The sequence below is a fragment of the Gorilla gorilla genome, chromosome 19 (assembly GCF_029281585.2).
Source record: "Gorilla gorilla gorilla isolate KB3781 chromosome 19, NHGRI_mGorGor1-v2.1_pri, whole genome shotgun sequence".
Lineage (NCBI taxonomy): Eukaryota > Metazoa > Chordata > Mammalia > Primates > Hominidae > Gorilla > Gorilla gorilla.
In genome coordinates this window covers 81239546-81383724 of record NC_073243.2, presented here as the reverse complement: position 1 = coordinate 81383724, position 144179 = coordinate 81239546, and the positions used below count along the sequence as shown (strand labels likewise).

The following is a 144179-nucleotide window of genomic DNA, read 5'->3' as shown; positions in this document are numbered from 1 at the left end:
TTCTGATTCTTTCTTATTTGGGTAAACTATGTCAGAGGGAAGATCTAGGACTCAAGGGCTGCTGTTCAGATTCTTTTGTCCCACAGGGTGCTCCCTTGATATGGTACTCTCCCCTTCCCCCTAGGGATGGGGCTTCCTGAGAGCCAAACTGCAGTGATTGTTATTTCTCTTCTGGATCTAGCCACTGAACAAAGCTACCAGCCTCCAGACTGGTACTGGGGAGTGTCTTCAGAGTCTTGTGATATGATCTGTCTTCAGGTGTCTCAGACATGGATACCAGCACCTGCTCCAGTGGAGACAGCAGGGGAGTGAAGTGGACTCTGTGAGGGTCCTTGGCTGTATTTTTATTAAATGCACTGGTTTTGTGTTGGTTGGCCTCCAGCCAGGAGGTGGCACTTTCAAGAGCACATCAGCTGTGGTAAAATAGGAGGGATCGGGTGGTGAGCGAAGCCATAGAAGTCTCAAGAGATCATGTCCTTTGTATTCTAAAAGAAGCTCTAAATCTTGAAACAAATCCTTGAAATACACCAAAGTAGAATCTCCTTAAACAACACAATGAAGAAAAAAGAAGCCAAGGTATACAGGCAACAAATAATGTGATGAATAGAATAGTATCTCACATCTCAATACTAATGTTGAATGTAAATGGCCTAAACGCTTCACTCAAAAGATACAGAATGGCAGAATGGATAAGAATTCACCAACCAAGTGTCTGCTGGATTCAAAAAACTCACCTGACACATAAGGACCCACAGAAACTTAAGGTAAAGGAGTAGAAAAAGATATTCTATGCATATGGACACCAAAAGTGAGCAGGAGTAGCTATACTTATATAAGACAAAACAGACTTTAAAGCAACAGCAGTTAAAAAAAGACAAATAGGCACATTATATAATCATAAAAGGACTAGTCCAACAGGAAAATATCACAATCCTAAATATATATGCACCTAACACCAGAGCTCCCAAATTTATAAAACAATTACTATTAGATCTAAGAAATAAGATATAGGGCAACATAATAATAGTGGGGGACTTCAATACTCCACTGACAGCACTAGACAGGTCATCAAGACAGAAAGTCAACAAAGAAACAATGGACTTAAAGTATACCCTAGAACAAATAAACTTAACAGATATTTACAGAACATTCTACCCAACAACTGCAGAATATACATTCTATTCATCAGCACATGGAATATTCTCCGAGATAGGCCATATGAAAGGCCACAAAACAAGTCTCAACAAATTAAAAAAAATTGAAATTATAGCATGTACTCTCTCAGACCACAGTGAAGTAAATTGGAAGTCCATTCCAAAAGGAACCCTCAAAACCATGCAAAAACATGGAAATTAAATAACCTGCTTCTGAATGATCATTGGGTCAACAATGAAATAAAGATGTAAGTTAAAAAAATTATTTGAACTGAATGATAATAGTGACACAACCTATCAAAATCTCTGGGATACAGCAAAGGCAGTGCTAAGAGGAAAGTTCATAGCATTAAATGCCTACATCAAAAAGTCTGAAAGAGCACACATAGACAATCTGAGGTCACACCTCATGGAGCTAGAGAAACAAAAACAAACCAAACCCAAACCCAGCAGAAGAAAAATAACAAGATCAGAGCAGAACTAAATGAAATTGAAACAAAAAAAATACAAAAGATAAATAAAGCAAAAATCTGGTTCTTTGAAAAGATAAATAAAATTGATAGACCATTAGCAAGATTAACCAAGAAAAGAAGAGAGAAGAACAAAATAAGTTCAATTAGAAACAAAACTGTTGGGAAAAAGCTGAGTGTTGGGGAGAAAACTGAGGCAGGGCATGCATGTCTGACATAATGTCCTCTGGAATGTGTCTAGACTTGCTGACTCCTTGCTTCTAGCCCTCCTAGGCTCCTAGATCGATTGTATTCCCATTATCTCAAGTAGCAAAACATGTTCCTTATAAATGCTAAACCGTCACAGCTGTAGATCATGCTCCTGCCCTTTTCACCCCCACATTCTCACCACCTGTTTCTTTGTTGGATTACCAATAAATAGCGTGGGCTCCCAGAACTCGGGGCCTTCGCAACCTTCACAATTGTGATGGCCCCCTGGTGCCCACATTTCTCTCTCTAACTGTCTTTTCTGAATCCTTTGACTCCACCAGACTTTGTCACCCCCAGGACCTTATGTTGGATCTGATCACTCCAACACAAAACAGCAGATATCACAATGGATACCACAGAAATACAAAAGATCATTCAAGGCTACTATGAACACCTTTACACACATAAAATACAAACCTAGAGGAGATGGATAAGTTCCTAAAAATATACAACCCTCCTAGATTGAACCAGAAAAATATAGCAATTCTGAACATACCAATAACAAGCAGTAAAATTGAAATGGTGATTAAGAAATTACAAAAAAAAAAAAAAAAAAAAAGGCCAGGACCAGACAGATTCACAGCTGACTTTTATCAGGCATTCGAAGGGTTGGTACCAATCTTACTGACACTATTCCAAAGACAGAGAAAGAGGGAATCCTTCCTAAATAATTCTGTGAGGCTGTTATTACCCTAATACCAAAACCAGGACAGGACATAGCAAAGAAAAGAAAACTACAGACCAGTATCTCTGATGAACATAGAGATGCAAAAATCCTTAACAAAACACTAGCTAACTGAATACAACAGCATATCAAAAAGATGATCCACCATCATCAAGTGGGATTCACACCAGGGATGCAGAGATGGTTTAACATCTGCAAGTCAATAAATATGATACATCACATGAACAGTACAAAAATCACATGATCATCTCCATAGATGCAGAAAAAGCATTTGACAAAATCCAGCCTTCTTTTGATTAAACCCTCAGCAAAATCGGCATAGAAGGGACATACTTTAAGCTGATAAAAACCATCTATGACAAACCCATATTCAACATTATAATAAACAGGGAAAAATTGAAAGCATTCCCCCTGAGAACTGGAATAAGACAAGGATGCCCACTTTCACCACTTCTATGCAACATATTACTGGAAGTCCTAGCCAGAGCAATAGGACAAGAGAAAGAAATAAAGGGCATCCAAATCAGTAAAAAAGAAGTCAAATTGTCCGTGTTTACTGACGACATAATCGTATACCTAGAAAACCCTAAAGACTCATCCAAAAAGCTCCTAGAACTGGTAAATGAATTCAGCAAAGTTTCAGGATACAAAATTAAAGTACACAAATCAGTAGCCCTGCTATACATCAATAGCAAACAAGCCGAGAATAAAATCAGTAACTCAATGCATTTTATAACAGCTGCAAAAAAAGGTACTTAGGAATATACTCAACCAAGTACGTGAAAGACCTCTACAACGAAAACCAGACAACACTGCTGAAAGAAATCATAGATGACACAAACAAATGGAAACACATTTCATGCTCATGGATGAGTAGAATCAATATTGTGAAAATGACCATTCTGCCAAAAACAATCTGCAAATTCAATGCAATTTCCATCAAAATACCACCAGCATTTTTCACAGACTAGAAAAAATATCCTAAAATGTATATGGAATCAAAAAAGAGCCCACACAGCCAAACCAGGACTAAGCAAAAAGAAGAAATCTGAAGACATTACATTACCTGACTTCAAACTATACTATAAGGCCATAGTCACCAAAACAACATGACACTGGTGTAAAAATAGACATATAGACCAATGGAACACAATAGAGAACTCAGAAATGAATCCAAATACTTACAGTCAACAGGTAGTCAACAAAACAATCAAAAACAAAATGTAGGGAAAGGACACCCTGTTCAACAACTGGTGCTGGGATAACTGGCAAGTCACATGAAGAAGAATGAAACTGGATCCTCATCTCTCACCTTATATAAAAATCAACTAAAGATGGATCAAGGACTTAAATCAAGACATGAAATCATAAAAATTCTAGAAGATAATGTTGGAAAAACCCTTCTGGACATTGGCTTAGGCAAAGACTTCATGACCAAGAACCCAAAAGCAAATCCAACAAAAACAAAGATTAATAGATGGGACCTAATTAAACCAAAAAAGCTTTTGCACAGCAAAAGAAACAATCAGCAGATTAAACAGACAACCCACAAAGTGGGAGAAAATCTTTGCAATCTATACATCTCACAAAGGGCTAATATCCAGAATCTACAAGGAACTCAAATGAATTAACAAGAAATAAGCCAAACAATCCCACCAAAAAGTGGGCTAAGGACACAAATAGAAAATTCTCAAAAGAAGATATACAAATGGCCAGCAAGCATATGGAAAAATGCTCAATATCAATAATGATCAGGGAAATGTAAATGAAAATCACAATGTGATACCACCTCACTTCTGCAAGGATGGCCATCATCAAAAAATAAAAAAAAAATAGGCCGGGCATGGTGGCTCACTCCTGTAACCCCAGCACTTTGGAGGCAAAGGCAGGCAGATTGCCTGAGGTCAGGAGTTCGAGACCAGCCTGGCCAACATTGCAAAACCCCGCCTCTACTAAAAATACAAAAATTAGCTGGGTATGGTACTACGTGCCTGTAATCCCAGCTCTTTGGGAGGCTGAGGCAGGAGAATCGCTTGAACCTGGGAGGCAGAGGTTGCAGTGAGCTGAGATTGCACCACTGCACTCCAGCCTGGGAGGCAGAACAAGACACCATCTCAAAGTAAATAAATAAATAAATAAATAAATAAATAAATAAATAAATAATAGATGTTGGCATGGATGTGATAGATGTGGTGAAAAGGAACACTTTTTTTTTTTTTGAGATGGAGTCTCACTGTGCCACCAGGCTGGAGTGCAGTGGTGCGATCTCAGCTCACTGCCACCTCCACCTCCCGGGTTCAAGTGATTCTCTTGTCTCAGCCTCGCGAGTAGCTGGGACTACAGGCACATGCCCAGCTAATTTTTGTATTTTTAGTAGAGACAAGGTTTCACCATGTTGGCCAGGATGGTCTCGATCTCTTGACCTTGTGATCCGCCCTCCTCAACCTCCCAAAGTGCTGGGATTACAGGTGTGAGCCACCACCCCCAGTCAAAAAGGGAACACTTTTACACTGTTGGTGGGAATATAAACTAGTACAACCAATATGGAAAACAGTGTGGAGATTCCTTAAAGAACTAGCAGTAGATCTAACATTTGATCCAGCAGTCAATCCCTCTCCTGGGTATGTATCCTGAGGAAAAAAAGTCATTATACAAAAAGGATACTTGCACATGCATGTTTATAGCAGCAAAATTCACAATTGCAAGAATATGGAACCAGCCAAAATGTCCATCAATTGACAAGTGTATAAAGAAAATGTGATATATATATATACATACCATGGAATACTACTCAGCCATAACAAGGAACAAAATAATGACATTTGCAGCAACCTGGATGGAATTGGAGACCATTATTCTAAGTGAAGTAACTCAGGGATGGAAAACCAAATATTGTACGTTCTCACTCATAAGTGGGAGCTCAGTTATAAAGACACAAAGGCATAAGAATGATACAATGAAATTTGGGGACTCAAGGGAATGGTTGGGAAGAGTGTGAGGAATAAAAGCTCACACATTGGGTACAGTGTACATCGCTAGGGTGATGGGTGCACCAAAATCTCAGAAATCACCACTAAAGAATCTATTGATGTAACCAAACAACACCTGTTCCTCCATAAACCTATTGAAAGAAAAAAAAGATAGTAATATATTATACCTCATTCAGTGAATTTAATATCCATGGTTTGCTACTGATATGAAATAGATAGGTAAATAGATGAATTGACAGACAGATAGACGAGGGATAAGGGAAGCTCTTCCTTACAGCTGAATGCTAATCTAATAAATATTGAAGGAATAATGGGTTTAGAAAAATCACCATTTTGCAACCATCATCCTAATAGCTAACTTTGCAAGAATCATTCATGGATGCTAAATGTAGTGGATACAAATTTGATGATATTTCATAATTTCAAAATATCTCTTCACTCAGTAATTGTAAGAGGGAAAATAATAACTACCAATAAATGGACTTAATGAATGTAAACCAGTTCAACAGTATCATCAACATCAGAACAGACAGACATCACGTGATTGGGCTCTTGAGTGAGGTCTCTTCACTGTGGCTCATTGGAACTTCCCTGTTTTTTAGCACTGAGATTCATAGAATTTCAAATCTTCCAGGGCTGTTATTGTAGAAATACTCATACACAAAAGTTTCAGATTATTTGCTATAGAGCTTATAGATATAGACAGATATCTCTATTTTATAGATATAGACAGATATCTATATCTGTCTACTACTTGATAGCTGTATTATTCACTATGACAGGGAACATGAATGAAATTGTGACTCTTTTCCCACAATTTGAAAACTTCAATTAGTAATAAATGTACAGACTCATATGTCTCCTAAGCTTCATAACTGTCAAAAATTAGCAACTATAGAATATTTTGACTATGCTTATAATTTGTTTTTGATAAAAATCCCACCCTGCACTTCTGCAATCTATGATTTGGTTTAAGCTTTAAGGAGACCTGAATACATGTTTATGCATGCATGGCAGTTTTCTCACTGGTACTTCTGCCCAGCAGTCCTGGACTTTGATATCTGATTTCCCAGTTCTGCAAGTTCACTGTACTCTGCCTGGGTTCCTCCTCTCTGCACAGCAGTCTGAAAAGAGCCTCTGGGAAGAAAATGAGAGCCATTGCGAGGCTCTCCTCGAGTATTTCCCTCTTTTCAGGCATCATAGTTCTGCACCACTTGCTGTCCAACATTTGAAAACAATCGTCTGCTAGGTACTTGACTAGTTTTGTAGGCAGTGATGGTAGGAAGGACAATCTGCTTATAATAAGTACTCTGTTGTGAATGAAAGGAGAAATCTACTTGTTTGAGTTTTAACTAAAACTTAATACTTTCATAAGGTTCTAAGTGAGGCTTCATAGGTAAAACAAAAGAAGACTGTACTGGTTTTCTCCTGCTGTGTGATAAATTATCACTAACTTAGGAACTTAAAGCAATGCAAATTTATTATCTCATGTTTATAAACTCAGATTTCAGTTTGCGTGGGTCTAGAGTCTGGAAATGGTTCAGTTAGGTCATCTGTTCAGGGTCTCACCAGGTGAAATCAAGATTTTGGTCAGCTCTATCCTTATTTAAAGGTTTAATTAGGGAAATGTTCAGTTCCAAGCTCCCTTAGGTTGTTGGCAGAACTTAGTTATTTGCTGTTGTAGGACCAAGGCCTTCAGCTGTCTAGAGGATGATAGGTCTTCCTGGCCACATGCCCACTCTACAACATGATAGGGTGCTGCCTCAATGCCAGCAGGAGAGTGTCTGCTGCTGCTTTCGATCTATATTAAGGACTCACTTGATTATTTCAGGTACACCCAAGATAATCTCCCTTGTTATTAACTGAAACTCAACTGATTAATTTCATATGAAAAATTCTTTTGACATATAAAGTGACATAATAACAGGAGTAATCTCCTGTTATATTCACAGATTCTACTTACATTTAATTGAAGGCTTTATAAGTCCACTCCTACATTGCTACACAGAAGTATATGAGACTATATAATTTATAAAGAAAAGAGGTTCAATTGATACCAGTTCACAGTTCCTCAGGACATACAGGAACCAAGATTCTGCCATCTGCCTAAATTCTGGGGAGGCCTGAGGAAACTTACAATAATGGCAGAAGCCAAGGGGGAAGCAAGACATCTTCATATAGTGGAAGCAGGAGCAGGAGAGAGACTGGGGAGGTGTTACACACTTTTTAACAACCAGATCTCATAAGAACTCATTGTCACAATGATAGCACCATGGTGTTAAACCGTGAGAAACCACCCCCATGATCCAATAATCTTCCACTAGGCCTCCAACATTAGAAATTACAATTCGATATGAGATTTAAGAGAGAACACAGATCCAAACCATATCATTCCATCCCTGGCCCCTTCAAATCTCATGTCCTTCTCACATTGCAAAATACAATCCTGAGGTGTTACACACTGCATATTTTCCAAACTTTTATAGTCTGTTACCTCTTGAATGCATTGCTACTTAGAATTTCCTCCACCAGATATGCTAAATTATCTCTTTCAAGTTGAAATTTCCACAGTTTCCTAGAGAAGGGGATCAATGCCTCCAAGTTCTTTGCTAAAGCATAGCAAGAGTGACTTTTGTTCCAGTTCCCAATAAGTTTTTCATCTCTGTCTGAGGCCACCTCAGTCTGGACTTCAATGTCCACATCACTATCAGCATTTTGGGCAAAATTATCAACAAGTCTCTAGGAAGTTCCAAACTTTCCCATATCTTTCTGTATTCTTTTGAGCCCTCCAAACTCTTCCAACCTCTGCCTGATACCCAGTTGCAAAGTTGCTTCCACATTTTCAAGTATCTTTATGGCAGTGTCCCACTCCCGATACCAGTTTATTGTATTAGTCCATTCACACTGTTATAAAGAAATACCCAAGACTGGGTAATGCATAGAGGAAAAAGGTTTAATTGACTCAGAGTTCTGCGTGGCTGGGAAGATCTCAGGAAACTTCAAATCATGGCAGAAGGTGAAGGAGAAACAAGAACTTTCTTCACATGGTGGCAGGAGGGAGAAGTGGAAGCAAAGGAAATCCCATATGCTTATAAAATTATCAGATCTCATGAGACCTCACTCACTATCATGAAAACAGCATGGGGGAAACAACCCCCATGATCCTATCACCTCCCTCCCTTGACACATGGGGATTACAGGTCCTCTCTTGAAATGTGGGGATTACAAATCAAAATGAGATTTAAGTGGGGACACAGAGCCAAACCATATCAAATCCCAAATGTTCCCCCATCTTCCTATTTCTGAGCCCTCCACACTTTTTCAACCTCTGACTGTTACCCAGGCTCAAAGTTGCTTCCACATTTCAGTTGTAATGCCCTATTCCTTGGTACCAATTTTCTGTATTAGTCTGTTTTTGCATTGCTATAAAGAAATACCTGAGACTGGGTAATTTATAAAGAAAAGAGGTTTAATTTGCTCATGGTTCTGCAGGCTGTACAGAAAGCATGATTCTGGCATCTTCTTAGCTTCTGGGGATGCCTCAGGAAACTTACAGTCACTTTGCAGAAGGCAAGGGGGAGCAAGGCATTTCACATGGTGAGAGCAGGAGCAAGAGAGAGAGTGGGGGGAAGCTACACACTTTTGAATAACAGATCTCATGAGAACTCACTATCACTATACAGCACCAAGGGGGAATGTGTTAAACCATGAGAAACTGCCCCCATGACCCAGTCACCTCCCACCAGGCCCCACATCCTTGGGAATTATCATTTGAATGAGATTTGTGCAGGGACACAGATTCAAACCATATCAGAGGGCATAATACAGGATGTGGGCACCAGGGAATGGTAATCTCCAGAGCCATTTTTATACTTCTTCCTACTAGAAATATGAAAAAAAATCACAACTATAAAAGCTGTTGCTGTAAAAACACACACACAAGTTTCAGATTATTTGCTATAGAATTCTGTATATCATTACATATCTATATCTGCCTGTCACTTATTTTGTTCTCATACTGCTAAGAAGAAATACCTGAGAATAGGTAATTTATAAATGAAAGAGTTTTCATTTATTTCTGGGGAGGCTGCGGAGGCCTCAGGAAACTTACAATCATGGCAGAAGGCAGCTCTTCACAGGGCGTCAGTGAGAGAATGAGTGCCAACAGGGAAAATGCCAGATGCTTATAAAACCATCAGATCTCATGAGAATTCACTCACTGTCATGAGAACAGCATGGGAGAAATTGCCCACATGATTCAATTACCTCCCTCCAGGTGTGGATTATGGGGATTACAATTGAAGACAAGATTTAGGTGTGGACACAGCCAAACCTTATCATACATTATTCACTGTTATGGCAGGGAACATGAATGAAACAGTGACTCATTTTCCACAATTAAAAAAATGCAGTCAACCATGTATGTAGTCTCATGTCTCCTATTCTTCACATCTATCAAAAATTTACAAATTTAGGATATACTGCTTATGCTGATAATTTGTTTTTCATCAAATGTATAATGGAATATTAAGCTTGTGGGAAATGATTCCATTAACAGATCCCAGGATGTACTGGAATTATGAAAACTAAGAAATTAAAAAATTATGAAAATTAGTTCTTTAAGAAAGGAATTGACCAAATATCTTTTTTCCTCACAATTACCTTATTCAATATTTTCAAAAGTTTAAAACTGTAAGTAAAATTTTATCTTGTTCAAATGCAAATACAGTCATAAAACTACATATTCTATATACTTCAATGGCAATTATGGAGAATTATCATATAATACAACTAATTTGGTTTGGATCTGTGTCCCTGCCCAAATCTCATGTCAAATTGTAATTCGCAATGTTGGAGGTGGGGCCTAGTGGGAGATGATTGGATAATGGGGACAGATTTTCCCTTGGATAGATACTGTTTCACAATAGTGAGGAAGTTTTCATGAGATCTGGTTGTTTAAAAGTGTGTGGTACCTTCCTCACCCTTTCTCCTACTCTGACCATGTAAGACTTACCTATTTCCCCTTCAACTTCTACCATAATCGTAAGTTTCCTGTGGCCTCTCCAGAAGCAGAGGTCATCTAGTCATCACGTACAGCCTGCAGAAGCATGAATCAATTGGATATCTTTTTTCTTTATAAATTACCCAGCCTCAGGTATTTCTTTTGTTTCTTTTTTTCTTTTCTCTCTCTCTTTTTTTTTTTAGACGGAGTCTCTCTCTGTCTCCCAGGCTGGAGTGCAGTGGTGTGATCTCAGCTTACTGCAACCTCTGCCTCCCAGATTCAAGCAATTCTCCTGCCTCAGCCTCCCCAGTAGCTGGGATTACAGGCATGCACCACCACGCCTGGGTAATTTTTGTATTTTTAGTAGAGATGGGGTTTCAACATGTTGGCCAGGCTGGTTACAAACTCCTGACCTCAAGTGATCCACCTGCCTTGGCCTCTCAATGTGCTGGGATTACAGACATGAGCCACCACTCCTGGCCTCAGGTATTTCTTTATAGCATTGCAAGTATGAACTAATATAGAAAATTGGTACTGAGAAGTGGGGCATTGCTATAAAAGTACCTGAAAAGGTAAAGGTGACTTTGGAACTGGGTAATGGGCAGTGATTGGAAGAGTGTGGAACTTCCTAGAGACTTGTTAAATGGTTGTGACCAAGATGCTAATAGTGATAGGGACAATGAAGGCCTGGCTGAGGAGGTCTCAAATAGAAATGAGTAACTTATTGGGAACTGGACCAAAGGTAACTTTTGTTATGTATTAGCAAACAACTTGGAGTTCCTTTGTCTAGGAAACTGTGAAACTTTGAACTTGAGAGTGATGATTTGAGGTATGTGGTGGAAGAAATCTAAGCAGCAAAGTGTTCCAGAGACAACCTGGCCTCTTATAACAACCTATGCTCACGTGTGAGCAAAGAAGTTACCTCATAAGGTAATTTAATATATAAACCTTATATAAGGAACTTATGTTTAGAAGGGAAACTGTGGGAAAATTTGGAAAATTTGCAGCTTAGCTATGTTGTAGAGAAGAAAAGATTTTCAGGGAAGGAATTCAAGGAGGCTGCTGAAATATGCATAATTAAAAGGATGGAAAATGCCCGTAGTCAAAACAATGGGGAAAAGGACTTGAAGATGTTTCTTAGACCTTCATGGAAGCCCCTCCCATCACAGGCAGGGAGGCATAGAAGGGAAGAATGGTTTCATAGGCCAGGTCCAGGGCCTTACCATCATGTGCAGCATCAAACACTGCTTCCTGTGTCCCAGCTGCTCCAGCTTCAGCCATGGCTAAAAGGTGTCCAGGTACAGCTCAAACCACTGCTTCTGAGAGTGCAAGTAAGTCTTGGCAGCTTCCACAAAATGTTATGACTGGGTGCACAGAGTGCAAGAGTTGAGGTTTGGGAGCCTCTGCCTAAATTTCAGAGGATGTATGGAAAAGCCTGGATATCCAGGCAGAAGCTTGTTGTAAAGGTGAAGCCCTCACAAGGAACCTCTACTAAGGCAGTGCTGAGGGGAATTGTAAAATTGAAGCACTGTCTAGTGGAGCTGTGGGAGGAAGGCCACCATCCTCCAGATCCTAGAATGGTAGATCCACTGGCAGCTTGCACTCTGCCCCAGGAAAAGCTGTAGGGACTCAATGACAGCCCAGGAAAGCAGTCTTGGAGAATGAACCCCACAAAACCATGGGGCTGGAGCTGTTCAAGGCATTGGGAGCCCACCCCTTGCAAAAGTATGACATGGATGTGTGATATAAAGTGAAAGGAGATTATTTTGGAGCTTTAAGGTTTAACTACTGCACTGTTGGGTTTCAGACTTGCTTGGAACAATTAATGTTTTTGTTTTGGCTGATTTCTCCATTTTGGAAGATGAGTATTTACCCAATCCTTGTAATCTCATTCTGTCTTGAAAGTAACAAACTTGATTTTGATTTTACTGGCTTATAGGTGAAAGAGACTGCGTTGTTTCAAATGAGACTTTGGACATTGAACTTTGGTGTTAATGCTGAAATGAGTTATGACTTTGGAGGACTGTTGGGAAGACATGATTGTATTTTGCCATGTCAGAAGGACATGAGATTTAGAGGAGTCAAGGGGTGGAATGATATAATTTGGGCCTTGTCCCCACACAAATCTCATGTCAAATTGTAAATCCCATGTTGGAGGTGGGGCCTGGTGTGAGGTGACTGAATCATGAGAGGAGATTTTCACCTGGGTACTGTGTTGCAATAGTCAGTGACTTCTCAATACATTTGGTAGTTTAAAAGTGTGTGGCACCTCCCCCTGCCTTCCTTTTTCTCTGCCCATGTAATTATTGGCAGATTCCTCTTCACCTTCCATTGTGATTGTAAGTTTCCTAAGGCTTCCTCAGAAGCAGAAACAACTATGCTTCCTGTACAGCCTGCAGAACTGTGAGCCAGTTAAACCTCTTTAAAAAATTACCCAGTCTCAGATATTTCTTAATAGCAATACGAGAATTTTCTAACATAAAAAATTTTGATGGGGCTTGGTGGCCCATGCCTGTAATCCTAGCACTTTAGGAGGCCTAGGCAGGTGTATCACTTGAGGTCAAAAGTTCAAGACCAGCCTGGCCAACATAGTGAAACCTTGTCTCTACTAAAAATATGAAAATTAGCTGTGCATAGTAGTGTACACCTGCAATCCCAGATACTCAGATGGCTGAGGCATGAGAATCTCTTGAGCCTGTGAGGTGGAGGTTGCAGTGAGTCAAGATCATGCCACTGCGCTCCAGCCTGGGTGACAAAGCGTGACTCTGTGTTAAAAAAATAATTGATACTGAGGAGTGGGGCATTGCTCTAAAGATATCTAAAACTGTGGAAGCGATTTTGGAGCTGGATAATAGGCAGAGGTTGGGAAGATTGTGGAGGACTCAGAAGAATATAGGAAGACAAGGGAAAGTTTGGAACTTCCTAGAGACTTGTTGAATGGTTGTGACCAAGTGCTAATTGTGATATAAACAGTGAAGGCCAGGCTGAGGAGGTCTCAATAGAAATGAGAAACTTATTGGGAACTGGACAAAGGTAACTTTTATTATGCATTAGCAAAGAACTTGGAGGCATTGAGCCCCTTTCCTAGAAAACTGTGGAACCTTGAACTTGACTATAACGATTTAAGGTATCTGGTGAAAAAAGTTTCTAAGCAGTAAAGTATTCCAGAGGTAGCCTGATGGCTTGTAACATCCTATGCTCATGTGTGTGAGCAAATAAATTACCTGAAATTGGAAATTATATTTAAAAGGGAAACAGAGCATACAAGTTTGGAAAATTCTCAGACTGGTCATGTTGTAGAGATGAAAAGCCCATTTTCAGGGGAGAAATTCAAGCAGGCTGCACAAATTTGCATAAGTAAAAAAGTAAATGCTCACAGCCAAAACAATGAGAAAAAGGCTTTGAAGTCATGTCAGAGACCTTTGTGGCAGTGCCTCCTATCAGGCAATGAAGGCCTAGGAGGGAGGAATGGTTCATGGACCAGGTCCAGGTCCTCACCACCCTGTGCAACCTTGGGACACTGCTTCCCTCATTCCAGCTGCTCCAACTCCAGTTGTGGCTAAAATGTGCCCAGGTACAGCTCAACCCATTGCTTCAGAGGGTGCAAGTCATAAGCTTTGGCAGCTTCCACCTGATGTTAAGCCTGTGGGTGTGCATAGTGCAAGAGCTGAGAATTAGGAGCCTCTGTATAAATTTCAGAGAATGTATAGAAAAACCCAGATGGTCAGGCAGAAGCTGCTGGAGGGATGGAACCCTCACTGAGAACCACTATTAGGGTAGTGTAGAGGAGAAATGTGCAATTGGAGCCTCCACACAGAGTCCCCACTGGGGTACTGCCTAGTGGAGCTGTGAGAAGAGGGCCACCATCTTCCAGATTCCAGAATGGTAGATCCATTGGCAACTTGCACCCTTCCTTGGAAAAGCTGTAGGCACTCAATGCCAGCCCATGAGAGCAGCCTTTGGTGTTGAATCCTATAAAGTCACAGGGGTGGATCTGCCCAAGACTTTAGGAGCCCACCCCCTTGCCCCAGTTTGCCCTGGATATGTGATGTGAAGTCAAAGAAGATTATTTTGGGACTTTGAGATGTAGTGACTGCTCTGCTGGGTTTTGGACTTGTATGGGGCTAGCAACCTTCAGTTTTGGCTGATCTTTCTTTTGGGATGTGAGTATTTAGCCACTGCCTGCCTGTACTCCCATTGTATCTTGGAAGTAACTACTTGCTTTTGATTTTACAGGGTTATGGGTGGAAGGATTTCCCTTTTCTCAGATGAGTCTTTGGACTTTGAACATCGATGTTAACTTTGGCATAAGTTACTGTGGCAGGCCAGGCCTCACTAACAACTGTTTCAGTACTGACTAAGTGGTTAAGTTAAATATTAAAAGCCAGTGCCCTTATACAAAGGCTGGGATGTAATGAAAGCCCATCAGGAGTTTTACCTAGGCCTTTTCTGGGCCTTAAAGCATGACAAAATAATGATGGAATTCTTAACAGGACCCATTTAGGATTAAACAAGTTTTACTGTGGGTCTGAAAAACCCCCCAGGCCTCCACAGTCAAGTTTATTGGGGATCTGAAGGAACTCCTCAAATCTCTGTGATTTAGCAGGAGACAAGATAAGGATAATCACCCCAGCACTGGGACCCATTTAGATTAAGTATTTACTGAGGCTCCAGAGGAAGATCTTCAGGACTCTGAGCTTAGTTATAGATTAAAAGAAGTTAATCACTTATGTCTTTAGATGAATGCACAGTTACATGTAGACATATAGCTTAGAATGTATATAAGCTCTGGAAAACTTTGAATTTTGAGTTGGTCTGGTGATAATTTCCAGGACTTCTCTCTGTAACCAGTTACAGAAATAAAAACTCTCTTCCTCCCCAGTTCATCTCCATCTCATTATTGGGTCACAAGAAATAGCAGCCTGACCCTCAGTTTGGTCCAGGAACATTACGACTTTGGAGGACTGTTGGGAAGGCATGACTGTATTTTGCAATGTGTGAAGGACATGAGATTTTCAGGGGCCAGGGGTGGAATAATATTGTTTGGATTTGTATCCTTGCCCAAAACTCACTTTCAATTGTAATTCCCAGTTTTTGAGGTGGAGCACGGTGGTAGGTGATTGAATCATTAGGGTGGATTTTCTGCTGGGTACTGTGTCACAATAGTGAGTAAATTCTAATGAAATATGATAGTTTAAAAGTGTGTGGTACCTCCCCTGCCCTTTCTTCTGTCTGTTCTGGCCATGTAAGATGTGGCTGCTTCCCCTTTACCTTCCACAATGATTGTAAGTTTCCTGAGGCCTCCTAAGAAGTGTAAGCTGCTATGCTTCTTGTATAGCCTGCAGAACCATGAGCCAATTAAGTCTCTTTTTTTTTTAAATAAATTACCCAGTTTCAGGTAATTCTTTATAGCAGTGCGAGAGTGGACTAATACAACTATATTGCCCAAAGTGACTTAGCTGGGTTTCTGTCTCCAGAAACATCAGGCCAGTTACGTCAGTAATTGAGCTGTTGTCTCTCAGCTTTGATCCCACCTTTCCATGTCCTACTCTACATCTTCAGCCCATGGAGGGAAGACTCTGAAGATTGCATCCCAGCTCACTCCCTTTTGGGCTCTGCTAATAGTGGACATACAGGGATACTGGAAGGCTTCAGCGGCAAAAAAGGACTTGTTCCTTCTTGCTTGCTCCCTGTTCTTCTTGTAAACACAACAGCTATGTTTTTTTTTTTTTTTTTTTTTTTTTTAATTGTAGCAGTGATGGTTTTAAGACCAGGAATTGTTTTCTGTTTGCAGCTTTTCTAAATAACTGGAGCTAGCCTCACTGGGCCCCTTCACAGATATTAGGACTGGCAGGCTGGTGATCTCTCCTCAGAGGTCTAATTTCAGCTCTGTGGATTCCCTCTCTGAGTTCCTATGACATTAATACCAGCTAAGCAGGATTCTTCTTCTCCTTCCCCACAAGCCTTGCACAACTCCCACCTGCAATGCTCTAACTTTTATCAATTCTTTCTTCTTCCTTTTGTTTCCTTAGCCTAGGAGTGGTAGTTGCTTTCCTTAGCTACTAACTCTAATATCTCAGTGTCTCTCATTTGCCTTCTCAGTTCTCCAGTATCTGGTTAACAAGTCTTTATTTTCAATTTCCTTGGTTAGAATAATTGAATAGTTAAATAACTGAATGTGACTTCTGTCAATGAAATAAGTCAAACTCTGTAAAATATTTAAAGAGATTCATTCTGAGTCAAATATGAGTGACCGTGGCCCATGACAGCCCTCAGGAGGTCCTGAGAACATGTGCCCAAGGTGATTGGGGTGCAGGTTGGTTTTATACATTTTAGGAAAGCATCAGACATGAGACATCATTAAGAAATACACTGGTTTGGTCCAGAAAGGCAGGACAACTTGAGGCGGGGGTGGGGGATGGGGAGGCGCAGGGATAGTGCTTCCAGGATGTAGATACATGTAAACGTTTTCCGGTTTACAAATGGTTGAGTTTGTTTAAAGACCTGGGATCAAAGAAAGGAATGTCCGGGTTGAGATTGTGGAGACCAAAGTTTTATCATGCCTCCAGGTAGCAGGCTTCAGAGAGAACGGGTTTTAATGTGTTTCTTCTCAGACTTAAAGTCAAAGTTTTGTCAAGCCTCCAGGTAGCAGGCTTCAGAGAGAACAGGTTTTAACGTGTTTCTTCTCAGACTTAAAGTCGGTGTTGATATTAATGCTGGAGAGGTATAATGAAGCATGTTGGACCCCCACTTCCTGTCATAGCCTGAACCAGTTTTTGAGGTTAAGTTTTAAAAGAACCCTGGCTGAGGAAGAAGTCGATTTAGATGGTTGGGAGGGCCTTATAATTTTATTTTTGGTTTATACTTCTCTTTCCATACTGAAGTTCAACTGATATATCAAGTTATTCAGACCATTTTTCCATAGGAAATAAATTTTAAAAGCTGGATTAAAAAAGATAAAAAATCTTAAAAGCATCAAAGAGCTAACAGCATAATAAGAAATTACCAAGCCAAATTCAAAAGAAAAGCTGGAACACTTGGAGGCAAAAGGAGGAAAGAACCTTTTGCTCCAAGGGTTTGTTGATCCCTGGTAGACTTGGACTTAGGTTTTGGTTGTGAAAGGGGTAAATGTCAAACCCAGAGATGAAAAGGCTGCATATTCAAATTACTGGTGAACTAGAGACAATTCTATCCTTCCTCCCCTACCCCCATGGATCTGCACGGCATGCTGCCTTGGTGCTGAGCACAGTAGGAGTTTTAAAAAAAAGATAAATAGATAAATACATAAAAAGAAAAGAGAAGAAAAAAACAAAAGGAATCTTATCCCTGAGAAGCTGTCATTATGGGTGTGGAAGGAAAGATAAAATGGGACAGAGAAATATGTAGAGAAATAATGAAAATGTTTGGATAATTTTCTAGAATTGATAAAATGATACCAATGCATAGATTCAAGAGTTTAAAGTAAGAGATACATTATACAGAAATTTTAGAATCCCAATGACAAGAGAAACATCCTTAAAGCTGCCATGGGTGGGGACTGAGGGAGATAGCTTAAATTCATGGAGCCCCAGTTAGACTCCCAGCAATTTTTTATGATACACAAAAATGGAAACAAAAAAGATGGTGGAAAGATATCTTCAATGTGCTAAAAAGAAGTAGTAAATTTATCTTTTAATTATGAGGATGAAAAAAGTCACTATCAGGGAAAAGAAAAGGAGAAAATTCTCACTGTCTGATTCTCAATAGAGGAAATGCTATAGGATGTACTTTAAGGAAGCGGTGATTCCAGGAAGAAGATCAGGGTGGAAAGAAAATACAAAGAACAACAGGAATGGGCTGGGCATGGTGGTTCACATCTGTAATCCCAGCACTTTGGGAGGCCGAGGTGGGTGGATCACTTGAGCTCAGGCGTTCAAGACCAGTCTGGCTAATATGGTGAAACACCATCTCTACTGAACATACAAAAAAAAATAAGCTGGTTATGGTGGCGGGCACCTGATATTCCAGGTACTTGGGAGGCTGAGACAGGAGAATCTCTTGAACCTAGGAGGCAGAGGTTGCGGTGAGCCACTGCACTCCAGCCCGGGCAACAGAGGGAGACCCTATCTTAAAAAAAAGTAAAGGGAATGGAAAATACATGGATATATCTAAGCAAGCATTGGGAATATAAAATTTAAATAATAATATATGATAAATAAAATTATCGTTATATATAATTTGATTGGGTGCAGTAGCTCATGCCTGTAATCCCAGCACTTTGGGAGGCTGAGGCAGGTGGATTGCATAGGCTCAGGAGTTTGAGACCAGCCTGGGAAACATGGTGAAACCCCGTCTCTACAAAAAATACAAATATTAGCCAGGCATGGTGGCATGCACCTGTAGTACTAGCTACTTGGGAGGCTGAGGTGGGAGGATGGCTTGTGCCTGGGAGAGGGACGTTGCAGTGACATGAGATCATGCCATTGCACTCCAGTCTAGGTGACAAAGCCAGATCCTGTCTCAAAATACACACACACACACACACACACACACACACACACATACACATACACACACACGTGCACACACACACACCCCTTTCACAATATAGTTCATAATAAAGTTTACACATTATATATTCCCATGGTATGATCACTTAGCTTCAATCTTTGTACTACAGATAAGTATTGAAGATGTTAAATGGCATATAGAGGCATTAATAAATTACACCCAAAAAGCCCTAAATGATAGCTGCATGAGTATCTCTTTGCTAAATAATGAAGTCATGTTTATGAGGAAAGCTGTGCTGCCAAACCTTGTGGCTTTAAATATACTCAAGACAACCCAAGGGGGAACCCGCACTATCATAAAAACTGAATGTTGTGTTTATATTCCAGATGAATCTAAGAACATAACCTAACTTATGACTAATATGAAAACCCAGATAACCAACCTGTCAGATCCAAAACCCTCACTAATCAATTGGTTAAATGGTTGGTTTGAATCTTTGGGAACTTGGTGGCAGAAGCTAAGTGATCATATCATCGGAATACTGAATGTGTCCAACAAGATTTAAATAAAAAAGGCTTGCTGATTTTGGCAGGGTTTGAATTACTTGTCCTTGTACCCAAGCATAACCTAAAAAACATTGTTCTAACCACCCTGGAGGTAACCACAGCCATAAATTAGTGCCACACAGCCAATATGTCCCATCTGGAGCTACTCAATAAATACCTAGTCCATGCACCCAATCAGTGGCATGCCAGTCAGTGTCTCGTAATATGATAATGTGGTCACAGCATTCTCCAGCTATCCACCCCATATCTCCTGTACTTTTCGGCCATAGGTTCTTCTTGTGGTTTCTTTGCTCCCAGTACAAAGAAGCATTTTGGCTGAGTTGGCCAAATGAAGGGGTGAGACAGATAAATCCATCCCAAATTTGCATTATCCCATTTTGAAAATGGGCTGTTGTTTGGGGTGTGGTTACCACTTCCTGTTTTTGTTGAGAGGATGCTAAAGTGAGAGCTAATGAGCTGATCCTTTCCATTGAAATACTTTTCCTATGTCCCTTGTTCTTAAACATGTTTTTAATGGGCCAATTCTATATATTGTCTTTTGTTATGCCATTACTAAGGATACCAGACCATTTCTGTGATGTAATAAATTTTTGGTATTCTATCCAGTCCTGACCTTGGAAGGGGGATACCCACCATGGCAGACCAGAGCCACTGGAAAGAGGCATGAGTCCACATATCCAGTAGGTGTCCTTTTATAATCTGTCTGCATAATCCTGAGCCCATTGTAGAAACAGGTTCATTTCATTGGCATCTGTGATTGGCAGTGGCAAGAAGATGTAGGGACATAGGATCAATGATAGCAAGGTTGTGAAATTCACTTCAGTTACTAAAGGATATTAAATCAGATAGTTTAAGTGCCTGTTCTTTCTAAGACAGGAGTTGCTGTTATATCCTATATATAATTGTAATGGACAATAATTATAATGGTTATTGTACAATAAACACAGGCATTCCTTTGTATACATGCCTGGTCCTGTGTCTTGGGGTTAAACAGTCCACAACAGCTGTCATCTGCTTTTAATCCTGGGTTGAAGGTTGATGTTTAGGAAACTGGAGGTAAAGGTCTTTGTTGGGAGTTGCAGTCCACTCAGGAGGTTGTGCCTTTCTAAGATGAGAGATGTGAATCCATGAGTCTAAACCCTCTAATTTTGTGGCACATGGATTTGTCAATGGTACCTGGTATGGGACCTTCCATTGTGGTTGAAGGGAATCCTTTATTAGATGTCTTTTCCAATAGACAAAATCTCTGGGTTGCAGATCATGATGAGGCATCTCATCTTCTGGGAGCACACTGTAAAAGGAATTCTTTACTAAATCTTGGCTTTTTGAAGAGATGATAAATGAGTCCCTCACAATATTGCAATATATCTCCCTTGAGAAAAGTTGGATTGGTTATCTTCATTTCCATACACATGGCCTTCCTGTTCTAATTTCATAAGGGGACAGTTAATGTTTACCGAAAGTGGTGGATTGGGGTGTAAGCAGCACTAGGGGGAGTGCTTTGGGCCAGGGGAGGTGAAATGCCTTCGTGAACTTGGATATGTTTTAATTATTCCATTGGGCCTCTCCACCAGGCCTGAGGACCAGGGATGGTAGACACAATGGAAATGTTAACATATGGGCTGAATTTTACAAATATTTTGAATAACCTGGCCAGCAAAATGAGTTCCTCTGTCAGTGTGAAGTTCACAGGGGACTCCCGACAATGGCATAATTTTTTTCTAGCAGATTTTTTCCAGCTGCCATAGCTGTTACTTGCCTGCAGGGAAAAGCAACCCAATGGAAAAACATGCAGACCATTACTAAAACATACTTGTAATTTTGAGATAATGGCAGCTGGATAAAATCAATCAATACCTTAAAAGGTCCAGCTGGAAAAGGAAAATGACCCTTGGCCCCATGGAGGGAATTTCCTGGGTTATATTTGGGACAAATGTCACATCAAGAGTAAACTATTTGCCACCATGAATGACGGTTTCCAGTAATATTTTTTTACACCAGGGTTTCATTTTATCTGGATTCCAATGGGTTTGATTATGAATATATTCCATAAGGGCACCTGATATGCCATTGGAATAATGGATTTATTATTAGGTCCACACCATATTTTAGTTTCGGGAGTCAAGTATTCCCCTGCTTGTTTCCAAGTGGATTTCTCCTTTGATGGAGCTGTGCTCTTGGTTTCTTTCAACATGTTTTTAAGTGTTTCAGGTTTTACGGGCATTTCCTGTATTGGTGCTGGTGGCTTGAATGCTGCTCTTTCAGCTGTGGCATCAGCCAATAGGTTACCCTGATTCTGTGGAGTCTAGTTTTGAGTGACCTGGGATTTTTATAATTGCCAAACGTTTTGGTTTTAGAATAACTCCTAACAGCTCTGATACTTATTGTACATGTTTTTTTTTTTTTTTTTTTTTGAGATGGAGTCTCTCTCTGTGGCCCAGGCTGGAGTGCAGTGGTGTGATCTCGGCTCACTGCAAGCTCCGCCTCCTGGATTCATGCCATTCTCCTGCCTCAGCCTCCCGAGTAGCTGGGAATACAGGCGCCCGCCACCATGCCCGGCTAACTTTTTTGTATTTTTAGTAGAGACGGGGTTTCTCCATGTTAGCCGGGGTGGTCTCAATCTCCTGACCTCCTGATCTGCCTACCTTGGCCTCCGAAAGTGCAGGGATTACAGGCGTGAGCCACCGCGCTCGGCCTATTGTACATTTTTTATGGATTGCTTTGAGGAGGTTAAATATTCTCTCTCTTTCCATAGCATCCCAAAGTCATGAGCAACCTCAAAAGCTGTCAATGTAAATGTTTGAAGCCTTCTCTTTTGCCAGTTGACAAGCTCAAGTCAGTTAGGGCAATCAATTTGGCAACTCCACTTGAGCTGATCTGGCTTAGGGAAGAGGACCGGCTTCAATTACCTCCGTAAGGAAACCACAGCATATCCTGCTCTAAAATTTCCATCCTCTCCTCTTAAATAAGATCCACCTGTATACCATTCTATTTTGGCTTTATCCAGTGGCATCTATTGTGGGTCTGCCCTGGGGGTAACAAGTCAGTCGATCATTACAACATAGTCATGAGGGATTTTGTCGAAAAGGCCCAGCAAGAGAGTGGCTGGATTAAGATCACTGTAGTGGGAAATAGTTATATTGGAAGATAATAAAAGCCAAAATTTATAAGAGGCTAACCAGCTGACAGACAGATCTTGAGTATGATGACAGTTTAGAAGGGTCTCCAGAGAATGCAGCACAAAAATGGTAAGGGGGTAACCCATAATAATTTCTTCAACAGACTTGTACAGAAGGGCCATAGCTGTGATTGCTGTCATACAAGGAGGCAGCCCTTGAGCCACAGGGTCCAGCTGTTGGCTACAATTGCCAATAGGTCTCTGATGATCACCATGTTTCTGGGTCAGTACTCCAAATGCAGTACCCACAATTTCGTGTGCTAAAAGGGAGAAAGGAAATTTGTAGTTTGGGTTTTCTAAGGCTGAGGCATCAGTTAGAATTTCCTTTATTTGTTGTACAGCTGATTGTCCCTCTGGAGTCCACATGATGGGATCAGGTCGTTCATTTTTTTAGGTATGCATACAGAGGTTGAGCCATAAGGGAGAAAGTTGGTATCTAGTTTCTATAATAGCCTGCCAGGCCCCAAAATCCTCTAAGTTGTTTCTTAGTGACAGGCATGGGGAAAGCTGAAATTCCTCTCACACTGGCAGGGTGATGGCTAACTGTTTGAGTAAATATAGACTATCTTCTTGAGAGGAAGAGAATGTGTCTGAACAAAGGAGAAGATCATGCACATACTGGATGAGTGTTGAGCCCTGGGTGAAAATTAAATCCTCTGGCTGGGTGCTGCTGCTCATGCCTGTAATCCCAGCACTTTGGGAGGCCGAGGTGGGTGGATCATGGGGTCAGGAGTTTGAGACCTGCCTGGCCAACATGGTGAAACCTTGCCTCTACTAAAAATACAAAAGTTAACCAGGCATAATGGCAGGCGCCTGTAATCCCAGCTACTCCGGAGGCTGAAGCAGGAGAATCGCTTGAACCTGGGAGGCGGAGGTTGCAGTGAGCCGAGATCTACCATTGCACTCCAGCTTGGGTGACAGAGTGAGATTCCATCTCAAAAAAAAAAAAAAAAAAAATTAAATCCTCTAAATCAGCTTTTAATACTTGGGAAAAGTAAGTGAGACTTTCTGTATACTCTTGCGGCATTACTGTCCATGTGTATTGTTGTTCTTTCCAAGTAAAGGCAAATATCCAAATATTGGCTGTCTGGACCTACAGGAATACTAAAGAAGGCACTGCAGAGACCCACAACTGAGAAATATTGGCTGTGTGAGTACAGTTGATAGAAGGGTGTGTGGGTTGGGGACTGCTGGGTGTCTGGGTATTATGACATTGTTTATTGCCCTAGCGTCCTGCACAAGACTCCATCTTCTTCTGCTTGGTTTCTTGACAGGGAATATAGGGCTATTGCAGAGGCTTGAGCAGGAAATAATGAGCCCCTTTTTCAGATAATCTTGTGTGGTAGGGACAGTTTCATCTATGGCTCCCTGTCATAGAGGATATTAAGATTGAGTAGGGGTTTCTTTGGGTTTTTCTCTACCTTTATTGGAATGGCTGAGAATATATTCCCTATATCTGTATTTGACTGAGACCATAAGTGGGATGGGACATCCTTTAGCAAGTGCTCTGCTTCTGTTGTTAACAGGAAGATTGGGGAAGCTAAAAGGAGTTTTACTGCTTTCTGCTCTTTATTCCAATGTTCTTTCTTCTCCCCTAATATTTCCTTCTCTGCTCCACTTCACTTTCCTTGTCACAAGATGATGTTTTAACATTATTGGTGCTAAATTGTGGTACCTTATTGGGACATTTTTTAATTTGGTATTTTTGGTCCCCTGACTCCAATTCTTAAAAAAGTTCACCTTTTGATGAAAAAGAGATATGGGCATTATGGATGTTGAGGAGATCACAGACCAAAAGATTGACAGGGGCCCCAGGGCATATTAGAAACATATGGGACCTACTTAACGTGTCAAACTTAGAGCCTGGGTCAAGGGGGTGATTCCACTGAAATGATAAGGTACAAGTTTTGACTTAAAACATGAGATTGTTTTATTAGACACACCCAACATGTTAATTATTTTATTACTCTGAAGAATGAGGTTTCTAAATAAGGTGGGGTTTATCAGAGATATAGTCATGCCTGTGTCAATTAAGGCAGTTGTAAGCTCATGGTTTATTATTATATTAATCTCTCCCAATTTGTTTGTCAGGGTAGAATATTTGGAGAAGCGAAACCCCTGCACTTTCTCGGAGCATCCCTAGTCTTCCTGAGTTGCATTCTCCTGCCTTTTCTTTTGTTTCAGCCTAAGGCAGCCTCGCTTAAGGTATCCTGGTCTTTTACAGTAGTAACAGACTGGGAGGCAAGAGTCTTCAGATGGAGAGAGCTTAAAATCTTTCTGGGGCTGAGAGGTTTGAGAAGTTAATTGCTTTAGCTGTAAATGCATAACCTGGGCAATCTTCTGTTTCTCCTTTTTTTTTTTTTTTTTTTGTCACAGCGCAGGATATTTGATCAGCTAAGTTAACTAGTTCATTAGTCTAGTCATGGCCCAATTTGTCATGTGCCATTTTACAAGGGTGGCTAAATCATCATCTAGTCTGTTTAAGAAATTTGCATTTTATAATGTATCTTTTTTATTGTTTTCAAAGCAATCAGCTGACATCCTGCAAATACTTAAAGTTTTGTCAAAATATGTTAAATAATTTAAAACTGATTCATTTGGGTTCTGGCAGCATTGTTGGATTTTATTCCAATTCACAACCCCTTGGAACACTGAAGGAATAATATTTAACAGAGCAGTCACTCATTCCCGTGCCTCTTTATGCCTGTCTTCTGGATTTCGGGGGGCTGGTTGTTGGCTCTATTGGGCCTTCAGGGGTTAAATCTGCTATAGGGTCTGACCACTGTGCTTTTTCCAGCCATTCCTTAGCTTTAGCTTCTGAGACCAACATGTAGACTAGCTGATAAAGGTCTGAATGACCTGGGTGATAGGTTCTGATAATGAGCTCATATTTTGGGCAAAACCAACTGGATCTTTATGGAGGTCAGGAAATTCTTTAACTATGCCTCGTAATTCAGCCTTTGACCAGGGTTGGTAGACAATTGGCAGGGATCCGCTACCTGTTACCGGTTGTTCCTGAAATGGGGTGATCATGAGAGATGTCCCTGTAGGGTCCCTCATTTTCACATCTTCCAGATGAGATGCTGCCATTGGGGCTGTCAGGGAATCATCAGGGAGTGGAGTCTTTGAAGTCAGACTACTGTTGAGTGGTAGACATGGAGGAGAAGGGGGGAACAGATCTGACCTGGGAAGTTCAGAGAGGTCAGGGTAGAGTGAGGGTGGAGGTGGAGGTAGGGGAGGTGCCAATAGCTCTTTAAGAGAGATAAAAGATTACAGAGTTCTTGATGAGCATTTCTAAGTTGTTCGTTGGCCTCCTGTAGGGAGACGAGGCAGTCTTCCTCCCTTTTGCTACTCTCCAGATACCATTGAAAGTAGCTCCCCCATTCTGGCTGTTTAGTTTTTGTGCCTGCGTTTTCCATCCTGGTTCACAGTTACACTAATTTGGGCACATCAAAAGATCCCCATTTAGGCCACTGTAACTTAGAATCTGCTTTAGTTATAGTGGTCCACATGGTTAAATATTTGCATGACTATTTGCCACAATACCCATCCGGAGTTTCTGAAGGGGGAACTTTATGTTCCTCCGGGGACTTAGAGACCTTATTCCCCATAATTTAGAGTTCCTTTTTGGATTTCACCAAGTTGGGATGTGTGTTGGACCCCAATTGTGCTGCTTGCAGACCTAGCTTTTCAGGGCCATCACAACCTAAACTGGTTCAGTCCACCCATGTTGCGGCTACCTGGCATATGTGTCAGGGGCTAAAGGTGTGGGAGGGGTCAGCTCCTTATATGCACCTGTCAGCTGAGATTAGACCTTAAGTATGTTCTCCTGAGGGGGAAACCTATTCAGAGGCACTGAACATCTTAGGGAGTGTTTCTCTCCATCACCCTCACGTGATTCTCAGTCACCTGAGAATGCCACAAAAGGCTGAGAGGAGCAAGGTGCTCCTATTTGTTTTTCAGAGTAGAAAATTCCACCCTCATGAGCTAGAGGGTTTGGAGTTGGTCAAACCTGATAGGGGAAAGACCGACACACACACACACACACACACACACACACACACACACACACACACACAAAACAAACAAAACTAGAAACAAACAAAACCGTTAAGCAAAACTAACAATAATGACACAAATTATATGATTTCTGAGTGCTCTAAGTGTAAGTGGGAAATTAACACCAGCTAGTTGTTGATGATAATTTTAGCCATTTAAAAGAATTTGCAAGACAGAATCCCAAACCTGTTCTTTACCTAGTGATGGAGGTCCGAGCTGAAGTCTGCTTTCTGCTGATACAAAAGCAGACAGGCTCACCTTCCTTGATGGAAATGAGTGGAAACTCCCACAAAAAAGGAGTTTTTTTTTTTTTTTATACTTTAAGTTTTAAGGTACATGTGCACATTGTGCAGGTTAGTTACATATGTATACATGTGACATGCTGGTGCGCTGCACCCACTAACTCGTCATCTAGCATTAGGTATATCTCCCAATGCTATCCCTCCCCCGCTCCCCCTACCCCACCACAGTCCCCAGAGTGTGATATTCCCCTTCCTGTGTCCATGTGATCTCATTGTTCAATTCCCACCTATGAGTGAGAATATGCGGTGTTTGGTTTTTTGTTCTTGCAATAGTTTACTGAGAATGATGATTTCCAATTTCATCCATGTCCCTACAAAGGACATGAACTCATCATTTTTTATGGCTGCATAGTATTCCATGGTGTATATGTGTCACATTTTCTTAATCCAGTCTATCATTGTTGGACATTTGGGTTGGTTCCAAGTCTTTGCTATTGTGAATAATGCCGCAATAAACATACGTGTGCATGTGTCTTTATAGCAGCATGATTTATAGTGAGTTTTTTTAAACAGCAAATAAACCTCAGACTGCAAGATCCCTGATACAGAAGCAGATAGGCTTACCCTCCTTGAAGGAAACAAGTGGAAACTCCCATAAAAAAGGAGCTTTTTGTTTGTTTGTTTGTTTGTTTAATAACAGCATATAAACCTCAGACTCCTAGATCCCTGAAAAACTTTGGAAGATCAGGGATCCCTGGAGGAAAGAGATCCTGGACTTCAGAAAATTGTCCTATTGGTTTGGGCTATGAGGTGCCCAAGCCAGAACCAAACACGAGAGATGAGAGGCTGCAGGCTGGGTCACTTTCACTCAGGATCCCTCCATGGTTACTAGATGTCAATAGAGAAAAATGATGAGACAAGCCTCAATCATTTTAGGAGATTTATTTGCCAAAGTTAAGGACGCGCACCAGGAGATAGGTCTATGCCTTTCTCCAAAGATGATTTTGAGGGTTCTAAATTTAAAGGGGAGAGGGTGGGATATTGAGAAGTACACAATTTTCATGTAAAGGGTGGGTAGGGAAAAATAGTCATTCATGCCTTTGTCTGGCTCAGTGAATCTGCATTTTGTTTTTTTTTTTTTGAGACGGAGTCTTGCTCTGTCACCAGGCTTGAGTGCAGTGGCGCGATCTTGGCTCACTGCAACCTCCGCCTCCTGGGTTCCAGCGATTCTCCTGCCTCAGCCTCTCTAGTAGCTGGGATTACAGGCACGCGCCACCACGCCCAGCTATTTTTTGTATTTTTAGGAGAGACGGGATTTCACCATGTTGGCCAGGATGGTCTTAATCTCCTGACCTTGTGAGCCACCCACCTTGGCCTCCAAAAGTGCTGGGATTACAGGTGTGAGCCACCGCGCCTGGCCAACTTGCATTTTTTATATAAGATGATATAAAACAAATGGAGCAGAGAAAAAATGCAGGGAATCTGCATTTTTTACATAAGATAACATAGACAAAATTGGGCAGATATGCATTTATGTCTGGTGGGCTGGGGGTGACTGCATCTGTAAAAATAAGCTATTAGTTTGCATTGCCATGGTGAAATTTTAAGAGCTCACTAGGAATTTCCTTGTGGGCAACATATGGGGGAGGTGTGTAGCTTTCCATCTTGCAGCCATCTTATTTAGGAACCAAAAGGGAGACGCAGGTTTGTGTGACCCAGTTCCAAGCTTGACTTTTCCCTTTGGTCAAATGAGTTTTGTGTCCCCAAATTTAATTTCCTTTCATAATAACATAAAATTCTCCAAAGCAACAGTAACTACTTAATATCATCATGTTTTGTGCTCATTTTTCTCTCATACTCCTATAATTTTTTAGAATTGGTTTAAATCATATTATTTAATATGTTAACGCTTCTAATACCTGACCTTTCATATCTCTTTCCTTGTTTGTTTTCTCTTGGCAGCATTTCCCATGAATATATTATGTATTTCATTTCTTATTGTGTTTAGCCTCTGTCTGTCCAGCAAACATATCTGGTGTAATAATTAGCTGTCAGAATAATTGTTGAATAAATGAAGAGCTTGGAGCTTGATAGCAAGTCCTTTATTTTGCTAATGCATTATAAAAGGTATAAGAATAGATGGACTGGAGTCTTGTGAAGGCTGGTAAACCTTCCCCCCTCCACACTTCTCTTTCCCCTTCTCCCTTTCGCTCCCCCAACCCAGTGTGTGTGTGTGAGTGTATGTGTGTGTATGTTTGTGCATCTGTCTGTCTGGCTCTCTCTCTTTCTCATTTCCTCCCTCTCCACAATGGACATGTCTAGGTGAAGGATGCACAAATGCAATGCTTTAAATAAAATGTAATGCTTTAAATAAAATGTAATGCTTTAAATTCAGATTAAAAATGTAATACCTGTAGACTGAAGGCAAGAATAGTACAAGCAGAATTCAAGGGCCTATTACAGCCGGTAGATATAATCCATTGAAGGATTGAAGGATTGAATTGAAGGATTTCTCTGTCTGTCTAGAATTGCACTGAAAGCCTTTCCTAAAGTCTTGGTTTGAGGATAGAGAGTACAAAGGTGACCATATCTGGTGTAGTGATCCCTGTCTTTCCCAGGGTTGACCCGTCAAGGGGGCAGAATTACAAGCTATTCTCAGTTTGTGCTTTGGGGAGATTATCAAAATATCCCTAGTTCTATTTTATGATACACATTCAGAATCATAGTCTCTGTGTTTGAATTTCAGTCTCGAGGTACAGACCCGGAGTGACTTCCAGAATTAGAACACTACTAGCTTCTCTTCATGAATGTTATCTTCTAAAGAGGCCCTCAGAGAGGGTAGATCAGTTTCCCTTAGGGATTCCCTCTCAGGGACATCTTGAGCTTGGGACACCAGCTAGAGATTTTCAGCAGGTTTCTGGGGAAAATGGGCGCATGGAGATGGCACTATGAGGTAATAGAGGCAGCTGGAAGGGAAGCAGAGCAACATAAGTTCAGACAGCTCCACGAAAGACAGGTGGTTTCCTTGGGGATGGAGCCTTCATTAACGTGATTTACTGAGGCCCCTGTCATTCCCGGCTCTTAGTAAGTATTTTCCAGATAGGACAGCTGTGATGACTCAGGCAGAGAAAGGTTACAGATCAGGTTACCAACCCCCTCCTACTGACTTCAGGTGGTTTGATAGGGTGAGGGCAGATTATCCCATGGAGCATGCACCCAGGGAGGAGGGGCAGCGGGAAAGAGAACGAACAGAAGGGCAAGAGAATTGGCAGGATCCGTCTCCTACCTCTTCCTAGGCCCACAGCCAGTGCCTTTGGAGTACTGAGGCGCACAGAGTCTCTTAGCCCGGCGCAGGGCGCGCAGCCCATGCTGAGATCCGCCGCTTCTGTGGAAGTGAGCATGGCTGGGCAGCGGGTGCTGCTTCTAGTGGCCTTCCTTCTTTCTGGGGTCCTGCTCTCAGAGGCTGCCAAAATCCTGACAATATCTACACTGGGTGAGTGCTTGGCCGGAGAATTCCCAGACAGGCGCGTCCCGGATCCCTGCACTGCCAGGGCTCCAGCGAACGGCGATTGATCAGAGTTATCCAGGCGATTTTCCAGGCTGGGCTTGCGGACCTGGCTGGAGGAGGGAGAAGCCCATCTAGCCGTGGGGCAGAGAGGGGCCTCTATTGCTGAGGTGAGGAAGATAGTTTTTGAGAAAAGAGACTCTCCTTTCCTCTCTCTTCTTGTTCAGGACGCGCTCCCCATCCCGCAGGGCTGGGGCCAGAAATTTGAGACCAGGACCAGAGCTTGAGTTCCTGGGCTGCCTTCTCCAGAGCGCAGTGGGACTTTCAGAGGCTCACCCTAAGCTCCATGGGGCCGGGAGGTGCACAGTAGCTTCCAGTAGAAACGGTGGTGACCGTTTCCAGCCTCTTGGAGACCAGAGAAAGGCACTCCTGAGGGCAGCACTGCGAATGTTGTGAAGCTGCATCTGGAGCCAGGGTGGCGCAGGCAGGTATTTCATGGCTGCAATGCCAGCGGAGTGTTTTTCTCCAGGGGAAACCTGGAGAACTGCCCAGGGCTGAGGAGAGAACCCAGGTCATTCGGATCTTTTGGAGCCTCCTTCCTTTTACCTGTGCCGCTGACCGTTTTTGAGGGATTCATGGGACTGTTAATTCTGCATTTTGGGCCTCAGTTTTATTTTATTTTTATTTCAAAGGAAGTAGAAGATGAAAGAGAATTATATATGAGCTCGATCCCAGGATCGATCTTCCCCAAGACTTTATTTTAATCCGTAGTGGGCGCTAATGGATTCCTTTTAGATCACGGAGAATCAGGGCTCGTAGAGCTGGAAGGAACCACGGATCATCTAATTTAGTGCCCATTTTGATTTTCTGAGAGGGCAACTGAGGGACAGGGAAGTGAGATGCCTTTCTTAAGAGCACATGTGGCCTCCTTAATGTCCCATGAAGAATTGTTTAGGGTTTCTTACCCCAAGACCACGCTCACCACAACTTCCGCTCTGAAGCCGGTTTCACTAAGGATTTTCTTTCTTTCTTTCTTTCTTTTTTTTTTTTTTTTTGAGACGGAGTCTTGCTCTGTCGCCCAGGCTGAAGTGCAGTGGCGCCATCTCAACTCACTGCAAGCTCCGCCTCCCGGGTTCACGCCATTCTCCTGCCTCAGCCTCCCGAGTAGCTGGGCTGGGACTACAGGCGCCCGCCACCACGCCCAGCTAATTCTTTTGTATTCTTTTAGTAGAGACGGGGTTTAACAGTGTTAGCCAGGATGGTCTCGATCTCCTGACCTCGTGATCCGCTCGCCTCAAATCACTAAGAAACTGTGTTAGTTCATTTGAAGCCTTTTCCCCGCTTTCTGAGTGTTAGTAGCAGTGAAGCAACAGAGCTTCTTAACTTCTTGAAAGTACACAGCCCTCCTTCCTCAGACTTCAAGAGGGAGCTGGTGTCGTTTCTGAATCCAGATGCTGGAATCCTGGTCTTTGCCCCAGAAAGCCATTTGACTCCTTAAGACCCACTATGAACGGCTGTTTCTGTGAGGACCCCTTCTTCCTGAGTCCCTGTTCTTACATGGATTAAAATGTGAGCAAGACCGTTGCAGATTTGTACTTTATACATCCCTTGTTGCTTTAGACTATTCAAGTCTGGGTATAAGTAGACTGAGTTATTCAGAGAGCTGCGCACTATTTCTCTACTCCCCTTCCACCTCCATCCTCAAACTCTCGGCATTTTTCCATTAATTTCTCTTCTGATCTTTCTTTTTCTGCTGCTGAGAACCTTAGCTTCCAGTGAAGGGTCTGTGTTGGAACATGCACTAAGAGAAGATATTAACGTGATAAAACTTTTACCTCTTTTGAGAACCAAGCTTCTCTTTCCTTAGCATGGTAGGATTTTCCTAGAATCAGTGATTCTTTAGTTTCTGGTGCAACCAGGATGTATAGGCCCACCCCAAGGGCTCCACAGTTGTCCTCAAATATCTTAATTATAAGTTGTACATTGGCCCAAATTGAGTAATTTCCTGCCAAATACATTTTAATCACAAACATTTGGGCTCTAAGTAGTAGCTTCTGTCCAATGGCAGTTTCTTAGACTCACCTTGTAACTTCTATATTTCTGTCTCCTACAGTAGCATACTTTTCCAGAATAGGATGAAAGATAGCTCTGACTGATTGCCCATTAGGAACCCTTCATACTAATGTACACACTACTGCGCTGTGTTTTCTATCATTGCAGTTATATTTTGGAGACAGTGTCTCTCTAAGGCCCCAAGTAACATGCAGCACGTACCTTAAGATGAGCAACTTTTACAGGCGTAATCACAGAGAAGCTCATTACACTGACATGGAGTCTTTGAGCCACAAGCGGAAATCTTTGATGGAGGATTGCCACAGGTCCCGAACATAGGACAGGAAGGCTTTGGGTGCATGTACCGGGCATTACCCAAAGTGAGATTGAGGAACAGGAAGCGCTTATCTCCATCTGCTCACTGTTCACCTTTCCTCTTCCCTATACTTTTTCTGCTGAATTTCCATTCCCTCCTGCCTACTCCCATATTGTCATCAGAAACTATTTTCATCTTTACAAAAAGACATTGTGCATTGTTTCTAGGTGGAAGCCATTACCTACTGTTGGACCGGGTGTCTCAGATTCTTCAAGAGCATGGTCATAATGTGACTATGCTTCATCAGAGTGGAAAGTTTTTAATCCCAGGTATCTTTTTTAAAAACTAATTTTTATATTCTTTTACTCTAAGCAAAAAGTGATAATACATTTTTTATACAGCTTCATAGTAAAAACTTCTTTGAATCTAGTCTTATTTCGGGATGAATAAATGTGTGTGTGGGTGTGTGTTCATGTTAAGTATTGGAATTCTTATTGGGTCTGTAGACTAAGACTTCACATAACATACTTCTGTATTTTACCACTTACCTGGGTGTCATTCTATTCTAGACAACTCTCCACACATTATTATTAATTATTTTGAGGAATACTACACAATAGTATGGCTTAAAGTTTTTTTGAACTGAAATGTTTAGCCATATTTCAGGCTTTTATTATGTAAGTGTAGAAGTTCTTCCTATCCCACAGGTTACTTTCTATTCTTGAGAGACTTGAAATTTATGAAAGATTTCCCAGGGAGCCTCTTAATTATTAACTGAGATGAGAATATATGATTAACATGACCTCATATGCTTGAAAAATTTGTAGCTATGCATAAGTTGTACATAATGATGTCAGAAGTTTTTAATTGATTCATTTCCTCCAAAGAATTGTAACTAAAATGAAACTCATAAATTCCTGTTGACAGACAAGGAGACGGAGGTCCAGGGAACTGAAATAATTTGTTTAATGTCAAATGAAAAATTAATAACAGAGTTGGGCGAATCTGGGTCTTCAGGCTCTGGGTTTCTCAGTCTGAGGGTTTCTGAAGCTTTGAACAACATCAAAAATTAACCATCTTGGGAGAAAAAGTCTGAGTCATTATAAAATTCTGAAGGTAAACTTCAGGCCTTGTTAATGTTTAGATAGTTTTAATGCACTTTTGATCACCTTCTAGATTGAGTTTTGGAATGTTCACTGAATATCCTTTTTATACATTTCCCTTTGTATCTGCCTTATAGTGTCTGATTTCTCAGCAGTAATATATGGTCATCTTATTTTGGTGGTTCCAATAGCTTTTGACAAACTGCTGAAATCTATAGACCCACTACTTTAACAGAACATGCACACCAAAATTTGTGCATGAATCTGTGGATTCATGAATCTGTTCAGTTTTATCTTTGGGTTCAAGTGTTGGGGTTCAAGTGTTCTAGAGTTTCTTTCAGTATTCCTCAATCTTTGGACATTTCTGAGGTTGAGATGAAATATTCTTCCTTCTATTTTGCAGTAGTATTTGGGTAGAGCTCTGAAAGTAGGAAAAGCACTTGATTGGGTTGTTTTTGATAGTCTGATAGCCAAATCAGTGTATTGAAATACTTGCACATTTGTTAACTACATGTTTCCATCACTTCCTTATTTAAAACTTAAATAAATAAATGACTTCAGGGATACTGAAGAAGTGTAGGTTTCTTGTGCTCACGTGTAGTATTTTTCCAACTCATAACTGAAATCTCAAGTATAGGATAGCAGCCTAAAGGAGAACATAATTATTTGAGGTTCTGACTATTTTTCCTTTTAAAAAAATTTATACATTTTTATTGCTGCATAATAGATGTACATATTTTCAGGGTACATGTGATAATACATTTATATAATTTGTAAGGATCAAATCAGTGTAATTGGGATATGCATGACCTTAAATATTTGTTTTTTCTTTATTCTAGAAACATTCAAACTATTCTCTTCTAGCTACTTTGAAACATACAGTAGATTATTGTAAACTATAGTCACCCTACTGATCTATCAAACACTAGATCTTATTTCTTCTGTAAAGCTATAGATGTGTACACATTAATCAACCTCTATCCATCTCCCCTGTCCACTACCATTTCCGGTCTCTAGTAATCACCAATCTATTCTCTACTTTCATAAGATCCACTTTTGTAAGCTGCTACATGTGGGTGAGAACATTGGATATTTTTCTTTCTATGCTTGGCTTATTTCACTTAATATAATGGCCTCTAATTCAATCCATGTTGCTGTAAATGACACAATTTCATTATTTTCTGTAGCTGAATAATATTTCATTGTGGATTTAAATCACATTTTCTTTATCCATTGTCCACTGATGTGCACTTAGGTTGATTGCCTTATTTTGGTTATTGTAAACAGTGCTGCAATAAACATGGGAATGCAGCTATCTCTTCGATATATTGACTTTTTTTCTTTTGGATTATATATCTAGTAGTGGAATTGCTGCATCATATGGTAGTTCTGTCTTTAGTTTTTTGAGGAATCTTGATAGAGTTTTCCATAGCAGCTGTACTAATTTACAGTGTATGAGGGTTCCCCTTTCTTGACTTTCTTGTCAGCATTCATTATTCCCTGTCTTTCAGATAAAAGCCATTTTAACTGTGATGAGATGATATCATGTTGTGATTTTGATTTGCATTTTTCTGAGGATAAATAATGCTGAACATTTTCTTATGCATCTGTTGGTTATTTTGAGAAATGTCTATTCAGATCTTTTTCCCATTTTTAACTATTTATTTGCTATTAAGTTGTTTGAGCTGTTTATATATTCTGGTTATTAATCCATTGTGAAAAGAATAGTTTGCAATTATTTTCTCCATTCTTTGGGTTGTCTTTTCATTTTGTTGACTGTTTCCTTTGCTGTGCAGAAGCTTTTTGGCTTGATGTAATCCCATTTGTCTATTTTTGCTTTGGTTGCCTGTACTTTTGATGTCTAACTAAAAAAGTCTTTGCTGAGACCAATGTCTTGGAATAGTTCCTCAATGTCTTCTTCTAGTAGTTTTATAGTTTTAAGTCTTAGAATTAAGTTTTAAATCCACTCTGACCTTATTTTTTTGTATGGTGAGAGACAGTGGCTTGGTTTTGTTCTTTGCATATACCCAGTTTTACAGATTCTCCAGCACCATTTATTGTAAAGACTGTCCTTTCCTCATTGTATGTTCTTGGTATCTTTGTTGAAGATAAGGTTGCTATACATGTGTAGGTTTTTATCTGGGCTCTTCTGTTCCTTTGGTCTATGTGTCTGTTTTCATGCCAGTACCGTGCTGGTTTGGTTACTATAGGTTTGCAGTATATTTTGAAGTCATGTAGTTTGATGCCTCTGGCTTTCATCTTTTTGCTCAGGATTGCTTTGGTTACTCAGGATCTTTTATGGTTCCATATACATTTTATAAATTTTTTCTATTTCTGTGAATAATGTCATTGATATTTTGATAATAATTGCATTGAATTTGTAAGTTTGCTTTGGGTAGTATTGGCATTTTAACAATATTTATTCTTACAGTCCATGAACAAGGAATAGCTTTCTATTTATTGTGTCCTCTTCAGTTTCTTTCAGTGGAGTTTTATAGTTTTCCATATATATCTTTTACATCTTTTGTTAAATTGATTTCTAGGTATTTTATATTTTTTGTAGCTATTATAAATGGAATTTCTTTATTGCTTTCTTTTTCAGGTTGTTCGCTCTTGGCATATGGAAATGCTACTGGTTTTTGTACTTTGATTTTTTATCATGCAACTTTACTGAATTTGCTTATGAATTCTAATAGTTTTTTGCTAGGGTCTCTAGGTTTTTTAAGTATAAAATCATGTCTTCTGTGAACAAGGCTAATTTGACTACCTCCTTTCCAATTTGGATGTCTTTATTTATTTCTCTTGCCTAACTTCTCTGTCCAGAACTTCCACTATGATGTTGAATAAAAGTAGTGAAAGTGGGCATCCTTGTCTTACTTCAGATCTTAGAGGAAAGGCTTTCAGTTTTTTGCTATTCGATATGATGTTAGTTGTGGTGTGTCATATATAGCCTTCATGATTTTGAGGTATGTTGCTTCTATACCTAGTTTGTTGAGGGTTTTTTTTTAAATCATAAAAAGGTGTTGAATTTTACTGAATGCTTTTATGCATCTATTGAAATTATCATATGGTTTTTGTTCTTGGTTCTGTTTATGTGATGTATCATGTTTGTTGATTTGCATATGTTGAACCACTCTTGCATCCCTGGGATGAATCCCACTTGATCATGGTGAATGATCTTTTTAATGTGTTGTTGACTTTGTTTTGCTAGTATTTTGTTGTGGATTTTTGCATCTATCTTCATCAGTTATATTGGCCTATAGTGTTTTTTTTCTTATTATGCCCTTGTCTGATTTTGGTATCAGAGTATGGCTGGCCCTATAGAATGAGTTTGAAAACAGCCCCTGATCTTTAATTGTTTTGAAGTCTTTGAGTCAAATTGGTTTCGTTATTTGGATGTTTGATAGAATTCATCAGTGAATTCATCAGGTTTTGGGCTTTTCTTTAATGAGAGACTCTATTATGGCTTTGATCTCATTCCTCATCATAAGTTTGTTGAGGTTTTCTATTTCTTGATTGCTCAGTCATGGTAGGTTTTACGTGCCTTGGAATTTATACTTTTCTTCTAGTTTTTCCAATTTGTTGGCATATTGTTGTTTGTAATAATATAGAGACTTTTAATGATTCTTTGTATTTCTGTGGTCTCTGTTGTTATATCTTTTTTTCTGTTTCTGATTTTTTTTTTGGATCTTCTCTTTTTATTTTTTAGTCTGGTGTATTAATCTGTTTTCACATTACTATAAAGAACTGCCTGAGACTGGGTAATTTATGAAGAAAAGAGGTGTAATTGACTCACAGTTCCACATGATGTATAGGAAGCATGGCTGGGAGGCCTCAGGAAACTTACAATTGTGGCAGAAGGTGAAGGGAAAGCAAGCGCATCTTACCATGGTGGAGCAGGAGAGAGAGAAGGCAAGGGAGGAGGTGCTACACATTTTCAAACATCCAGATCTCATGAGAACTCAATCACTGTCAGAAGAACAGCAAGGGGAAATCTGCACACATCATCCAATCACCTCCCACCAGGCCTCTCCTCCTTCACTAAGGATCACAACTTGAGATGAGGTTGGGTGGGGACACAAAGCCAAGCCATGTCATTCCGCCCCTGGCCCCTTCCAAATCTCATGTCCTTCTTACAACTCAAAACAAAACCATGCCATTTCAACAGTCCTCAAAATCTTAACTCATTCCAGCCTTAATCCAAAAGTCCAAGTCCAAAGTCTCATCTGAAGCAAGATGAGTACCTTCTGCCTACGAGCCTTTTAAATCTAAAACAATTCAGTTACTTCCAAGATACCATGAGAGGATAGGCATTAAGTAAATATTCCCATTCCAAATGGGAGGAATTGTCCTAAACAAAGGGGCTATAGGCCCCATGCAAGTCTGAAACCCAGCAGGGAAGCCATTAAATCTTAAAGCGCCAAAATAATTTCCTTTGATTCCATGTCTCACATCCAGGGCATGCTGATGCAAGAGGTGGGCTTGCAAGGCCTTGGGTAGCTCTGCCCCTGTGGCTCTGCAAGGTATAGCCCCTATGGCTGCTTTAATGATCTGTTGTTGAGTGCCTGCAGCTTTTCCAGGAGGATGGTTCTACAATTCTGGTTTCTGGAGGACAGGTCCACTAAGCAATGCCCCAATGGGGACTTTGTGTGAGGGCTTCAGCCCCACATTTCTCCTCTGCACTGCCCTAGTAGAGGTTCTCCATGAGGGCTCCACTCCTGCAGCAGACTTCTACCTGGACATGAAGGCATTTTCATATATCCTCTGAAAACTAGGTGGAGGCTTCCAAATCTCAACTCTTGCCTTCTGCACATGTGCAGGCCTAACTCCGCATGGAAACCACCAAGTCTTGGGGCTTGTACCCTCTGAAGCAATGACTTAGCTGGGCCTCTTTTAGCCACGGCTGGAGCTGGAACAGCTAGGTGTGCCATGCCCCAAGGCTGAACAGAGCAGTGGGGTCCTGGGCCTAGTCCACAAAACCATTTTCCCCTCCTAGGCCTCTGGGCCTGTGATTGTAGGGGCTGCCATGAACTCTCTGACATGCCCTAGAGATATTTTCCCCATTGTCTTTGTTACTAACATTTGGCTCCTCTTTACTTATGCAAACTTCTGCAGGTAGCTGCTTGAATTTCTCCCCAGAAAATGGGTTTTTCTTTTCTACCACATGGTCAGGTGGCAAATTTTTCAAATGTTTATGCTATGTTTCCCAGTGAAATATAAGTTCTCTTTTCTTATGCAAATGAACGTGGGCTTTTAGAAGCAGCCAGACCATGTCTTGAATGCTTTGCTGCTTAGAAATTTCTTCAGCCAGATATCCTAATCATCTCTCTCAAGTTCAAAGTTTCACAGATCTCTAGAGCAAGGTCACAGTGCCACCAGTTTCTCTGCTAAAGCATAGAAAGAGTGACCTTTCTTCAGTTCCCAATAAGTTCCTCATTTCCATCTGAGACCACCTCAGCCTGGACTTCATTGTCCATATCACTATCAGCATTTTGGTCAAAATCATTCAACAAGTCTCCAGAAAGTTCCAAACTTTTCCACATCTTCCTGTCTCCTTCTGAATCCTCCAAACTGTTCCAACCTCTGCCTATTACCCAGTCGCAAAGTCATTTCCACATTTTCAGGTATCTTTATAGCAATGCCTCACTTCTGTGGTACTAACTATCTGTATTAGTCTATTTCTACTCTGCTATAAAGAACTACCTGAGACTGGGTAATTTATGAAGAAAAGAGGTATAATTGACTCACAATTCCACAGGCTGTACAGGAAGCTGGCTGGGAGGCCTCAGGGAACTTACTATTACAGCAGAAGGCAAAGGGAAAGCAAGAATGTCTTACCATGGTGGAGAAGGAGAGGAAAATGAGCAAAGGAGGAAGTGCTGTACACACTTTCAAAAAACAAGATATTGTGAGAACTCCTTCACTATCATGAGAACAACCAGGGGGAAATCTACCCCCATGATCCAATCATCTCTCACCAGCTCCATCTTCCAATACTAAGGATTGCAATTTGAGATAAGATTTGGATGGGAACACAGCCACACCATATCATCTGGCTAAAGATTTATTGATTTTGTTTATCCTTTTAAAAAATCAACTTTTTGTTTAATTGATCTTTGTTTTAGTCTCAATTTCATTTTTCTGCTCTGATGTTTTTACTTTTTCTTTCTTCTGATTTTGGGTGCTTTTTTGTTCTTGTTTTTAGAGTTCCTTGAAGTGTATCATTAGATTGTTTATATGAAGCCTTCCAAACTTTTTAGTATAGACATTTATTGCTATCAACTTAACTCCAGTGTTTCTTTGTTGATTTTATGTCTAGATAATCTGTCCATTACTGAGAGTGGGAAGTTGAAGTCCCCTACTATTATATATTGCAGTCTATCTCTCTCTTTATATCTATTAATGTTTGCTTTGTATACTTGGGAGCTCTGGTGTGAGGTGCACAGATACTTAAAATTGTTATATCTTTTTGCTGAACTGACCCTTTATTCATTCTATAGAGACCTTCTTTGTCTCTTTTTACCATCTTTTATTGGTATTCTTTTTTTTTTTTTGACAGAGTCTTGCTCTGTCAGCCAGGCTGGAGTGCAATGGCACAATCTTAGCTCACTGCAACCTCTGTCTCCTGGCCTCAAGCGATTCTTCTGCCTCAGCCTCCCAAGTAGCTGGGATTACAGGTGTGTGCCACCACACCCAGCTAATTTTTGTATTTTTAGTAGAGGCGGGGTTTCACCATGTTGGCCAGGCTGGTCTCGAACTCCTGACCTCAGGTAATCCACCCGCTTCTGCCTCCCAAAGTGTTGGGATTACCAGCATGAGCCACCGCGCCCGACCATATTCTATTTAATCTGATATGTAAGTATAGAATTCCTGCTCTTTTTTGGTTTCCAGTTGCATGACATATCTTTTCCCATCCCTTCACTTTTACTCTACTGTGTCTTTATGGGTGCAGTGTGTTTTTTTTTATGTAGCATATAGTTGAGTCTTGTTTCTTTCTCCATCCAGCTATATGCCTTTTAATTGGAGAATTGAATATATTTACATTCAGTGTTTTTTTTTGATATGTAATTACTTACTATTGCCATTTTGTTGCTTGTTTTCTGGTTGTTTTGTAACTCTCTTTCTTTCTTTCTTTCTTTCTTTCTTTCTTTCTTTCTTTCTTTCTTTCTTTCTTTCTTTCTTTCTTCCTTTCTATTGTCTTCATTTGTCGATAAGTTGTTTCCCCTGGCAGCATGTTTAATTCATTGTGTTTTATTTTTAATGAATCCTATTATAAATTTTTGCATTGTGGTTGCTGTGAGGCTTCTAAAAATCTTATAGACATAACAAATTATTTTAAATAAATGACAACTTAGGTCACAAAGAACAGAATACAAACAACAACCAAAAAGAGAAAGAAGACCTCTGCACTTTAACTTCATCTCTCCCTCATTTTGACTTTATGCTAGCTCAATGTGTATACTTTATATTGTCTATCTATTAATAGGTTGCTGTGGCTATTATTTTGTTTTCAATAGATTTGCCTTTTGGGCTTCATACTAGAGTAATGAGTGGGTTTCACACCACAATTACCATATAGAGTATTCTGGGTGTGTCCATGCACTTAATCTTACCAGTGGATTTTATACCTTCAAGTATTTTATTTTTGCATGTTAGCGTTGTTTTTTTTTTTTTTCCAGATTGGAGAGCTCTCTTTAGCCTCTCTTATAAGACAGATCCGGTAATCTAGTAGTGGTGAATTCTGGCAGCTTTTATCTGGGAGATACTCTGTCTCTCTTTCGTATTGGAAGGATGGCTTTACTGGATACAATATTCTTGGGAAACAGGTGTTTTTCTTTCAGCACTTTGGAAATGTCATTTTACTCTCCCTGGCATGTATGGTTTCCATTGTGAAGTCTATTTTCAGATGAATTAGACCTCTTTTGTATGTTACTTGGTACTTTTCTCTTGGTGCTTTTAGGATCCGCTCTTTGTCCTTGATCTTTGAGAGTTTATTATATACCTTGGGGTAGTTTTATTTGGGTCTGTTTTGTGTTCTCTGACCTTCCCTTTCCTGGATATTTATCACCTTTTCAAGTTTTGGAAACTGTTGTGTTATTATTTATTTGAAGAAGATTTCTATCCCTTGCTCTTGCCCAACTCCCTCTTGAACACCAAGACTTTTTAGATTTGGTCTTTTGAGGTAATTTTATATACCTTGTAAGTAATCTTTGTTCCATTTCATTCTTTTTTTTCTCTTTTTAATCCTCTGACTTTATATTTTCAAATAGCCTGTTTTTGAGCTTACTGATTCTTTCCTCTACTTGATCCATCTTGCTGTTGAATATCGCTAATGAATTATTCAGTTCAGCAAATGGGTTTCTCAGTTCCAACGTTTGTTTCATTTTTTCCTATTATTTCATTTAAAACATTTTTTAGAGATAGGTCTTGTTCTGTCACCCAGGCTGGAGTACAGTGGTGGTGCAATCATAGCTCATTGCAGCCCTAAACTTCTGAATTCAAGAGATCCTTTGCCTCAGCCTCCTGAGTAGCTGGGACTATAGGCCTGTGCCAACACATCCAGCTAATTTATTTTTTGATTTCTTTTTTTTTTTTTTGAGATGGAGTCTTGCTCTGCTGCCCAGGCTAGGGTGCAGTGGTGCAATCTCGGCTCACTGCAACCTCCACCTCTCAGGTTCAAGCAATTCCCCTGCCTCAGCCTCCCGAGTAGCTGGGACTACAGTCGCACACCACCATGTCCACCTAATTTTTTTTTTTTTTGTATTTTTAGTAGAGATGGGGTTTCACCATGTTGGCCAGACAGGTCTCGAACTCCTGACCTCAGGAGATCCACCCACCTTGGCCTCCCAAAGTGCTGGGATTACAGGTGTGAGTCACCATGCCCAGCTGATTTCTTTTTTTAAAAGATGGGGTCTCTCTATGTTGCCCAGGCTGGCCTTGAACTCCTGGCCTCAAGCAATCCTCCTGCCTCAGCTTCTGAGTAGCTGGCATTATAAGCATGAGCCACTGTGACTGGCCTAATTCAGTATTTTAAGTTAAATTTCTCTGACAAATTTCTGAATTACTTTTCTGTGTTATCTTGGAGATTGATGAATTTCTTTAAAGCTACTCTTTTGAATTCTTGGTCAGAGAGTTTACATATTGCCATCTTATTAGGGTCAGTCACTGATTTATTGCTGTGTCTGTCTGGGGAGGTCATGGTTCTCTATTTCATGTTGTCTCTTGTGGATATAGGTCTACGTCTTTGCACTGAAGGATTAGTTATTTTTTCCAGTTTTCTTTGTCTGTCTTGTCTTGGTTTCAGTTGGATATGTTTGGTTAGAGATTCTTTGCACTTTACCTGTTGATTTCTTTTTCCTGCTTTTTTCTTCTCCCACTAGGTTGCTGCCTCCTTTTCAGCTCTAGATGGCACCTTAATCCCAGGTTTGCCTTGGTTCTGGCACAGTCAGAGTGCCACTCGTGCTGAATGGAGAAAGTCCCAAAAGGGATATCTTGGTAGTGTAGGAAGGCTGGTTAGGGATTTGTGTCCAGAAGACCTGTGGAATGGACCTTCTGCAGCATGGTATTGCTGAACATCCACTCTGATTTGGCATCTCCTTTGACTGAGTTACAGAGCAGAGTATCCAGAGTTGGGAATGGCAGTCCTGCCTCCTCCCTTTGTCTCTGGGCTCCCTTTGTCTCTGGGCTCCCTTTGTCTCTGTCCTCAAGACTATTTCTCCTTTCAGACACTCTCAGTGCTTCTTGTGTGTTGAGGCAGGGACAGGTCTTCTGTCAGAGGACCCAAGATGGTGGGGAAGTTGGTTGTCCACCTCGACTTCACTTTTTTCAGTGTAAAACTGAGAGACAGGAAAATTTTCGGCATGCTTGGTGCTGGGCAGATATGGGGGACAGGCATCATATATATGGAATTTCACTTATCTTAATGTCCATTTGGAGTTTTTTCACTCTTCTGTGGCCCTTGGAACAGTCTCATTCTCATATTTGAGTTCTGGGATATTGCTGGTGATAATCTCAGCATTGTATATTTATTTTTGGTTTTCTGTAATTGGGGAGTGAAGCTAGCTTGATTCTATGATGCCATTTTGGAACCAAAAGGCCTCTTTTTCTTTCTTTCTTTAAGACAGTTTTCTGTACCTCACCATCTACCTGGTATACTTTTCTCCAAGCGACAGGTCCACATTGTTTTTGGGTGACTGCCCAAGTTACATCAGTGATCTTCATGGGCTGACTCCAAACACTCAGGCCAGTGATTTTCTTCTCCTGACCAGAAAATTCTCATCCTGACCAGCAGGTCAGTTTTGACTTTTTTTAGTAACTAGGTAGGAGAGCAGATCAATAGCTAATATAAGGAAATCCCTGATTTCAATTCAGATTTCTAATTTGGCCACTGGGCTTTTCTCTTTCTCTATAAGTGGTGTTCACCATAGCCCTGAGGAGTGAAATGTACAACATCTTTATCTGTCATAAAAGGTAAAGTAAATTTCATATTGTTAAGATTTCTGGAACTTAATAAAGTAAAATTGTCTTTCTTCTGAATATCAGAACCCATGGATAGATAATGACAGGAGTTAGACAGATAATGATCAAAATGGCATACTTTTTCCAGCTGCTTGGAAAGCTTATCTTTAGATCTTTACTAAATATCAAGAGTTGAATCAAAGATGAGTAGGGATTTGGAGAGAGGCCTTGTATGATGTCTGGGTATTATTCTACTTGATTATTTCTGGTAGTCATTCCTGGCCATGGTAGTGTTCTGACATATATGTACTGAGCTGTTCTCTGAAAGATCCCAACTTGACTTTTCTCTCTGCAGCTGTCTCCCCTCTGGTATTGTTTTGTGAATTCTGTCTGCCTTGTTTTCTCTGAAATCTGAATCCATTCTCCTCCATTCAGGGAGAAGGCCTGGCCAGATGTGGCTACCTTCTCCATGAGCTCTATTATGAAAATGTTATCCAGTCAGTAATAAATGTTCTGCACTGACTGGTGTCCAGTATTTAGAAACAATTTTTTTTCATAGATTCTGTCGTCCTTATTTTTAGTTGTTTAAAGTAGGAAGGTAAATCTGCTCTATTACTTCCTCATGGCCACAGACTGAACTTCCTTTTCTTCATTTTTAAAACATTTTACAGAAGTAATATTGACTTATGAATAATAAACTGCATATATGTAAAGTATACAATTTGAAGCTGGGCACAGTGTAATATGTTTTGACTGTGTCCCCACCAGAATCTCATCTTGAATTCCCACATGTTGTGGAAGGAACCTGGTGGGAAGTAATTAAATCATGAGGACAGGTCTTTCCTGTGCTATTCTTGAGATAGTGAATAAGTCACATGAGACCTGATGGTCTTAAGAAAGGGGAGTTTCCCTGCACAAGCTCTCTCTCTCTTGCCTGCTGCGATGTAAGACATGCCTTCTGCCTTCTGCCATGATTGTGGGGCCTCCCCAGCTATGTGGAACTGTGAGTCCATTAAATATCTTTTTCTTTGTAAATTACCCAGTCTCAGGTATGTCTTTATCAGCAGCATGAAAGCAGACTAATACAGTAAATTGGTATTGGTAGAGTGGGGTGCTGCTGTAAAGATACCCAAAAATGTGGAAGTGACTTTGGAATTGGGTAACAGGCAGAGGTTGGAACAGTTTGGAGGGCTCAGAAGGAGACAGGAAGATGTGGGAAAGTTTGGAACTTCCTAGAGACTTGTTGAATTTTTTTAACAAAAACAATGATAGTGATATGGACAATGAAGTCCAGGCTGAGGTGATTTCAGATAGAGATGAGGAACTTATGAGGAACTGAAGCAAAGGTCACTCTTTGCTCCTGCCCTAGAGATTTGTGGAACTTTGAACTTGAGGGAGATGATTTAGGGCATCTGGTGGAAGAAATTTCTAAGCAGCAAAGCATTCAAGATGTGACTTGGGTGATTTTAAAAGCATTCAGTTTTATAAGTTTATAAGGGAAGCAGAGTATAAAAGTTCAAAAAATTTGTGGACTGACAATGTGATAGAAAAGAAAATCTCATTTTCTGAGGAGAAATTTAAGCTGCTGCAGAAATTGCATAAGTAAGGAGAAGCTGAGTGTTAATCCCCAAGACAGTGGGGAAAATGTCTCCAGGGCATGTCTGTGGAAAAACCACAGACACTCAACCGCTGCCCATGAAACCAACTGGGGTGGAGTCTATACCTTGCAAAGACACAGGGGTAGAGCTGCCCAAGACCATGAGAACCTACCTCTTGCATCAGTGTGACCCAGATGTGAGGCATGGATTCAAAGGAGATCATTTTGGAGCTTTTAGATTTGACCGCCCTGTTGGATTTTTGATCTGCATGAGACCTGTAGCCCCTTTGTTTTGGCGAATTTCTTCCATTTGGAATGGCCCTATTTACCCATTGCCTCTACCCCCATTGTATCTAGGAAGTAACTAACTTGCCTTTGATTTTACAGGCTCATAGGCAGAAGGGACTTGCCTTGTCTCAGATGAGACATTGGACTGTGGACTTTTGAGTTAATGCTGAAATGAGTTAAGACTTTGGGGGACTATTGGGAAGGCATGATTGTTTTGAAATGTGAGGACATGAGATTTGGGAGTGGCCAGTGGCAGAATGATGTGGGTTGGCTGTGTCCCCACCCAAATCTCATCTTGCACTTTCACATGTTATGGGAGGGACCTGGTGGGAGGTGATTGAATCATGGCGCAGTTCTTTCCCATGCTGTTCTTGTGATAGTGAATAAGTCTTATGAGATCTGATGGTTTTGTAAAAACTTGTGTGTTTCCCTACACAAGCTCTATATCTCTTGCCTGTTGTGATATAAGATGTGCCTTTCGCCTTCTGCCATGATTGTGAGGTCTCTCCAGCCATGTGGAACTGTGAGTCTATTAGATCTATTTTTCTTTTCTTTTGGCAAATTACCCAGTCTTGGGTATGTCTTTATCAGCACCATGAAAATGGACTAATACAGAGTGGTTCATGCTTGTAATCCCCACACTTTGAGAGGCCAAGATGGGTGGATCACTTGAGGTCAGGAGTTCAAGTCCAGCCTGGCCAACATGGTGAAACCCCGTCTGTACTAAAAATACAAAAATTAGCCAGGCCTGGAGGTGTGCACCTGTAATCCCAGCTACTCAAGAGGCAGAGGCAGGAGAACTTCTTGAATCCCAGGAGGTGGAGGTTGCTGTGAGCCAAATCACACCACTGCACTCCAGCCTGGGTGACAAAGTGAGACTCTGTCTCAAATAGAAAAAAAGTAAAAATTGAAACATATGTACAATTTGATGTTTGAACATATGTATATACTTGTGAATCCATCAACATAATTAGGATATGAATATTTCCATCATTCCAAGAAAATTTCTTTTGTCCCTTTGCAATCCCCACTATGGGTCATCCCACCTTCCAGCTCCCATTGCTAGTTAGTCACTAATATATCACTATGTGTTAGTTTGTATCTTTTAAATTTTATGTAAATGGGATTATAAGGTATGTATTCTTTTATTTTGCCTTGTTTTAATTAACATTATTGTATTAGTTCGTTTCATATTGCTATAACATAATGTCTATTGCCTGAGGCAGCATAATTTATAAAGAAAAGAGGTTTATTTGACTCACAGTTCTGCAGGCTGTACAAGCATGGCACCAGCATCTGCTCAGCTTCTGGTGAGGCCTCAGGAAGTTTACTGTCATAGCAGAAGACAAAGGGGGAGCTGGCTAGTCACATGATGAGGGAGGGAGCTAGAAAGAGTGGGTGGAGGTGCTAAGCTCTTTTAAATAACCAGCTGTTGTGTGAATTCACTACCATGGTGACAGCACCAAGACGTCCATGAGGTATCTGATCCCAAGACTCAAACACCTCTCACTAGGCCCACCTCCAACTTTGGAGGTCACATTTCAATGAGATTTGGAGGGGGCAAACATCCAAAGAATATCAATTATTATTTAAAGATTCATTCATATTGTGTTTATGAATTATTTATTCATTTTTATTGCTTACTAGTATTCTATTGTATTCATTACTAAAATGTGTTTATTTAGTTTTCTGTTGATAGACATTTGTGTTATTTTCAGTTTGGGACTATTACAAATAAACCTGCTATGACCGTTTTGTGTACAAGTCTGTTATAACTTACTTTCTCTTCCTTCCTTCCTTCCTTCTTTTATTTCTTTTCTTTCTTTCTTTCTTTCTCTTTCTTTCTTTCTTTCTTTCTTTCTTTCTTTCTCTTTCTCTTCTCTTTCTCCCTTTCTCTCTTTCTTTCTTTCTCTCTCTTTTTCTCTCTTTCTTTCTTCTTTCTTTTTCTTTCTCTCTCTCCTTCCTTCCTTCCTTCCCTTCCTCCCTCCCTCCATCCCTTCCTTCCTTCTTTTTTCTTTCATATTTTTTTTTTTTTTGAGGCAAGCTCTTGTTCTGTCGCCCAGGCTAGAGTGCACTGGCACAATCATGGCTCACTGCAGCCTCAAACTTGGGCTAAAGCAATCCTCTTACCTCAGCCTCTTGAGTAGCTGGAACTACAGATTTGCACCACCAATCCCAGCTAATTTATTTTTTGTAGAGTCGGTATCTCACTATGTTGCCCAGGCTGACCTCACACTTCTGGCCTCAGGTGATCCTCCCACCTTGGCCTTTCAAAGTGCTGGAATTACAGACATGAGCTACTACGCCTGTCCTACATTCTGTTCTCTGGGTTAGCAACTAGAAGTGCAGTGGCTGAATCATATTGTTTAACTTTTTAAAAAATTGACATACTTTTCCTAAAGTGGCTGTACCATTTTAAATTCTTACCAGAAGAGAAAGTAGGGAATGAACCATTAGTTATCCTTCTTAAATTGGGTTGTTGCAGTTTTTCATTCATTTTAATCACAGGGCATATTAATACTTAGAGATGCCCTAAGAGGTCTTCTATAATGCAAACTAACTCTTTTTCTACCTCCAATGTGTAGGAGCAACACAATTTCAACTTGATAATCAGGATCACCAATTTCAATCAGTACAGTAACTTTCTTTGCCATTCGATTCAGAGGCATGGGGAACCAAAAGTGGCTGGATTGCATTCTTACTTTTCTGTTTAATAGAATTATTTTTGTGTCTCTTGGTGGAAACATTCCTTCCTTTGGAACTAAAATCCTAGTCTGAAAGAGCATAAGGCTGCAGGAACAGGAAGCAAAAATATTGATAGTGGATCACTAGGGGAAATAGTGAGTGGTGATGCTGCCATTTCTACCCCTTGATACCTGAACCCATGAATCCTGGCTATGGGAGAAGAAACATCATATATTAGATGTGATTAAGCACATATATAGTCTCCTGGAGAACATTGCCCCAGGCTTGCAATGTATTTCCACCACCTGTAGCTGTAACTGTGTCTTTTAAAAATTCTTCAGGGAGGGATAGCATTAGGAGATATACCTAATGTAAATGACGAGTTAATGGGTGCAGCACACCAACATGGCAGATGTATACATATGTAACAAACCTGCATGTTGTGCACATGTACCCTAAAACTTAAAGTATAATAAAAAAAATAAATAAGTAAATAAAATGAAAAAAAAAGTAAAAAAAAAATCCTTCACTGTTTCATTAAGTCAGCCACTTTAGGATGGTGGGGAACATGGTAAGACAACAAATTCCATAATTATGCACTCATGCTGCAGTTTATTTGCAGTTAAGTGAGTTTCTTTGTCAGAGTCAATGCTGTGTAGAATTCCACATCAGTAGATAAGGCATTTTGTAAGTGCATGGATGGTAGCTTTGGTGGAAGCATTGCATGAAGGGAAAGCAAGTCAAATCCAGAGTAAGTGGCTTTTTGAGTAAGAATAAAGCTCTATCTCTTTCATAATGGAATTGGTCCAATGTAATCAATCTGCTACCTGGATAGCTGACTAGGTTACCCTGAGGAATGATGCTAATCAGGCAATCAATGTTGTTCTCTGTCACTGGCTGACTGAGTACTCTGCAGTGGCAGTATCCAGGTCAACTTGGTGAGTGGAAGTCCAGTTTGATATGCCCATACATAAACTCCATCCCTGCTACCATGGCCACTGTGTTTATGAAACCATTAGGCAAATGACAGGGTTGGCTGAGGAAGGAATCTGGCTGTTATCCACAGAACAGGCCAACTTCTCCACTTGATTATTAAAGTTCTTGTCTGCTGAGGTCACCCTTAAGTGAGCATTTACATAGGACACAAATATATTTATGTTTTGCCCATTCAGATAGGTTTTATAACATACCTCTTCCCCAGAACTTCTTGCCACCAATTTTTAAATTATGTTCCTTGCAAGTCCATGATGATCTAGCCAAACCATTGGCCATAGGCAACGCAATGGACAAGTGTGGTTTGTTGTGGAAGAGAAATGTGAATAAGTTTCATGCAGACTAAATGGTGTCACAGGGATGGAGCATTGATGTATCCTTGAGGTTAGAGAGTGAAGGTGTATTGCTGACCTTGTTAGATAAAAGCAAACTGTCTTTGATGGACTTGACTAACGGGTGTCAAGAAAAATTTGCCAGATCAATAGTTGCATATCAGGTATCAGGGATTGTGCTAATTTGCTCAAGCAATGAAACTATTATCTGGAAGAGCAGCTGCAATTACAGTTTCCTATGTGGTTGTGTTTGTGACATCTATTATTCTCCAAGATCCACGTGTTTTCTGCACAGGTCAAAAATGCAAGTTGAATAGGGATGTGATGGGAATCACGACCCTTGCAATCTTTAAGTCCATAATTGTGGCATTAGTCTTTGAAATCTCTGTAGAGTGCAATATTGCTTTGGTTTTCTGTTTTGCCAGATACAGGTCATTTTAGTGACTTCCACCTGGACTTTCCAACCATGACAGCTTACACTCCACACTTCAGAGAAGCAGCATGATTATTCTGCCAATACCGAGTATATCTATTCCAATTATGCATTTCGAATCTGGGGAAATAATCACAATCAGTTTGGGGAATTACACCCTTGGAATTAGGGTCTAATTTCAAGGTCCAATGTTCAGTAGTCTCTGAAAAATATAATTATTTTTATTTCCCCAATGCATAGCCACACTAGTAAAAAGCTGTAGGTTCCTTTGGAGAAAGCTGGAGAAAGATTAACAGTATATATTTCTGGTAGTGTAGTGGGGTCTTTTCCCAAGGTACTTTGCCTCCTCTTCTTTCCAGGGCTTCTGTGTCCATAAATTGTCTGAGGTCTGTGTTTTTGTAATTGAAGTTATACTTTTGTTTAATCTATTTAGGACTCCTTTGCTTGTACTGATCAAGTAACAATTTTGTAAACTGCTCATCTTCTTTTTTTTTAGGGATGCCATGATTAATAAGCTAATGCTCTAGGTCTCCATGAATCAGATTATTCTAATTATTGCTTTGACTCTACTATTCCTCATGGTAACCATGCCTACCTTGATTTTGGTGCTTAAGTGCTACCACTTGACCCCAGCCACCCCAAGATGCAATTAACTCCATTATATTTAGGGAATCCCACTTCAAGGGCATCATAATTTCTGACCCATGAAGGAGAACAAACACAGAGCCTCTGGTGGTGCTGGGAAGCCCCTTGCAAATTTGTTTCTCACAGTCATGGTGAAAAAAATGTGTCCTCTTGTTCTGTTTCCTTCCTGCACTGGGTTAGCAGTCCTTACATCTTCATTTCCCTAAGCTGTTTGATACTTTTCAGGGTACCAAGACAGATCTGGTATTATATTTTTATTTAGTGTAGTCCACCCTTTCATCCATGTTTAATTCAATTAACCAAACAGAGCCCCTTTAACCTATAGGGCTACAACGATGAATCAAGAATGTCTGTCTAGTGGCCTCATATCAATAAATTCAATCTAATCAAACTTTACATACCTTTCACCATTACCTCACATACTCTCCTACACATGTACCCCAGATTTTTTGTCATACATATTGTTCTTTTGGTGTATGGTGAAACTTCTTATGGGTAACCTTTGACACTTTCTGGAGCTCGAGTCTATTTTTGAATCTAAAAATAAAGAGGGATGCTAAAACAGTATCTTTCAGCAAAATAACTCAGAAAGAGACTGTACAGTTTCTCATGCAAATGAGATTAACTTCTCCAGATGGGTGTAGAAAAGTTGCTTCTACTGATAAAGAAGATTCAACAGAAGTTAGGGGTTCAATAGCCCCAGATTCATAGGATCTGCCCATATGTCCCTATCTCAGTTTTTAGGATCTCCTTTCCTGATCATTGCCTTGACTTTAGCAGAAAATACCTTGCAAGGTGGAGAATTAAATTGCACTGTAATTCAGTCTCAGGAGGAGACTGGGTTTGATTTTCACAAACATTCAACCCAGTAGCTATAGGAGATTTTTTTTTTTTTCAGGGCAGACAAAGAAGCTTTCAGGTCATTAATGTGGAGACAGAGCTTGGAATTTAAAGCCTTGATCTCATTCTTTTCTTTCCATGCTTTCTCTATCAAATTAGAAGAAACCAGCTATCTTCATTATACTCATCAGTTTGATATAAATATCCCAGAACATTGCCTTTTAGAAGCACTTGCTTAGGAGTATCCAATGATTGCCACCTAATGCCACAGGATGAGTGCCCTCTTTACCACTGAAAAGAGTTATTGGCTTCAAATATAATCAATATTTGAATCACTTTGTTCTCATAGTAGAGAACCAATCCTAGGAAACCAGAATCCTAGGAAATCAGAAAAACAGTACCAATTGGACACACACACACACACACACACAAACACACACACATGCGCGCACACACACACACACACACACACACACGTATTTCAAGGACTTGGTTTACATAATTTGAGATGTTAGCAAGTCCAAAATCTATAGGTCAGGTAGGCAGGCTGGAAAGTCTCAAGCAAGATCTGATATTGCAGTCTTGAAGCAGAATTTTTTTTTTCCTCTGGGAAACCTCAGAGTTTTTTGTTTGTTTGTTTTTAAAACCTCTCAACTGATTGGTTAAGACCCAGCTACATTATTGAGGGTAATCTATCTTACTTAAAGTCAACTGATTGCAGATAATAAGCATACTATAAAATATTTTCATATCAACACCTAGATTAGTGTTTGATTAATTAACCATGTACTCTCTCCTAGCCGAGCTTACAAATAAAACTAACTATCCTAGAAGCAAATTTGGAGTCCTCTGTTTTATGGCTTCCTTCTCTGCCTGGGAAAAAAAATCTTTGAACAACAGCTCTGGACTTGAGGGTGGTGCACTTCTCTCTGAGTCACATCACTACTTTGGGATCTGAGTGCTATGTGGAGCGGTGGGCAGTAGGCATAGGTCTCCTTGCTTTCCTCCCCCAGCAGGAAACCTCACACTTACAAGGTGGGTCATGGTTAAGCAGCACCCCACTATTTGCAACAGTGCTGTGCCCAAGGTCGAGCTCATGCTTCACAAGTGGGGTGGTTGGTAGAAGGGAGCCCCCACCTCTTGGACACATTTGGCCAGAACTTAGCTACAGCAACAGGCAGAAAAGGGCAGGATGAGAAATGTTTACAGTTTGCCCCTCCCAGAAAAATACCTCTCTGGCTGAGAGCTGGGGTTGGAGCAAGAGGGACGGAGCCTGCATTCTTGGCTGCAGTTTGGGAGTTGGTGGGAGCAGTCAGAGGACATTAGCCTCTCAGGGTTGGTTGAGTAAAGGGAGAGAGTGGGTCTTCATTCAAATACCACAAACCCTAGGCTCAGTTTTCAGTGAATTTTGGTAGATTTTCTTGAATAAATATTTCTTCTTTTTCTGTATGCCCTAGAACCATTTCCAGCATTTGTGTGTGTGTGTGTGTGTGTGTGTGTGTGTGTGTGTATGCGTGTGTGTGTGATTTTCACCAGTTTTGGTATGAACAGTGTCTGGAGAGTTACTCATGCTATTATGCTGGGAATGGAATGTTGGTAATGATGGAGCATTGTTAAACTTACCAAGCAATTCTTCTCAGGAATGTAACTGAAGCACCATGCCTTCTACTTTGTGTGTGGCAATGGCACATCCCTTTTTGTGAGTTCCTTTGTATATATAATATGTCTTGAGTAAGCACACCCTGTGTATGTCTTGAATGATTGTGCTTGATGAGTCTCCTCCAAGGAGGACATCCTCATTGTAATGTCATAACTGCTCCTAGGGAAAGTTGGATATGATGATGGTCTTGCTGGCAGTGATTGTGGGCCAGGATATTGAGGTTCCCCACAGTTATCCAGTTACAGGTGATTTATGGCCTTTTAAAGATAAAGATAAAGGGAAACGGACTGAGATCCTATTGAAATAGGCCTTGAATGGAACATATTTGTCAAATCTATGATTGCAAAGTATTTGTTAGTATTCAAATGTAGTAAGCAATTTTTAATAACCATGGGTATGAGGTTCTAAATGTGATGGATCCTGGCATTAAGGCTGTAGTAAAATGTTGTGAGGCATCATTAATTCTTGCTAGGTTTAAAAATAGTCCAAATTGGGATTTTAAAGGGAGAAAGAATGGAGACAATTAACCCTTTTCTAAATAGGTCTTTCATAATGGAATTTAATCCGTAAAGGCCCTGTTTTAATCTATTTTGGGCAGTGTTAATAATTTTAATATATTGAAGCAGATCCAGAGCATCCCTTTTTGTTAAGCCAATTCTAAGTGCCAAAGAAACAATTTTATGTTAGTTTTTTAATCGTTAGTTAAGAGTAGCCATGCCCAGAATGGAATGGAATATTTTAGGAAATGAGTCTTAAGACTATGGAGTATTGATATGGTTTGGCTGTGTCCCCGCCCAAATCTTATCCGAATTCCCACGTGTTGTGGGATGGACCTGGTGGGAGGTAATTGAATCATGGGGACAGGTCTTTCCCGTGCTGTTCTTGTGATAGGGAATAAGTCTTACGAGATCTGATGGCTTTTTTTTTTTTTGAGATGGAGTCTCACTCTGTCACTAGGCAGGAGTGCAGTGGGGCTATCTCAGCTCACTGCAACCTCTGCCTCCCAGATTCAAGTGATTCTCCTGCCTCAGCCTCCTGAGTAGCTGGGACTACAGGTGTGTGCCACCATGCCTGGCTAATTTTTTTTGTATTTTTAGTAGAGATGGGGTTTCACCGTATTAGCCAGGATAGTCTCGATCTCCTGACCTCATGATCTGCCTGCCTCAGCCTCCCAAAGTTCTGGGATTACAGGAGTGAGCCACAGTGCCTGGCCGAAAAATAATGGTTTTATAAGGGAGAGTTTCCCTGCACAAGCTCTCTCTCTCTTTGCCTGCTGCCACCTATGTAAGACATGACCTGCTCCTCCTTGCCTTCTGCCATGATTGTGAGGTCTCCTCAGCCATGTGGAACTGTAAGTCTATTAAATCCTTTTTCCTGTATAAATTATCCAGTCTCAAGTAGGTCTTTATCAGCAGCATGAAAACAGACTAATACAGGTATTTAGTACCAATGCTTAAGATGGGGCATATATATTTGCCATCTATATTATATTGGATAACTCCTTAAGAGTACAGAGGTATTATTACTTAAATTTAGTGAAATATTCTGATATACCTGTAACTTTTGCCCAATTGTTGATTAAGGTTATTACGGTTCGCAGGGGTGTATTTGATCTGATGTTAATCTAGAACTTACAACGTAGAGAGAAAATAGCCAATCAGTGTCCTTTTAATTTTTCTGTTAAAAAATAAATGTTAAATTTCCAAAGGGTTAAGTTGTAGACCTTTGTTTTAGTTTTTGTTCTTGCATCCCACCTGTCCCCCTCCCCACCCCTTTTGGCTAACCTAATTCTCTCTTTCTCTTTTTGGTTGTTATCAGGTGTACTTTGGTGGTGGTGGGTGGGTGGGTGTCCTTTCTAACATGCTCATCTTTGTAAGTTTCTTTCTGAGAGAGTTCCAATGAGTATCAGCAAGGTTAGAGACCTTCTTTCTGGTAATTTTGAGAGACCCAAGGCTTAAATTGGGTTTGAAGGATCTCTTTGGCTGTATAGTGTTGTCGTGGGTACTTTTCCTAATAATTCTGTTCATCTGGAGCATTTTTAGCTACAGAGATACAATCAGCAATAGTAGCAAAGGCATTTTCTGAGGTCCCAGTGGACCATCTATTTTTAGGATTGTGGATGTGAGCATGCCACACAATGACTACCACTCTTCACACCATTAGGTGGGATCATATATTGCACTGATGTCAGTCTTAACCCTCAGTGCTCTTTACAATGCTGTGTGTGTGGGAGGTAGTATATTGGGACACACAACCAGTGCTCATAGGGTAAGAGTTATTCCACTGAGTTACTGTCAACCACAGCTCATGCTGTAGTTGAGAAACACAATTCCATCTGAGACATACAGATAGCTTTGGTCTGAGACACATGATCCAGGGCTACTGGAAAGAGGATCCCTGTTTGTCATTCCTGTCTCACAATGCAAATTATTGAAACTTCTGATTGAAACTTGAATTGAGGTGAGGATTCTCCCACTTTGGCCTGGCTTGCTTGGTTTGGAGTTCTCATTAGTAACAAGGGAGAATGAGTTGAAGTTTTCTTCTCAGTTTGCCCAGATAAGGCACAGAAAGTGAAGTAGGAGCTGGGGCTGGAAAGGAGTCAGCGGTCAAACTCCAAGAATGGAGTCAGACTTCTTATTACACATGGGTGATGGGGGAGGGGTGGGGCTGGTAAGTAGAATGAAGGGGACTACCATTTTTTAATTTTGCTTTTTAGAACTTTTTGACTGAATAAAAACCTATTTGTAGGTATTATTTTAAGTCTTGAAAATGATTTTTTCTAAAAGAGAAAAGAGCATGGGCTCTGAAATCAATCTGGCCTACATTTAAACACAAGCCCTACAGCTCATTATGTGTGCAAAGGAGACAAATTACTTCACACTGCATTAGTTTCTGTTGTTTCATCTATAAAATAAGTGTAATAGCTGTTCCTTTAAACGAAAGCTTTAAGTGGAAACTTTTATAACTTTAAATTGAATAAAAGAGCCTGGATAATGATAAAGTCTCAATATTATCAGGTTGTGCAATTGAGTGAATGAAAAAGAAAAACAAAACCAAATCAACATAAAACTTTAAACATTTCCATAAATGTAAAATTAATAGAATAAAACTTTAATATCATCATGCTAATGTTAATCCATGTTGTATGATATATTTACCTTTTTAACCAATTGCTGTTTTCTTAGATATTAAAGAGGAGGAAAAATCATACCAAGTTATCAGGTGGTTTTCACCTGAAGATTATCAAAAAAGAATTAAGAAGCATTTTGATAGCTACATAGAAACAGCATTGGATGGCAGGTAACTTCTTTTCATTCTATGAAGCAAAGAGTCACTATTTTAGTGATACAAATGAATAGAGAGATGCATGATATTTGGAGTGAGTTTTAGAGAAATAGATGGGTGGGTGATGGATAGATGGAGAAATAGATGATGTGTGAGTGGATGAATGGATAGATGGATGGACGGTTGGATAAATTGAGGGGATGGAGAAATAGAGGACAGGTGGGTGGTTGAGTGGATAGAGTAGACAAGGTTTGCATTCCCAACAATTGAGTCTATAGTGTCCTTCTTCTACCGTAAGGGTTCTATAGAAAGCAGGGGATTGCTCCTCTGAGCCTTGCTTGCAACACTTCACCTACAATCTTTGTATGGATTCTCCCCAACAAAGAAGCTAGGATCTTCAACTCTTTTGTTTGTCAAGAAAAAAGAAACACCTATTCTCACTTATTTTCCCTCCTTGTCCTCTCATAAATTCACTAATGGAGAAAACTCTTATGAACATTGATTGTTCACACCTTGAACCTTCACCTTTTAAACTCCTTAAAAACAATCAAATACCCTGATGGTATACAATGAGAGATGAGCCTGAGACTTCTTGCCCTCACCTGGAATACAAAGAATCTCCTTCATCTGCCACATAAAAGAGGAGAAACACAAATCCATGCCATTCTTAGTTAATTATAGTGGCTTCATCCTCTTTGCTTTCCTTGAAAATTCTACTCAGTAGTCAAGGTGGTGCTCAAATCTAATTATTCCATAAAGCTTGCTTCCTCACTCAAGCTGGAAGACCACTTTCTCTCCTCCATAGGTCTGGCATATAGCACTCATTTGATACTTAGTCTATGGCATCTTGTGTTGTTACATATTTTTAAAGTATATGTGTTGTCTCTTCTCTTCCACCTTGATTTCTTTGAAGACAGGTTCCAGATACATGTTAAATATTGTCTAAGTTACTGGGATCAGTGCCTTCCTGTGATTTTTTCAATTTATTTACTTGAAATATGATTAATGTTATACTTTTGGGAAGTTTATACTGTATATATTGAATTTATCCACAATATTTAAAAATCATTCTTTATGTAAAATTTTTTTAAAAAATGAAATAGTGGATAATTTCAGAGAATCACCATTGTTGTAATTTAAAGTTGATTCTTAAGAACAGGCAGAGATCTGCATATCACTCATGAGTTCTAAACCTGTAGGCCTTCTTTATGTGAAGTGACATGATATGATGGTGTATGGGTTACAGGCTTGCTGGGCTATTGCTTCTTCCATTCTTCATGTGATTAGGAGGTCTGTGGTCTCCAGAGCACCTGTACCTATTACCGTTGCTCAGGAACTATTTCATCTCTTCTTCTGTATTCTATACAAACAGGATCATTTTCCATGCAAGCAATTATGGGAAGACATTGAAGGGCAGTAGCTTCTGGAATAGTGCCATAGGCAAGAGTCTTAACTAGGTGTCAGTAAAACTTTAGCATTATTTTATATGAATGTTCCAGCCAGCATGAAGTGAAAAGACTGATAATAAATTTCAAACCAGGCTTTTATTTTTATTTTATTTTTTACTGCTTAACTCCTAGGCTAGGAAGAAGAATCTCGTTTCAGCTGAGATTTTGGATTCTAATATTGTCATCAAAAAGTTCATTGCATGAGACAATCTGTCAAATGCAAGATACACAGTATTTTTAAAAAGACTACATCATCAATATTTAAGGAGCCTGTCAAATTACTTACATAGATTTCTGGAGAAAAGATAGTCACTCATGAAAAGTCAGTATATAAATGAAGGTTAACAGAGCATCACAGGATTTATAAAGGAGACATATAACTCTGAGATCTGCTATAGTCAGAGATGGCTCCCAGAGTAGAAGGACATTGAATTGGCATTGATGGTGGTGGGAATTGGATCAGGGGAAGAAATAGGATGGAAGCAAGTGGGGACATTTTAGAGAGCAGAAATATCTGGACCAGAGTGACCAGAGCTGAGAGTATTTGTTGAAACATTGTAGAATGGGTTGATGGATACTGGTTATATTCTTAACATACCTGAAATTTTTTTTGAGTCTAACATTCTCCCAAATACTGTAAAATTACACTTTCCCAAATATTTATTATTTATTTTCTTTATTACAGAAAAGAATTTGAAGCCCTTGTAAAGCTAATGGAAATATTTGGGACTCAATGTAGTTATTTGCTAAGCAGAAAGGATATAATGGATTCCTTAAAGAATGAGAACTATGATCTGGTATTTGTTGAAGCATTTGATTTCTGTTCTTTCCTGATTGCTGAGAAGCTTGTGAAACCATTTGTGGCCATTCTTCCCACCACATTCGGCTCTTTGGATTTTGGGCTACCAAGCCCCTTGTCTTATGTTCCAGTATTCCATTCCTTGCTGACTGATCACATGGACTTCTGGGGCCGAGTGAAGAATTTTCTGATGTTCTTTAGTTTCTCCAGGATCCAATGGGACATGCAGTCTACATTTGACAACACCATCAAGGAGCATTTCCCAGAAGGCTCTAGGCCGGTTTTGTCTCATCTTCTACTGAAAGCAGAGTTGTGGTTTGTTAACTCTGATTTTGCCTTTGATTTTGCCCGGCCCCTGCTTCCCAACACTGTTTATATTGGAGGCTTGATGGAAAAACCTATTAAACCAGTACCACAAGTAAGTGAACCCTCAGCATTCAGTCTGGGATTCACATAGAATCCTTGGGTGCATAGTTGGTGGCTGCCACCTGCCAGTGGGATCCTGAGGTTGAAGTAGGGATAGGCAAAGGAGGCACCTAGGGCACGTTCTTAAAGGAAGTGCTGACTTTCAGGGTTTGGCAAGTACAGTGTCAGGCCTTGCAGGATCCTGAGATAGAAGATCTCCTTAAATTGGCTCCTCTCTTGCCATGCCCTGGTCTTAGAATCAGTGGGATGAGCCCTTTAATTAAAGTTGCTATTTTCATTTTAATTTTTATGTTGTGTGATTATGTGTAAAATAAATACGTAGTTAGTGCCCATTACATGCAATAATTGTTAAGGAGATGAGCTACTCACAGTGAAACAGACAACACTGTGGATTCGGGGTAAGCAGGGTGGGACTGCGTGGGACTGACAGCAAGAACTGACAGTGTTATCTCCAGTGTTCCCTGCCTGTAGAGCCCTGGCTCCTGGTTCCACCTAGACTTTCTGACTTGATTTGTCTGGGGTGGGCCCCTGCCAATGTAATTTGTAAATGCTGCCTGGGTGATTCAAACAGCACAGACTCAGAACCACTGCTATAGAAGGTTTTCAAAGGGAGGAGAGCTGAAATGAGTTGGCAGCCTGTTGCCTCTGAGCACTGGGTTCCCATTTTACAGAAGTTATTATATTTAGTATCTTGCCATCTATAGGGAGGTGTGTTCATCTCCATTTTTATTAATGGAGGAGGACAGAAGCACAGGTGATGTAGGTAACCTTCCCACCACTGTGTAGTGCAGAGGCCACGAGACCCTGGATTTGGCCTGGACTTTCCAGGTATGAAAGTGACTATTCTTCCTTCCCTGATCTTATATTGAGTAAGCAGGAAGAGTTGGGGAATGATCTATGGATGAGATGGGCTTTGCATTGGTGGTAAGTGTATTTAGGAATGGAGCTGGGAGGGAAAGCACCCCAGGTCAGGGAGCGGGGGACCTAACATGTGGAGGTGCAAGTGAGATGGCCATAGCACTGGGTTCTCTGGGTGACGCTGGCTAGATTAGTGTAGTAGAAGATTCAATTGCATGAATAAAACCATGGGGATTTAGTTGAGGTCTTAGCTACCAGGAGGGTGGGTCAGGTCTTCGCATTGGGGCAGTTGTGGAAATTGTTAAGAAGAGAATAATGGGAGTTGAGATTATGAGATAACAGATGCTTGTTTTCAAATATTTTTTCTCTTTTTGATTATTTTAATTGTGGACAAATATTTATAATGTGAAATATACCACTTTAACCATTTTTAAGGGTATGCTTCAGTGGCATTGAGTACACTTATATTGTTGTGCAACTAACTATCGTTACCATCTGTCTCCAAAACATTTTTTTATCTTCCCAAATGGAAACTTCCTATGCATTAAACAATATGTTAAATAGAATGAGCATTTGGCTCAGCCACCAAAGGTGCGATTCAGAACAAAGTGGTTTCCGTTTTTTGTTAGAGGTGCCATCCCCACCCCCCATTCCGACAACTACAGGCATGAGCAGTGCACAGCACCTCTCCTTAACCCCTTCCTTCCCAGCTCGGTACCTGGCTGTGTCCACAGCATGTACAAGCCATGCCCAACAGCCACAAGGGGTGGGAAAAAACTGGGCCTGTCATTGTGGCCCCATGAACCAACTGGCCAGCGCCTCCCAGTGGAACTTTTTCTCCCCTGGCCAAGGAGTTCAGCCTGGCCTGAACCGGGGGAAGGCTGTAATGATTAAAGGAACCTATTTGCACAGAGCAAGAGGTTCTTTCCCCAGGACCTCCCCTTTTTGCCCCTTAAGCTGTGTTGTTCTTTCTTTCTTTTTTTTTTTCCTTTTCTAATCGAGAGGGTTCCTTTTCCCAGCACGCTGCTTCTGATAGAGAAAATAATGGAGGAGCGACCCCTGCTGGCTGATAACTGCAAATTCGGCAGGGCCCATTTGAGACAATCTAAACAGACACATGCAGCCCCTGAAATCCGTTTTTGTCCCAAACTCAATTCCAGGTTTCAGGCTGAGGACCTAGAAAGGAAAACCCGATCTGCCCGATCTGAGGGATCAAAAGTCAGGCAACAGGCACAATGTAAATGGGCAGGACAAATTCCTGCTGACTAAACCCCCACTTCATGGAGGGAGGCCATGCTCCAGGCATAAATGAGGCCCAGGGAACTCAAAGGTTTTCAACAGCAGGGGAAATAGAGGCATAGGTGAGGGGAGATAATTCCTATTCTCTAGCCCCACCCTGCTTCACGGGTGCAGACCACAGTGGCACCTGTGGGTGGCATCCATAAAGTTGCCAGGACTCAGGGACAACAGATGGAAGAGAAAGTCCCTTGCTTTCTCTCTCCCTCACACCCTGAGTTTTCATTGAAAGAAGGAAGGGAAATGAGGGACACCTCTATTTCCCTATCTTTCAGAATGGGCAACCAGCTCTCTTCACCACCCCCAGCTTATTCTCCTCTGGAGTGTATCCTGAACCACTGAGACTGCTTTGACCCTCAGAATCTGGAGGAAAAACACCTCCTAGCCCTCGGAACAAAGGTTTGGCCAAATTATGAAGGACTGGCTTGGTTTCAGGAAGGAACCATTCATTGTGATACCATCTGGCAGCTGGACCTTTTCTGTAGACGTGAGGACAAATGGCCTGAGGCCCCACATGTGCAGGCTTTTTATACCTTGCAGGGAAATCTAGATCTTTGCTGACAGTGTAGGATTGATCCAGCCCTCCTGCTTTGTCATTTCAGGAGAGGCTGCAAAGGGCAATTCCAGGAAACTAAAGAAACAAATCCCAGAGGCACTCCCGGCAGAGAGGCCAGCTCCATCCAGCTCTGCTCCTCTGGGTCCACCTCAACCTCTCTATCCAGCTTCAGTCTCTCGCTTGCCTAATCCTAGGAATCCTCACCCTAGACAAGCCCCAGTCTCACTCCTGCCCTTCCAACAGATGCCAGGTGAATTTGGCCCCAGTAAGGTGCAGGTCTCCTTCCCCCTACAGGACTTAAAGTACATTAAGGGGGATTTTTGGCAAGTTTTCACATGACCCTGACAGATATATAGAGGCTTTCCAGAATTTAACCCAGGTATTTGAACTCTCTTGGAGAGACATTGTGTTACTTTTGAATCAGATCCTGATGAACACTGAGGAGCAGGCTGCTCTGCAAGTAGCAGAGAGATTTGGGGATGAGCTTTGTTTCACATATAGTGTCAGGAAAGGGGGCAAACTTTATCCGACTGGAAGAGAAGCAGTACCAGTAAATGACCCTGGATGGGATCCCAGTGATGAAATGGGAGACTGGAGGAGGAGATACTTTCAGGTATGCATCATGGAGGGATTACGTGGATTACGTAGGACTAAGACCAAGCCTCTCGATTATAGCAAGCTATCTATGATAGACCAGGGATTTAATGAAAATCCCACTGCCTTCTTGGAGAGGCTAAGAGGGGCCTTGGTAAAGCACACCTCCCTATCTTCTGATTCAGTGAAGGGACAACTAATTCTGAAGAATAAATTTATTACTCAGACAGCCCCTGATATCAGGAGAAAGTTGCAGAAATGGGCCCTGGGACCAGATAATACTTTAGAGGTCTAACTGAAAGTGGCCATCTTTGCCTTTTACAATAGAGATAGGGGGACACAAGAAAGAGGCAGAAGCATTAATGGCCACCATGCAAGCCCACAAAACCCAGAATTCCCAGGGTACACTTGTTAATTGCTACAGATGTGGCAAGAACAGTTGTCTCTCTTCTAAAGTTGAACCGCTTCTATACAAGGTTTAATTTCTTTCACCAGGGTGAAACAGCTCAAAGCAGAATGTTTTTAGTATTTTCACTTGTTATTTCTGTGATCTTTGGCACTAGATTATTTTCTTGTATAATACGCTTGTTTAACCCATGCATACTTAACCTTATAAAACTTGTTTTTTCCTCTCACTTAGAGGCCATCAAACTCCAAATGGTCAGGCAACCGGAGCCTCGGACAACGGCTCCCTTTTGCAAGGACCCTTAGATAAACCTCTGGGAGGAATCTGACTGCTGTTTTCTCCAAAACAGTGCCACCTGTCAGCAGAAATTAGCTAAGATTTGCCATCGTCCATATTCTAATGGCAGTTAGATTTGCCTCTGCAGAGAGGGGAGATGACACGGCTAGGAGACAGAGAAATACTGGGTAGAAGAGGGCAGTTCCCTGGCAAAGGTCCCACCTTCAAGCCTGGAAACCTCTGGCCCTAACTGAGAACATGCATTCCTGTTTTCACACACAAAAGTTGCCTTTTGGCTCTCCACGCGCCCCTCTCCTGTACTCATATAAAGCTGAGACCTCAGGTTCCAGAAGCAGATGAAAAGGAGATGAACAGAAGAGCAGAAGAATGGCATAATGGTGTGGCAGAGAGAAGAGAAGGAGAGTCTGAACACCAAGAGAAGTTCAGCTGGGGGCGATTGGAGAGGAGATCAGCCACTGGATGGCTGAACTCCAGGAAGACCATCTTCCCATTCCATCTCCTTTCCAGCTCCCCATGCATCCCATCCCCACCACTCAATAAAACCCCCACATTCACCATCTTCAAGTCCATGTGCGACCTGGTTCTTTCTGGATGCCAGACAAGAACCTGGGTACCAAGAGGGCATTGAGCTGGTTAACACTTAAGTCGTCTGTAGATTGCAAAGCTAAAAGAGTGCACTGTAACACACACCATGCTCACTTGGGCTTTAGGAGTTGCAGGCACCCACCCTTATATACTGCTGTGGGGCCAGAGCCCCAAAGCACTCACCCAGGCTCATACACCTGCCCATCTGCATGCTCCCCCTTCTGTAAGGAGTTTGAGCAGCAGCGGAGGCTGCGGCCAAACTGACAAGCCACACCCTTGTCACATATCCTGTGAGGGGGGGTCAGGGAACTTTCCCATTTCACTGTCATCAAAATTTATTTGAACATAATGCAAAAGCCTATTTCCGGGCTCACTCTTCTATTCCACTGGTCCATGTGTCTATCTATATGGCAGTACTACACTACTTGGATTACTGTAACTTTGTAATATGTTTTGAAATCAGCAATTGTGAGAACTTCTTCTCTGCCCTTTTTCAATATTATTTTGAATAGTCAGGGTTCTTGATATTTCTTACACATTTTAGAATGATTTTTCTGTTGCAAAAGAAGTTATTGGGATTTTGATAGGGTTTGTATAGAATATGTACATCCCTTTGGATTGTACATATTTGACATCTTAATAAGTGTCCCAATTCATGAAGCCAGAATGCCTTTCCATTTTTGTGTGTGTGTCTACTTTCTTTCAGCAAAATATTCATGTTTTCATTTTAAAATCTTTCACCTCCTTGGTTAAGTTTATTTTATTCTCTCTGATATTATTGTTGATGAAATTGTTTTCCTAATTTCTTTTTTGATTTGTTCATTGTTAGTGTATGGAAATGTAGCTGACTTTGGAGACTTGACTTTTTTCCTTCGACTTTGCTGAATTTGTTTATTAGTTCTAATAGATTTTTAATCTTTAGTGTGTGTGTGTGTATGTTATTTTTAAGGTTTTAAATATATAGAATCATGTTATCTGCCATTATTTCTTCAAATAGCCTTTCTTTCCCTTTCATTTTCTCTCGTAGTGCACATATTGATCCACATGATAATGTCCTATTGTCCCTTACATTTTGTTCATTCTTTTTTTCTTTTTCTTTCTCAGACTTGACAATTTCAAATAATTTGTCTTCAAGTTCACTGATTATTTCTTTTGCCCACGAGAAAAAAATTCAATTTAATGATTTCATATTTGAGCCCCAAAAATTTCCTGTTTTAAATTGAAAGCTTTCTCTTTGTTGATATTCTAAATGTGTTTATATATTGTTTTTCTTGTTTACTTTAGTTTTTTCCCATGTTTTCCATGAGCTCCTTGGGCATATTTAAGACAGTTTCTTTAAAAATATTTGTGTAGTAAGTCCAATGCCTGTGTTTCATTAGGAAGGGTTTCTGGATATTTATTTTGTTTTTTAAAATTATGCATTTTGACTATTTCTTTGTATGCCTTGTGATCTTTTGTTGAAAATTGGACATTTGAACAATTAGTTACTTCTGTCAGTCTTTGCAGTCTGGCATGGAAGAGCATGTTTTGAGTGTTTTGATCAAGATTAAGGTCTTCTCAGGTATTTTTTGGTTATGTGTCTCATCTGGACTTTTGTGTGTGCTTTTCTTCCTCCAATTCCCTCTGTATGCTCAACTGTTTTTGAATGCCTTAATTTCCCAATGAACCTCGCCCAGACTCTTCTTGGACTTTAGATGTTCTATTATATTATTCTGTCCATAACTTCTTGACCCAAGCCTTCATAGGTCTGCAGTATCCCTTAAGCTTTCATACGTCATGGTACCTACCACTGCTTTCTATGACTTCTGTCAGCTTGAAATCTGAGCTATGTCACCATTCCCAGTGTGAGCTCTGAATCAGGTGAGACAAACCAGTCACTAAGTAGCCAACAGACAGGTTAGAATGTTGTAAATAGTTTCTATTCTGCTCCTTCTGGCTGAGGGAAAGAATGCACAGCTGAGCTTTTGCCTGTGGACTGTGGTCTGCCACTCCAGGGCAAAGGTAAATAAAATGGATTAGAAATTTATACTGTTTGAAAGTGGCTTTTTCTTGATTGGGCATTTGGTTGCTTGCTGTGTATCTTTGACTGGGTTTCAAAACTCTACGGAGTTATTTGAGTCAGTCTCCAGTTGATTTTCAAATGTTTCTCTGAAAGAACAAGGGCATGCGGCTGCTGATTAACATTATTGCTCTGCTTCTTTTGATTTTATATAATGATTTTATAATTACAAGAACAACAAAGCTGTTTTCAGTTTGTTAATTGAGATGGTAGTTCAGGCAGTGTTTTGCTGGATGGAATCAAGTTATCCTACACAATGACCCAGTAGAATGAGGGGCTCAGAACTAGAGACAGTCACAAAAATGCTGAGAGAGGAAGAGTCTGAAGAAATGTTTGGAAGTAATAATTGATGAAACAGTGCTAGAGCTAAGTTTTAGGGCATTACATCATAATCTTTCTTAAGAATTACCTGAGGACAAAAATAGGCTAGGTAGCTATGCAAATATCAGACAAAATAGACTATATGTCAAAAATATTTACAAGAGACAAAGAAAGGCATTACACAATATAAAATTTTATGTTTGCATTCACATAATTATAATATTATAAGTATCATTTAAAAATAATATATGAAATATCATCAACAATATATAAGAGCTATAAATATATATGCACCAAACAACAGAGCACCAAAATATGTGAAGCAATAATTGATGGAATTGAGGATGAAATAGACATTACTAAAGCAATAGCTTGGGACTTCAATACCCCATTTTTAGTAATGGAAAGATTATCTACACAAATGATCAATAAAGAAAGAGTTATCTTGAACACCATCATAAACCAACTGGACCTAATAGAAATTTAGAGAATACTCCACCCAACAACAGCAGACTACACCTTCTCAAATGCACACAGAATATTCCCCAAGATAGTCCGTATGTTAGGCTACAATATAAATCTCAATACATTTCAGAAGACTGAACTCATCAAAGCGTTTTCTGTGATCCCAATAGGATGAGCTAGACATCAATAACAGGAACAAAAACTTAAAAAAATCACAAATTTATAATTTATATGCAAAAACGTGTCCTCAGGTATCAGAAAAATGACTTCTAGGTCATCCAGACACAATATGAGCACAGTGCAGAGGTCACTGAGCTGTGCCAGGAGCCATAATAATAGCTTCAGGAGAGTGAAGACAAGGCACTGATGGGAGGGTATGTTTAGTAAATAGACTGGGTTTCATTTCATGGACACTTAGGCGTTCTCAATTTTGCCACCTCCTTTCTTTTGTCATCTCTCTCTAGGACTTGGAGAACTTCATTGCCAACTTTGGGGATGCAGGGTTTGTCCTTGTGGCCTTTGGCTCCGTGTTGAACACCCATCAGTCCCAGGAAGACCTCAAGAAGATGCACAGTGCCTTTGCCCACCTCCCTCAAGGAGTGATATGGACATGTCAGAGTTCTCATTGGCCCAGAGATGTTCATTTGGCCACAAATGTGAAAATCGTGGACTGGCTTCCTCAGAGTGACCTCCTGGGTAAGGACTGCTTAGGTCTGCTCTTCTCTTTCCATTGACCTGCCTTTGGTGCTCATCAGTGTACTGACCTCTAGCTGGGCATTTGTACCAGCCTACGTAGTAGCTACTCATAGGTAAAGGTAATGCTCAGAGGACAGGAAAAGAACAGCCAGCTGGAATTCTTTGGGAATCAGGCTGTACTTCAAAAATGGTGAAAACAGCCACTTTCTCTTTTTCTTTCTAACCCAAGCGAGGCCTGAAGTTTCCAACCAGAGGTGATATGTATGTGGTCATGTTGCCTTGACCCTACTACATTTGACACTGAACAGAGTCACCCCAACACAATCTAAGACAATATGTAAACTCCAAGAGCATATATCTGGGAGTATGTTGCCCCTGTTCTGTGGCCTTCTGACCACCTGTTTAGTAATGTGCCATTACACAAACACACGTATACCTATATAAATACATCTTTTTATCTACTAAGGATGTGAAGGACTCATACATTCACAACATTGATGCCAACATTGTTTGAAGGATGTGCCACAATATTAGTGCCAAGCTGAGTAATCACATAGCCAGGTATTGAGTCATTTGGTAACAGAGCTTCTTACAGTTCAATAGGTTTTACTGTCCTTGTGATACTTTTTGGAGACCTCTCACTGACATCCTCAGTGACTGGATCAGAGATTCATAACTAAGTTTATGGCTCAAAGTCAGCTTGGTAAATTAAGATACAGGTTTCTGTATATTTAATTTATAAGACATGGGACAAGGAAAAATATTTTCATTTTCAAAGGAACACAAGTAGATTCGAATCCACATATCTGTTGAGAAACACAGATTTAACTCTTCATTATCAAAAGTCACTAGCTTGCTCTAAATAAGGGTGGGACAGGCAGACAGGAACTAGAAATACGGAAGTAGAAGTGTATGGTTTATTATTCCTTGCTTTCACAGCATTCTTCAAATGGAGAAAACAGCACATACAGTGTAGGTACTATGAAGCAACAGAGAGCAGGAAGTAAGTGGAGAGATGAGGTGAAGAGAGAAGGATGGCTGCATGGATGGAGAAATATGCCTTGCTTATCATTCTTCTCTCCAGCTTTCCCTGCATTCAGAGTCTTAGATGGATTGGGGCTGAGGTTAGGAATCTCTACAGAAAGGGAGGCTTGAATCTTGTATCCTGAAATGTTCACACTTGTGTGTCCCAAGCAAAATCAGTGAATTCATTTTCTCAACAGACCTTGATTTCATTGGTGTTTCATCTGACTTTTCTGCTTTACCTGGTATTCCAAAATTTTTCATCCTGAAGTGTTCCACTCTCTTTCTTATTTGCCACAGCTCACCCCAGCATCCGTCTTTTTGTCACTCATGGTGGGCAGAACAGCGTAATGGAGGCCATCCGTCATGGTGTGCCCATGGTGGGATTACCAGTCAATGGAGACCAGCATGGAAACATGGTCCGAGTAGTAGCCAAAAATTATGGTGTCTCTATCCAGTTGAATCAGGTCACAGCCGACACACTGACACTTACAATGAAACAAGTCATAGAAGACAAGAGGTATGTGGCTCTCTAAGCATGTGGTCACTAAGGCTGAATGAAGATAGAAAACACAAGGGATACTCTGTATGTATTTTTCACAATAATAGCTGAAACTTCTGTGACATGGAATAACATGTGTGTGATGCTAACAGCCCACCTGTTTTCTCTGGTAAGTCTCTAGGAAGACTAATTTAGGTTAGATGCTGAGAATTACTTTCCTACCTTAAGGTTGTGATGGTGACAAATTATATACACATGATCTCTTTGACTGATCTTATATTTGGGAGTCCCTCCAGTGGAATTCCAACTGAAGCAGGGGGTTTCTTTGTGTGTTTCCCCAGTGTGCCTGCTCTTCTCACCTCTGGCTTCTTCGTCTGTGCTGCTCCCTAGAACACCCTTCCTTTCTCTTCACAGGACTGGCTCCTTCATGACATTTGCATCTCTTCTCCAATGTTTCCTCCATAGACAGGGTTGTGTCTTTGACAATCCTAACTAGTCTCCTCTCCCACTCAGCCTAATCATAATATACTATTTCCTTCCTAACACTTTTCAAGATTTGTAATGACTCCATTTATTTATGTTTTTATTAATTGTCTGGCCCCCAACACAAAAGAGTAGAGAGTCAGCTTCATAAGTACAGCAACGTCTCTCTCTTTTTTCCAACTCTGTTCCCAGTGCTTACTGCAGAGCCTGCCACAAAATAAGTTTCCATGAATTTCAGTTAAGTGAGGAAATAAAAGTGGCATAGTGACTTTCTTGGTTACTGCCCATCCAGCCAATGATCTTATAATCAAGAAGGACTGAATACCTTATTATGGTTTCAGAAACACAAACCCTGAATCAGGTACATATTTTCTCATATATGGTCATACATATTTTTTCCTTTAGTATACCATAAGCATCCTAGGGATATGGACTAATTCTTAGAGATTTAATCACTTTCCTACAGTTTAACACTTTTAGAATTAATCATTGGTCTTTGTATGTGGGTGTTTTTATTGAACTTCTCAAGAGGATTCAGTGAGACAGTGGCAAGGCCATGCCAACAAATTTTCTTTGCAGCCCAGCCTTGGTGCATGTGTTAGAAAAGTGTTTGTATGCTTGTGTGTGTGCTCATGCAATACAAAGTCTGTAAGACTTGTGAGGCTACGTCAGTAACACACCCTCTCTGTCTCTGCCAACAGGTACAAGTCGGCAGTGGTGGCAGCCAGTGTCATCCTGCACTCTCAGCCCCTGAGCCCCGCACAGCGGCTGGTGGGCTGGATCAACCACATCCTCCAGACTGGGGGGGCAGCGCACCTCAAGCCCTATGCCTTCCAGCAGCCTTGGCATGAGCAGTACCTCATTGACATCTTTGTGTTTCTGCTGGGGCTCACTCTGGGCACTATGTGGCTTTGTGGGAAGCTGCTGGGTGTGGTGGCCAGGTGGCTGCGTGGCGCCAGGAAAGTGAAGAAGACGTGAGGCTAGGTGTAGCATTGGGTGAGGGGAGGGCATCCCTGGTCCTTTGAAGGTTCTCTCCACCCCAGCACAGGCCACCCCTCTGTTCTCTCTTCAGCTCCACCTGCCACTGATCCTGCAACTTGCTTCTTTCTATTCTCTGCCTCTGTTTAGAAATCTTCATGCACCACTCAGGCTTCTTGACTTGCCCCTTGTGACTTGGAGCCCCAGATCAGATACAAACTTTCACCTGCCAGCCCTGCCTTCTCCTTTCTCCCTTTTCCTAGACACAGGACTCTGACAACTTCATCCTCCTTGTTTAGATGACTTCCCAGTCTCCAGTCCCCATTTCTCCTTATATCACTTTTCATAAAAAAACACAGGAAATATTTGACATATCTTCCATTTCAAATTCTTCTATTTTATGCATATATCTTGCCCTTCCTATAAGCTCTCTTCAAAGCTCAGGAAACCTGATCTGCTCTCCTGCATTTAGGAAAGGAGAACCCCTGCCAAGACCTTTGCTCCTTGCCTGAGACCCCTTCCTTAGGGAGCACCTCGTTTGCTGATCAGACATGGAGCCTGCAGTTGGTCACAGATGATACTGCTTTATTTCAGTTTTTACAGTTTCCTTCTTAAGATTCCTGTCTTATAAATGGAGTACAGGGAACCTCAAGTAGTGAAGTGGAAACCCATGTGTAAGACTTTGTGGCTTCAGGTACCAGTGGCTAAGGTAGTTTTAAAGACTTTGTTGATTTTAGAAGAATTCCATCTTCCATCCCCTACATGGCAGTTAATACTCTTCTATATGGTAAAACCTTAGAGATTACCTTAATCTGCCAGGAACAGAAGCAAGAAAAACCATGGCGTAAACACCCTCAGAGTTTTTGTTCATTTGTTTCATCTTTCTTGATAAAGCCCTAAGATAGCCCATTCAGGGCTGTTGTGGTTGGTTGCTCCATCATGTCATCAATAGCCCATATCTTTTCTTTTTTATCTTCCTTAGAGTAACACCAAACTACCTCTCTGATAGCTGGTGTTCATGAAATATTTTACCTTCAAATGATTGTACCTTTTTATTTGCTTTAGAGTTCTGAAATAAAATGAAATTCCACTGTAATAAAACTGTCAAATGCATGGAGTCTGATGAGTTAAAAACATAGAGTAGAAAACAGGCATATGGAGTGGCCCTGGATGAACCATAGTTTTAGATTGTTTAATTCTAGAATTGTGAAACAGATCTTGAAACAATTCAGATCAAAAGATGAAACTGTTACAAATGCTCCTGCAGAAATAGAGAATGCCCCCCACCAAAAACTTTGCCAATTCCTTGAAAGGATTTGCTTGCGAGTCTGCAGAGCTGAGTGCTGGATGTCTATCTATTTTGTGAGTTCTCATGACACAAGAGCCAGAAGCATGAAGCATGCAGAAGTACATTAGAGTGTGTGTATCTGTGTGCGTATAATACAAGGTTTCATTGCTGTAATTCTTATGAAACCACATGAATTGATCGATGGCCATACTCCCATGAAGGGCAGACATGGATCCTTCCCTGTGTTTTCTGTTGAATCAACAGCCACGATTTCATTCCCCTCATGAACAACACAAGGTCTTAGGGATAAGCCTCCTGGCCAGCAACTCCCCTCCCACCCCAGCACATAGCCTTTCTCTAACACTTGGTAATTCATTGAGGTCAACTTTATGCCAGTTGTATAAACTTGCATCCCTAAAATCTGATCATAAGCAGCCAATGAGCCAGAATGATGCTTCTAATCTTGCTCTGTCCAAGCACCCTCCACAGGGCTGCAAGCATGGCTCCGACAACCTAGAAATCTGGTGTTATCCCTCTCTGTTTAAAATCTTTGTTCCCATTGTGTGGAATATAAGGGCTCTATGATTTGGTCCTGGCTACCAATCTAGGCACACCTGGAGCAGTTCTCCTCCCACTCTTTTCCAAATGTTCACTACACCCCCTCAGAACACATTTTGCTGTTTTTAACCTCTGGGCTTTGTCTATGCCCTTCCTTCTCTCAGAAATATCATCCTATTCTTGCTGGAATGAGAAACTTCTGCTTATCTGTCAGTATCCAGTGTCATTGTGTTCACATTGGTAAGCCTGTGCCTGACCACTACACCTGAAATGGAGCTCACTGCATTCTCTTTTGAAGCATTTTTCTTACTATATCGCAATTATTTATTACAATATCTGTTTCCTATTTAGAAACCATAAGGTCATAAAGACAGGGACTGGTTCCTATTTATCTTGTTGTTATAGAACCTGGCATAGTGCCTGGAATGAATACTGCTAGGACAACTGGATAATATTGAGAAAAAAGGCAATATTTGATCCAGACTTCACACTATATCAAAAACTGAATTCCAATACACCAGATATCTAGGTACAAAAAATGATACCATGCTGAGTCTAAGAGAAAAAGTGAATTTTTCGATAGCCTGTGTATAGGGAGAGACTTTCTAAATAGGAAGAAAAAATCCTGATACAACAAGAGAAGTGTAAATTAATTTGACACAAAAGACTTTGGCATGGCGAAAATCATGGTAAGAAGATTAGCGATCCAAATTAAAAAGTCGGAGAAACATAGCTGCAACATATATCTCACACATAGAACTAATATTTCTGATAAACTGAGAACTCTTAAAATTGAAGAATCTATGATACATATACATACTGAAATAATATTCAGCTTTAAACTACAATAAACAAAAGCAGAACAAGCTAACATGGAGCAAATTCCAATATAGCTAAGTAAAAAAGAGCAAAGAGTAAGAGTAACTATAGGATGTATCCTTTTTTTTATAAGCAAAAGGGAAGTATGTGTATGGGGGATAATGAAAAAAATATATATCTATGTGCATTGCCTTGCAAAAACAGTGCAGAGGGAATAAACCAGAGTGTGATAGATTATCTATGAGGGTGGTGTTTGAATAGGGTGGAAGGATCCATGGATTTATGTTTTTACATAGTTTGGATTTTGGAAAAGTTAATATTTTACATACCAAGTATATGTTTAAATAAACAAGGAGAGAAAAGGCAAGAACTGAAATACGAATGGAAACAAATGAAATCAATTTTTTTCCAAATGAAAATGTAACTATACTGTACTGAAAAAAATTAGCATCATTACCTTTTAAACACAGTACTTTTACTATATACTGTATAGAATCAATCAAAAGAAAAAAAAAGAACTCCAAACGAATCTTGTAGTCTATTGAGTAATTGTGTTATTCTCAGCTGGCAAATTAGTGTATCTAACCTAATTTCTGTACGTACTAGGATTGAGTAAATGCAACAATGACAGTGAGATTCAGGTTTCTTATTTTGGAAAAAGGAATTAGAAATGTGAGAAAGGGGAAGATTAGAATAACTCTGTAGTGTTGTATTGGAATTAGAGTTATCAGTATACATTTGTAGTTTTTCATAATACAAATATAAATATAGGTATAGGGAGAAATATAGGTATGTATTCTTTATACCCACATTTATATATTTATGTTTCTTAGCTCTGTCTATGGAAGAGGAATTACAAACAATGGCACTTCATTAGCAATGAACACACCAGGGCAACATACCCTGTTTCTGAATATCACTCCTCACTAAAAGGTTTCCTTAAGAAATTGTAGGTTCTAAAATTGGGACAGGGAAAGTGCAAGATAAGCCTAGAGCATCATGTGCAAGAAAGAAATAAAAAGCTCCAAAATAATGGAGCTTCCACAGGAGCAACACAATGAACAATGACAGTAATAGGTTATATCTTACTGAATAAATAAGAATTCAAGAAACAATACTGATAATAAATAAATAGATTAGATAGATAGGTAGGACTGAAGACAAATGTTAAAACAAAATGTGATATAAAACATAGAAGGAATGTTAGAGTCTAAAAAGCATTAATTTGCCACCGTCATCTTGATAATTGATTCATACAAGAATCCTAAAGGATGATAAAACGTGAGTGAAAGTTTGATAAGGAATAGGATGCTTATACAGTTTCAAAATAGCACCACACAAATTAATTACTAATTATAGGTGGAAAATAGTAACTTTACGGTTGAGAATTTTGGTGGACGTGACCTTAGCCAAATGATCAAATTCAGTATCGCGAATAATGGGACCATCTCAGGTCATGTGCCTCCTACTGTGATTCACTGAGATAGAGATGATGTACCTTTGTAGTATTTTCAGCAAAACTCCACAACACAAAGTATAGTGAAAAATCATCAGACAAATCCAAACAGAACCATTCTACAAAATAAATGGCCTGTATACTTCAAAATGTCAGTGACATGAAAGACAAAGAAAGGCTGAGAAATCAGTCTTTACTGAAGGGATGAAATCTTCAGGATAATCAAATGCCCTGAATAATCCTGGATTAAATTTTGCACCAGAAAAATAATATTACCACATACCACATTGGATGTTATTGGGACAACTGGCTAAATTTGAGTAAGGTCTATAGATAAGATAATGTTATTATAGCCATGCTAAATGGTACCTTCATAATGAAGATTGTTTGACTGGGAGGCTACAATATCTGAAATATAATAATTGTCAACATGTATGCATGTAATGCCATGGCGTCAAAGAGTACAGCACAAAAATGCAGAGAACTATGAGAAAAAAATTGAATAATGTGAAGAGACTTTTAAAAGCTTTCCAGTGAAAAATTTCTAACATTTATAAATGCAGTACTTGGGCCGAGCACGGTGGCTCATGCCTGTAATCCCAGCACTTTGGGAGGCCGAGGTGGGCGGATCACGAGGTCAGGAGATCGAGACCATCCTGGCTAACATGGTGAAACCCTGTCTCTACTAAAAAAAAAAAAAAACACAAAAAATTAGCCAGGCATCGTGGCGGGCGCCTGTAGTCCCAGCTACTCAGGAGGCTGAGGCAGGAGAATGGCGTGAACCCGGGAGGCGGAGGTTGCAGTGAGCCGAGACCGCACCACTGCACTCCAGCCTGGGTGACAGAGCAATACTCCATCTCAAAAAAAAAAAAAAAAAAAAAAAAAGCTGTGCTTGGTGTCTCCCATCCAGCCTCAATGATTACCAACTCCTGGCTGATACAGTTTGGCTCTGTGTCCCCACTCAAATCTCATGCTGCATTGTAATCCCCAGTTTTGGAGAAGGGACCTGGTGGGAGGTGATTGAATCATGGGGGCTGATTTCACCCTTGCTATTCTCATGACAGTGAATGAGTTCTCACGAGATCTGGTTGTTTGAAAGTGTGTAGCACTTCCCCCTTCACTCTTTCTCTCTCGATGCTGTAGCCCTGTAAGACATGCCTGCTTCCCCTTCACCTTCCACCATGATTGTAAGCTTCCTGAGCACCCCCAGCCATGCTTCCTGTAATAGCCTGTGGAACCGTGAGCCAATTAAACCTCTTTTCTTTCTAAATCACCCAGTCTCAGGTAGTTCTTTATAGCAGTGTGAGAATGGACTACTACGTTGGCCAACTTTCTTTATACTTTCTGTGCCCCCACTCATTTTCCATTCCTTGTCACCCAAAGAATTTTGAAGCAAATTCCAGATATCATAGCATTTCATCTGTAAATATTTTAGAATGTATCTCTGAGAGTCTCTCTTTTTCCATACCACAGTAATATTATAACACATCCTCAAATCAACAGTCACCTCTTAATATCAAATACTAATTGTTCAGAACTCTCTGACAGGGATATGAGATTTTTAAGAGTTCAGTTGAATCACCCTGATACCCCACCCTTCATGTGTCCTTCCATGTTATTTATCACTAACACACCACATATTTGATTTATTTATTTTGTTATCATTTGACTCCCCCACAAGGATGTAAGTTCTGGGAGGCAGGTGTTTTGTCTTTGTTGTTCAATGCACTCTGTGTAGCAACCAAACAGTGCCTCACAGATGATTACCTATTAGTATGCTTGTTGAGTTAAAGAATAAGTTTGGGATGACAAAACAAATTATCTGTTTGCTAATGCATTATTGGAGGTCCAAAAATAATTAATGGGCTGGAGCCTTTTGATGCCTGGTAAAGACCTGCCTCTGCCCTCTGCACCAGCTCCTCAGTGACCAATGGACATGGCTGTGTTGCAGAAATGTCTAAGGATGCAATACTTTAAATTCAGATTTTTTTTTAAAAAAAGGCTTATAGACAGAAAACATGTAATAGTGCAAAGCAGAATTCAAGGGCCCACTTTATCATGTAGGCATTGAAGGACTTTCTCTGTCATTTTGTTGTTTGTTTGTTTTTTAGATACAAGATCTCAATATGTTGCTTAGGCTGGCCTCAAACTCCTGGGCTCCAGCCATCCTCGTGCTTCAGCTTCCTGAGTAGCTGGGATGACAGGTGCCTGGCTCTGCCTGTTTGAGAATTGCACTGAAATCCTTTATTAAAGGCAGCATTATATTGAGGATGGGGAATGCAAAGATGATATTTGGGAGTAGTGTGCCCACCCCTTGCCAGGGCTGACATTTCAAGGGGGTAAAATTGTAAGCTGTCTTCAAATTGTCCCTGAGAAGACTGTGGAAAAAGCCCCAATTCTGTTTTATACTTATTCGGGATTATAATGTAAACTTTAGAGACTTATGCTTTCAATGAAGAAATGAAAATACAGGGGGGCTTAACCCGTTTGGACACTAGAATCATTTTATGGATATGATATCTTCTAAGGAGGCTGCCTGAGTAATAATCGTAGGCCATTTCCCCTTTGTAGATGATTATCTTTTGGGGATTGGCTTCCAGAGTTCATGAGCTTGTGACACTAGCTAGAAATTTTATGCAGGTATCCGGGGAAATGAAGCATAGGGATGTCCGTATAAGGTTATGAAAGTTGTCAGAATAAAAATGGAGTCATCTGTGTTAAAACCCTGACCAATGGAGCCAGGGAAGGTGGTGAAGGGAGGTTCTCACACAGTATCCCTAATAACAAGAACTATCACATAAGACTGCAAAAACCACAACCTTGGTTAGGCCACTGCACCCTTACACAAAAAAATACTTCTGTGAGGATATCTGTCCAGCAACTGCCTATCCTACCTTGGACAGATGTCACCCTTGTTATTGATCCTTCTAGCCAAGGATAATTGTCTAAAAATGACCTGTGTAACCGTCCTCATTTTTCATTTAAAAAGCCTTATTGTCTTCCTTTATCTCCCTGAATATGCCCATGTGTATTCCCACTGGAATGCCCATTTCTTTTAAATTGGGTCTCCAAAAGGTTTCTTTTAGAGACAGCGTCTCTCAATGTAAGCTATTTGGGTTTGACAAGGTCATTAGAATAAGAAAGGAAGTGTGGCACCATAAGGTCAGGGAAGGATCCATAAAAGGGAGATGTGTTCTCATCACCTCAAGCTGCAGCTGTCATCCACGTGATTTCTTAGGGTCCCTAGTTTTCTTAGTTCATATTAATTTCCAGGAGGGGAGAGTGGTGCTTACACCGTTAGGGCAGGGTTCAGGGTTCAGTTCACCAATCCCCCCTTTCCACTGCCGCTGGTTTGGGAGAGTGAGAATAGGGTATCTAACTGATCATGAATTGAGTAAGAAGGGGCAGAGGGTGAGAGAGAACAGACAGAAGAGAAGATAGACAAGTTCTCCTCTCCTACCTCTTCTCAAGCCTATAGACAGTGCCTTTGGTGCGCAGGGTCCCTTAAGCGTGTGCAGGGCACACAGCCTAAGGGCTGGGTTCTGGGGCTTCTGCAGGAGTGCGCATGGCTGGGCAGCTGGGCTCTGCTCTTAGTGGGCTTCCTTCTCTTTGGGATTCTGCTCTCAGAGGCCGCCAAAATCCTGACAGCATCCACACTGGGTGAGTGCTTGGCGGGAAAATGCAGAGACAAGCATGTTCCAGGCACCGCGCATGGGCACTGGCAGTTCTGTCAGAGGGTCATCCAGGTAGTTTTCCACGCTGGGCTGGTGTCTCGGGCTGGAAAAGGAAGACAGAGGCTGGCAGGGGCTGTGGAGCCAAGAAGGGCCTCTAACCAAAGGTGGAAAAGACAGTTCTGGAGAAAACGGAAGTTTCCTTTCTTCTCTCCAGCTCTGGACGTGTGCTGCGTCGCGCAAGGCTGGAGCCAGCATTAAATTTCCCAGTCCAATACGTTCGCCCCGGGCCGCCTTCCTCAGTGCTGGAGAGATGTTTCGTTGCTCATTCAGTTATTCTGAGGGGGTGCACGGTAGCTGCCAATAGAAATTGTAGCAAGCATTTTCAGGCTCTTAAAGACCGAGGAAACGTGCTCCTGGGCGTGCCACAGCAAATTGGGGTTGTTTTCGTCCAAAGGAAATCCGGAGAACTGACTGGGGCGACGAGAGGACCCCTGGACAATTGGGTCTTTGGAAGCCCTTTTATCTTTCATTCAAGCTCCTGGAAAGGTTTTGAAGGATAAGTGGGGCAGTTAGTTTCGCATTTTGTGTCCCTATTTTTATTTCTTTTACTTTTACCCCCAAAGGAATAGAAGATAAAAGAGAAAATATATCAAAGGAAAGGAGGGAGCTCCCCAAGACCCTTCTTAAGCTCATCCTGAAAGGATGGTGGGCTCTCTCTTAGATCAATTTAAGATATTGAGAATCTGGGATTCCTGGCGCTGGATGAAACCATGGAGTTCATTTAATTCGGCCTTTCCCTTTTGTTTTCCTAAGGGGGATACTAAGGATTAAGGAAATGGAGGCACCGTTTGCAAGAGCGCACCCAGCTTTCCTAATGGCCCATGAGGAGTTGAATCAAGATTCCTTACTCCGAGTCAGGCCCCGTGGCTCACGCCTGTAATCCCAGCACTTTGGGAGGCCGAGGTGGCTGGATCGCCTGTCAGAAGTTCGAGACCAGACTGACCAATATGGTGAAACCCTGTCTTTACTAAAAATACAAAAATTAGCCGGACGTGGTGGTGTATGCCTGTAGTCCCAGCTATTCGGGAGGCTGAGGCAGGAGAATCGATTGAACCCGGGAGGTGGAGGATGCAGTGAGCCGAGATTGCACCACTGCACTCCAGCCTGAGCGACAGAGTGTCACTCCATCTCAAAGCAACAACAACAAAAGCAGTTTTAGAAAGCTGTGACTCCGTGTTAATCTTTTTTTGCATGTTCGTTTTTCCTGATCATTAGGAGAAATTAAAAGCTTATCTCTTCAATTATACGTTTCCCTGCCTCAGACTTCAAGAGGGAGTTGATGTGGTTTGTGAGGTGCTAAAATCCCAGGGTTTGTCCTAGAATGCACTCTGGCTCAAGACCCACCATGAATGGATGCGTGTGTAGTCACCCCTTCTCTCTGCTTCTTACGTGGATAAAATGCAAGAAAGAGCAGGCAGTCTGAGGGGTAGGGGATTTTCACTTTATATATTCCTTATTACCTCAGACCGCACAAGTGTGGGTGTTAAAAATAGTCACTCCCACAGATACACACTATTTCTCTAGCACCACAGCCTCCACTTTGAATCCAATGGCTATGGGACTTCAGCTCCCAAATAACACTTGCTTCTAATTTTTGGCTATTGCCATACCTTCTTTTCTGATCTGGCTTTCTCTGCTGCCAAGACTCTTCGATTCAAGAAAAACGCCCATGTTGAAGATTGTTTAGGAGGAGACATATGTAAAATTAAGTGATTCAAACTTAGAGCTGTTGAAACTTTAACTTACTCTGAGCCTTGAGAGGAATGTGAGTTACATAGCATGCAGTCAAGTAGCATGCAGCTGCAATTTATGCTTCTCTGATTATAGATTAACCTCCTTCCTTATTCTTCTATGGTAGATAATTAGGAAGACCAAGAGGTGCCAGAGATAAGACTCCCTCAGGTCCTAGCCCCTTCTTAAGCAGTAACAAAGTAATCTTCCTGGGGATGTAGCAATCTGTAAACAATCAAATTGCTGTAATGTATACACTGGTCTTGTAAGGCAAATGTTGTAATACTGTTAAACTTCTCCGTTCCTACCTTTTAAGTGAAATCTTAACTTCTCCATTTCAGAACACTGACCTCATTTGTTTGGAGTCAAGTGTTTTCTGGGTGGTCATCCTCAAGCTTTGCACTTGAATAAACTCTATACCTAATCATGTTTTCTAAATGTCATTATGTAAGGTTGACACATTAGTGTGATGGAACTTGTACCTCTCCTGAGAATCAAACTTTTCTTTCCTTAGGATGCCAAGATTGTTCTAGAATGGGCGACGTCCTAGTCTCTCTTGCAACTGGAGTTGCAAGAGAGACTAGGACGTCGCCCATTCTAGAACAATCCCACAATTTTCCTGAATGTCTTAATTTGACTTTGCACAAAATTCAGGCCCCAAATAAGAAATATCCTGCCAAATATTGAAAGTAATGGCAAAACCGCAATTACTTTTCCACCAACCTAATACATTTCAATCTCAAGGATTTTGGCTGTAAGTGTTGACTACATACTTCTCCCTCCAATGGAACTTTCTTGGACTCACCCTTTAGCTCCTATATTTCTATTTCCTAAAGTAACATAAAATTCCAAAGTGAAGAATCCCAGAAATAGCCCTGATGATTGTTTGTCCATCAAGAATCCTTCAACTCACATTCACAGCTCTGTGCCATATTTTCCACCAACGCAGTTATTTCTTTTGGACACAGTATCTCCATAAAATTTCTGGTTAGAATGCAATATGTATCTTGGAATAAGACATGCCTAAGGTCTGAGCAAAGAGAAGAAGCTCATCACACTGACATGGAGACCACGAGTCAGAGAAGAAATCTTTGGTGGAAGATTGCCACAGATCAGGGATTTGGGCAGTTGGAATATAGGTACCTGGGCTGGGGCTTACCCAAAGTGAAATGGAAGAACTGGTGAAGCTTATCTTCATGTGTTCACTATTCCACTTCTTGTTTCCTAGGATTTTTTTCTCCTGGCTTTCCCCCATACCTCCACAAACCCCTATCATGTGGGCTGCACCCAGCAAAATCATAGGGGTGGAATTGCCTCAGGCCTTGAGGGCTCAATCCTAGCCCGGTGTGTCCAGGAGGTGGCATATGGAGTCAAAAGAGATTATTCTCTAGCTCTAAGATTTAATGTCTGCCTGCTGAGTTTTGGTCTTACTTGGAGCCTGTTACTTTTGTTGGGAAATGGAGTATGGAAGGGTGCTCTTTCTCACTTTTGGAATAGGAATGTCTGTCTTATGCCTGTATCACCATTGTATCTTAGAAGTTGTTACCTTATTTTGATTTTACAGGTTCACAGATGAGACTCTGGATTTTGGACTACTGAGTTGATGCTGAAACCAGTTAAGACTTTGGAATTAGAGGGTTGGAATGAATGTATTTGTATGTGATAAGGACATGAGTTTTTGGAGGGCAGAGACAGAATGTGTGGCTTGACTGTGATTTTCTTTTATCTGACCATCCCTGGATTTAGCTCTAGTAATCATCGACTGATTGTCATATTGTTTTTATCAATGATCTAGTATAAAACAGGTTGATCCAATCAAATTCAGATTCCTTTAAAAAGGTGGTTTTTAAAGACAATGTTTGAGATTTTTTTCAGACCTAAGAAGGGCTCTTCCCAGCTGTCTCTTTTCCCAGTTTCCTCTGGCAAGCTAGTCACCCTACAGTTTAACTTGTATCGCCAATGAATCTACCCATGGCCTACCAACTGCCTTTCACAGCTAAGTCCACTGTTTCTTTGTTTTTTTCTGTTTGAGTTCTCTTAGGCTGGAACCACTCCATAGTTTTTGTTGAAGATAGAGCCAATTCGTTTGCAAAGTCTATCAGTCAGGGTTTCCTCATTAAAACAGAGCAGTAAGATACCTTTATTTTTTCAAGGAATTGGCATAAATGATTTTGGAATTGTAAGAGTTGGCAATCTGAAATCTCTAGAGAAGGCCAGCAGGCTGGAAACTCTTGAGTGGGAACTGATATTCCAGTCTTGAGGCAGAATATCCTCAAATAAGCTTATTGCAGATAAAAAGTAACATCAGAGCAACACATAGATTAGGTTTTGATTTAATAACTAGGAACAATGGCATATGTCAAAAAATACAATTTTATACAACTCTTCTATAGCATACTGGGAATATACTAACTCTTCTCCAGAGTGGAGGCCCTTGGGTGATGTTCACTCTTATTCGTGATATTCTGTAACATAAATACTGTGAAGTAATATATTAGATTTTAAGGAGATAGAGTGAGAAGAATACAATAGTACTCTACACACACAAATTCATAACAAAATACAAGGTAAATACTCACAACATTTACAATCCTTTCTCAACTGATCATATGGTGATAGCTAGCATTTGTATTTCATATGCCCTTTGCCCTCAGCAAGTACCGCAATTGATTTTTTGCCTGACTGGGAAGGGGACCCAAATATTCATTCTTGAAGAGTTGGGGTTATTAGTTTTCCTTACTGAATTGGGTTATTGTAGATTTTTTTGTTGACTTTAATAAAAGGGCATGGGCATACTTAATGATGTGCTAACAGAGTTCCTTTATTCCAGGCTTACTCTTTTTTTTAATGACCTATAACAGTAAACCAAAGAAATGATTGCAGTTGTGACAAGTGCTACAAAGAAGATGAAAACATAGTATTCGCTACTTTTTTTTCCAACTTTTATTTTATGTTCTAGGGTATATGTGCAGGTTTGTTACACAGGTAAATGTGTGCCATGTAGGTTTGCTGCACAGATCCTCCCATCACCTAGGTATTGAGCCCAGCATCCATTAGCTATTCTTCCTGATCCTCTCCCTCCTCTCCCCACACCCTCTGACAGGCCCCAGTGTGTGTTGTTCCCCTCCGTGTGTTCATGTGTTCTCATTATTCAGCTCCTACTTATAAGTGAGAACATGCAGTATTTGGTTTTCTGTTCCTGCATTAGTTTGCTGAGGATGGCTTCCAGCTCCATCTGTGTCCCTGCAAATCACATGATTTTGTTCCTTTTAAGGCTTACTCTTTACCTCAATGTGTAGTAGCAACTCAATTTCCCTTAGTAATCAGGTCTTGCATGATAAATCCAGTCCAACATTTCAATCTCCCTAAGCCTTTAGATACCTTCCTCTTCAGTGTCCCAAGGCAATTCTGGTATTTCAGCTTCATTTAGCGTAGGCCACCCTTTGTTTCATCTTTAACTCAACCAAACCCATCGAGCTGCAACTCTATATTGAGAATTTGTGCTTTGTGGGCCTGTATCGATAAATTCATCTTGAGTCAACTTTATGTTCCTTCTACCATTATTTCACATTATTAACTTACATTCTCACATGTATTCACCAGATTTCTGTCTGTATAAATTGAAAAAATACGCATTACTTTTGGAATGTAGTATGTCTCCCATTGGTTCGCAATTTTAATCTCTCTTTCAAGTCTGTTGGGATTAGAGTCTACTTGATATAGATATAGATATAGATATAGATATAGATATAGATATAGATATAGATGATCTAGTTCTACAAGCCAAGAGGTTTGGTGGAAGTAGGTTCTGAGGATAATCAGCAGTGTCTTCCAGTTAAAATGCGTCAGAGGTGCTAGTACAGTTCCTTTGAAAAATCAGGATGAACCTTCTCAGACATGAATAGCAGGGTTGCTCCTACTGGCAAAGAAGATGCAGGAGAATTTAGAGGTTAAGTGTCCTCAGCTTCATCAGGATCTACCCTACACGTTTCATTCCGATTTTCAGAATCTCATTCCTTCCCAATCAATTCCCTCAGTTTAGCAGAAGATACTTTGCCTGGTTGGGAATTCAATTTGCACTGTAATTCTGCCACTCTGAGGATGAGACTCAGGATTTGATTTTCTGAAACCTCAGGCTGATGACAATGGGAGTTAAGTATGTTCCTCCAGGAAGACATAGAAGGTTTCAGATCATTTATGTGGAGCTTGAACTTGGAATTTCAAGCCCTGAGTTCATCATTTTTCTTTACTTTGTCTACCACAGTTACGAGCAGTCATCCTCATTACATTTATTAGTTTGACTAAAATATTTTAAGATATCATGATTACCCAGAGATTTGCCATTTATGAATATTTGATTAGGAATCCAGTAGTAATATTTTACAAATCTTTTTACCGTATTACACCATAGACTATCATTGTCTTCTTTACCACTGGAAAGAATACTTATGCCTTAAAATATAATCAATCGTGTCAGAAACCCAATACCACAAACCCAGATCCAGTTTTTTGAACTGGTAAAACCCTTGGAATTACACCAGTTGCTAGCAGTAGAAACAAGCAAAAGCATTGCTTAAGTACTCCAGAGATTTTGTTCTTTTTACTTTATTTGACACAACCTGGAGGCAGACTATTGAGGGCTTGCACGGTGGCTCCATCATGCTGTCCGTTGTCCCAATTTTCCTGTTTCTTTTTTATCTTTTCTTAAATTATTGCACCAAACTTACTCTCCAGTAGGTGGCTTTCAAGAAATACTTCATATTTAAATGCCCATGCCCTCATATTTGCTTCTGCATTCACAGATGAAATTAAGTTTCTTCTTAAAAGTTTCAAATGCATGATATCTTGTGGGTTAAACCACTGAAAAGAAAACATTAGACATCTGAGGTTGCCCTGGAAGAACCACAGTTCTAATTGCTTAATTCTGGGACAATTCTTCAGACAATTCAGATAAAAGGATGAAATAGCTACTACGTGTACTCCCTGCAGATATAGCAAAGGACCCAAGCCCTTGTCAAATCCATGAAAGAACTTGCCTAGTAGTCTGCAGAGCTGGGTGCCTGGCATCTATTCAGTTTTGTGAGTTCTTATACTGCAAGGATGTTGCACACAGCCAGGATTATGTTATATACAGAGGTGTGTGTGTGTGTGTGTGTGTGTGTGTGTGTCAGAGAGAGAGAGAGAAAGAGAGAGGTGTAAGGTCTGAATCACCACTAATTATACCTGCCTGCTCCTGAAAGCAGGACGTGCAGGAGTGGGAATGACAAGGGTAGGGTGGATGTCTTAGATACACAGTGAAAGAGAGCATAATGTAGATATTTTCCTCTAAATAAGCCACTAGATTTCTTCTTATCTGGCAAAGTAACTGCTAGGGAACATGTGAAAAACATAAGTAAAAAGAAACAAAAAGAGAAAAGAAGAGAAGAAACCAAGGATGAAAACAGCAGAAATGACATCCTCTGCAAATGCAGAGAAGGAGGGAGAACCGTGAATCACGTATAATTACTCCTGCCTGCTCCCAAGAGTTGTGGTTTTAAGTCTCACCTGGTAATGAGGCACCCTAGCAGTAAGCTTTCTGGGGACTACAGAAGGACAGGAAGGTGCTGCCTAAAAGAAAGAAGATAATGTGCTGAATGCTACCTTACAAAACATGGGAGACAAGTTTTGATGCTGTTCTAGAAACCAAACCATTGCCAGCAAAACTTCTGGCTGGCTTCTCTCCCAGTGCAAATGGCTCGAGCTTTCACAGTCACTGAGATTTCCTAGGCAACAGGAGTGTAAACTTGAGAAAAGGCAGAACCAGAGTAGAGATTGACAGTGAGCTGAGCCAATCAGGCTGTGAATCTGCAGCAGTGATCCCAGGTCCTCCAATTAATATTAAGAGAGTGCACCAGGGCCTCTGAGGAAGACAGGTAAGAGGGAGGAGGCTAAGGTGGCTTGGGAGGGACCAGTTTTCCTAGATGCAGGAGACAGCGTCCATAGTTTCAGTTCAAAGCAACTGGTGGCAAAAGGTTAGCATTTAAGGTAAATCAATGTTTTTATCTATTCCATGATTTAATGTTTTTTTTTTCTTGGTGTGTCTTAGCTGAGAAAAGAAGACAGTAGATGTTACTCTCTAAAAAGAAAATCTAAAAGTCTTTTGAGAGTTCTTGGACTAGAGAAGCCATCACTAGGCTGTCAGTGCAAAGAGGAAAGAGCTTGGTACTGGGAAAGATTTTTGTAATCTTTGCAAAAAAAAATGCCTAGATAAAAATGTACAAAAATAAATTTCATTCAGTAAAGGGGAAGGAAGTAAACATTATTGAGCAGTCATTAGGTACTAGGTATTTGAGCGTGAAGGGTTTGGGTGAATTGCTCTAACGATCCTGATGACTACTGATAAAACTGAGCTTCAGGGAGGTTCAGCATTTCCAAGTCACAAAGCAATAAAACATTTCAACTTTCATTCAGACCTTGCTTTGTCTGATACTTAAACTTATGCTATTTCTGCTATACACTGACAACTGAGAATCAGAATAAAAATCAGAATGCTTATTAAAGTGTACGTACATGGCTTGTTCAAAATTATATCAAATAGTTGATTTGATTCATCAGAGACTTGAGCGGGTCCTTTACATTCTCAGTAAAGGACAACACCAATGACCCAGGAAGCCATCTCTATTGCCTTCAGTCTGGGGAGTATTTAAACCATATTAAGTAGATGAAATTCTTTCCTGTTTTTTTTTTTACTTATTTTTTCCTCAAATCCCACAACCACAAAAATCTATTTTGTTATTGAAAGTTTTAAATATTGAGATTTGAATTTCAGGCATACATTTGTATTTATATTCTGATAAAAATTACCCAATAGCAATGACAATGATAAATTCTAATAGCAATATAATAGCCTCCTGCTAAGCCCTGATGATATGGTGATAGTAAACACAAAGGATACAGCCCTTCCTCGTAAGGACCTTATAGTCTGTCTAGCAGGGCAAGTAATTCGAAAATGAATTACATTGTCGTGCAATGTGAATGCTATTTGGACTTCACCACATGATCATGGAAGGATGGGTGGGACTTCTCTGGGCCAACAGGAAAAAGAAGGTGTACCTGCAAGTGTGACTACATGTACAAAGGCACAGAGATACAGAATGCTATGGTGTGTCTGGGGAATGTGAGTGAGTAGAGATGCAGGATAGATTTTGAATGGATGGAGGATTACTAGAAATGGCTGGAGACATAGGAAAGGCCAATGCATGAATTCAATGCTAAGAACTTTCATTTTACCTGTATGCAATGGGGGACCATCAAAGGGTCTTAAACTAGATCATGAAGTTCATGTTTTCATTTTCTAAAGATTGCTCAGTCTTCTAAAAGAAAAAGTACAGAGGGCAAAGCTAGGGGCAGGAAACCAGCTAGGAGACATTTGCAATGGTGGAAATGAGAAGTGACCATGTCCTAGGCTGAGTCAGTATCCATGGCAATGGAGATGAGGGAATGGAAATGTGGGATGTGTCAAGGTAGTGAAACTCTATAGGACTTAGCTGCTATTTGGATGTAAAGGGTAAGGAAGAGCCTAGGATAATGGTCAGTTAATGACCCAGGTAAATGGTATTGCTGTTTCCTGAAGCAAGGAGTAAGGAAGATAGGTAATGAATTTGGCTCTGGAACATTAAACTGAAAGTGTCTGTAGGTCATCCAAGTACACATGTTTTGTGAGAAATCTGGCTCCAGAGAGTGCCTACATTGGAATAAAGATTTGGTAGTCATCATTGTATCAGGGGATATGACTGAGATTGCCATAAGATAGTGGAATAGTGAGAAGAGAAAGATAACTGAAGCCTGAGAAACAGCACTTAAGAAGCAGGTGAAGACAAGGAAGAAACAAAATAGGACAGATCCAAGAGGGAGGAGGAGAGACAGGGAGTTAGATTTATAGCCATTGAGAGAAAGGGTGTTAAAAAGGAAGGATGACCAATAGTCAACTGGTTGGAGAAGTGAACTAAGGGCTAATGACTGTTGAAGCTGGCAATCAGGTTAGCAATGACTTATTGAAGAGTATATTTGTTGGAATGACAGAGTGAAGACCATACTGAAATGGACCAAAGTATGAATGGGACATGAGAAAGTAGAAAATCTGGAAATTCTTTCAAATAGTTTGACTTTGAGAGGTGATAGCTAGAGGGAATCCAGGACTGAGGGACCACAGCGGATTCATGAACTAAAGGAAGGAGCTGCTGGAGAGGAGGAAAAGGGCATAACTGATGGCTGAGAGTCTTAGAGGGGTAGGCCTCTGTGTTGCAGGTAGACAGGGCATCCTTAGATGGGAGGAAGTTCAGCAATCTCTTGGAGGAGGGAGGATGAAGTCAGGATGCCCTTAGAGCACTATACTTTTATAGATTTGGAGGAGGGTGATGTGAATTTGTTCATAACTGGTGGCTCCATTTTTTTCTGGGTCTTTCAAGGCAAGGTCTGGAGTGGCAAAAGTTTGGATTAGCCTCTGAGGAGACTGGAATAAGAACCTGACCAACATCATATAAAAGTAGAGTCGTGTGTTGCAGAAGGCCTAGCTGTGGTTAAAGAATAAATACAGTGATACCTGTCCATGCTGGCCATGTGGGTTTATTCAGCTGCACTTCAGTCTGCCATTAAGTACATGGAACATGGGCAAATTGAACCAAGTTAGCTATTATTTTGAGATGGTGGGAGGTTGAAAAATGAGGGTCAAGAAGGAAGGCACTTGTACCAGATGGTCAGAAAGATATACAGAGTGGGTAAAATGGATAAGAAAGGAAGTGGATCCAGAAGGGAGAATGAGGTAGGTAATGGCTGGGGTGAAAATGTAGGGCCAAAAGTCTGGAGGTACCATAAGGTCAGAAGCAAGTTGGAATAATGGAACTGAACACTGCAGAGAAAGTCAATCTTGAATTTTGAACTTTCAGTCTGGGCACCGTGGCTCATGTCTGTAATCTCAGCATTTTGGAAGGCCAAGGTGGGAGGATTTCTTGAGCTTAGGAGTTCAAGACCAGCCTGGGCAACATAGCAAGATCCTGTCTCTACTGAAAATAAGAAAAAATTAGTTGGGTATTGTGGTGTTCACCTGTAGTCCTAGCTACTTGGGAGGTTTCGGTGGGAGGATCACTTGTGCCCAGGAGATTGAGGCTGCAGTGAGCTATGATGACAACACTGTGCTCCAGCCTGGGCAACAGAGTGAGACCCTATCTCAGAAAAAAAAAAAAAGAATTTTGGACTTTCAGAGGAGACCAGATTTGGTTGGGAGGGAATGCTGAGACAACAAACAGATGGAGTTGAGTTGGTAGAAATCAAGGAGCTCCAGGAACTTCATAGCTGCCTGTTGGATGGATTGTCTAGATGAGCTCTGGGTTTTCCCAGATTGATGACACCACTTGAAATGGAGAGTACATCTCTGAGGCAACATTCAGAGTGTCAGTGATTTATAAACTGACAGAACCAAAGAGAAACATAGGAAGTTTGTCCAGCTAGGCTGTGCTTCAAAGAAGGATGTGGATATAGGTCATGATGTGGAGGTGACAGGGTGCATCTTAAAATCTGTGAGGTTCCTTAATACTTAGAATTTGGGGTAAGAGGTGCTTTCATCTGAGAAGACTGCAAGAGGGGTAGGTTTCCTTATGCAAAATCAGATACCATCCAGGATAAAGATATTGTACCAATCAGTGTCTTGGCAGGAAATTGATGGCACATTCAAAAGTAGTAACAGAAAAGAGTTTAATGAAGGACAACTCACAGAAGTGTGGGTAGGGATAAGGAATATAGAGAAAGCATAATGAGACACCCAGCAATGCCACAGTCAGAAGGGACAAGAAAGGTGTTACCTATAGCCTTAAAGGGGCAAAAGGAGGAGTGGTCTTCATATCTCAATCAAAGCATTTCTGTAGGGAGGGCTGCCTTTGGTGAAGGATATGGTCACTGAAAAACTGTGGCTTGGCAGAAAGGAAGCTGGGGAAATAAATACTCCAGCCTCTATCTCCTCCTCTCCTCTGATCTTCTACTGATGCCTCCCAGTGGTGGAATCCAGCTGGAAGCCAGCGAGCAAGGAAGTGTGGTTAACACAGTTTATGGAGGTCAACATCTTGTAGCACAGATGTGGGTGGGGAATGGATCAGGAGAAGCACACAGGCAAACAATATTCAGCTCAGCAGTGACGATTGCTGTTCAGAGGTTGATCAAGATGAGGAGGCTTATAATTGAATAAGGAATAGAGGAAAATCTGGGTGTCTGGATGGAAGGTATGCTTGGTCCCAAGAGGGCCAACGTCTGCTGTAACTTGTGGAGGTGGTGGTGAGGTGCTCAAGAGCAAGGAGTGGGAGTGTTTAGCTCGTGGAATCACACTTTTGGCTTCAACCATTGCTTTAATCTCTGGATGAATGAAATAAGAATTTTCCTTGTAACGTGTTGCTCTTTATTCTGATATCAGACAGCTTTGTATAAAGAAAACATATCAAGGTTCACAAGAGCAGTTTTCTATATTTCAGAAGTCAACAGAATGGCATTTGGGAGAAGATGGCATTACAAGACACTGAATTGTAGAAATGGCCACGTGTTGGCTTCTCACGGGATTCTCAATCCCATGAACATTTGTTCAATTTATGATATTCTTTAGAGCAGATTGTCTCCCACATTTTTAGCCATAATTCCATTGCCACTCAGCATCTTGTTTTTCCTGCAGTCTGAGAATAGTTTTAAAATTCTTGTATATTTTCTTGTAACCTGAAGTCAAATAGAATTAAAATTTCCCAAACTAAAAAGTGTAGTTTGAGAGAGCAGGGCAGTCCTCTGTTGAGAGGTGGATGACAGCTCTTCTTACTCTCTCTGGAAGCTCTGCTTAGTGTGTGTCCCCTCTGCAGTTACCCCTCTAGCTTAGACAGGAGTTCTTCACACTGAGGGAGGAGCAGGCAAATGCTCTTCAGTAACAAACAGCATGAGTCCTTCTTACTTAGTGTGCTTTGGACTCAATATTGCTAATAAGCTTGACCCAGTTTTTATAAATGAGTGCCCTGTGGTGACTACAGGGGTTTCCTGTTTAAAAAATGAACGTTTTCTGAGATGTTGTGGATAATTTACAAAAGGCTGCTGAGGGACTGGCAGATGCAACAGGCCCTGCTCAGAATCTTGGTTTTGCTACCAATGTGTGAACTGAGACAACCTCCAAATCTCTCTGTACCTCAGTTTCCTTGTTTTATAAAAAGTGGATATAGCTATGTCTGTAACCTAAAAGAATTGTTATCAAGACTTATTTTATACCAGACAAATTTTCTGCTCTAAACAAACTGACTTTGAAAAACTTGCAAAACACAGGCCACCCTTTTAGCAGAGAACATGGGACAGAGTAAGTGTGCAGTAAATGTTTCCTATTACTGTTGTTCTTATCTTTTGCATAGTCCCAGAGGTCAGCAAAGTGTTTCTATATAAGGCCAGAGAGTAGGAAATTTAGGCTTTCATGGGCCAGAAGGTCTATGATGCAACTATTCAACTTTTGAGTTGTAATGTGAAAGCTGCCACAGACCATATAGAAATACACGTATGTGGCTTTCTAGTAAAATATTATTTACAAAACCAGGTGGAGGGCCAAATTTGGTCCATGGGGTGTGGTCTGATGTCCCAGGCCTAGATTATTTTAGGTTATGTTTGCCTGCACTGAGGGCATCCTTCATAACTGCCCATGGAAAAGTGAGCCTTATTTGCTTCGGGTGAACAGAGGTGAAAAGGGAAAAATCATCAATGTGTTGACGTCTGCCCTTAGGGCTTTCCTTAATCTTCTGCGTCGGAGTGATCCAGTTGCTCCATATGTTTTGAAAGCTTCACGCTCCACATGGTTTTGTGAAATAAGCTGATTTAGACATGCTCACACTCTTACTTTTTGGAATAACAATATTTCTTCTGCCAACTGAGGCAGAAACTGTAAGTTGCCTACTCAATAGCCACTGTCTTCTTTTTTATAAACAGAACCTTAGGGGTGGCAAATTATTCAGCCAAAAATTAGGTTTCCCAGACTCCTTTGGAGTGGCTGATAAGACTTACATAGAAGGAATTGGGTGAATCTTCTGGGAACCACTTCAGAAAGGGCTGATTTCGCTGGGAAGAGCATCCTTCTTGCCTTTTGCCCTTTTTCTTTTCTTTTGCTTGGAGTGTGGAGATAATAGCTGGAGCTGCTATGGCTATTATGTAGGCATATTATGTACCTTTAGGCAACTTTGAGTGTAAAAACTGTGCTAGGGTAGAAAGACAGTAGAGTCTGGAAACATTGATGACTACTTGAAGCACTTCCAGTCTTCTTTTACATGAGAGTAAAGTAAATCTCTGTCATTTTCAGAGATATGACCTGTTTCTATTATGAGTCGCTGGACACAATTTATAACTGATACACTGATTTACGCTGATGTTGGCACTATGACATTGGATTTCCATCCCTTAATACTTTTTGGTTTTCTGGAAGTATCAGTTAAGAACAACTAGGATACAAATAATTGACTAGATTTCTAAGTGGCCATAAAATAAACATTAAAATAGACAAATGACTCCAAAAGAAGCATTCATTCTAAGGGACTGCAAGATAGTTACTAAGTGATTTTCGTGACTAATGGCTGCAAAAGGGCAAATGTCCACCAGAGCTGGGTCTTTACTTGCATCTAAAAGGGTGATAGAAGATGTACCAGTTGGGCTTTGTCCTTGCAGTGGGTTTGAAACAATTGTCTGAGGTCATGACTTCATGGCAAAAATCGAATATTTGAAAGCTACCTGGTTGGTCCTAAGCGCATAAACACCAAAACCAACAAAAGTTTTACTTTTCTTTTGTCTTGGTTTTATTTATTTATTTTTCTATATTGCAATTCAACTAACTCTTTACTTACCTTTGCATAGTTAGGTAGCTTCTTACTCTGTTTCTTTGAGATGTTGCATCGAGCAGGTTGACCTAACTCAGAATACATTATAAGTTATTTCTTGGGAAAAACCCCAGAGACCCAAGGCAGAGCAAAGGGAAAAAAAGCAAGATGGAGAAGACAGCAAGGAGAGAGCTATTAGGAGAGTGCATGCCCCCTGACATTCCCAGTGGATGCTAATTATGACAAGGACCCTGCAACCTTGGGGCCTCTGTATTTTATTAAACCTTGTTTTTCTTTTCTTTTTTTTTTTTTTTACTACATTGTGTCAGTTACGTGGGTTCTTGAATATTATGCTAAGCTGTTTATTTTGCTCTCTTTCATAGTCAAAAGTGCTGGAGAGGCTGTTACTTGATAAAATTCTACTGAGAGAAGAGGTTATAATAGAGTGACTTTCTCTCTCCTCATGAGTCTCGGGTAGTTGAGTCTCTTCTCACACTGGATTGCTAGTTGTTTCACCCAGCTAAAGGTCAATATTTAGGGTCAGCCCAAACATTGCAGGAATAAGCTTTTTGCCGTCTGTATCAGTTAGGAATATTTTTGACTGCAAGTGACTGAAGACCTGACCAACAACAGATTAAACAGATAATACAAAGAGATTATGTTTCTTACAAGACAGGAGTGTGAAGTCAAGAAGTTGCCAACATTAGTTCAGCAGCTCGATGATGTCAGGGCTCTAAATTGGTATGGATATGATTCCCTTGGCCCTTCCCTCATGATTGCATAGAGGCTGGCATAGCTCCAGACATCACATCCTCACTCAAGGCACAAGGAAGGCAAAAGAGATGAGAGAGATATTCCAGAGCTCTCAGCACTTTCCTTTGGGTCCCTTTGGCTAGAACTGGTTCCTGTGCCTACCCAGTAGAAAGTGGAATAGGGCAGAGAAAAAGGGAAATAGAATGACTTTGTCTCAACCAGGTGGCAGTGTCTAAAAAATTAGCTGTAATTCAAATTTAATCAAGTTAAAACTACTTCTAGGAATGTAAACTTCCAAGGGTTGGAAGCTTGGCTGTCTCATCCGTTCCTCTTGTATGGCACATAATAGGTGTTTAATAAACATGCGTTAATGCAGAACCAAGACTAGAGTGGGGCAAGGTAGGTGTTTAGGGTGCACTATTTAAGGAGACAATCATTCTCAGGCTTGGGCAAGTGTATGGTTGACATTTGCATGATTCTGAGACTGTGTGCCTCTTTAAACATTGTGCCTTTCTCTTACTTAGCCCTAGCCCCAACCCTGGTTCAGTGAATAAAGTGAAATATGAATCTGTATGAAGTAAACACTTTATCACAATGATATTTATAAAATATTATTTTTAAAATGTACCATATCACAAACATTAAAATAAGGACTGAATTCACATCTCAAAGCTCAATAGAAAGAAGTAAAGACTATGGTTTAGCATAAATGGGCTCTACACAAACCTGCCCATTGAGAGTGGCTGCAATATGCATTTTAAGCATTTCGAGAAAATGTATTCTGATACAGAGAAAATGTGGTAAGATGCCAGACTTCAGTGACATCTTATTTCCACAGTATGCTATGTCACTTAAGTGTAGATGAAATGCCGTCATACTTTATGTGGTATGTGGAAGTTGACAATCCAAACAAAAATGAGATGTTTCATATATTCATACATTTTAGAAAAAATTTTTAAAATAAATTGTGGGAAAATAGTAAATGGTATAAAAGATAATCAGTGCAGAAGTTTTGAGTTTGATTTAAAAACCCTCACACATCATTTTAATTAAAACAAACAGAAAAAAATTGCTGCTGCAAGAGGAAGAGGCTAAGTAAAATTTTTCATCTTAACCAGAAGGTATTTACACTGAGCCTTAAGGATTTGAAAACCCAAGCAAGGACCTAAGATGGGAGAAGGGGTCATGTTTAGGGACTGCGAGTGGCCCGGATTTGCTCTGCACTCCCGTCCTCACTCTCTGCTGGTATGAAATCTAGCAGCACTCCAAAGCATTCTTTTCCCTGAAGCTTTTCCTTTCCTGCATCTCTTACTTCATGGACCTTCTCTGAGTCCCCAAAGCAATTTATCAGTTTTAAGCAACATCATGGTGTAACTGTTGAATGCAGTGACTTAGACCTGTTTTCAAGGCCGGGCGTGGTGGCTCACGCCTGTAATCCCAGCATTGTGAGGCCAAGGTGGGTGGATCATGAGGTCAGGAGTTCGAGACCAGCCTGGCCAACATGGTGAAACCCCATCTCTACTAAAAATACAAAAATCAGCTGGGTGTGGTGGCAGGTGCCTGTATTCCTAGCTACTCGGGAGGCTGAGGCAGGAGGATTGCTTGAACCCGGGAGGCGGAGATTGCAAGGTTGCAGTGAGCTGAGAACGCACTGCTGCACTCCAGCCTGGGCAACAGAGCGAGACTCTGTTTCAGAAAAAAAAAAAAAAAAAAGGAACTGTTTTCAACCCTGGCTCTGCTACTCCCTGGTGGCGCATTCTCAGACAAGTGACCTGGGTTCTTCAGGTCTCTGCTGACTTCCTGTAATAGGGCAGTAGTATTTGATAGAATCCACCACATGAGGCAATGTGTGGATATTTGTAAAGTCCTTAGACAAGGACTTGGCCCCCAGCATAGTTACAACTGTATTTACTACCTCTTCTCTTCATGCCTTTATCTTGCCCTGTGTTGTGTTATAATAAGGCCTTACTCCTCTTACTAGAGGGTGACCTTGTATTTCCTGTAGCTTATGTTCTCAAACTTAGGGATACATGAAAACCAACTAAAAACAATAAAATGCCCAGCTGCAGCATCTACACCAAGAGAGTCTAATTTACTGTGCTTGGTGAGTGCTGTGGGCATCTTTGTTTTTCAACAGCACCCACGGTGGTCCCAGGTCTTTCTCTATATCAGGGCTTCTCAACTTCAGCATTGCGGACATCTCTGACTGGTAATTCTTTGTTGCCGGGGCCATCTTGTGTATCTTGTGCAGAAGGTGTAGCAGCATCCCTGGCCTCTACCCATTAGATGCCAATAACACTCTACCCTACTTCCATTGCAACAACCAAAAATGTCTTACAGGAGGCATTATCAAATGTCTCCTGGGGGTGGGGGGGATTGTATCCAGTTGAGAAGCACTTCTCTATAATTATCACCTGAAGAGTTAGCACAGTGCCTTGCATAGCTAGTGGTGCTAAGGGCACGTTCAGTTGATTCAAACTCAAATGGGCTCCATGAAGTAACTCTCACGATGTCAACAACACTGACACACACTCTCATCTGAGGCTTCTGTGTACTGCAGAAGCCATGTATTCAAACTGTCAGAGTCTTCAATTTCAGTCTCTTTGGGAGGACATCACTATTTATTTACTTCCTAGCCACTGCTAGGCTATACTCAACACCTAGTGCTATGGTTTGAATGTTTGAAATTCACGTTGAAACTGAATCCACAACACAATAGTATTAAGTGGTGTGGTCTTCAGGAGTTGGTTAGGTCACAAGGACTCATCCCTCCTGAATGAAATTAAGGTGTTAATAAAAGTCGCTTTGCAAATTATTCAGCCCTTTTTTGCCCTTCCGTCTCTTCTGCCATGTGAAGACACAGCATTTGTCCCCTCTGGAGGATCCATAGTTCAAGGTACCATCTTAAAGGCAGAGAGAATAGTCCTTGCCAGGCACCAAATCAGCTGATACCTTGATCTTGAACTTCCCAGCCTCCAAAACAATGAGAAATAAATTTCTCTTGTTTATAAATTACCCCATCTATGGTATTTTGTTCTAGCAGCACAACTGTACTAAGACCTCTGGAATACAATATTTATTTTAGAAGGGCATTTTCCAAGGGGAAACTTATTGAGAAACTATGGGTTTTTGCCATCTACTGTGTAGTAATAGCTAGTTTATTGAATGGACTAAAGCCAGTGCAGATGGTTTAATTTTTTCCATTAATTGCCTTCAGACATGGTCTGTTGTATATTTCTTCTCATACCTGGATGACATTTCAAGTATTGAAAGGTCCACCAAGTCTTAATCAAAATTTCAATCTTATACCCAGTTTCCAAGTACAGAGATAAAGAGCAAAAGCCACATCAAGTTCCCCATCCCTATGGGGGACTGGTCTCAGTGCTCAGGATCAAGCCCAAGCTAGAAGAAATAGGGAATGTTTTGTCTTGGATGAGAATTTAAAACAAGGCAAATGTTTTCCACCTTCTCGGAACTAGCTTGATGCCCTACAAGCTTCATCAACAGCTGCCTACTGTATACCTTTCTCCTTTCTTCTCTCCCCATAGTAGAATGTTTTCAAAGCACATGGAATCATTATAGCAACCCCAGGTTCCTTGCTATTGAAAATAGCTAATGTAATGGCACAGGTATCTAAGAATTACAGAAATGCCTAAAAATGTTAAAAATCATGACATGGTCTGGCTATGGGGAAAATGGGCTTAACAGCATCAAGAGGTGGGACAGAGGCTCGGAACAATCGGACTGCAGACGGCTGCTGTTGTCACAAGGCTGGACCTGCAGGACTTCCTCAACAGGACAGCTTCCTCACAGTACGTGCTGTCTCAAGCAGTGGGGTGCAAAGGAAGACTGTCCAGGCAAAATCTGGTCCAGCCATCGCGACTGCACATCCCTGCCAGCGGGGAAGCCTCCTTTCCCCTCCTCAAGCACATCTCGCCTCTGTCCTCTACACCACATTTGCTGTCCCTTTCTATTTACCTGATTCTGTCCTTCCCTCTCCACTTTAACGCAGGTTAACCCTGCTCTTCTCTAAAGTTCATCCGAGCTGACTAAACCTGCTTCGGTTCCCTTTCAAGGAACGGTCTTTTCCCTGAAAAATGAAAACCAGGAATGTACGGTCAGAGAAGTCAAAGGAGGGAGGGTTTCTTGAGGGTGAGGTGAGAAGTTTCCATTGGATTTTGCAACAAAGAGGATGTAAAAGCGTTGGTGCCTCATAGTGTCTGGATCAACGATCTCTAGGGTTGCCTCTTTAGCAATAAGATCCCCTTCTGTGTTTGCAGGTAGTTGGCTACAGATGGAGAGGAACAGAGAAAGGAAGAGAGATGTAATTCAGCTTACTGCCACCAGGGAGCACCAAAGACAAGTCAATAGATGCAGGCTAGGGCTAGAGCAGTTCCCTCTTCCAAGGGTCCACTTAAATCTGTCTCCGAACTTTACGGAGGGAACCATGAAGATACAGACCCCATGCATTTACAGCTTTCCACATCCTTCCTACAATAATTCGCAAAATCCAGGCAGGCAGAGAGTTTGGCGTGGCAGTTTGTTGTGCACTGGGAGGACAGTGGAATGAGACAGCCTTAATGGGACCATTGCTACCGTAGCTACACTCTGCCTCTGCCCCAAATCTCCAGGCTTCTGTGAATATCCTCCCTTGCTGCCAGCCACTGGAGGGTGAGAGTGGAGAGCGCAAGCAACAGCTCTGGATGCCAGCCCCGAGTCCGCCCTCTCCCTCAAACTGCACGTTCTGCCACTGGCCATCTCCTGTCTCTTCCTCTCTCTCCGTCCACACAGTCCAGGCAGCATAACTGGAAACAACAGTCTCCCATTGGCTAGCCTGTCCCGCCTTCCTATCCATTCTTCTCACTTTACAATGCAAACGGCCTTTCCCGTTTTTTTTTTTTTTTTTTTTTTTTTTTTTTTTTTTTTGAGACGGAGTCTAGCTCAGCCGCCCAGGCTGGAGTGCAGTGGCGCGATCTTGGCTCACTGTAACCACCGTCTCCTGGGTTCAAGCGATTCTCCTGCCTCAGCCTCCCGAGTAGCTGGGATTACAGGCAACCGCCATCATGCCCGGCTAATTTTCGTATATTGGTAGAGACGGAGTTTCACCATGTTGGCCAGGCTGGTCTTGAACTCCTGACCTCAGGCGATCCGCCCGTGTCTGCCTCCCAAAGTGCTAGGATTACAGGCGTAAGCCACCGCGCCCGGCCAGAAGACTTTGTGGTCTCCTGTTTTTTAAGAAGACTTTTTCCCTTTTTTGTGGTCTCCTGTTTTTTAAGAAGACTTTTTCCCTTTTTAAGAAGACTTTTTCCTTTTTTAAGAAGAATTTTTCCCTTTTTAAGAAGACTTTGCGGTCTCCTGTTGCTCTCAGGACAAAATCCAAATCCCACCCTGGCACCCCAGGCTCTTTGGGATCTGATGGCTGCCCGCCTGGTCAGTTTCATCTTTACCCACAATTCCCCTTTCCCTACTTCCTCCGAATCTCCACTACTGTTCATCTCCCCCTGCCACCCATACCTCTGTTCTCCAACCATACTGAAATAGTTGTACTTTCCTAATTATATTGTTTTCTCTCTCACCTTGGTCTAAGTAATTGGTACACCTGCTATCTAAAATATCCTTCTATCCCCACGTCCCCAGCCTCGATAACTACCACCTTCCATTAGGATGAAAGTTCAGACATCACCTCCTCTGAGAGGTCCTCAGAAAGCCCCACTCCCAGGCCAGGTAAGCCTCCCGTCCTCTTGTGATTGCATCCCCTGCTCAGCCCCCAGGCTGTAAGCGTTTTCTTGGTCCCGCTTTCATCCTACCCCTAGCACAGTGCGTGGCGCTTCCTGAGCTCTTAGCAGACCTGTGTGGAAGGCAGAGACTGAACCGCATGCCTGGCCGGGGGAATGTGCAGACGCCTGAGAACACGTGGTGGCGCTGCGGCCAAGTGCGTCGGGAGCGCAGCCTCTTCGCCTTGCATAGGGATGCGCTCCGTTGTCACCACGCCGGATCTTTAAGGTTCAGACAGTCTTCTACAGGCAGAGACACTTTGTGCACTGCTGTGAAGTCGGTGACATATGTTTGGGGACTGACTCTTGCCCTGGTGCCTGGCGCCTTTATTGAAACTTCAAAGCTGAGCATCTCCCATATTCACTTGAGATCCTGTGCAATCCTGCCTTCCTTAAAAGCCCCGGTGCTTAATAAACTTTATGTTTTCTGTTCTGCTTGAATACAGGAGATCAGGATTCAAACTAATGAAGACTCTAGGCTATTCAAGGGCTTGCTCCTCTGAGTAATTCCTCACAGTCCCACACTCTATTCCAGCATAGTGCCTCGAAAAGAGTACACAATACAGTTAGCTAGTGGTTGGTGAACTGGGTGATTCAATGATTAAAAAGGATGCTTACTATGGGCATTTCAAGTTTCATGGTAGGCTAGCAGGAGAGAATGGACTTTTTTCCCCTTGAATTTATTAAATTAGACTCCAGAAATAAACTGCCCACATCATCGCTGGGTAGGGTCATCCTCAAGAGGTGGGACAGCCTGAGGTACTGGGCTGGCAGTTTCTTGCCTTCCTGGACTCGATCCCACTTCCCTATGAGAAAGCACCATCAAACTGTGCTTTGAGATTCTTATATATTATTTCACAAACCACAAACATGATGAAGCAGAAAGAGTCCTTAGGAATCAGAAGCCCTCTGTTTTGGTCTTGGCCAGGACTTTTGAGCAAGTCACTTTGCCAACCCAAGCCTTAGTTTCCAAGTTTGCAAAATGAGGTTGCACTAGAGGATCTTCAAGGGTCATACAGTTCTAACAGCATGTGGATTACTGTGAGTCATGTTTCCATGCGACTTGGGCAAGTTACCTGATTTCTCTGCATCCTAATTTCTTTATCTGTGAAATACCAATAATAGTAGTAACTAGCTCATAGGCTTGTTTTTCTTTTTTAACCTTTGCTAATTTACCAAGATGACTACGTGCCCAGCACACTTTAAATTTTTTTTTTAAATTGACAGATAAAGTTGTATGTATTTACCTTGTATAACATGATGTTTTGAAGTATATATAATTGTGGAATGACTAAATCTAGCTAGTAACATCTGTGCATGGGTTTTATTTTATTGAGATGAATACACATAACATAAATTAGCAATTTTAAAGTGTATATTACATTCACAATGTTGATAAACCACCGTCTATATCAAGTTCCAAAACATTTTTATTACCCCTGAAGGAAACTTTACATTCATTAAGCAGTCACTCCCCACTGGCCCTCCCACCCCAGCCCCTTGCAACCACTAATTTGCTTTCTGTCTCTATGAATTTGCCTATTCTGAATATTTCACATAAATAAAATCGTACAATGTGTGACATTTTGTGTCTGGCTTCTTGTACTTAGCATAACATGGCCAAGGTTTGTCCACATTGTGGCATCTATCAGTACTGTGTTCCTTTTTATGGCTGAAGAATGTTTCACTGTATGGCTATACCACAATTTGCTTATCCATTTATCCATGGGTGGACATTTGGTTTGTTTCTACCTTTTGGCTGTTGTGAATAATGCTGCTATAAACATGGGTATATGTGCATTTTTTTTGAGTTCCTGTTTTCAGTTCAGCTCACGGGGTTTTTGTGGGAACTGGACACATGCTTACTACCTAGTGGGGGCACCACTGATGCCTTTAATATTATTCTGAAGGTGTGCAAAGAGGGTCCCACTGGGGATCTGTCCCAGATCCAGGAGCCGGATCTCACTTTCTCTCCATGACTGGTTATTAGTCTCTGTTTCTCTTCATTCTCACTTACTGTCATGGATGGCAGGGGAAAACCAGAGCAAAATGAATAAGGTGGACAAGGTAGGGGAGATGTCATGGGAAATGAGAATGGGAGGTGAGTGGCTGGGGACAGCCATTGGGCAAGTATCATGAAGCAAGGTCAAGGGTCAGGAAAGATGATGGTGGTCCTGGGAAGGATCAAGACTCTGAGGTGGGTTTAGAGAATGAGAAGGGCATGTCGTTGACATCAGTTCCTGCTTCCATAGGGGTTGGGGTGGGGATGGGGCGCATGCCACTAGCAGAATATGGTCAGGGCAAGAGAATGGCTCAGGCAAGGATGAGTAAGACAGCAGGACATGGCTAGATGAGTGAATTGGTGGTCTTGTCTGTGACTCAGGATTCTGGCTGTTAATGAGGGGAGAGTTAGTGCTGAAGCTGGGAATGAGCTCTGGGAATTGTCAGCTTGAGGTCAGGTAACAAAATAGTAATAAGCAAACGCCAGTTATTAGAAAGCTAAAGCTGCCAGGAAGGGCACAGTCTTGGCTGCAGGTGTCCCTGTTGGATGAGAATTGGAACATGCTCCTTGTGTGTGCCTGGCAAGAACAGAGATGGAAGTCTCTAAGAGCAGGGTGTGCCACCGTCTGGAGTTCCAGGGAACCTCTCCTTAGGTGCCAGTGGAAGCAGAGGAAGACTGTGTAGCTTTAGACAGAGCAAGTTTTTCCTAATGTGGAGTAAAGAGCTGGGACATAGACAGGTCTCCTTCTTGACCTAAGGTTCAAGAGAACTGAAAGGAATTGCTCCCACCTTCACCCACATACTGGGAATCTGAATACAGGGCAAGAAGGAGGGATCCTGTACCCTGGCTCGGTGGAGGCTGCAAGAAAGTGGCCATGTTAAGTGTGTGCATCCCTGAATTGTCTATTGTGGCCTCAGTTATTGGCTTGATGAGATTCCCTTTCCCAAAAGTCAAATAAGGAGTATCCTCTATGGGAGACCTTTCAGGGTGTATAGGAGAACAACAGTCTTGGCATAGACGAGGTTGTGAATCTGCAGGTTGCTGTCTTTGATGAAAATAATTCAGTCCTAATGTAGCACTTAGGGGAAGTGCCAGAATTTGACTGGGGAGGGAGCCTTGAAGCCAGGGTGGAACCACATTCTAATACCGTTTTTTTTTTTCTGCACATTGCATGCTGTCCTTTGCACATCCTTTGAGCCTCTTGTCCCTCATTCTTTTCATTCACGACTCACAGGTAACTTCCAGAGTCCCCCATTTACTGAGTATGTGGACTCATGAGAATTAGTGTTTTTGGAAGCTGGGATGGAATTTAAAGACCGTCTTATCCAATCCTCCCATTTAAAAGAGGAGGAAACAGGCTGTGAGATTCACTCACAGGCAGGTTACCAGGCAGATGGGGGTGAGGGGTGGGGGGAGTTGAGGGGTGGGGATTGAAGAGTCAGGACTATAACCCAGGTCTCCAGGCTCCCAGCCAAGTGCTCTTCCCACTGTTGTGCAAGCTTTGAGAGCTCAAGTGTGGCTACAAGAGTTTGTACGTCCCTTGGGGACCACTCAGGAGACAGCACTTCACTGCACCCATCCTAAGAACCTCGTTAGGTGTTAGTGGATACTAACCTGTGAATCAAGGAGACCATACCCATTACTGGTAAGAATCATTAAGGATCAAGTGCTGAAAATCTCATTCAAGACAGAAGCAACAAAATCAACGTTTAGACCAAAGAGGAGAACATTAAATGTGAGGGTCAAGGGAATACGGAAAATTCTACATAAAATAATATGGTATATAATGTTGGTTCAAAAAAGAGAGTATAGAGAAATTGGACTTCTTTTATGGATGGAAGAGGGCTTCAGAAAGATCAAAGCATCTTGGGAAATGGTGATATATTTAAGATTATTGTCTAGGCTGGAGAAACCAGATGTCCTCAGGACTAGATAAGTAAGTTATAAATATGCCAGGCACACAGTTGGCATAGAGAAAAATTGGAAATTCTGAGAGGTTTCCTGACAGAGAAGGCTGTAAATTTCCTTCTCAGTGAGGCTGCTGTCACTCTGCCCAGCCAGAGGCAGCGGCGAGGCCTGGACTTTGCTAACATGCTATGGCTTCCCCTCAGATGGCAGGGACAGCACGCCATGACCGAGAGATGGCGATCCAGGCCAACAAAAAGCTCACCACGGCCACCGACCCCATTGAAAGACTCCGACTGCAGTGCCTGGCCAGGGGCTCTGCTGGGATCAAAGGACTTGGCAGGTAGGACCCAGCTACAGGTGGCAGGGAATGGAGCGGGAAGGAATGACTCTGCCAGGTGAGGCTAATGTTAGCCACGTGGTCTTGGTCAAGTCATTTCCTCCTAGGGGCTCAGTTCCTTATTTGTAAAATGTAGAGTTTAGAAAAGCTGATCTATGAGGTCCCTTGTGACAGTTTTTGGATCTTAGTCCCAGATTCGGCAAGACTCATATCTGCTACAAGACAGTGCAGCTCTGGGAAAATATGAGGTAAAGGGAGAAGCAGCATGTGCCCTGGCATGGAGATGCCTACCAGGACAATGAGAGGGACTCTCTCTGCAGCCGTGATAATAAAGGCCAGGGTGGAAGAGGGAGGAAGGAACAGCCAGTTAACCCTAATTGCAGAATTTGGAATTTTGCTCTCGGGCAATCATTTCTCCATCACTTCCAGGGACACTGGTATTGCTTGTCAGATAACTGATAGCTCACTGCCAATGGGGTTCTCTCAGCTGGGTAGCTCCTGTTCTCCCACCCTCTGTCCTCTGAGTGTGAATAGTTTTAAGGACTGAGAAACCCAAAGGGAAAGGAGATTGTGAGCCTTCTGAGGGCAGGTCCTGTGCATTATAAGAAACTCCATCAAGAGCCTGCCATGGGCCAGGCATTGGACACATCTCAGGGACCCGTGGGTGAACAAGGCTTCTTAAGCCCCCATGGAGGACTAAGACTATGGAGAATATGAGTGATCTAAATGGCATGTCAGTGGTGTGAGAAGTTGTTTATTAGAGAAGTACAGGGTGCCAATGGGAGGGAAATCTAGCCTTGGACCCAGAAGATGCGGAAGGCTTCACTTCCAGCAAGGTACTGAGTGCCTGGGAGAAAACTCTGAACAGTCCTAAGTCTCAGACTAAGCCCAGCTCTGTCAGAAGGCCAGGCAGTGGGGATATGGACCCTGGTGGCCAGGCTGCCCCAGTCCAATGGGAGGACCAGCCCCCATGCCCTCAATATTGTGTCACTTCAACCTCTATCCCATTCATTATGGGTCCACATCATTGTCCTTAGTGCAAACCCTTGAGGAATCCTCTCTTCCACTCTCAGTTTCACTCAGTGGAATCCCTCCTGCTACCTGTGCCATCTTCACCCCATACCCACTGCACACTGCGTCTCTACCAGCCTTTCCACTGGGAACCAGTCTACGGTCAACAGACACCATTCCATCCTAAGCCTTTTGCAGAATGTGCCATCTGCCTCACTTACTGGCCTTGGCCTTCTCTAAGTAACTCCTAATTCAAGTGGAAGCTGCCCCTCTCCTCCACTGCTACCTCAGGGTCAGTTGAAGACTAAACAATCTCCTTCAGTCTAACTCCAAATCCCAGGTCATACACACCCCTTTGTTCATTTATTTCTTTCCCATAAATCCTGTCTTAGAAGGGCATCTCTTCAGGTTAGGCTCTGCCATCTTCCCTCCTGCACAACATTTAGCATTCTGTGAAGCGTTGACTCCCGGCACCATCTTTCCACCCTGAGTCTTTATCCTGACCAAGATCAAGATGACTTTGTTATTTATAACCTTGGCACCTTCATTTTTTGACATGAAATTCTTGTGGTTTTCAACAGTATACGTTCTTTCTTAGTCATTTCCAATTGCCTTGTAAATGTAGATACTGCTCTAGTGTCTAAATTCTCAAGATTCTTTTGCTAGTATCCTTAATTTATCAGACAACTTGGCTACTCCTGAGTTAGCACATCTGTACCTTGGCCCCTTGCCACATTCTTGGAATGATATCCGTTCCTGAGATCCGAACTAATTTCACAATTTATATATATATATATATTTTTTTTTTTTAATCAGGAAAGATACTAGCTAACCAGTGAATATCTCTATGTAGTTTCCTTAGTATCAAATCCAAACAAAACAAAAGTCATTTTTTTTGTTTTTTTTTTTTTCCAAATAGAGCTTCTTCTGCAGCCCCTACGGTTTTAACAGTATTACTACTCTTCCAGGTCTTTGGGTTGAAAACTTTAGAATTATCTTCATTAGCCCACCATATTGACTCCTTTATTTCTATAATATCTTGAAATCTTTCTTTTTCTTATTTTCATCCCAATTGCTCAAGTGTAGACACTCAACATTTTTTCACTGGACTCTTATGATAGTATTCTTACTGGTTCCTTTGCTCCTAAGTTTTCAGTCCTCCAATTCATTCAACCCACTATTGCTAGAGTTCTCTTAGCTCTCTTGTTGGTAAAGTTCTCATTATTTTGATAACGTCACTTCAAGTCAACCGTTTAATGACTTTAAAAATGACTTGCTAATAAAGTTCAAATTTTTAGCATTTAAGGACATTTAAAAGTCTTTAGATTCTGATTACTCCAACTTTCCATCTTTTAAAAAAGTTATTCTTTAAGTGCTGGGATACATGGGCAGAACGTGCAGGTTTGTTACATAGGTATACATGTGCCATGGTGGTTTGCTGCACCCATCAACCTGTCATCTACATTAGGTATTTCTCCTAATGTTATCCCTTCCCTAGCCCCCCACCCCCTGAAGTTCATGTTCCATTGTGTGATGTTCCCCTCCTTGTGTCCACGTGATCTCATTGTTGAACTCCCACTTACGAGTGAGATCATGCGATGTTTAGTTTTCTGTTCCTGTGTTACTTTGCTAGGAATGGTGGTTTCCAGCTTCACCCATATCCCTGCAAAGGACATGAACTCATCCTTTTTTTATGGCAGCCTGATATTCCATGGTGTATGTGTGCCACATTTTCTTTATCCAGTCTATCATTGATGGACATTTGAGTTGGTTCCAAGTTTTTGTTGTTGTGAATAGAGCTGCAATAAACATATGTGTGCATGTGTCTTTACAGTAGAAAGATTTATAATCCTTTAGGTATTTACCCGGTAATGGGATTGCGGGGTCAAATGGTATTTGTGGTTCTCCATCCTTGAGGAAATGCCACTCTGTCTTTCACAATGGTTGAACTAATTCACACTTCTACCAACAGGGTAAAAGCATTCCTATTTCTCCACATCCTCTCCAGCATCTGCTGTTTCCTGACTCTTTAATGATCACCATTCTAACTGACATGATTTGCATTTCTCTAATGACAATAAGCTTTTTTTTAAAAAATTTTATTATTATTATATTTTAAGTTATAGGATACATGTGCACAACGTGCAGGTTTGTTACATATGTATACATGTGCCATGTTGGTGTGCTGCACCCATTAACTGGTCATTTAGCATTAGGTATATCTCCTAATGCTATCCCTCCCCCCTCCCCCCATCCCTCAACAGTCCCCAGTGTGTGATGTTCCTCTTCCTGTGTCCATGTGTTCTCATTGTTCAATTCCCACCTATGAGTGAGAACATGCGGTGTTTGGTTTTTTGTCCTTGTGATAGTTTGCTGAGAATGATGGTTTCCAGCTTCATCCATGTCCCTACAAAGGACATGAACTCATCATTTTTTATGGCTGCATAGTATTCCATGGTGTATATGTGCCACATTTTCTTAATCCAGTCTATCATTGTTTGACATTTGGGTTGGTTCCAAGTCTTTGCTATTGTGAATAGTGCCGCAATAAACATTCGTGTGTATGTGTCTTTAGAGCAGCATGATTTATAATCCTTTGGGTATATAACCAGTAATGGGATGGCTGGGTCAAGTGGTATTTCTAGTTCTAGATCCCTGAGGAATCGCCACACTGACTTCCACAATGGTTGAACTAGTTTATAGTCCCACCAACAGTGTAAAAGTGTTCCTATTTCTCCACATCCTCTCCAGCACCTGTTGTTTCCTGACTTTTTAATGATCGTCATTCTAACTGGTGAGATGGTATCTCATTGTGGTTTTGATTTGCATTTCTCTGATGGCCAGTGATGATGAGCATTTTTTCATGTGTCTTTTGGCTGCATAAATGTCTTCTTTTGAGAAGTGTCTGTTCATATCCTTCACCCACTTTTTGATGGGGTTGTGTGTTTTTTTCTTGTAAATTTGTTTGAGTTCATTGTAGATTCTGGATATTAGCCCTTTTTCAGGTGAGTAGGTTGCAAAAATTTTCTCCCCTTCTGTAGGTTGCCTCTTCACTCTGATGGTAGTTTCTTTTGCTGTGCAGAAGCTCTTTAGTTTAATTATGTCCCATTTGTCAACTTTGGCTTTTGTTGCCTTGCTTTTGGTGTTTTAGACATGAAGTCCTCGCCCTTGCCTATGTCCTGAATGGCATTGCCTAGGTTTTCTTCTAGGGTTTTTATGGTTTTAGGTCTAACGTTTAATTCTTTAATCCATCTTGAATTAATTTTTGTATAAGGTGTAAGGAAGGGATCCAGTTTCAGCTTTCTACTTATGGCTAGCCAGTTTTCCCAGCACCATTTATTAAATAGGGAATCCTTTCCCCATTACTTGTTTTTGTCAGGTTTGTCAAAGATCAGATAGTTGTAGATATGTGGCATTATTTCTGAGGGCTCTGTTCTGTTCCATTGGTCTATATCTCTGTTTCGGTACCAATACCATGCTGTTTTGGTTACTGTAGCCTTGTAGTATAGTTTGAAGTCAGGTAGTGTGATGCCTCTGGCTTTGTTCTTTTGTCTTAGGATTGTCTTGGCAATGTGGGCTCTTTTTTTGGTTCCATATGAACTTTAAAGTAATTTTTTCCAATTCTGTGAAGAAAGTCGTTGGTAGCTTGATGGGGATGGCATTGAATCTATAAATTACCTTGGGCAGTATGGCCATTTTCAAGATATTGATTCTTCCTACCCATGAGCATGGAATGTTCTTCCATTTGTTTGTATCCTCTTTTATTTCATTGAGCAGTGGTTTGTAGTTCTCCTTGAAGAGGTCCTTCACATCCCTTGTAGGTTGGATTCCTAGGTATTTTATTCTCTTTGAAGCAATTGTGAATGGGAGTTCACTCATGATTTGGCTCTCTGTTTGTCTGTTATTGGTGTTTAAGAATGCTTGTGATTTTTGCACATTGATTTTGTATCCTGAGACTTTGCTGAAGTTGCTTATCAACTTAAGAAGATTTTGGGCTGAGATGATGGGGTTTTCTAGATGTACAATGATGTCATCTGCAAACAGGGACAATTTGACTTCCTCTTTTCCTAATTGAATACCCTTTGTTTCCTTCTCCTGTCTGATTGCTCTGGCCACAACTTCCAACACTATGTTGAATAGGAGTGGTGAGAGACGGCATCCCTGTCTTGTGCCAGTTTTCAAACGGAATGCTTCCAGTTTTTGCCCATTCAGTGTGATACTGGCTGTGGTTTTGTCATAGATAGCTCTTATTATTTTGAGATAACGTCCCATCAATACCTAATTTGTTGAGAGTTTTTAGCATGAAGGGTTGTTGAATTTTGTCAAAGGCCTTTTCTGCATCTATTGAGATAATCATGTGATTTTTGTCGTTGGTTCTGTTTATATGCTGGATTACGTTTATTGATTTGCGTATGTTGAACCAGCCTTGCATCCCAGGGATGAAGCCCACTTGATCATGGTGGATAAGCTTCTTGACGTACTGCTGGATTTGGTTTGCCAGTATTTTATTGAGGATTTTTGCATTGATGTTCACCAGGGATATTGGTCTAAAATTCTCTTTTTTGGTTGTGTCTCTGCCCGGCTTTGGTATCAGGATGATGCTGGCCTCATAAAATAAATTAGGGAGGATTCCCTCTTTTTCTATTGACTGGAATAGTTTCAGAAGGAATGGTACCAGTTCCTCCTTGTACCTCTGGTAGAATTTGGCTGTGAATCCATCTGGTCCTGGACTTTTTTTGGTTGGTAAGCTATTAATTATTGCCTCAATTTCAGGGTCTGTTATTGGTCTATTCAGAGATTCAACTTCTTCCTAGTTTAGTCTTGGGAGGGTGTGTGTGTTGAGGAATTTATCTGTTTCTTCTAGATTTTCTAGTTTATTTGCATAGAAGTGTTTATAGTATTTTCTGATGGTAGTTTGTATTTCTGTGGGATCGGTGGTGATATCCCCTTTATCATTTTTTATTGTGTCTATTTGATTCTTCTCTCTTTTCTTCTTTATTAGTCTTGCTAGAGGTCTATCAATTTTGTTGATCTTTTCAAATAACCAGCTCCTGGATTCAATGATTTTTTGAAGGGTTTTTTGTGTCTCTATTTCCTTGAGTTCTGCTCTGATCTTAGTTATTTCTTGCCTTCTGCTAGCTTTTGAATGTGTTTGCTCTTGCTTCTCTAGTTCTTTTAATTGTGACATTAGGGTGTCAATTTTAGATCTTTCCTGCTTTCTCTTGTGGGCATTTAGTGCTATAAATTTCCCTCTACACACTGCTTTGAATGCATCCCAGAGATTCTGGTATGTTGTGTCTTTGTTCTCGTTGGTTTCAAAGAACATCTTTATTTCTGCCTTCATTTCGTTATGTACCCAGTAATCATTCAGGAGCAGGTTGTTCAGATTTCATGTAGTTGAGAGGTTTTGAGTGAGTTTCTTAATCCTGAGTTCTAGTTTGATTGCACTGTGGTCTGAGAGACAGTTTGTTATAATTTCTGTTCTTTTACATTTGCTGAGGAGTGTTTTACTTCCAATTATGTGGTCAATTTTGGAATAGGTGTGGTGTGGTGCTGAAAAGAATGTATATTCTGTTGATTTTGGGTGGAGAGTTCTGTAGATGTCTATTAGGTCTGCTTTGTGCAGAACTGAGTTCAATTCCTGGATATCTTTGTTAACTTTCTGTCTCGTTGATCTGTCTAATGTTGACAGTGGGGTGTTAAAGTCTCCCATTATTATTGTGTGGGAGTCTAAGTCTCTTTGTAGGTCTCTAAGGACTTGCTTTATGAATCTGGGTGCTCTTGTATTGGGTGCATATATATTTAGGATAGTTAGCTCTTCTTGTTGAATTGATCCCTTTACCATTATGTAATGGCCTTCTTTGTCTCTTTTGATCTCTGTTGGTTTAAAGTCTGTTTTATCAGAGACTAGGATTGCAAGCCCTGCCTTTTTTTGTTTTCCATTTGCTTGGTAGATCTTCCTCTATCCCTTTATTGTGAGCCTGTGTGTGTCTCTGCATTTGAGATGGGTTTCCTGAATATGATACACTGGTGGGTCTTGACTCTTTATCCAATTTGCCAGTCTGTGTCTTTTAACTGGAGCATTTAGCCCATTTACATTTCAGGTTAATATTGTTATGTGTGAATTTGATCCTGTCATTATGATGTTAGCTGGTTATTTTGCTTGTTAGTTTATGCAGTTTCTTCATAGCATCGATGGTCTTTACAATTAGGCATGTTTTTGCAGTGGCTGGTACTGGTTGTTCCTTTCCACATTTAGTGCTTCCTTCAGGAGCTCTTTTAGGGCAGGCCTGGTGGTGACAAAATCTCTCAGCATTTGCTTGTCTGTAAAGGATTTTTATTTCTCCTTCACTTATGAAGCTTAGTTTGGCTGGATATGAAATTCTGGGTTGAAAATTCTTTTCTTTAAGAATGTTGAATATTGGCCCCCACTCTCTTCTGGCTTGTAGAGTTTCTGCTGAGAGATCCGCTGTTAGTCTGATGGGCTTCCCTTTGAGGGTAACCCGACCTTTCTCTCTGGCTGCCCTTAGCATTTTTTCCTTCATTTCCACTTTGGTGAATCTGACAATTATGTGTCTTGGAGTTGCTCTTCTCGAGGAGTATCTTTGTGGCATTCTCTGTATTTCCTGAATTTGAATGTTGGCCTGCCTTGCTAGATTGGGGAAGTTCTCCTGGAAAATATCCTGCTGAGTGTTTTCCAACTTGGTTCCATTGTCCCTATCACTTTCAGGTACACCAATCAGACATAGATTTGGTCTTTTCACATAGTCCCATATTTCTTGGAAGTGTTGTTCATTTCTTTTTGTTCTTTTATCTCTAAACTTCTCTTCCCACTTCATTTCATTCATTTGATCTTCCATCACTGATACCCTTTCTTCCAGTTGATTGAATTGGCTACTGAGGCTTGTGCATTCATCACGTAGTTCTCTTTTCATGGTTTTCAGCTCCATCAGGTCCTTTAAGGACTTCTCTGCATTGGTTTTCTAGATAGACATTCATCTAATTTTTTTTCAAGGTTTTTAACTTATTTGCCATGGGTGCAAACTTCCTCCTTTAGCTCCAGTAGTTTGATCGTCTGAAGTCTTCTTCTGTCAACTTGTTAAAGTCATCTCCATCCAGCTTTGTTCCATTGCTGGTGAGGAGCTGCGTTCCTTTGGAGGAGGAGAGGCGCTCTGCTTTTTAGAGTTTCCAGTTTTTCTGCTCTGTTTTTTCCCCATCTTTGTGGTTTTATCTACCTTTGGTCTTTGATGACGGTGACATACAGATGGGGTTTTGGTGTGGATGTCCTATCTGTTTGTTAGTTTTCCTTCTAACAGTCAAGAACCTCAGCTGCAGGTCTGTTGGAGTTTGCTGGAGGTCCACTCCAGACCCTGTTTGCCTGGGTATCAGCAGCGGAGGCTGCAGAACAGCAGATATTGGTGAACAGCAAATGTTGCTGCCTGATTGTTCCTCTGGAAGTTTTGTCTCAGAGGAGTACCTGGCCGTGTGAGGTGTCAGTCTGCCCCTACTGGGGGGGGGCCTCCCAGTTAGGCTACTCAGGGGTCAGGGACCCACTCGAGGAGGCAGTCTGTCCATTATCAGATCTCAAGCTGCATGCTGGGAGAACAATTACTCTCTTCAAAGTTGTCAGACAGGGACATTTAAATCTGCAGAGGTTTCTGCTGCCTTTTGTTTGGCTATGCCCTGCCCCCAGAGGTGGAGTCTACAGAGGCAGGCAGGCCTCCTTGAGCTGCAGTGAGCTCCACCCAGTTTGAGCTTCCTGGTTGCTTTGTTTACCTACTCAAGCCTCAGCAATGGCAGGCATCGCTCCCCCAGCCTCGCTGCTGCTTTGCAGTTTCATCTCAGACTGCTGTGCTGGCAATGAGCGAGGCTCGGTGGGTGTCGGACCCTCTGAGCCAGGCACAGGATATAATCTCCTGGTGCGCCGTTTGCTAAGACTGTTGGAAAAGCATAGTATTAGGGTGGGAGTGACCCGATTTTCCAGGTGCTGTCTGTCACCCCTTTCTTTGACTAGGAAAGGGAATTCCCTGACCCCTTGTGCTTCCTGGGTGAGGTGATGCCTTGCCCTGCTTCAGCTTATGCTTGGTGCACTGCACCCACTGTCTGACACTCCCCAGTAAGATGAACCTGGTACCTCAGTTGGAAATGCAGAAATCACCTGTCTTCTGCATCGCTCACGCTGGGAGCTGTAGACTGGAGCTGTTCCTATTTGGCCATCTTGCCTCCTCCCCCTTATTTTTTAAATAGACTACTTTAAAAACCAATGCCAGCACATTATTATTAACTAAGGCCCATAATTTATTCATACTTCCATAGTTTTTACCTAATGTCCTTTTCTGTTTCAAGATCTCATCCAGAACTCTGCTTTACATTTACTTGTAATGTTTCCTTAGGATCCTGTTGGTTATGACAGTTTCTCAGACTTTCCTGGTTTTTGATGAATGTGACAGGTCAAGTATTTTGTAGGATGCCCATCTATTGGAATTCCTCTGATTTTTTTCTTCATGTCTAAACTGGGCTTATTGTTTTTAGGGGCCACAGACATAAAGCACCATTTTTATCACATTATACCAAGGATTGTATGATTAACATGATTTATTACTGCTGATGTTGACACTGATCACCTGATTGAGGTAGTATTTGTCAGACTTCTCCATTGTAAAGTTGCTTCCCTTTTCCCTTTTCCATATTGTACTTTTTGGAAGGAAACCTCTTTGTAGAGCCCACACTTAGAGAGCGGGGAGTATATGTTCCCTCCTTGAGGGCAGAATATGTCCATAACTTATTTGGAATTTTTCTGCAAGAGAAATTTGTCATTTTCCTCACCTTTATTTACTCTATCATTTATTTAAACCAGTATGGATGTAGGGATCTCTTTTTTATATTTTGGGTTATAATCCAGCATAGTTTTATTGGTTTAATTGTTCCAGCCTTGATCTTGAGAGCTATTTAAGTTGGCTCCTATATCCCTAACATAGCCACATCACTGTGATTTTCTGACTTCCTAAATCATTTTTTTAAAATTGATATGCATTAAGGTTTACACCTTGCTCTGTAAAGTGCTATGGGTTTTAGCAAATGCATAATGTCATGTATCCACCATCATAGTATTATAAAGGATAGTTTCTTTGACCTAAAAATCCCATGTTTCACCAATTCAACTCTTTCCTTTACCTTTCATCTTTTTACTGTCTCCACAGTTTTGTCTTTTGCAGAATGTCATGTAATTAGAATTATACTTTGTGTGTGTGTGTGTGTGTGTGTGTGTGTGTGTGTGTGTGGTGGGAAGAGGCTCTCCAGTTTTGGAAGGGAGGGTGCAGAGAAGAATTTAAGACTTTTGTATTTTAATTTGACGAAATCTTGAGTGTGGATTTTTTTTTAATCTTTACACTTACACCTGTTATTTGTACATTTCTTCTGAATTTTTGTGTGTATTTTCTTCAGAGTGTTTAGAATTATGGATGATGATAATAATCGAACCCTTGATTTTAAAGAATTTATGAAAGGGTTAAATGATTATGCTGTGGTCATGGAGAAAGAAGAGGTGGAAGAACTTTTCCGGAGGTTTGATAAAGATGGAAATGGAACAATAGACTTCAATGAATTTCTTCTCACATTAAGAGTAAGTGGCCCCATTAATCAGTGTATCTGCTGAGTTTGGCTTTCTTGTGGTTTGGGTTGGCTACCTTGAGGTTTTGTTTTTACAAGTTGTTAGTACACTGTGGGGAGGCGGATAAGCAGAAAAATGTGAACAGACTTAGGAACTTTTTGGAGCAATCGTAGTGTCTGTCTATTACATAATAGCACACAAATATTATTTCACATCATTGAGGGGAATGAGATATTTTATCACATAGGATACCAAAAAAAGCTCATCTGCTTATGTATGTCTCTGTATGTATTCTTCTATTTTTGTAGCCTCCAATGTCCAGAGCCAGAAAAGAGGTAATCATGCAAGCTTTTAGAAAGTTAGACAAGACTGGAGATGGTGTTATAACAATCGAAGACCTTCGTGAAGTATATAATGCAAAACACCACCCAAAGTACCAGAATGGGGAATGGAGTGAGGAACAAGTATTTAGGAAATTTCTGGATAACTTTGATTCACCCTATGACAAAGATGGATTGGTAAGTAAAAGAGCCTAATCTAGGGGAAATTTCTTCAACTCGAAATTGTAAATGGGAAATACGTCCAAACTCTTAAAAATGTTAACACATTGATACCATATTTGTTGTAAATAGAAGTAAACTATTTCCCTAGGAACCACCTAGAAACTTCTCCATTGCCAGGGGAAACCTTCATGTTACTTTAGTTGAAACCTAATGTATGTTTGTGCACGCACACACTCATAGACATATATTGAAATATATTGGTAGGGGATCCACATAAGTGATGACCTGTCATCTGGGGAATGTGATGTTCTGATTAAACATGCCATTTTATGGTTATTACATTTACCATACTCAGCTAGTTGCATTCCAATGAACTGACTATAATAAAATATATTTAACTTTGAAATGAGATCATAATTTAATTTTGGAGAACAGATTTACAAGGCCTTTCAGGATGTTTTAGTGCCTTCACACTCATCCTCATTCGTCATCACACTTTGCTATGTGGAAATGCCATTTAAAGGCAGTTTTTGGTAAAGGGAATGTCAAATAACAGAATTTACTCCGATTTATTCTTTAGTGTGCTTTGAGATTAACTTACATTTCTAAACTGCACTGAATTTGAAAACAAAATCAACCGCCCATCTCCATTAACTTTTATCTTCAAGTTACAAATGCATAGCTTGGTAGGGTAAGGAATTATATAGCTCCATGACTGTGTCTAGGCTGAGATGAAAATGTCATCTGTCCTTTATCAACAGCCCTAAATTGACTTTTTAGAAAAAAAAAAACCCAGAGCCAGTTCTGTTCTTAGATGATCTAAGGGTTTTGGTGATAAGGAAAGGGGGTTGTCCCTTGAGTAACAGTCAGCAGCAGCACAGCCCCAGGGTTCATTGTCTCTTAAGCCCTTTACAGCACAGGAAAAGATAAGTGGCCCAGTGGACAAGAAGAGAGTGGTTAAGGGAAGAAGAAATAAACCTTCCTCTTCTGAAGGGAATGTCCTCCAACTTTTTAAGTGAAACTTCATGATGAGTCTCATTAGCAAGGGGTGGGGGATAGGAAGGTGACCTTTCTGTTCTTCCTGCTGACATTTCCCTGTCAGGGATGGAGACATACCCTCTATTTCAGGCTGAGGATTGTGGAGGCAGGTTTACAAAAGGGCCAAAATTCAATAGGGCAGCCAAAATCTTAGGGACAGAAATAAAAACTACGTGTTTTCTTCCAGTATTGCTGGCCTTGATCACTGAGATGTCAGTGGAAAAATAGCCAACTGCCATTTCCTCAAATTAGCCCACCCCTTTGTGGATCCCAGAGTGTGTCTGCTTCCTCTCTGCAGGTGGTTCCTCCTCATTGCCAGGGGAAACCTCAGCTACCCTTTTCTCTAACAAAAGTCAAAATAGCCAGTTGTGATTCGGCTGATTCAAGTCTGCACACCACCCCTTTTGATATTTATCTTAAGAAGCCACATTAAGCTCTCAAAAGCTCATAAAGGTTATTGAGGTTTTTAGCAGTTATAGCACTTGATGTCATCTGCATGTTACAGACCCTGTATTGATACCCAACTCTGGCTGTTCATAATCATCATCAGGGAGGATTTATTAGTAATGTAGACTCCTAGCTGCACTGCAGAACCACAGAATCTGATTTTTTGGAGGGTGGAGTCCAAGGCTTTACATTTTAATGTGTACCAGATGACTCTTATACTCACAAGTATTTGTGATCCTTAGCTCTAAAAGATTCAGAAATGACTGTTTTAAAATTACTAAATATAATATGCACATGACCCCATTTAGCATAATAATGAATCTGGGCAACACTTTTTGAGCACATATCAACTGGGCATTTGCTAAGGGCTTACCAGGGATATCTCATTTAATAGACATAATAAAAGTGTTTCTGAAAAGTGATGTGTAATTCAAACTTTCGCACACTGAATTGTATTTTAAATGCACAAGAAATTGTTGATGTAGAGGAACTCCATGGTAAATTCTTTTATGAGAAGAATAATTAGCTTCTAAAATTTACCTCTTGCAAATTGCACTATCTTGCATATTAAGATTTCTTGTGGTGAAGCATAGCTGTACTTGAAGCCAGTGTGCTCATTTATGGTTAAAAACATCCCATATAAGACAAAATTTAAAATAATGCAAAAAATTTAGCATAGCTCCTAGCTAAAGGTAATGTTCAAACTTGATAATCTAGGTTAAACTCTCAAATACCCATAAAGGTTGCTGGAGTTTCAGCAGTCACGGAATTTGATGTCATAAATCTTGCACTAATACCCCACTGGACTCCCATAGCAGCCGGAAGCCATTTGGATGGAGGTGTGAAGCAATCAGATAACCTGTGAAACAGACTTTCCTTACCCCTTTTCTATCACTAAACCCCACCACTATTTGGTGAGACATTTACTTCTTATTCTCTAATATCTAAGTTTTGAATTCTTCATGTGTATATATGACTTTATCATCACTATATTTTTAAAAAGCCCCTTAGGACTTTAGACCTTCAGGGAATATCAGTCTATTGCCTCATCCATCTCATAAAAATTTTTAAATAATTAAAAATATGTTAGGTATATTACTGGGTGTGTGTATTAATAGTAACCTAGATTTGTTTTAGGATTTTTCTGATGAATTTGGAGCTGAGGAAAAGGGCTTGTATTGTGACTTCCATTACCCCCATCTGGGACCTTTCCCTGTATATATGATATATATCTTGTCACATAAAGGTAGCCTAGTCAAGAGGCCTGCTAAAAGTAGGAGTGCCCAGTCTCTCATTTTTTCTAATGTCAAATAAAATGAATAAGGATAGTGATTATTGCTAACCAACAATTTACTATGATGAGGGCAAATTTACAGGAGATCAGAGAATTTGCGATTCAGGCCATTCCCAATATAAGTTGAGTCTCAGAAAACAAGCAAACACCTAGCTAAGAGTAACTGATGGCTTTTTTCCGAAATGATCAAATACGTTAGCTCTGACCTCTGGCTTGACATCATCTGACTTCCAAGTGAGGTTTAATGCTTCCTTTGTCTTTTGCCCATCTTGGATCCCGTCTCCATTCTCCAACAGAGCCAACTCAACTCAGGTCACCCCATCCCATTGGGGGAGTTTGGGATGGAAGGATGGGGGTGACGATACCAGTCTCAGTCATGTATTGGTGTTTCAGTTAGGGTTTGCTTTCAATCGCAAGAAATAGGAAATCTTATTATACACTGGAATACACAAATTAGGTTTTATTTTTTATTCTACTTGATGTTCTCACTTGAGTGGCTTAAAGAGAGCAGAGCTGAGGTCTTTGTGATTTTCCTGGCCTTTCCTTCATGATCTCAAGGTGGTTGCCTAACTTCAGCCAGCACATCTGAGTTTCAGGCAGCAGGACAAAGGAGTGAGAAGGAGGGAACGAGAAAGGGCTGGAGCCTGCATCAGGAAAGCAAAGGCTTCCCTAGAAATTCATGTCAAGTTTCCTTTGTATCTTATTGGTGAGAACTCTATTACTTGGCCATCCCAAGCTGAAGCTGCAGAGGAGTCTGGGAAAGTGAATTTTGAGTTTTTCAACTTCTGTGGGAGAGAAAAGCTAGGGATAGGATTATTACAGTGGATGTGGAGGGAGTCTCACTCAATGGCTGTCATCCGTGGCCAACAAACAGACAATAGAAACAATAACAAACTAAAAATATTAGGAGTTTGATAATTTTTAATTAAAAAATAATTAGCTGTAAAAAATGTTCCTCAAACTGTCATGGTAAAGTGCACCGTCAAAATGGCTCAGGGTCTCTTGGGCAACTCTTTTAGTTTACCTGCTATTTGCTGTAAAATGATCCACTTACTTTGCTGGAGTATTTCACCAGCCTGCAACTTTTTGAGGACTAAGACTTTATCTTAATTATCTTTGATATTCCCAGTTAAATTACTGTAGTGTGCACAACAATTAACTGGGATGTTTAGATTTTTAAGAAGTAAATTCCACAACCACTTGCTTCAGAGATTCTGATTTAGCAGGTGTGGGGTACAGCCTGTGGGCCTAGGCTTATGACAGACACCCCAGGTGGTCCTGATGCAGGTGGTGTGGACCCACACTGATAAACATTTCCCTGGAACCTCACACAACATGAGAAAGATAGAAAGAGGGCAATAATGATGTGTGAAACTTAATGTAATCCCTTAATGAGGGAATTGAAAAGCAGAGGCTGAGGAATCCAAAGGAGGAGAGGAATAAAGAAGTTCAACAAAGGGGGATGCTAATGGTATCCTAATTTTGACAGAGGCTCTATGCATGTATTGTAGATGTGTATTTACAGTTCAACTATGAGCTGAGTTCAAAGGCCTTTCTTTCTACTGCCCTTCCTTATGTTTTTAGTGGGAAGGGGTGGTATGAAAGAGAACTGTGGATCCAGTGACTTTTTTTTTTCTGGTCACTTATAATTTCAATAGGACCGGTGGGTCAGTCATCTCTTATGATTCTTGGAAGGCATAGGTATGTCCCCAACCGATCATGTCAACCAACATGATTAAATTAGAGTTTACATATTATCTAGACCTGTTAAAAATAAGACTAATAACTGTCTTTTCTTCTTCCCCAAAGGAAAGTAATATAAAATCCCCACACAGATAAACACATTAGTCAGTATTTCAAAGAGATGGTCATGGGTGTAGAGTGGAGAGAAGCCAGGATGGGTGGGAGGCATGAAGCAGGGGTAAGCTTTTTATTCACTCTGGGCCTTGAATGAGTTATTTATGTGTTAGAAAAGCATGCAACCCGGGAGCGTTTAACTAGAAATCTGTTTCTTCACCCACAGGAGAGAACTCCATTTTTGGAAAGGGAAAACATCACTTATCCTGACACAAGGACATGACATGTTGTTTCTGACGTGTCACAGAAAGACAGAAATAACTACAATTGCAGAGCACTTCCTTCTTACTCTGAGTTTCAGTCTCCCTTATCTGAACCAACGGGCTCCCACCCTTAGAGAAAAGATGACAACCTGTGTGTCACTTTCCATTTAGGTTGGCTTAGAAACTTTCAAGACTTTCTTTCTCTCTTCCTAGGTGCTGTTCTCACACCATCCTCAGCTTCACTTGTTCTTTTGTTTTAGATCAGTTCCTCAGCCATGATCACACACACAAAGAAATCCTCTATTTCCCTTCTATTTACAGGTGCACAAGGTGGGCGCCCATTGACAGAGTGAGAAGCAAAGTTTCGTTTTTGTTTCTAACTTTTCCACTGCAGGTGACCCCTGAGGAGTTCATGAACTACTATGCAGGCGTGAGTGCATCCATTGACACTGATGTGTACTTCATCGTCATGATGAGAACCGCCTGGAAGCTTTAAGCACGTGACCTGGGGACCAGGCCCTGGGACAGCCATGTGGCTCCAAATGACTAAATATCAGCTCAAAAACCAGAATCGTATTTGATTTCATACTCATCCTAATGTTTTTTTCTGTGTCAAAATACTGCATTTTCTGGGGCTAAAAAACAGGCAGAAATAAAAGACATTGAGTAACCAACTGTGAGTTTGCCTTCCCTAAGACTGTTTCCTTTGTTCTAAAATAGGACTTAAATAAAATGAGCTCTGTAAAGCTCCTAGTGCTGTGCTGATACATGCAGGTGTCTAATCAACTTTAGGTTTTATCCCTTGGCCATTAATGAAAGCTTGAGTATTTTAATTAAAACCCTCACCCATGCACCCATAGTTTTTCTTCACCTCCTTTTAGATGATCCATTTCTAGGTGAGATTATAATATATCTCTTTTTATGACTGATTGTAAGTCTTTAAGTGTTTCAGTCTCATTTGGGGACCAGAAGAAGACCACGTGTTAGCCTCAATTTCTACAAGCATATCTTGAGTTTCACTGCTTAGGGTTTAGGGAAGCCGCAGTTTGACAAATAGATTCAAAATGATTTATTTAATAGTCATTTTAAAGACTGGTGTGAGAGAGGAAGCTATTTCTTTAAGCAGTAGATCCACGCCAGTTCATGGTACTCCTGTGGCTGAAGCTTTGAAACTGGGCTGGGCTCTCAGATTTTATCTGGGACATCTTGCGCTGTGTGTGGGCAGGCTATTCCAGAAAGCCTTCACCTGGTGGAATGTTTATCTCTCCCCTCTCTGCTTTCTGCCAATTATGTTGAAATTCCCACCAGCAAGGGCTGGGTGCAGTGGCTCACGCCTGCAATACCAGTACTTTGGGAGGCTGAGGTGGGTGGATCACCTGAGGTCAGGAGTTCAAGGCCAGCCTGTCCAACATGGTGAAAACCCTGTCTCTACTAAAAATAAAAAAATTAGCTGGGCATGGTGGCTCATGCCTGTAATCTCAGCTACTCCAGAGGCTGAGACATGAGAATTGCTTGAACCCGGGAGGCAGAGGCTGCAATGAGCTGAGATCATGCCACTGCACTACACTCCAGCCTAGAGCAAGACTCTGTCTCAAACAAACAAACAAAAATTCCCACCAGCACAAGGAGGTTGGGTGTGACACGGACTAGGATTACAATAATATTCCAAAGCAGGTTTTCCATCTTGATGCTTCATGGCTTAACACCTCCTCCTCCCAGCACTAAGCTTTGGCTTCATATCGTTGATGTGTAGGACTCTGCCCATGAAAGGCTACTAGAAGCAAAGATAGCCCAGAGGCTGGAAAATAGTTAAGAAAACTACAGCTCTCCTTCTGTGTCTTCTGTATCTGGGGCCAGAGATAAAAGCACAGTGACCAGCCTCTGGTTATGGTGCTGGAGACAATGCCCACCCACCTTGCTGCTGGGTGAAATACCTCCTTTTGACTCTGTCCTTAGCTGCACTCATCCCCCAGTTTGCAGACAGGATTGGGTTAATAGTCTTCTTTAAGATCTTATATATTTAATTGGCTCTGGATTTAGGGATTGAACACACTTGCCATATTTTGTATCAATTCACTGTTTAGGTTTTATTTCATATGCTTGGAAGTTGAGATTCGGATATGTATTAATTTAAAACATGTGAAAACCAGTGCTGCTAGATAGGCATTATAGCAGTTATTAAGTAACTTGTTGAGATGCTCAACTTTTTTCTGAGGATGGTGCATCCCCGTATTACCAGAAACTAGTTTTTTTTTTTTTTACTTAATTGCACAATTGCACGAGTTTGATTTTGTATTGGATTTATTATCTCTGCTCATATAGAGGTTGGTTAGGCCAAAGATACCAAGTGTTATGAAGAAATGTGTAGACTTATGTAGAAAACCAGAAGAAATTGTGAAGAAATGTATGGAAAAAAATCCATGTATTTTTGCAGCCTGTGCCTTGCAGACTGTGGCTAAGGAGAGGTCCCCTATTTCCTGGGGATGGTGGGTTTCAAGGCTTTTGCTCTAGAAAGATTCTTGTCTTTGATTCTGGGTATGACTCATGCCTCAGCTTAACTGAGGCTATAGAGTGAGCATGTGATTCTGAGCAAGGACCAGGTTGCGGCTATCAGCTTAGTCTTCTCCAGTGATACTTTGCTTCCTGTCAAATGGGGGCACAGGGCACAGCTATCCAATTTCAGATAACCCATACTTCATAGTGTATTTGGTCACATTTAGTTGCTTCTCTTCTAGCGGTTTGGGTTCTGGGCCCATGAGCAAGGTTCCACCAAGGCCCTTTCACCCTCTGGAAACAAAATCTGCTAATAACCTAATGGTCAAGGGTCACTGCACTCCAATTCTCATTCTCCTTTATGGCTTCTGGCACAGTCAGGAATTATGCATTAGTTAGCTCTACTCCTTCTAGTAGGAGTGGGAGGAAAAGAGAAGAGACATTTAAAGAAATCATTTGCTAACACTCTTCTGGATATATTTTTTGTTTATTTAACTTACAGATTTTAAAGCTTACTCTGTTTACAATTTAAAAAATAAGCCCTTAGTTCAGAAGACAAAACACAATAAAAAGTTGCCAAAACATCCCTCAGGAAAACCTCACCTGTTGGGTCTGGTCCTCAGATAGAAAATTAAACAAGCCAAAGAAAAGAGAATGAAATTAGCAACTTTTATGAAACAAGAATGATGTATGCAAACATTCTGAGAATGAGAATTTGTCAGAACAAATCACCCATAACAATACTGAATTTGGATTTCTAACTTGATCAAAGGCAAACCCATGCAAGAATGGCCAGAGACTCTGACTCTCTGCTGCTGTGCACATCATACTTGGATTCTATTCACAGTGCAAATGAGAAACCCAGAATGTGCAAGCTATGCAAGCTAAACTGTAGACTGAGGCAGAATTCTTTCTGCTGGTCTGTGGGGTTGGTTTTCACAGTGATTTAAACTGTGATAGGATCTTCCCAGGCACAGATGGCTCTTTGGAGGACCATGTACTTGTTCTGTATGGTTTGACAGCAGGCATGGAGTCACATTTCATACCGTAATCATGCTTTTCAAAGGCAGAGCTGGGTGTTCTCCAAGTAGCTGCAGATTGACTTGGCTTACATCATGGCTTGCAGGTGTAAATACATCCCATCAATAAATATTTATTGAGATACATGCTTTTTTTCTAGGCCATGGGGACAGAGCAGTGAACTAGAATAATTGCAAGCAAAACCATTGGCTTTCAAACCAAACTAACAACCCACAGTTGTTAAGAGATCAAAGAGGGTAGAGAGGGAGGGAAAGAACAGGCACCCAAATTCCCCTCCCAGAATCTCATTCAGCCTCTGAAGCCAGGACAGTTGGAGCCCTTTCTGTGGCACTGTGTCGGGGAGTGACGTAGTCAATTTCATGAACATAGACAGCCTATCAAGACAATGCAAGGAAAATCCCTCTCTGTATTTGGAGGCAGATAATTGTGTTGGCTCTTTAATTTTCTTGGCCAAAGTAGATTGTCTCACTGAGCCATGAGAGTACAAGTAGGTAATACTTCCATTCTCACTAAACTACCTGCAGATGCAGTCTATGTTGAAGTTTAATCAAGTGGAGAGATAGAATTTACCAGATGTATTCACAGATGGTGTGTGGGGGCCCTTCTACCTCTGCTTCATGAAATTCTATTAACCTTCTCTGAGTAGTATACCTTTTTTGGATTTATGCATATCTGTTTTGTTATTGGTTTTATTTATTATTTTTTTGATACGGAGTCTTGCTCTGTCACCCAGGCTGGAGTGCAGTGGTGCCATCTCGGCTCACTGCAACCTCCATCTCCCAGGTTCAAATGATTCTCCTGTCTCAGCCTCCGAGTAACTGGGATTACAGTCACCTGCCACTATACCCAGCTAATTTTTTGTATTTTTAGGAGAGATGGGGTTTCACCACGTTGGCCAGGCTAGTCTCGAATCCCTCACCTCAGGTGATTTGCCCACCTCGGCCTCCCACAGTGCTGGGATTATAGGCTTGAGCCACCACTCCCGACCATGCATATCTATTTTGAGTACAGAAATGAAGAACCTCCTATTTTCCAATTTCCCAAACTGGTCAACAGACTTGCTTTCCTGGAGATTATTGATTGTTCTTTTAAATTAAGATCCTATTGAATGAAGCAGTAAAGTTTTAAATCCTAGAAATGCTTATGACTCAAAGGAAAAACAAAAGCATCAGGAGTCTGACAGACTGTCATTTAATGTTATTGAGTTTCGTGTAACTGATCCTTTTGAAAGCCAATGTTTCTCAGCATGATTTTACTCCTCCAAGTCACTTATATGAAAACTATGTAACTTCGATAGAGAAAGCTAGTTCTTTTATTCTGAAAAAATAAAACCCACCTAGTTAACCCCTAAAATTATATGTTCTAAAACAGGTGATGGGTGAGATATGTTGAAAGAAACATAAACAAATGATTGATGGGGGTTCTGAGAACATTGCTGTGTGAGAAGAATTCTTTTTGCCATTTCAGCTGGTGTGGTGACAGGCTGTGGTGAAACAGCTCTTCCTCTCTGAGAATAGCATGACCTTCTTGTTTAATTCTCACACCTGCCTCGCCAAAGCCATATATTTTCCCCCGAGCAAAGTATAGTGGAAGAACCTCCTCAGGAGTGAAGCCCACTGAAAATATAAGCAACCAACCAGTAGACAAGGTTTTAATATGGACCTTGCAATGACCAGAAAGGTAGAGTTCATCAGGGAAAAAAATCTCAACACGTAATGGCCTTTTTTTTTCTTTTGTATTAGATTTTCTTTTGATTCTTCCTAATGGAATTTATTTATTGTTTCTCTGGGGTATTTCAAAAATCCTAGCAGCCATTGAACATTGTTGATGCCATGTGAGTTTCACCGAAGTCCCTGTGAGCACCATGGGCTTCCAGCTCCATCTCCCAGCACTAGAAGTGTGATACTCAGCTCAAACACTCCAAGGATCACATCCAGCTTTACATTATGCCACCATATAACAGTCACTCATTTCCAATTTCATTCTGCTCCAGACCCTGTAATAAATGTACCAGGGACCTTGTGACTCAGAGCTCAAGCACTTTAAATTTGAAGCAAGAACTGAGTATATAGTAGTTTATTATCCTGCGCTCAAAGACTTGGATCACTTTTTCTTTTCTGACCTGAATACTTGGCATTCAGAGCCTGCTATTGACTTGGGAACATCTTGATCTTAAACTTGAAAGGTTTGAGTTGCTGAACTCCTGGAAACGCTTAGGCGACATGTGGAAATGATGACAATCTGCAACCCGAGAGAGCCTTAGAACAGGATGAGGACCTGGAATTGAGAGAAAATGACAAATGGCGGAGTGACTTGCTCCTTCCAGAGTTATAGTGAGTCTCGGAGTGCTTCCTGTTGATGGGATAAAGTGCTACACAATCGCAGGTTATTATCAAATGTTAGCCATTACCTTACTAAACCCAGCTCACTCCTTTTGTTTCCAAGGGAACTGGGAAATAAAGTCCCTTCCACAAATGTCATACTTAGTCATGCTTAAAATCTCATTTAGCAATATTACTCAAAATCCATTTACTTAAGATTATTATTGGAGTGGCTAAGTGTGTATAGCAAATCACCACGAATTCAGGCTCTACTAATTGAGATCATTTAGACAGGGTTTGAGTGGAAGTTTACTTCTATTTTATCTGTACCAGAAAAAAGAGAGGATGGAGGTTGTTAAGGAAGTCAGCAATGCAAAGATTATAAGGGCTGTGCCTACATAGGCCAAGTACCTGTAAAACATATACACATTCATATAAATATATTTGCAATATATTCATATATATCTTACAGGTACTTGGAGCTATCTATTTGTGTATAAATATAATTAGTATGCTAGTCATAAAATGTTTTCACATATCTTTTAAAATAGTCCTAGGTTAATTGTTAATTGGCAATGATTCATTGGACAACTATAGCTCAAGCTGTTTTCTAGATAGTGAAGTGTTTCTATTATGTAAATCCTATCTTGATAATATTTTTAAATAGAAATTGAATATACATTGAAGCTGAAAACAACATTCTGCTTTATAAGGAAACATTTTCATGACATTTATGATGTAAATTTTTAAATATTTTATTTGAAAAGCTATAGGTGTTTCTAGTGGTAAGCTATACATGCATTGAAAGCAAGAACTTGGCTTAATAGCAAGAGCTGGAATATCATTTCTAGGGACGAAAAATTGAAAGGTTCTTGAGTTACGAAGTTAGATATTATTTAATTTATAATACCAGCTTTGTCATTTTTTAAAATTATCAGACTGCACTTTGCCATTAACTTGGTTCTAATTTAATTTAAGGTTTGAAGCATTAGCAACTATTGTAACAAAAGAGGACATCTGGCTGTGTGCAGTGGCTCATGCCTGCAATCCCACCACTTTGGGAAGCTGAGGTGGGTGGATCACTTGAGGTCAGGAGTTCAAGACCAGCCTGACAAACGTGGTGAAACCCCGTCTCTACTAAAAATACAAAATTAGCTGGAAGGGTTGGTGCACGCGTGTAATCCCAGCTACTTGGGAGACTGAGAGGCAGGAGAATCGCTTGAACCCAGGAGGCACAGATTGCAGTGAGCCGAGATTGCGCCATTGCACTTCAGCCTAGGCAACAAGAGCGAAACTACGTCTCAAAACAAAACAAAACAAAACCAAAACCAAACCAAACCAAACCAAACCAAAACAAAACAAAAACACATCTAGCTATTTCAGTTTTAAAGTGTTTCCAAAAGATATTTATTCTTATTAGCAAACATGTAACATATCATGCTTCTTTAAAAGTATACTTCCTTGACGGTGCTTTTGGATCATTTAAAAATGTTATTTGTGTGGTATTTCAGTTACAGGTGATAACGTTTCTTCTTTGAAAATTATGAGGCCCTGTTCACGTTGTACTCGCTCATGTTCTTAAAAGAGCAAAACATAATTACTCATAAAACTATTATTTTGACAGCCAAGACTGAAAGTTCCAACATTTAATGTTAATATTACTTTCTTGCAGGGATGAACTACTTCCATCTAGCAGGCCAAGCAAGTTTCCAGAATGCCCAGCTTTTGAGTGGTGCTTCTAGATCTGTGGGGAATAGTATGACTGTATATGCTGGTATTAAGGAATTGGGGAGGTTAAGAGGGAGGAGAGAGAGATGGAATTTAGAGGCTGATTCCTACTCTTCGCATCTTAGCTCTTAACTTCATTGCCTAGTATAGGAAGCACAAGTCCAACCTTAAAATATTAACACGTATCCTGGCCAAATTGAGAAGTGGGTAGAGTTGGCCTTCTAGTACCTCCTATAGGGCTGGTACCTCTCCACTCCGCCACTGAATGTCAGGCATCATGTATTTCTGGGTGCCCAAGGATTCTGGAAAGTACCCATTCTCTAGTTCTATTCCTATCTGTGTGTTTGGTGTAGACTCCCTTTCACTAAAGCACTTTTTATCTGTTTATTTATGCTATAAATTTCTACACCCTAAAATGCTAATAATAGTCACAAGAGTGGTTACACAATGTCCATTCTAGAGCACTGCAGTCCCACAGAACTTTCTGAAATGATGGAATTGTTCTATATCTGTGTTCTCCAATATGATGGCCGCTAGCCACATACGACTAATAGACAGTTGAAAAGTGGCTAGTGCAACTGAGAAACTGAATTTCTCATTATATTTTATGAATGCATTCATAAAGTGAATATGAATGCATTCATAAAATATAAAACATGAACAGATTCATAAAATATATTATAAAATATATTCATAATATAGATTATAAAAATATATTTCATAATCTATTTTATGAATATATTCATAAAACATAAAATATATATTTATAAACATGTATATTTTAATATATATTTGTAAGTATATATATTTTAATCAGTGTAAATTTAAATAGCCACATGTGGCTACTGGCTACCATGTTGGATAGTACAGTAGAGATCTAGAAATCTTATCTTAATATACAAAGTGATGGTCACAAGGGAACTGTAGCTGGCCAGTGAGCAGGTGAATCTTTGGCTACCCTTGCACATGTCCCGTCTCAGTGAGCCACCTCAGCAGGGACAGGCAAGCCAGGCTCTCCTTGCCTAACTCGAACCTGCTTGATTGACAGTGGAAAATGACACTCAGTAGAAAATATCTTGGAGAATGTAAAATGCTCTACTGTAACTCACATATTTTGACACCATTTCCTTCTTTCTTTTCTTGCCTTTTTCTTTTCTTCAGGTTTCAAAAGAAGACTTTTTGAATTATTATGCAGGTGTCAGTGCTTCTATTGACACCGATGCCTATTTCATTTTGATGATGACAAAATCTTGGAGATTATAATTTTGCCTATTAATTCTTTTGGAAATCAGGGACTCCCAGAGTGGAATAAGTTTGAAAGAATTCCAAGCTATGGATTTGGATTAGGTGTAAACTAAATTTCCTAAAGGATCTGGAATTTTAAAAGCAATAAATAGATCTTTGTCATCTTACTCAATTATCTGGAATGTGTTCATTTTTATAAATGCCTGAGATTATATTTTTAAGTCATGAAGGAAGGAAGAAGGAAAGAAGGAGAGAGAAAGGAAGAAAGAAAACCATGAATTGATATTGGGAAGTGGCTCCTAGGTAAAACAATCTGCTTGTTGTTATAGATATTCCTCTTATAGGTGTAAATGTAGCTGCTCCCTCACACCTTCACTTTACAGTCTTGGAACTCCATAGCAGAAGATGATAATACCGGGATTAGAGGAAGCTCTAACTGTGTAAAATGTCCTGAACTTATTTATTTTAATTTTGGCGAATACAAATAAAAGAAGATTTATTTTATTCTGAAATGTATGAGTGTTTTTCGATTTTCAAATTTTAATGTAAATTTCCACATGTGCATAAACAGGGGACATAAGTGCCTCTGGTAGGAAAAGGAAGGTGAGCTCAGCTGGCCCACTTGGTTGAAGGCTGGGCTTTCATGGAGTGGTCTCACTTATAGGTTCAACCTATTAGGAGGAAAGGAAGTGCAAGGGAAAAAGGAAGTGCCTATTGCAGACTTCAGAGGCTTTCTGGAGCTTTAGCGTAAATTGGAGAGGAGGACTTTAAACCTGTTTTGGGGAATTCATCTCTTTGAACCCACTTTTAGGCTCCTTCGCCAGACAGGTGATGTCAGGTTTTTTTGACTGATTTCTCTCCTCTATTAACTGCTTCTTAGGTAACAAAAGCAGCTCTAATTTGATTGCACACACCTATAAACCATTCACCTTGGAAAAGGGGTAAAAGTGTGGGAAAATAGATGAAAGGTGAAAGCTGTGCTTCTCATGCTTTAATAAGCACATAGATCACTTGTTAACCTGCCCATTGCTTTTTGGAAGTCTGGGTGTGGGACTGAACTTTTGCCTCTAACAAACTTATTTTTTTAATTTTTTTTTTGAGATGGAGTCTTGCTCTGTCACTCAGGCTGGAGTGCAGTGGCACGATCTCCGCTCACTGCAAGCTGTGCTTCCCGGGTTCACGCCATTCTCCTGCCTCAGCCTCCCGAGTAGCTGGGACTACAGGTGCTAGCCACCACGCCCGGCTAATTTTTTTTTTTTTTTGTATATTTAGTAGAGACAGGGTTTCACCCTGTTAGCCAGGATGGTCTCTATCTTCTGACCTCGTGATCTACCCGCCTCAGCCTCCCAAAGTGCTGGGATTGCAGGCGTGAGCCACCACGCCCAGCCAACCTCTAACAAACTTCTCTATGATGTTGATGCCTCTGGTCTTCAGATAACACTTTTGAGTAGCGAGGGGTAAAGTGATACCTGCCTGTATATTTCCAGTGTGTTTTTCTTATTATTTGCCCACCTTTGGCTGGCCATAATAGTTTGTGCTTTTTGATTGCTGGGCTATCCCTTTGTCTTTAAAGTCAGGAACTTATGAAAGAAATAGAAAAAAAAAGTACCTCCCAGGTATGTGTATATGTGTAGGAGAGAAATGAAAAATAACATTTGCAGTTGAAGAATTTCTCATAGTCTAGGATGGAGTCCTTCCAGCATCAAAGATTCGAATCTGTCAGCCCTCCAAGAGTAGATCCATCTCTTTAAGACCTACGTTGAGTAAGCTCATAGCAATTGATGCAAAAACTAGAATGTCAAGCCACTGATCAACTATAATGAGGATATACTTCTCACGTTTCCTGATAAGATCAAAGAACTTGATCTGGATTTGAGGATGTGAGAGAATGACAGCATAGTTCTCAGTTCAGGGATGCTTTTAATAGTTTATTCTCCATACAGAGGATATAAGCAGTACAGAGGATATATTCATGGTATGTTAGAATAATGCTATGTGCTATAACAAATAAATATTTCAATTTATAAAAGCTCAAACACAATATATATTTATTTTTCATTCAAAAAACAGTACCTCTGTGTAGTGGTTTTCAGTTTCAGGCTTTCTCCATCTTGTGATTCCGTTGTTTTCTAGGACCTTGTAGTCACTGAGTCCATGTGACTGTAGAGGAACAGGGAGTTGAGAATGCTGAAAAGCTTGCTGAAAATCTTTGGCCTGGAAGTGACACAGGTCACTTATGCTTGAATTTCATTTGATGGTAGCTAGTCACATGATTACAGCTAACTGTGGAGGTCGGTGAAGGGGTGGCTAAGAAATAGCCCTTGCAGGAAAACTTCTTGCCAACGAAAATGTACTTCATGGAAAGAAAGTACTGTTTTGGTCAACAACTAGCTATCTCTGCCACTTGAAGTAGTAGTCTTCATTGCCTATAGTGCATGCTTGGTGATCTCAGTAGCTCATGTGGAGTGAGATATTTGTCAGTTTGGAGGAGTGCAAAACTGAAGTCTCTCCATCCTCAGCCATGTTAGCAACCAAGTAAACAACTTATATAAAGTAACAACTCTCCAATCAGAAACCCTGTCACCTGGGCCTGAAGACTTTATTCAAGGCCTTGAAATTTATGCTACAACACAGAGGCAACTCGTCCTTTATTGCCTCTATAATATGGGTCCTAGGAATTTTTAATCTATGTCCACGTAAAGCCTTTCTGGGGGGGAGTTGAAGCTATGTCTTATTGAGAGGTGACAGCATGCTGGCAGTCCTCAGAGCCCTCGCTTGCTCTCGGCACCTCCCCTGCCTGGGCTCCCACTTTGGTGGCATTTGAGGAGCCCTTCAGCCCCCCCCCCACTGCACTGTGGGAGCCCCTTTCTGGGCTGGCCAAGGCTGGAGCCCACTCCCTCAGCTTGCAGGGAGGTGTGGAGGGAGAGGCACGAGCGGGAACCGGGGCTGCCTGCAGCGCTTGCGGGCCAGCTGGAGTTCCGGGTGGGAGTGGGCTTGGTGGGCCCCGCACTCGGAGCAGCCAGCCAGCCCTGCTGGCCCTGGGCAATGGGGGACTTAGCACCCGGGCCAGTGGCTGCGGAGGGTGTACTGAGTCCCCCAGCAGTGCCGGCCCACCGGCGCTGTGCTCGATTTCTCACCGAGCCTTAGCTGCCTTCCCGCGGGGCAGGGCTTGGGACCTGCAGCCCGCCATGCCTGAGCCTCCCACTCACTTCATGGGCTCCTGTGCGGCCCGAGCCTCCCCAACGAGCACCACCCCCTGCTCCACGGCGCCCAGTCCCATCTACCACCCAAGGTCTGAGGAATGCCAGTGAGCGGCGCAGGACTGGCAGGCAGCTCCACCTGCAACCCCAGTGCGGGATCCACTAGGTGAAGCCAGCTGGGCTCCTCAGTCTGGTGGGGACGTGGAGAGTCTTTAGCTCAGGGATTGTAAATACACCAATCAGCACCCTGTGTTTAGCTCAAGGTTTGTGAGTGCACCAATGGACACTCTGTATCTAGCTGCTCTGGTGGGGACATGGAGAACCTTTATGTCTAGCTCAGGGATTGTAAATACACCAATCGGCACTCTGTATCTAGCTCAAGGTTTGTAAACACACCAATCAGCACCCTGTGTTTAGCTCAAGGTTTGTGAATGCACCAATCGACACTCTGTATCTAGCTGCTTTGGCAGGGCCTTGGAGAACCTGTGTGTGGAAACTCTGTATCTAACTAATCTGATGGGGAGGTGGAGAAACTTTGTATCTAGCTCAGGGATTGTAAACGCACCAATCAGCGCCCTGACAAAACAGGCCACTGGCTCTACCAATCAGCAGGATGTGGGTGGGGTCAGATAAGAGAATAAAAGCAGGCTGCCCCAGCCAGCATTGGCAATCTGCTGGGGTCCCCTTCCACACTGTGGAAGCGTTGTACTTTTGCTCTTTGCAATAAATCTTGCTACTGCTCACTCTTTGGGTTCACGTTGCTTTTATAAGCTGTAATACTCACCGCGAAAGTCTGCAGCTTCACTCCTGAGCCCTGTGAGACCACGAGGCCACCGGGAGGAATGAACAACTCCAGACGCGCTGCCTTAAGAGCTGTAACACTCACTGCGAAGGTCTGCAGCTTCACTCCTGAGCCAGCGAGACCACGAACCAGCCAGAAGGAAGAAATTCCGAACACATCTGAACATCAGAAGGGACAGACTCCAGACGCGCCACCTTAAGAGCTGTAACACTCACCGCGAGGGTCCGTGGCTTCTTTCTTGAAGTCAGTGAGACCAAGAACCCACCAATTCCGGACACATTATTATACAAGTCAGGACCAAGTTATTTATTCACATGGTAAATGATAACATTTTTGTTCTAGAGGCAGACCTCTTCTTGGAAGAGAAATTATAGTTATGAGGTTCTTTGGTAACTGGAATCATAACAAGGGGTATGAAAACTAAATATTTAATGAAACTAGGCAGACAGTTTAATGCATTCATCTTGCCAGTGAGACCATAACACTCTTTTCCCGAAATTCCTAGAGGGGACTAATAAACATGTCCTCCCTGACCTTTCTTTTTCAGCACTTCATAGCTGAGTAACTGCTTGTGGGGGGTACACTTTAGATTCATTGATTATACATGTTAATGAAATCAGTATGTTACCAGTGCAAGGTAGCATAGTTACCCGTGGTGAATCCATAGGGGTATGTAGCGATTTCAGTTCTTGCCTCCTCAGAAGGTGGAATTCAACTGAGGGGCATAAGGCAAAAAGATACCAAGGCAAGTGTTAGAGCAGGAGTGGAAGTTTATTTAGAAAGTCTTTAGAACAGGAAAGAAAGGAAAGTTCACTTGGAAGAGATCCAAGTGGGCACCTGAAGGTCAAGTACCGTGTTTAACCTTGATCCTAGGACTTTGCAAGCTGGACTCTTTCCCATGATTCTTCCCTTAGGATGAGCTGCCCACATAAACAGTGCTCTCCTTACCCTTGGGAGGTGAGCACGCATAGTGTGTTTAGGAGTTGTATGCATGCCCATCTGAGGCTTTCTTCCCTTTTCTGGTAGTGTGCCCCTGGAAGGTCATACTCCACCATTTTGTCTCCTACTGTGCATGCCCAGGAAGTTCCTTCTCCTTGGTTTCTGCATTCAATTAACACTTTAGAGCAACAGGTGTAGACCATCAGGAAATGGCCTCTCCCTGATACCGGCTGTCAATTTATCACTTTCAAAAAGAAAATGTGATAATTGCCAAAACATCACCTGATGTTTCTATTGGGTGGGGGAGAGCCCTCTCCTGCCCCACTCCTGCTTGTCAAACTGCCTGTAACAACTCAGGATCTGGCCTGTCTTGCCTGCCTGGGGGTGATGTTTGTCTCCTTACAGTGTTTTATATACCTCTTGCTATGGTTGGAATGTTTGTTTCCCCACAAAACTTAATATGATGAACTCCTAACCTCCAAGGTGATAGTATTAAGAGGTGGGGCCTTTTAGGATGTGATTAGGTGATGAGGGCAGAGCCCTCATTAATAGGATTAGTACATAGCTGTACTTCTTACGAGCTGGTTGTAAATTCAAGACTGCAATATAGAAACCCTGCCAGAGTTTCCACCTTGCCTGGCATGCTCTGCAGAATTTGGACTCAAAACTGCAACATTAGCTCTTACCTGAATTTCCAGCTGGCCAACTTGCTCTACGGATCTCAGACTTGCCAGCCCTCACAATCATGTGTCCAATTTGTTAAAATAAATATCTCTCTCTCCCCACTGATACACACACACTATGGATTGTACTTCTCTACAGAACACTGACTAATGCAGAAGAAGTATGGATAGCCTGGGGACCCCCAAAGTAAGAGGAAAGTTTCTAAAGTAAAAATAGTCTTGTTGAGTATTATTTCCTTTAACTTGTAAGAGTGTTGCTAACTCTGGGTGGTGAGTGCCAGGATTGAATTGCAGTACACTTAGCTGGGGCTGAAATAGAATAACAAGCTAAATCACTGTTTACTAAACTGGCTCATATTTCAAGGTCCTATTCAAAAGTTAAAGCCTTTACAAAGCTTTCCTCGACCTTTCAGCAAAATTGACTTGCTCTTTCGTTTCTGTGCCTCTTTTGCTAAGTGTATATGCATCTTTATATCACAGTCCATTAGTCAGATGTGTAAGAAATACTACTTTATTTTCTCCGACATTCAAATTTTGCAGTCTTGTCCCATTCAAGCTTGCTGGCAGAAATGTAGGCTGTCTTTCTTGGGATTTCCACTTAAGCCTGTGCTGTTGTTCTTGGATATAAAGCAGAGCCAATGCAGAAGGAGTGGGAAGTGTGTAACCTGAGTTCACACAGGTAATCCTTCTTTTCAGAGTCCCTTAAGTCCGCTGAATTTTGGGAACTTCTCTACCACACCTGGAAAGCGGCAACTTTGAAAAGCTGCCAGTGGGATAGGTGAAGAGCTGTTTTGAGATATCTGTGGTCCATCTAAGTGAGAAATCCAATAGGCAGTTGGATATTCGTTCATTGAACCAATATATATATTTATTGATCAAATATTAGGTGCTACCAGTGAGTACTTCTTTAAGTGCTGGGGATCTAGCCTTGAACAAATAAATATAGCACACTTCTTCGTGGAAGTTCAATCTAGCAGACATGATTCTGAAGTTTACATCTGGAAACTTGGAAACAATGGAAAATGTTGACGGTAAAAAGCCAATTAACAGAACAATAGAAGCAAAGAAACAAGAGAGATCAAATGACTGATGAAGCAAGGTTCTGGAGGAAGAGAGACGGATAGAGATAGAGTTAAGGGCATGAATGGTTGGTTTGGTCTTCTACAGATGAAGGGTTAGCTTATTCTTCGACTAGGGGAATAGCAGGCAGGAATTTATCCAGTTTTGAGTTTGCAGATGGAGATAGGAAATGAGAGCAAAAACATGAGTTATGGTCTACATTTTTTCAAAGTATAGGCAAACTTATTTTCTGGGAATGAGAAAGGCCAAGGTTCAATGGAAGACTTAGAGTAAAAGGTGAGTGTATTTGACAATGGTTATAGAGGGCGTTGGAAAAGAATGCTGTCAAGCACAAATAAAGGAAAACAAATTTATATGGGCCCCGTTTGGCAGCATTATGTGATTTTTCATTAAGACAGTTTAGCAGATAAAGTGCAGAAGCAGAGATGTGACTTGTAGGAACATGTTGTATCATCTTGTTCCATAGCATTTGTCACTGCAATTTGTATAATAAGAAGGGCTTGATAAACTGTGATGAAATTTATTAATTACTTTAAATACTGAAGGATAAGAAATCTTGAAATATACTGTTGTACTATCCACATCACAAGGGAGAAATCAGATTATGACTCTAGAATAGAAAATCTTGCTATCAAGGTTATTATAGTCTAGATTTTACAGAAAAAATGAGAATAATAATTCTAAGTAAGAGTTGTATCAATACATAATTTATAGTTTTATTTTGTATAATATATACATACATATATGTATGTATACATATGTATGCATACATGTATACTCCCATATATATGCATGTATACATATGAATGTATATATGTATACATATGTATGTATAGATATGCATGTATACATATATACACATCTATATACTACCCCCCTCAAGAAAAAAAGAAGACAAAAGAAATAAGAGGAAGTTTCCTGCTTTCATGCACCCACCGCCATCCCATTCTTTTCCCCAATAACCACTGAAAACATTTTGGAGCACTGCCTTCCAAACTTTTTTCTAAGCATATTCTCATTCTAATATTCCCTCTTTTTCTCTCTAATTAAAAAAAAAACGCTTGTTCTGATGATAGACATTCTTGTTTTCTTCTCCAATATTCTCAATTTCTTCCTTCTTTGTCACCCCTATTTTGACCAGGTACCCATCTCATTCTCAGTTCTGGAAAAGGTGAGCCATTTCCAAGCCAATAAGTTCATGGCATTTTCCTAGTGACTGTTATTGGCCCAAAGATATGCATATGATTTCAACTGGATCAATCATATCAAAGGGAAAGCCTTCCATTTCACACTGAAGAGAACAGTATTTTTTTAATGTTAACAATTTCAGTAAGAAATGATTATAATTTTGCTATTAGATTAACAGATCCATGAATATTGAAGTCCTTGCATGACCCAAATACTTTTTCTTCCCTAAAGTTTCTCAATACACATATAGACAAAATTTATTTCACAAAGTAATGGAAAGCATGTGGCTGTAGTCTTGCTGCAATATGGATGAGATAGGAAGAGCTTCCTCAAATAGGGAGGTACATTTGTGTCTTTCTGTAAATGTAACCTAAGCTGTCCTCATGTATGACTATAGGATATTGCATTAATGGCTTGACTCTTCACTCTTTCTCCTATCCACCTATTTTACCATGTGATTTTAAGTTTCTACCCAAGGGGAAATATATTTCTTCACTCCTTGATTCTGGGTTTGGTCCTGTGATCTTCTTTGCCAATAAAATGAAGTGGAATTGATGGGTAGGCCAGCCTTGCATTTTTCTGCTTGCCCTCTTATGCCCCTGCTGTAAAAAGAGGCAGCTGGGTTAGCCTGCTTGTCTCTGGAGAAAGACGGGAAACTTATGGAACAGAGGCATTCCCAGCTGAACCCAGCTAACTTTCCTTCAGTTTCAGATCCCTGAGTCATCCTAGCTGTTAGTAATATCATAGAATCACCCAGCAGAGCCCAATCTAGATCATTCAACACAATTTGTGGGAATGAATGTTGCTTAAAGCCGCTGAGTTTTGGCATGATTTGTTGTTGAGCATCAATGTAGCAATAGCTGATAGATACACTGCACATTTCGGATTTTTCATGGAAATGATAGGGGGAAGGAGTAAGAGAAAGATGGAGACTTTTGGAGAGTTTTGTCTTGCTAGAAGCTTTTGACAAAATGACATAGACATTTTTCTTTATCAGCATATGTAGCACTACCGTGCTAGTTTTAGAATGCTGGTAATTTCTTTACTAAATTTTAAAAAGTCACAACAAAAAGAGGATAAAAAGAAACTGGAAAAACATAGTAACATTATGACAAGCAAAGTTCTGTTATCCTTAACACCCGAAGTCTTATAATTCAGCAAGCAAAAGATGAAGAGTCTAAGAAGGAAATATTTTTTTTTACATTAAAAGAATTTTTTAATGGCTTTGTTAGTATTCCATAGTATGAATATACTACAATTTATTTAGATTTATAATTCTTCTTAGTTACAAGAAATAATATATAGGTATTTTATACATAGAATTTCTAGGTATACACATTAAAATTTTTGTTATATATTTCCAAATTGTCCTCTTAAAAGTATGTACTAATTTACATTCCTATTAACAGTATATGATAAAGCCCATTTTCCTATGCCCTTCTCAGCACTGAAATTTAGTGATCTTTATAATTTTCACGATTTAATGGGCAAAGCATTTATCTCATTCATTTTATCAGCGTTGTTTATTCAGAATGAGATTACGCACATGTTCCTATTTTTAAAGTTTGTTTTATTTCTCCTGTGAGCCTTCTGTTAATGTGCTCTGTTCATTTCCTTCTTGGGCTCTTCATCTTTTGCTTGCTGACTTGTAAGACTCTGGGGTCTTATAAGGATAACAGAAGTTTGCTTGTCATAGTGTTACTGTCTTTCTCCAGTTTATTTTTATCTTTCTTTTGGTTGTGACTTTTTAAAATTTAGTAAAGAAATTACCAGCATTCTAAATTTTATCTAGTCAAACATATCAATCTTTTCCTTTTATGGCTTTTAGGTTTTACGTTTTATCTAGAAACGCTTTTTGCATCCAAAAATATGAAATGATTCATCCATGTATTCTAGCATTTTTTTTTATTTTAAAAATTATTTATATCTTTGAGTTATGTGGAATTTATTTTGAAATAAGAAGTCAGTTACCTTTCTTCTTTGTTTGCAAATGGCTAGTGTGTTATTCCAATCTTATTTGCTAAATAATCCACTTTAACCCTAGTGATTAGAAATGGGTGAATTTTTTGTAATTACATAGATCTGGACTTGCAGATTCTCTATTTTATACTATTGATAGTTCTGTGAATTCGTGCTGAATCAAATTTTAAAACCACGCGTATGGTTAGTTGCTTCACAATTCTTTTCTTCTCTGGAATTGTGCAGGCTATTCTCCAACACTTATTTCTCTGCAAGATATTTAGAATAATAGTGTATGCACAGAAGAGCATCTGGAAGCCTAAATGTCAGTTATTAAATGTGATTATTCCTGAAGAGTGTGATTAGAAAGTGACATCTTCAACTTGATACATTACATGTCTATCTTTTTTTGAGGACACAACCAAATAATAGTTTAGTTGTAAAGATTCCATAAGAATTTAAAAAAATAAACATGAGGATATTGTAAGCGGAGGCCTTAATAAAGTATCTGTGTCTTGTAGTGTGTTTTCTACTTGATTCTCTTGTGTTTTCCATATGTACAATAATTTTTTCTGCCAATAATGATGATTTAATTTTCTCCTATTCAATATTTATGCTTTTTACTGTGTTTTCTTGTTTAATTGAATTTCTTAGAATTTCTAGAACCATGTTAAATGAAGTGACAATAGAATTTCTTTTGTCTTATCCTTCAATATAATGGAGTACTTTTAAAATTTCACCATTGAGCATGACCCTAGCTTATCTGCTCTTATTTTATTAAAATTTTTTATTTGAGAAAATAAAGCTTTAAGCATCATTCAATTCTACACTGGCAACTTCACACTTAAATTCATGAAAGTTTATAATTATGTAACAAACAGGTTTATCAGTCTGATACTATAGCATTTACTGAAGCTCTAATTAATGCTTTCTTAGGCTCTAAAAGTAATATTTCAGTCTATCAGTGGATAAGCTTAATAATAGAATGTTTTCTGATTATTCTGCATTTTTGTCTCATGACTAGTGCGGTTCATACTTTGCAGGAACTAATTTATCATAAAAAAGAGGGTCCTTTTCAGTCTCTGTAAGTTTTCCACCTCTTCTTGATGAAAAATCTTTACTTAGGGTAAAGGCAAATTGGTTCTAACAATTTACCATTGAGAGGCCCTCCAGATGAACTCAAGTGTTTCAGCACAATTCAGTATGTAAGCCTTATTTTTCAATCCTCAGGGGCTTTGCATACTGTTTGCTTCACTACTTTTACCTGAGTCTTGAGGAGCATGAATGTGTTCCTTGGACCTCATAGGTTTTGTGCATCACACTTTCTTTGCCTGAACAGCTGTGTCATTGCAAGCTACACACAAATGCCCACACAAATGCCACAAGCCGTTAAAATTCAGAAATTAGGGTAGACTTTCATATGAATCTAAAATAAACTAAATAACTGAAAAAACAATTAAATATCTGTATTTATTAGATAAATGAAGTTTTGGAAAATTTTCTTTTCACTTCACCCCGCCCTATTGTTTCCCCACTTCTGTGGTTACAGTGGTTAAGAGTACAGCTGCAAAGACAACTGTGTATGGGGAATGCAACCGACTTCTCACACATGGCTGCCCAGATGTGCTCCTCTCTCAGGGATGTGGTGCTTGTTTCTGTCTGAACAACCTGGCTTGGCATTCTTTTATCTTTAACAGTGATGAGGAAAGAAGTTGACCAACACAACATCATTTCCTAAATGTTTATTCATTCTTTGATTCATTCATTCATGTTTATGAGGGAATGCCTACTAAATTTTAGGTACTGTGTTTAGCAAGAGATGTAAGCCCCAGTAAGTCATAGTTCTCTGTGCCAGAATGCTTACAAGCCCCCAGAAGAGTCAGACAAATCAAGTAATTACAGATCAGTGTGGTGACAGTAGAAATAAGTGAAGTGCTATTAGGAATGCACCCATGAGTCATATCCTGGCCTGTAAGAGGATGTCTTCCCAGAAGAGGCAGTGCCTGAGGCTAGTCTTGAGGGACTGGTATGAACTACCCAGACAATGCGAGTAGCAAGTGTAAAGGCTGGCAATTGAGACCACAGGCTGAGAGTGGTGGCAAAAGGTGAAGAAAAAAGGTAGGCTGAGCAATCCCTGTCCCTGACAAAAGTGTCCCACATCCTAATAATGAAAACATATAAATATGCTACTTCAATGGCCAAAGGGACTTTGTAGATGTGATTATATTAAGATCTCCAGATGGAGAGATTAGCCTTGATTATGCAGGTGGACCCAGTGTAATCACAAGGAATCTTATAAGGCAAGAGGGTCAATGTGAGAGAAGGCACTGTCATGATAGAAACAGGGGATGAAATAGTCCACTTCAAAGATAGAGGAAGGGGCTAGGGTTGTGGGATAGGGAATACAGGTGGCCTCTGGTGGATGAAAAAAGCTGGAAAATGGATTCTCCCTGCAGTCTTCAGAAGTATCACAGCCCTGTTGACACCTGGATTTTTGCCCCAGAAGACTGATTTTGGACTTCTGATGCCTGATCTGCAGGAGAATAAATAAATTTGTGTTGTTTTAAGCCACTAAGTTTGTGATAATTTATTACAGTAGCCACAAGAAAGTAATACACTAGATCATCAAGAGCCTTCCATGCTGTGTTAGTTCGTTCTTGCATTACTATAAATAAATGCCTGGGACTGGATAATTTATAAAGAAAAGAGGCTTAGTTGGATCATGGTTCTGCAGGGCTTACAGGAAGCATGGTGCTAAGATCTGCTTGGCTTCTGAGAAGGCCTCAGGAAACTTACAATCATGGTGGAATGCAAAGGGGGAGCAGGCACATCACATGGTGAAAGCAGGAGCCAGGGTGGGAGGAGGTGCCACACACTTTTAAAACAACCAGGTCTTGTGAGATCTCACTCACTCTTGAGAGGACAGCACCAAGGGGATGGTGCTGTCACCAGGGTCCACCTCCAATACTGGGGATTACATTTTATCATGAGATTTGGATGGGGACAAGAATCCAAGCTATGTCACGTGCCATGCTGGAAAGCCACTAAGGGATTTTAGTTAGGGAGGTAGCTTGATCAGATTTCCTCTTTAGAAAGATACTCCCAGTGGGGGTGGGGAATAGGTCACATGACAGCCAGACTAGGGCAGGGTCAGATGGACTTTTGTGACTGCTGTACCCACTTAGGGGACACCACAACCAGGTCAAAGGTGAGTCTGAGACTAAGACCAAGTGGTTCTTTGTGCCATCTTTCTCTGTCAGAGTAGCTCTTCCTTTTCTTCCTCCCTTCCATCTACCAGTACTTACTAAATATTTGTTTTATTACAAGAATAATATAGGCAGTGGAACTTGCATGGAACTTGAATTTTAGAATCAGAGAGAGGCAATAAGAACAATCATCAAGAATAAATACATTATTAATAATCAGTAATGAATTAGTGATTAATAATTGGTAGTTAATATTGAGGAAGGAGTTTTGGAGGAAATAAACAGGGAGGCATGATAGAGACTATCAGGAGGAGGGTCTTGTTTTCATCAGAATGACCACTTCTGTGGAGGTTATGTAGAAGCTAGGACCTGGAGAATAAGGAGCCAGCCACACAAAGATTCAGAGAAACCACGTTTCAGATGGAGAGAGCGGCAAGAGCAAAGGCCTTGGGACAGACAGGCTGGCTGATTCCATATTATAAGATGTTGTGGAGGTGGAGGAAAAGGATAAAAGCCCTTCACTCAAGCTCTAGCTTATTTAACTCTCAGCCAATCAGTAAGAAGACACCCAGAAAGCTATTAACTGCAAGCTTCTCTTTCCGGGGCCTAGGGATTTCCCTGGAGCCCCACAAGTTCTACTATCTACGTTCTTCTTGGAATGAAACAGATATTCAGATATTTAGTAACTAGTAAGTACTGGTAGATGGAAGGGTGGCAGAAGAGAAGGAAGAGCTTTTCTGACAAGGAGATAAAGGTGGCACAAAGACCAACTTGGCCTTAGCCTCAGGCTCACCTTGGACCTGATGTGGCATCCCCTAAGCGGGCATAGAGGTCACAAAAGTCCATCTGTCCTGGCTCTAGTCTAGCTGTCATATGACCTATTCTCTTCCTTCACCAGGGGAATCATTATAAAGAGGAAATTTGATCCAACTACTTCCCATGCTTGAAGAGGCAGAGAGGTCTAGAGGCTGAAAGAAGCTTCCTGGACAACACATAGAGACCCAGTTAATAGACAGGATGTGGATCATCCACATTCAAAGGAACATGATGGGCCCTGACACATTAGCAGTAGACACAACACAGGGGATACCATCCACAGACAAGACAGGAAGCCTAGAGCTCAGGGGAGTCCTAAGAAGTCACATGGCCCCAGATTCCTTCTCCCAGTACCATGTGCATTCATTTTCTAGGGCTGTCATAGCAAAGCACCACAGACTGAGTGGCTTAAACAAGAGATTTATTGTCTTACAGTTCTGGAGCCTAGAAGTTTGAGATCAAGGTGCCAGCAGGGTTGATTCCTTTTGAGAGCTGTGGGGGAGAATCTGTCCCATGCCTCTTTCTTAGCTACTGATGATTTTCTATCAATCTTTGATACTTATTGTCTTTTAAAAATATCACCCCGATCTCTGCCTTCATTTTTCACATGATGTTTTCCCTATGTGCATGTCTGTCTTTAAATTTTCCTTTTGTTTTCATAAGGACACCAGTCATACTGGATTATGCTGCACCCTAATGACATTTTAAATTGATTACCTATTTAAAGAAACTATCTCCAAATAAAGTCACATTCTGAGCTATTGCATGTTAAGAATTCAACATATGAATTTTGGGGGGGACACAACTCAATTCATAGCACCGTGTATCTAAAACTCTCAGGAGAATGGGAGGAGAAGAAATCTGAATTTGACTAAAGATTTAACAAGAGACTGAACTAAAAACGGCATGACTGAGTTAGCTTGTGTGTCAAACAGGCTTTAATGTGGCCCCTGCGATCGCCAACTCCTGAAAATCTTGTCTTTACATAATCCCCTCCTCTTGAGTATGGATGGGACTTCTGACTTGCTTCTAACCAAAAGAATATGGCAAGATGATGGAATGTCACGCCTGTGGTCATATCACATATATAAGACACCATTTTGCTGGTAGACTCACTCTCCCTTGCTAGCTTTGAAGAAGCAAGCTTTTGTTGAAAGAGAGCTTATGGGCCAGGCACGGTGGCTCACGCCTGTAATCCCCGCACTTTGGGAGGCCAAGGTGGGTGGATCACCTGAGGTCAG

General features: G+C 40.8%; 2 protein-coding genes and 1 long non-coding RNA gene across 8 annotated transcripts; 2 read left to right on the top strand and 1 right to left on the bottom strand.

Moving 5' to 3' along the window:
* The first annotated feature begins 30104 nt into the window (after positions 1–30104).
* Positions 30105–81071, top strand: UGT3A1 (UDP glycosyltransferase family 3 member A1). Of its 6 annotated transcripts, none has more exons than XM_019013685.4 (7): positions 30110–30578; positions 33186–33287; positions 57178–57292; positions 59411–59942; positions 67852–68083; positions 69407–69626; positions 79678–81071. In XM_019013685.4, the coding sequence occupies exons 1-7, from the start codon at positions 30296–30298 to the stop codon at positions 79802–79804; spliced, it is 1611 nt and encodes a 536-aa protein (XP_018869230.3). In that variant the 5' UTR covers positions 30110–30295; the 3' UTR covers positions 79805–81071. The 6 variants fall into 6 exon arrangements, 5 of the variants coding, with proteins under 5 accessions (XP_055223694.1, XP_018869230.3, XP_004059004.4 ...); XR_010131786.1 differs by lacking the exon at positions 79678–81071 and adding an exon at positions 70793–70852 and having other exon boundaries at positions 30112–30578; positions 69407–70452; XM_004058956.5 differs by lacking the exon at positions 79678–81071 and adding an exon at positions 70793–77536 and having other exon boundaries at positions 30116–30578.
* Positions 81072–85244: 4173 nt separating this feature from the next.
* On the bottom strand, positions 85245–86419 carry LOC101141388 (uncharacterized). Its single transcript, XR_176666.4, has 2 exons — positions 86296–86419; positions 85245–85515 (listed from the first exon to the last, which is right to left on the bottom strand). It is a non-coding gene; the product is annotated as an uncharacterized lncRNA (long non-coding RNA).
* Positions 86420–86440: 21 nt separating this feature from the next.
* CAPSL (calcyphosine like) lies at positions 86441–120917 on the top strand. The gene is made up of 5 exons (XM_004058955.5): positions 86441–86567; positions 104141–104277; positions 114730–114907; positions 115204–115413; positions 120632–120917. The coding sequence occupies exons 2-5, from the start codon at positions 104141–104143 to the stop codon at positions 120731–120733; spliced, it is 627 nt and encodes a 208-aa protein (XP_004059003.1). The 5' UTR covers positions 86441–86567; the 3' UTR covers positions 120734–120917.
* Positions 120918–144179: the final 23262 nt, after the last annotated feature.

Excerpts from the sequence above, each read along its gene's own strand:
- CAPSL (XM_004058955.5), top strand. The coding sequence starts at position 104,141 with ATGGCAGGGACAGCACGCCATGACCGAGAGATGGCGATCCAGGCCAAC. Across the intron at positions 104,278-114,729 it reads GGGATCAAAGGACTTGGCAG|AGTGTTTAGAATTATGGATG; the intron begins GTAGGACCCAGC and ends TATTTTCTTCAG. Across the intron at positions 115,414-120,631 it reads CCTATGACAAAGATGGATTG|GTGACCCCTGAGGAGTTCAT; the intron begins GTAAGTAAAAGA and ends TTTCCACTGCAG.
- UGT3A1 (XM_004058956.5), top strand. The coding sequence starts at position 30,296 with ATGCACCCAGGGAGGAGGGGCAGCGGGAAAGAGAACGAACAGAAGGGC. Across the intron at positions 30,579-33,185 it reads CCTGACAATATCTACACTGG|GTGGAAGCCATTACCTACTG; the intron begins GTGAGTGCTTGG and ends CATTGTTTCTAG. Across the intron at positions 69,627-70,792 it reads CAAGTCATAGAAGACAAGAG|GTACAAGTCGGCAGTGGTGG; the intron begins GTATGTGGCTCT and ends CTCTGCCAACAG.